The sequence below is a fragment of the Phalacrocorax aristotelis genome, chromosome 3, assembly GCF_949628215.1.
Source record: "Phalacrocorax aristotelis chromosome 3, bGulAri2.1, whole genome shotgun sequence".
Taxonomy (NCBI): domain Eukaryota; kingdom Metazoa; phylum Chordata; class Aves; order Suliformes; family Phalacrocoracidae; genus Phalacrocorax; species Phalacrocorax aristotelis.
Genome location: NC_134278.1, coordinates 91,184,026 through 91,328,204, shown reverse-complemented (window position 1 = coordinate 91,328,204; position 144,179 = coordinate 91,184,026). Strand labels below are relative to the sequence as shown.

Here is a 144,179-nt window from a genome sequence, read left to right as displayed (position 1 = left end):
AAAATGTTAGCTTGTCCCAGACTCTGGCAATTCCTCCACTGTTTCCAGATTTTCTCCTGCAGGAACCAGATCTAGTTGGAACAGCTCTGAGAATGTTTGTTTGTGTTGGGGGGAGTTGGACTAGACAGTGTCCTGAGGTCCTGGGCAAAATTGCCTTCCTTCCAATTCAAATTATTCTAGTAGTAGTTAAGAATGAACCTCAGTGAGCTGGATTGTCTCCTCAGCCATTGTTTTTGGACCTGTGGATACAGATGATTGGGGCCTACTGATCAAAATGTATTTGTCTGTAATAAACATGAAATATTTCCTCCTGCTCTGATACACGGACAATGCCCTGATCCATTCCAAAGACAGGCAAGGCAAAAATGCAGTTTGAGTGAAAGCACCCTTTCTTCAGTACAGTTAACACGTTCCATTGCCTGACATTCCATCTTCTCCATCACTACAGTCTCTTTTTTACTCACTGTTCTCATAGACCTCCTTTCTTGTTTTCTTGAACACTGCCAATCCTAGCTGTACACACATTGTAATGTCTCATTTTTATTGACTGCTTTCTCTGTAGAACTTTTTCAAGCTTTTATGCAGTTTTTAATTTTTTACTTTTTAAAAAGATTATTATTCTTTGATGCCTTCATATTCCACCTAAGCAGGAGGGTTTGGGCTAAAGTTTTCACCGTCCAGAGTAGGGTACCAGTGTGCCAAATAGTATATCGTGTGATTGCCGGTGTGAGCTCTACTCTGATCATAATCAGGCTGTAATGATCTTTGATCTTATGATCTTTGGATCATAACCAGGGATTAAATCCTGGGTCCTGGGCCTGCACTGCTTTCCATCCCAATTGCTGATACAGCTAAGAAAGGAAGCACAAAACAGCAGTGCATTTGTCTTTGCTCACTTTTAGATCCTGTAATGGTACTCTCAGGATATTTTACTGCTGGTCTCACCAATGCCTGTAGTATTTGTCTCCTAAACCAAAGGAGGCTTTTTTTTCCATGCATTGCAGATTAATGCTGCAGGGGCAAATTCACCCTGCCTTAGGACAGAAGTGCTGCTTACCCTGCCTAGCCTGTCAGCGCCTTAATCTTCTTCCACTACCCGCTTTGCCCAAAAAGCAGGGAGGGGCTGCACAGTCTCCACTACTGATGCTCTCACAGCGAAGGGCAAGACCTAAAGCTCTATCCTTGGGGTGAAAGCAAGAACGCACAAATGGATGTATTGGTTGAGAGGATAATGAACAGGGAACCGATTCCTCTTTCTTCACCTGTTATGAGCCTGCCAGCAAGGCTGTACGAGCCTTTAACACTCCCCATGCTTTTGGTTCTCCTTCTAATTCTCTTCCCATTGTTTTCTTCCTGCATGGATGGTGAGTTTTGCAGCATCCAGACACTGAAACCACAGTCTCAGCCAGATGGGTGGAAGGATCCAAGACATAAAGACCAAGATGGAGAATTTGACTGCATTCAAATTATCATTAAATTGCATGGAACAAGAGAAATGCCTTCCCCTAAGAGAACCTGTGTCCTGTTTTTGTGCGTTCTAGGAGTTGTGAGAAATATGGTGAAGAAAAAAGCATCTCTTCTCCATTTCCTCTGCCCCTGCCTCCCTCCCCACAAGCTTGGGTGAAAAGAGTTTGAAGGTTTCAATAGTTACACAGCACCTTCCTTACATTAAACAAGAGGGAAAAATAATACTTTGGGGACTATGCTAAAAGAAATTATTAATATTCATATTATCCAGTTTGCCCAGTCTCAGTTGACAATATTGAAATTCAGTAAGCTGTTTAGCAGAGGAAGGCTGCTAGTGATAATCCCTTGAATGACCTGTTCATTTGTTGGTGGCAGACTTTGACTCTAGAGGTATTTCAAATATATTTCTATCAACAACGGTTCACTGCCAGTCTGGTGCTGCAAGTGCGTAAAAAGAGATAATGGTCAGCATTTTCCCAGATTCCTGCTCAGCAGCACATTAAGCAGTGACATGGGAGCCTCTTGTGGGATCCCATTACAGCCCACCACCAACACACAAAGCACCATTTCACAAACCAGTGAGAGAAGTCTAGCAGTGAAATTACATTAAACGTGCAGAAGATGAGGTGAGCTCCTCATCTTGCTCTGTTTTCTGTTTAACGCTGAACTTTGCAGGCTACATTGTACTAACAAGGCAAAGAGATGCAAGTCTATGGAAAACTATTTGCAAGGAAAAGTGGGTTGATCCAGGAGTTTTCCATCTGCCTTACAAACATCACACATGCTCTGTACTGGTGGAAGTGAACAAAAGAAAAGTTTTTTAATTATTCTGGGACAAGGCCAAATTATTCCAAAATAAGATTTGTACCAACTAATTGTCATTCTCTGGTTTCAAAGCAACATACAGGGAAGCTGCTAAAAACTATATTCATATTATTATACTGAGTTCTGTCTTGAGGTTGGGGGGGTCCATTTTTCAATTTAGGGAGTATCTCAGATATCTTTAGTAATGTTGGACATTGTGGTGTGATAAAGTACTCCATTTTTTCACTGGATGCCCTATGTCATATTACTTGCTAGGAAAACCAAAATCGTATCACCATTTACGAACAACAGAAGTGAAATTACGATTTTGGTCATGGTGGCTGCTCTGCAGATAATGTTGAATCTTTTTTTTTGCCATCTAGGGCAAGGATGCAAACTCTGCATATATAGTACCTGCCTGAACCCGCTACAGATTTTCCCAAGTGCTGAGCAAAGGGGTCACCTGAGATCTGGCTGCTCGGCATAAACCTAGCTGGAGGAATGGCCTGGGCCCTCCCTATCCATCTTCCTTCCTTCTTCCCACATAGCTCACCCCACAGTCTATGGCTCTGTGTCCTGAATGACTGTCTGCAAGCTGCTGGCCTAGCAAGAGACTCTCCCAGAGCTGCCTCCTTGCAGCAGACCTGCTGCTCCCAATTGCCCATTGCATTGCATTCCTGGACCTGCCCTAAGAAATCTGGGAGCCCTGAGGTGTCCCCGGGGCCACCCTGCCTCAGTGTGCAAAATTAATGCCATAGCCGCCCCAGAGGAGTCAATGCTTATCTGGCCAGATGCTGGCTCAGGGATGAAGGGGCACACAGAACCACTCCCTCAGCATGCAGAAACTCCTTCCTGGTGCTGGATGACAGGATCCAGGCTGCACAAAAACCTGACATGCACTAACCAAGACCTGCAAAGATTCCAGCGATGCACCCAGATGGGGACTCTCTGACTCCATCCCAGCCTTGGGAAAGCTTCATCATAGACCTGCTCACTCATAAGGGCGGAAAACAAATGGCTATGTAGCCTAAGAATTTTTGACTATTGCTTTTCTTGATGTAGGTCTTGGTAATCACCTGCAGCAAGCACTGTGATCTGGAAATTGAATATGCATTTCCCTGTCCTGTGGCATGCATGTGCATGTGATGACTAGGCCATTGCAATTGCAGTTGCAGTGCTGGGGATTCAAGGAGCTGAGCACAGGAACAGTGCAGGGCAAGGAATGACAAATGCATCCCTTGAAGCTCAGGGGACCAACAGGTCCCAGGGTGTCCAGTATGCAAGGGCCTTGGCTCTACAAAGCTCCCCTAGGCCTGATGCCATTGCACAGCAGAGAGCAGATCTGGCTCTACCATCTAACAGTCCCAGGGAGCAAAGGTACCTGGAAGAGCCACTGTGGGACATGGGTCAACCCACAGGGATGCAAAACCACCCAAACAGCCCTTGACAAAGAAAGAAGCAGCAGCATGAAGGGAGAAACTACATGGCACCTATGGACACAGGAGGAGAAACGAAGAAGTCCAAAAGAGGAGGGCAAAATGTGGAGAAATGTCAAGACTGCTATTTGGAAGGCTGGAGACAAGAGGGAGGAGGTTGGCAAGACCAGTGCAGAGGTGGATGTTTGCTTTGGGGGGAGGACCTAACACACTCAGATGAAAAGCCTGCCTGGGCCATTCAGCGGCTTCAGAGACTGTCCCCACCCTGGATGGCAGTCAATCCTCCCCTGCTGTGCTATCAGCTAGGACGACACTAGATTGAGATGAATGAGAAGCACTCACACAAGAAAAGCAGTATTAGTTAAAATGTCTTACCATACATTTAGTTAATTACTAAATGAATTGCTTTAATGCTACACAGAATATGCAGCTGTGTTTCATGAACTGCTAAAATGTTCTCTGGGCAAACTTTAACATCACTGTTCTCACAGAGGGAAATTGCTGCAGGGAAAAATGCATCTGTTCACACCTAAAATGTTCTGAGTGACGGCTCAGTGGCTATTATCTTTAGGGCACATGGTAATCAATTTCATTAGTATGAAATGTTAAAATATTTATGCTTATCACAAGTGTGCCACCTCCAGGGCAGACTGCAAGCCCAGTCGAGCTGCTGACAGAGAAGGCAATTCCAGGGTATGTTAAATAAAGTCAATCCACACTTTTTGCTTTCTGTCATAGTGCACGTTTCCTAGGCCTCAGACCTGGAAACCACCTCACGCTTTCCTTCGGGCTCTCTCCAGCAGGCCTACATCCCTTCTGTGATGAATGCCCCAGCTCAGACACAGCTTGCCAGCCCACAGCTGACCCATAGCAAATAGCAAATAGCAAAAACCTGTTGACCATACACATGCAAGGAGGACAACTGCCTGTGATACATCCCAGCTTGAGGCATGCCTTCTCCATGACAGCACAATTGCCTCCTGATTGGCTTGTGATTGACAGTGGCTCAGGTCACTTCAATAGCTTGCCAAGCCAAGGTCAGGCTTGCACATAGCTCCTACCCAAGTACAGCCCTTCACTTACCTGTATTGAGCTGCATCTCCAGTTTGTCAAGAATAAGCTCCTGGAGCTGCTGCCTTGTACTTCTGCTGTTACAGTTCAAGGAAGAAAAATAAGGCACAAATGAAAGTTATGAACCAGAAAAGCCTACATACTTCATTGGCTTCCCATGTTATGTGCATTCATGTTCAGGCACTTGAGACAGATCATCACTGCTGATATAACAGGGAAAGTACAAAAGCCTCCCTCATCATGCTGTCCACCATTGCTTCACCCCTTTCCGGATTTGAAGTGCCCCAAATGTTGCACTGGGACACCTATGACATGCCTACACAGATGGGCAGACAATCATGGGTGACTTAAGTCTTGAAGATGGTCTCCAGTCTCCATCCTGTACCTCTTGTTGTTGAGGCAGTCTTGATTTATGGGCCCAGCTGTCTGGTGGAGAGGGGCAACATACTGACAGAATTTTGCTGAAAACTTGCCCCAGGAGTCTGCTCCTGCCTCAGAGTAACTTTCTGCATCGTGATGAGTTGAGAAAACCTGAAAGATGTAGGGATCTGAAAACACCTTGAGAAGCATTTGTTTATCTTTGCCTAGAAGAAGCCAAGTCACTTGGGAAGATAAGTTTCAGAGATGTTTTCAACACCTGTAAACAAAGCCAAATATTTTGACTGTAGCAATGTAGTGATTGCCATGTGTTACAAATACAGTCAGAAGCATGTTCTGCTGAGCACATGATCAGGCTGATGGGTATTCGCTCTGCCTGCTATTTGGTGTCTCATTCAGAATAAAGAACCAATGCCCTGAATATGAATTGTGAATACATTATTCTATTTTCTGCTCAGGTAATGTTCTGGTCTTTTCTGATTTTCAGAATACTTGTGAAGGACCAAGTGCACACATTCTTGCCTGTATGATTTACTGAGGAAAGAAACCATTAGCTGCAGCAAGAGCTGCATTTTAGCTATGCAATTACACTTACGGCCTGTCATCTATCGCTAATGCTTAGGGGAAAAAGAGCTTTTATTGTGGAATTATGTTGAAACAGAAATAAACCACCTGTGTGCCAGGGAAGCCCTGACTTGGCTTACTCAGCAATAGTGGCCAGGCCTATTAGCCCCATCTCTTGATAAATGTTCTTCTTACGAGGTAGTTCTGGTCTATGACTCTCTGCTCAGGTTTCTATAGCTCACCTGTGAGTAAATGCTATGAATGGCTGCTTGCAACCTAACACATTGCTTCATTGGATGCCTCTTCCTCTGCCCTGCAAGAGCCCTGGACCCAGAATTACAACCTGCTCAGCACTCTCTCTCTTGTCTCAAAAGGAGAGTATAAACTGAGTTTAACAGTTTCCATCCAGGCCAGAAGTGTCCTCACCTTGCCTTTTAAATCATTCACTGTCTGAATTAAAATTCCGTGTGGAGTCTTCATGTAGAGTGTAAACGTATTTCAGAAATTCACACAGAGCCATAAAATCCCACTTCATACTCTGCACTCTTTAGTTCACTGCTTTAAAGGAGGCTCACAAGATATTTTACCAGCTAAGTTATTGGATGGGAAGGGGCTTGTGGATGGAGCTGAGAGCTTTCTGGATATTTTTTCAGTCTCCTCTGAGCCTCTTTGAACTTCAGTAATAAGACCTCCCAGGAGACTTACAGCTCTTCCTGGCTACTGCCAGGCTAAAGAGAAGAGTATTTTCTCTCCCTCTTTTCTCTTATTGAAGCATTTCACCTCTGGGCACAGCTTCCCTCCATTGCATCCTGATCTTACTTGTCTTTAAAAATAAGGGAGAGATGGACTGGAGAAAAAAAAACAAAACAGCAAAAACTGAGGCCAGCCAAACCTCTGTCAGAACAGAAAGAACCTGGAAGGAGATTAAGGATGAGAATGTGTCCCTAATTAGTCACATGGAAGGAAGAAGAGCCACAGGCAGAGTGGCTGTGCACCACACAGTGCAGTGCCAGCCAGCAGGTACATGCACAACACAGGTCTCCTAAGTCCACAATACACATCCCAACTGGGGGCACAACATGTACAGTGCCAAACAAGCTATCAGATATGCCCCAGCATGTTCAACTTCAATAGGTATATTACACTAAGTTGTGTGTTAGCAGGCTCACAAAGGTGGCCTTTTCGGCAAAGCTGATTTTGCTGTTACACATAAGACAAACTCTTGACGGTGTTCTCTGCCCAAGCAGGGTCATCATTGAACTTATGCATGTGGCACCAGCGTGCTGCTTTTGAAGACCCACCTGCATTACGGAGGGAACAGCTGGAAATGGTTGGCATTCTCAGCATCAGTATTTTCCCAAAACTTGAGGTCTAAATGTATTCTGCATTTTGTTCCTAAGCAACTGGGGATAACTGAAGCACTAAGTATGCTTGCAGTCGCCACTGCCCACCTGGGATATTTCCGTTTTTCTTCATTATTGAGGGCATTCTGGAAACGGGAGGAGCCCAATTTACTTTCAAACGTGCTGTGCATCAGTACTGACAGAAGTTGTCTGATGATCAGGCTTGGGACACACCCCACACACCCCCTGCCCCCGCCACCACCTCAGCTGGCACAGAGCTTCTCACTGACATCTGTTTTCAAATAGGCTGGCTAGTCATCTGGAAGTATCCATCTCTCTCTGCTGACTATAGAGGAGCCTAAGAGAAGACTTCAGAGCAGCAGTCTAATTCCCAGGTGCCTGAAGTGAGCTCAGGTAGATGGATGCTCCCAGGAATGGGCTAGAATGCTGTGCCCTGGCCTGACACCTGAGCTAGTGCTCCATTGGCAGGCTAGTCCCAGTGGCAGGCAAACACATCCCCAGGTAAAGGGAGAACCTGTTTGGGATGATTCACACAAGATGTCCTACCTGTTGTAACCTCACAATCACACACTTGCACATGTACCCATAAACACCCACGCAACCGGGTTTTGTAGCCTCTGCAGTTTCTGCTTCTAAAAATAAATGGGGTGGATTTTGCCTCCTGGTCAGTGCTAGGGTAAGGTCCAGGGAGACCTGGGCACTCTGTTTTGGGTAGGTTAGAGCTGACCACCTGCTGTTATCTCCACATGGACAGAGAATTATAAGCAGGTGGCTCAGGAGGGTTTGGGCAAACCAAACGTCAATGGCGTGAAGGAGAAAAGATGGGAAAACCTTACCCATTTGCTCTGGCATCTCTCTCTGCGCAAGTGCTCTGGGTCTGTTGGGTCTGACAGCCATCAGCGTGACTATTTCCTGTGGAGATATCATTTTGTTCTTCTGAGTCAGACCAATAGCACACCGGGAGGCAGAGCTGAGCGGCATAAAAATGCCCTGGAAGGGAACTCACAAAAAGTAGGTTTATTCGCAGCTCCAGGACAAAACTTGTTGAGCCAGCTCCTTCATCTGTAAAGCAGGCATCTGTGCTCAGGAAGTCAGGTACTAGAAATGTACAGTAGATGCTTTGTGAAAACAGACCATTTAAAAATGGACAGCTGTTCTTGGAGATAAGTCCAATATATATATATGTATGTATATATACAAATACACCTACCTATATCCATATATATACATTTTATGTATAAATACGAATATGTCTGTATTTGTGTATATATATGTATGTATATGTACAGTCATGTATACATACGCACAGAAAAAAGTTGATACTCTGGAATCTCAGCTTGTGCTATTCTTCTCCTCCTCCTGCTCCTGCTCCTGCTTCTTCTTCTTTAATGAAATAGAGTTAAAAGGCTTGGAACTGTGAAATAAATGCTCATTTCTGGCTCAGGACCAGGAGGCAGAGCAGGAGGAATCTCTATCCATATAAGTATTTAAATATCCCAGCTTTCAGGAGCAAGGCTCAGAAGTTTTGAACGCAGGGGGCTGGTAGATCACCCTGCCTCTAAAAGCAATTCCCAGGCAATTCCTTCCAGTGGGTTTCTCCAGCATTGTCTCAACCTGACACTGAGTTGCTGACACCTTAGTATATTAAAGCTTGCCAGAATAGGGGGAAGATAAATGGTGAGATGTACTTCAGCCCTCTCAACCTCTGAAATGCACTTTCTGCCCAGCATAACAGAAACCTTTGGTAGGCTATTAAAAAGAAAATGTAGGCTCACATTAGTGGTGAAAGGAAGGTCAGAGTCCCTGACATCTACTGATTTGCTCTTCCTGAACTAAAAAACATTTACATATGGGGAGAATCTGCAAAATGAGGTATCTGCCTTCCTCTAAACCTTTTTAAAGTTCTCTGCATAATTGGACCCAGATCTGCCACAACTGTTTCACCACTTAACTCTGCTAGTGCTGAGGGGAGCTGCATGCTTAAAATCTGGGCTTACGTCTTTAAGAAGACTGAGTAATTTACCCATCTTTTAATCAAGACCAGAAGGCTTTGAAAGACCTAGAAACAATAAAAGCAAAATGTAGAGCTTCATTCAGTCACTAAAATCAAAGTTAGTAACAGCGTTTGAAGGAAGAGGGCGATGCCAGATGAGCATATCCAGCTGTAGACAGCACCATTGAATATAAATGTATCTGATAAAAAGAAAACCAACCAAACCCAAAACCAAACAAAAAACCCCAAACAAAACCACAGAATGGATAGAGTAATCCCCTAGTCCTGGCATTCACAGATCAGTGTGTTTTGGTTAGAGACATTTCAATGGCAACAGAGAAGCCAGGACAGAGGTTACAGAATCAAACGCATCATCACAAGCTCTTATTCTGGAGCACAGTTTAGAAGAGTGGCACTGGGCTGTATGCCAGGACCACATTACATGGTAACACTGACCAAAGTCCTAGTTAGAGCTAACTGGAAAGGGCAGTAACCCTTAAGAACATGTCTTTCTGTCAAACCATAAAAACCTTGTGAAAACTGTGTGGTTCTGACAAAAAAAATACAGTGACAATTTTTTTTTACTTCATTTTGGAATATTTTGCGCCACCTGTTATTATTTCCTGATTTTGTTTCTAATATTCTGGCATTGTGGGAAAAAATACAGATCCAGTATTATGATGGGAAAATGCCATGGTTGAAAATATGTATTTCTGAAACTCTCCATTTTATAGGGAAATGGATTTTTCACAATGCACACTGGAACAAGGATCATAGAATCATAGAATCATAGATTCGTTAAGGTTGGAAAAGACCCTTAAGATCATCGAGTCCAACTGCTAACCTATCACTGCCAAGTCCACCACTAAACCATATCCTCAAGCACCACGTCTGCCCTTCTTTTAAATATCTCCAGGGATGGAGACTCAACCACCTCCCTGGGCAGCCTGTTCCAATGTTTGACAACCCTTTCGGTGAAGAAGTTTTTCCTAATATCCAACCTAAACTTCCCCTGGCACAGCTTCAGGCCATTTCCTCCCATCCTATCGCTTGTTACTAGGGAGAAGAGACCGACCCCCACTTTGCTACAACCTCCTTTCAGGTAGTTGTAGAGAGCAATAAGGTCTCCCCTCAGCCTCCTCTTCTCCAGACTAAACAACCCTATCTCCCTCAGCTGCTCCTCATAAGACTTGTTCTCTAGACCCTTCACCAACTTTGTTGCCCTTCTTTGGACATGCTCCAGCACCTCAATGCCCTTCTTGTATTGAGGGGCCCAAAACTGAACACAGTATTCAAGGTGCGGCCTCACCAGTGCCGAGTACACAACCGAGGGGCACAATCACCTCCCTGCTCCTGCTGGCCACACTATTCCTGATACAAGCCAGAATGCCATTGGCCTTCTTGGCCACTTGAGCACACTGCTGGCTCATGTTCAACCATCTGTCAACCAATACCCCCAGGTCCTTTTCCTCCAGGCAGCTCTCCAGCCACTCCTCCCCAAAGCCTGTAGCGTTGCATGGGGTTGTTGTGACCCAAGTGCAGGACCTGGCACGTAGCCTTGTTGAATCTCATACCGTTGGCTCTGGCCCAACGATCCAGCCTGTCCAGGTCCCTCTGTAGGGCCTGCCTACCCTCCAGCAGATTGACACTTCCACCCAGCTTGGTGTCATCTGCAAACTTACTGAGGGTGCACTCAATCCCCTCATCCAGATCATCAAGGAAGATATTGAACAGGAGCGGCTCCAACACTGAGCCCTGGGGAACACCACTCATGACCAGCCGCCAACTGGATTTGACTCCATTCACCACCACTCTCTGGGCTCGGCCATCCAGCCAGTTTTTAACACAGCGCAGAGTGCACTTGTCCAAGCCGTGAGCAGCCAGCTTCTCCAGGAGAATGCTGTGGGAGACAGTGTCAAAGGCCTTACTAAAGTCCAAGCAGACAACGTCCACAGCCTTCCCCTTATCCACTAAGTGGGTCACCTTATCACAGAAGGAGACCAGGTTAGTGAGGCATGACCTCCCTTTCATAAACCCACGCTGTCTGAGCCCGATCCCCTGGGTGTCCCGCATGTGCTGCGTAATGGCATTCAAGATGATCTGCTCCATGACCTTTTCCGGCACCGAGGCCAGATCCTCCTTCCGACCCTTCTTGTAGAGGGGTGTCACATTTGCTAGTTTCTAGTCACCTGGGACCTCCCTGGTTGACCAGGACTGCTGATAAATGATGGAGAGTGGCTTGGCGAGCTCCTCTGCCAGCTCCCTCAGTATCCTCGGGTGGATCCCATCTGGCCCCATGGACTTGTGAACATCGAGGTGAAGGAGCAGGTCGGTGACTGCCACCTCTTCAACAGCTGGGACTTCATTCTGCATACTAGCTCCATTTCCCAGCACAGGGGCCCGACAAGCCCAAGGATGACCAGTCTGACTATTAAAGGCTGAGGCAAAGAAAGCATTAAGTACCTCAGCCTTCTCCTCATCTTTCGTGGCAAGGTTACCTTCCGCATCCAACAAAGGAGGGAGATTCTCCCTGGCCCTCCTTTTGTCACTGATGTATTTATAAAAACATTTTTTGTTATCTTTAACGGTGGCGGCCAGTTTAAGTTCCAGCTGGGCCTTTGCCTTCCTAATCTTTTCCCTGCATAACCTCACAACATCCTTGTAGTCCTCCTGAGTCACCCGGCCCCTTCTTCCAAAGGCGGTAAGCTCTCCTTTTTCTCTTGAGTTCCAGCCAAAGCTCACTCTTCAGCCAAGCCGGTCTTCTGCCCCGCCTGCTCGACTTACGGCACATGGGATCGGCCTGCTCCTGCGCCTTTGAGACTGCCTTCTTTAATAACATCCAGCCTTCCTGGACTCCTTTGCCCTGTGGGTCTGCCTCCCAAGGGACTCTGTTAACCAGATGCCTTAACAATCTAAAGTCTGCCCTTCTGAAGTTCAGGGTAGCGGTCTTGCTGACCCTCTTCCTTACTTCTCCAAGAATCAGAGTGGTCCATCCTTGCAAGTATTCAAATGTCAGCTGAACATGTCCCTGAGCAACCCCATGTAATTGGACCCGCTCAGAGCAGGGAGTTGGATGAGCTTTTCAGAGCCAACCTACACTATTCTGTATTCTGCAATGTAAGGGATGGGAAGAGGCTTGCTATGGCTCAGGGGAATGAAAGCCTAAGAAAGATTTTTTTTTCTCCATTTCACTCTTCTCCACGAAAAAACATGAAACATAAAACATCAAATTTCAAAAAGCTAAAAATATTCCATGGTACTGTCTCATATGGCAAAAGGGCAGTGGGGTCATATGGTCTTCCTTTTAATACAAACATTTATTTCTTTTCAATTTAACATCAAACAGCTCCAGTATGAAGTGAGACCTGAAGGATTTGTCCTCCCTGGGCATGGCCTACTCTTGCAGCGGTTTGACAATGCAATCCAGGCTGAAACGTCACAGCGCTTGGTGGAAAGTGCCCAGCAAGGACTGACAGCAGCATCGGCTTCCCTTCCTCTGCTTTCCCAGTTGGTTTCTTCACAGATCCAGACAGGATTCTTTGCCTTTGCAGCAGGATTACCACATGTTCCCATTCTTTCATGTTAGAGGCAACCCCCTTTTAAGTGAATATTTATAGTGCAACCCACATGGCACCAGCTGGGAGGCACTGCTTTGGATCTAAGCGCATTCACCCAGTCCAAAGAGCTGTTTGTGACTTTGGGTGTCCCTAATGCCATTCATTAACTTCAGGTTTAGTAACCCTTGAATAGTTTATACTTCCTCTTTACCGATGTTTTACTGAAAAAGCGGTTGCTTCTCAGATTCCACTAACTCTCATCAAAGTAGCTAACATGATATACGTAAGCACATGTATAATATAAATATATTATTATATTATCACAATTGTGCATTTGTGCAATTTATTATGTATAACACAGGCACACACGCATACTAGATAAAGCAACGTATCCAACATGAATGTGCAAACCACCTAGCTTCCAACCAGAAAATCCTGTGATGAACAGCAACTACTCAGTGCATGGGCAACAGCTGTGTAATACTGCCTGGACCAAGAAAAATGCAGCCGGTTCCATTCCCCCTGCCCTCGGGTGAGGCTGGGTCCATGGCTGGTGTAAAACCCAACCAATTTCACCAACATGAATAGTGGTGTACCAAGGAAAGCCAGCTGGGAATCCACCCAGCATGTTTGCACTAGATGTGAGCACAGGACTGGAGACAGGAGCTAAGCACCCTGTAAGAAACACCCAGTGGCACACTGTTGAGATGAATTTCCCATTTTCCTGAGTGCTTCAATATATTGACCTTGGCATCCCCTTCTTTGCTGGACTCCAGTGTTGGTCACTTTGGAGCCCATGTGCTCCTGGGGCTTGGTGCAGGAGATGGAAGCAGCTGCTCGCACTGCACTGCCCCTCTGCCAGCTGCAACCAAGCTGCCAGGCAGCCTCTCTCGTGGACACCCATCTGTGGTGGGCCCTGCATGAAGGGTGCATGAAATATCATCATACAGTGCCATGTTTTGGTCCTTTGCAGATCCCCTTCTTGAAGACACTGATCTCAACAGACTGTACTCTAGAATTAGTCCTCTCTCTCTCTTAATAATGCCAGGTACTGTGTACAGTATATGGCAAATACTGCTTACTGTTTTCTGCCACATCCAAAGAATATTAAACAGCACACAGACCTTTGCAGTTTGAGTGTCACAAATAATGTTACACAGCCATTTTCAAGTTCTCAGCTGCTTGGAAGGAATTCAAATTAACAATGAATTATAGTTTAATATTATGAAATTAAAAAAAATAAAATTTCCTCTATAAGAGAGACATTAGCACTGTAGAAAAAAGCCATTCATGACATTGCAATCAACAACCGTTATGGGGGGAGGGGTAGAATAAAGTTCACACAGGCAACAGTAAATCTGTTACCTGCTAAATCCTGAGTATTTGATTTTTCGCAGTGGCAATCATTTTCCTTTAATGTTGTTTCCTGTTATGTATTTTATTGAGCCGGAGTTTATTCCAGGCCAAAGTCCCTACAGATCCCATCTCCTGTGGTTATTTACCCTATGACAGGTTGGAAATGGCTGGAAAGCATGCCTGTTTAAACTATAATTTAAAATTTTCATTTGAATTGAACCAGTGTAAAAACCTGATGGGCAGGTTTATACATCAGGTATGGATATGGGCACCTGGGTTCATCCAGAGAATTCCAAATGCTGAGGAGCCAAATGCTGGACCTCAAATCCTGTGAGGGCACCAGTGAGGTTCTTGGGGCACCCACTAACTCATCAGCCACTGTCTCACCTGCATAGAAGTCCTTAATGCACCTCTCACTTGTTAAGGCCAAGCAACAGCTTTCTTCTGCAGATCTCTCTGCTAATCTGCTTAGCTTAATTAAACACATCTCCAGATTGAATTAGCAGTGATAGTTAAGACTTCTTCAGATGTTAAAGCTAATGTCCTGTAGATTTTAATGTATGCCTGACACCAGGTGCTTCTGTAAGAATGGTTGTGTCTGTTCCCCTGGTTTGCGCATTTGCCTGACCCCGGTAGGCTTGTACTCAATTAAAATGTAGCAGAGCTATCATGAGAGGAGGCAACCCAGGAAATAGCTGCTATAACAGAGCACCTCACTGAAAGTCACACAATTTCCGTGCCCTTGCCCTCCTACCCCTGTTTAAAAGTATCACAGTGACTTTCCACAGGGAAAAGGGCATCTCAGTGAGATTAAGGAAAAAAAACCTAATTCTTGTCATTTGCTACTCTCAACTTCTCCAGCAATGACAAAGCTTTTCCTTTTTTCCTTTCCATTCACTTTGAACCTGCTCCAAAACTACTATTTTAGCTTGCTCTTCTACTTATTTCCACCTGAGTTGTCTATGTCGGGTACTTCTGATACTTTAGAAAACAAAGCAATACCTTTTGGAACCTTCCTTTTTCTGAGGCTGTTGGGTGCAGTTACATCAAGCCAGGGTCTCAGCTGTTTCTTGAACAAGCCCTGCACTAAAAGCACAAAATCACAGCTGCTTATTAACAGTAGTTATAAGTGGTGTTTTACAGAGCATTTGTCCCACATTGGATTGTGTAGAGATGTGAAGTAAATCTGATCCCTGCTGTTTACGGGCTGTGCAACTGAATCATCACTGTAGGTTATTCTAAGTGTCACCATCACAGTTGTTGTTTTAGAAAAGAAAATAAGTCCAGATGAATTATGCTTGAGGCCCCTATCTCAGCAGGTTCCGTCTTGGTTTTTCCCTTTAATGCTTTTTTGTTTTCTAGCTGAGGAAGTGACAGATGTTATTAAGTTTCCTTTGTGTGAGATTTCAGGGAATAATTACAGTGATTTGAGTCTCTCTTTTGCTATTTGCTAATGCAAACTTTGTTTCGGGTTTGGTTACTTGAACGGAATTATTCTAAGATCAGTATTTATCTTAAAAGCTCTAAAAACTTCTTTTTGAATAAGTGATAGCTATAAATACTGGAAATGCCCAACATACATTTTCCTTAGGAATACACAGTATTTGCCTCTGGGCACTTATGATGAACTTTACCTTCCAAAATGCTTCAAGAAATGCTTTCTAGTCAGCTGCAGGCCTCATCCTCCCTTTATTCTCCCATTGCTTCTATCAGAACTGTGCAACTAATTGATTTTTCATTTCCCTGGCAGCTAAGAAAAAGAAACAATTTCCATTACTATTTTTGTTTTTAACTGAGGTTAAAATTACATTTCACACTGGCCAATGAAGTTTAGATGGAACAGGGCTAAAAAATAGAAATTGACAAGAACATAAATTTGTATAAGAAGTCCAACGCAGTGCATGAAAAAAGTCAAGATCAATATTTTCTGAGCTGCTGTGAGCAATCTGGTGAAACAGCATAGACTCTGTAGGACATTTTCACGTCAGCTGAATCTGATTTGTTGCTCTCCCATGCTTACGAACCAATTGCACTTTCTTCACCCTACAGATTGTGGGCTGCTGCTCTGGCCACAGACCCCATGTTGTGCTGAGCAGAACATGTTCTCACAGTGTCTTGTCCTGAAGAGATTTATTAACTTGCATTGAGCAAAGACCTTGTAATTAAGGATCTGATTAGGAAGGAAGACTGGTGTTGGTCTAGCTTTGTCCTCAGCAAAATCCTGCTAGCTGCAAAACATTTTGAAAATCCTTTTCAGTGCTAATACTTATGGCCTTGATATTTCACTACTTTGAGGAATGCTTAGTCGTACTCGAAACTCTCACTTGATTTCTGCTTGCTTGGGCCTGGGGTGTTGCTTTGTTCCTCAGACATATCCTGGACAATATCTCAGGATTTTCATGGATTTTGCGTGACCTGCAGATATAAACAGGCTGAACAGACATACGTTCCTATTAAAATCATCAGCAACCAGGCCCTTAGAGTACAAAAGGGTTTATAACATGAAGTTAATTGTATCTGATGTTTCAACTCCTCTCTTCTGTAGAGCTCATAATGAGAGTCTGGCAAATAATTTCTTCTGAATAATTTGTTGCATGAATTTAACCTCTTCCCTAGCTGACAAAAGCCACAAATAGACTACAATTCCTTCAATATAGTCAATGCTGCCTGAATGAATGGAAATATGTTTTTCCCCAGCTTCCCCTTCTTGGCTGGGAGGTCAGATATAAAAACAACACTGCCAGTTCCCAGCTACCTCAGCAACTTTTATCTTTGTTTGGTAGGAAGGGTTAGCCAGTCCTAGCTGGCCACACTTCCCCAGCACTGTTTTAGCATCTGTCAGAATGTTTTAATGCCCACTGGCCTCTATCCTACAAAACAACCTGCAAGTTGTAATGATTGTCAGATAACTCCATATAATCGAGCCTAGGCCGAGAGTGTTCCTGCTCCTGAGGCAGCCAGATGCCTCCCACCAACACTGGGGAGTCACAGAGCATTTTAGAATTTGGACAGGGATGTGCGGAGTTGTTTGGCTCCACCTCCACACATGCACTGGAAAACGCGGCAAGGCTGGCAGATGCCACATGGCCATCAACATGTTGCATTTTCCCAGGAGGCTGGGATGAGTGGTACATACTAAGCAACACCTAGGGATGGGACGTTATCTGTCGCATCTTATTAAGCAATCTAGAGATGTATTCTGGAGCTGTGGAGCTCAGAGTGTTCCTCACACCACGAACAGTTTGAAGTGCAGATAGCCCTGCTTTGAACACACGGGCTAAGCTTCCACACTGGTTCACTCTCAGAGAAAAGCTTGTTTGACAGGTTCTCTCAAATAAGTCAGGAGCTTTCCTGTCTCATTGGCCCAGCTCTTGTCACCACACTAATAAAAAAACATTCTGCACAGACCAGCGAACCCCCTGTCCATGTGGAATGCTGAGAGAGGCACAGCCGGCTGTGCCTAGGAGGAGCACCTTACTTTCAGAAAAATGCTGGTACAGGAGTCAGGATGCTGAAAGCTTCCACTCCCCAACCACCCCCAGAACCCCAAACACCAATGTGACTTTCCAAGATAAGTGATCTAGGTGGTAGTCCATGGTTGGGTAAAAGCCAGAGGTTCACACCCAATGGGACGCTGCCTTGTTTTCCCAGGCAAAGGGGACCAGGATGTCTGTGAGAACTGCTGTCTTCTACCTGCTCTCAGGGCAATATGAAGCACAAGCAAGAAGGAGTAGTCTCAGTTTCTGGGGAGGAGGGTTAGGGTTAGGGACTAGGTTTAGGGTTAGGGGTTAGGGTTAGTTAGGGGTTAGGGTTAGGGTTCCTGGCAGAGCGATTATGTTCAAGTGGGGCTGGCTGTACCAAGCTGACACAATGCCCCCCAAGTTCAGCTGCAGCCACACTCTCTTAAAATCAGTCTGAAATCACAACCTCAAACCTCATGTCATCCAATCCAGCATCTAAGTATTACTTTGCTCTTAGGGTAGAAAGACACCTGGAATTTAGTTTGAAGTTGGCGGAAACTAAAACTTGCTGGTACTGCAACATCAACCCTAGCTTATAGCAGACAAGGTGTGGGTCTTTTTTAGGCTATGGCAGCTAATATCCAAAATATATTAACACTGAGTCCTGCTGGACAGAACAGGTAGGCATTTGGCCTCTCTCAGTGCATTTATCTAAGTTCAGCCTTGGGTTATAGGTAGGAATTGGATAGTTCTTCTTTGCCCTGGGATTCTTAATTCAGCCTTAGGACAGCCCATCAGAGTCAGGGATCTCCATCCCTGGAGGTTTTCAGAATTTGTCTTAACCTAGTGCTGGTGACAGCAGGGGATTAGACTGGAAACCCTTAGACTCCCTTCTCACCAGCAGTGCTGGGAGGCTATAACCTCTCCTTCCCAGTGAAGACACAGCCATACCCTGAAATAGCTGCTCTCAGGCTAACGGTGCAAGGGGAAAGCCCATTCCTACTTCTGTCGCAAGGAGCACAGGATGGTGTTCCCTCCCTTGTCTCCATCCTGGTTTTGTTCATGGGGAACAGTACAAAATCCTGGAGAACCAGAAGATTATTTCAGCTGACAGCAAGGAGAATGAGGTGATTACCTTACCAAGACACAGGTGTACAAAATGTCCCTTAGCCAAAAAAAAAAGACACTTCTTCCACTTTGGCCTTCTTAGATTCACAGGGAAGCCTGTGCAGAAGGCAAGCTGGGGAGCACACCTTGTGCATCAATTCCCAAATGGCATGAGTTGGAGCCTGTCTCGGGTGGCACCTCACTGTCAGTCTCTGCTCTTCTTATGGTGCCTGCTCCCATCGGTGGCAGTGGTGAGACAATATCAAAAGCTTTGCTAAAATCTGAAAACCCCATATCTGCTGGCTTCCCTTGGTCAACTACATGGGTGACCTTATGAAAAAAGGAAATTAAGTTAGTTAAACAGAGCTTTCCCCTCATGAACCCATGTTGGCTATGACCAATGACTTCATTGTGTCTTAAGTGTTTTTCAATCACTCCCAAAATAACCTTCTCCATAGTTTTACCAGGCACTGACGTAAGACTGACAGGCCTGTAATTACCAGGGTAATTCTTCTTATTCTTCTTGAAAATTGGGATAACATTTGTCAGCTTCCAGTTGACTGTGACCTCTCCAGATTCGCAAGACTGTTGAAAAATAAGAGAGAGAGGTCCTGCGATAACATTGGCCAGTTCTTTCAGTACCCTGGGATGAATCCCATTGGTCCGCATAGACTTATGTGCATCCAGCTGCAGCAGCAAGTCCCAAACAAGTTTAGGGTCAACTGGGAGTTTGTCATCCCCCCAGCTACGGTCTTCCATCACAGGGGTCCGGGGGCCCTAGGGCCCATCATCAGCATTAACGACAGACGAGAAGGCAGCTGTCTATGTCCCTGTTTGTGATGAGACGGACCTCATCAAGTAACAGAACAATTTTATCTCTGATCCTTCTTTGGCTGTTAACATATTTTAAAAATCACTTTTTGTTGTCCTTAGTACTGTCCAGCTTGAGCTCTAATTGAGCTTTGGCTGCATGAATTTTCTCTCAACAGTGGTGAACAGCTTGTCTGTAGTCCTTTTCTGTCACCTGCCCTTGCTTCCAATGTCCATACACTTTCCTTTATGGCTTAAGTTCTAGAAGATCCCTGCTCATCAAAGTCAGCCTTCTGCCCTGCTTGCTTGACTTCCAACACTTTGGAATTGCCTGCTCCTGTGCTCTTAAGAGATGGCTTGTAAAAAGTGACCAGCATTCATGAACCCAAATACCTTCAAAAGCAGGTTCCATGGGGACCTTACTAATGAGCTCCTTCAGCAGCCCAACTCTGCTTTCCCCACATCTAGGGTTATTTTAGGGTCTTATTTCAGTGGACACCAGTTTCACTACAGGCATGAAAAATTCCTAATATTGATAATAACATGAGACATAACATTATTTTTCTTCTTACTGACCCTGTGGTTTCTATTCAGAGAGACTATGGCCTTCAGATATCACTGCAATAAAAAACACAGCAATGCCATGACCTGACAGCCAAGTTTTCCATGTGCATCACAGAACTTTCTTATCTATTTCAAAGAAATAAGAGGACAAGCATATGTGATACCTTCCCTGCTTATATTCTTCTGGACAACTGCTTTCAACAGAAGGAGTTTCCTAAAGTTGGGGTTAATATTTTTTCATAGCCCTAACAGTTCACAGGATCACAGAATCGGAGGTTGGAAGGGACCTCAGAGATCATCTAGTCCAACCTTCCTAGCAAGAGCACAGTCTAGAGAATATGGCCCAGCACCCTGTCCAGACGACTCTTGAAAGTATCCAATGTGGCAGAGTCAACCACTTCCCTGGGGAGATTATTCCAATGGTTGACTGTTCTCACTGTGAAAAATTTTCCTCTCATGTCCAGTCAGAATCTCCCCAAGAGCAGCTTGTGTCCATTCCCCCTTGTCCTCTCCATGTGACTCTGTGTAAAAAGGGAGTCTCCATCTTCTTTGTAACTACCCCTTAAGTACTGGTACATGGTGATGAGATTCCCTCTAAGCCTCCTTTTCTCAAGGCTGAACAAACCCAGTTCTCCCAACCTATCCTCGTATGGCAGACTCCCCAGTCCTCTGATCATCTTGGTGGCCTTTCTCTGGACCCCTTCCAGCCTGTCCACATCCTTTTTGTATAGAGGGGACCAGAACTGTACACAGTGCTCCAGGTGTGGCCTGACAAGCGCTGGGTAGAGTGGGATAATGACTTCTTTATCTCTGCTGGCAATGCCCTTTTTGATGCAACCCAGCATCATGTTGGCCTTCTGGGCCGCAGCAGCACACTGTTCGCTCATGTTGAGCTTCCTCTCCACCAGGACCCCCAGGTCCCTTTCCAGAGAGCTGCTCTCCAGCCAGGTGGATCCCAGTCTGTGCTGCGTTCCCAGATTATGTTTTCCCAGGTGCATGATCTTATACTTTTCCTTGTTGAACTTCATAAGGTTCTTGCTGGCCCACCCTTCCAGCCTATCCAGATCTCCCTGCAGAGCAGCTCTCCCTTCTGGAGTGTCTACTTCCCCACTCAACTTGGTGTCATCTGCAAACTTCATCAGGCTACACTTGATGCCGTTATCCAGAGCACTTATGAAGATGTTGAATAAGATTGGGCCCAGTATCGATCCCTGGGGGACCCCACTAGTGACAGGTTGCCAGTTTGGGAAAGAGCTATTTACCACCACCCTTTGGGTGCGGCCTGTCAGCCAATTCCCCACTGGTAGTTGAAGTCACCCATAAGGACCAGGTTCTGTTGGCCAGAAGCTTGCTTTAGTGCCCCAAGTATCGCTTCATTGGCATTGTCGTCATGGTTAGCAGGTTGGTAGCAGATGTCCACTGTGAGGTCCTGCTCGGAGACGTCCCCTCTGATTTTAAACCAGAGGCATTCGATAGAGCAGTTGCAATCACCATAGTTGACTTCGATGTATTCGAGCTTTTCCTTAATGCAGAGTGCGACTCCTCCACCTCTTCTACCCTGCCTGTCTTTATGAAAAAGCCTATTACTGTCCATTGTGATTCCCCAGTCGTTTGAGTTGTCCCACCATGTTTCAGTTACTCCTATGATGTCATAACCTTCTGTTGTGTCTTCCAAGTACTGTCTTGTACCCACTTTCTTCACACCACTCAGGATTTGGCAGAGCTCTATCACAAGCACTCCCAAAGCATTGGTTCTCCAAACTGAAGAGTGCTAGCCTACATGATATATCATTGCTTATAGGGAAGCTGTTCCAGATCTCTGATCATTCCTTGTCCTTTGTTGAACCTTCTTCTACTCTGCTCCATCCTTTTAGAGATGTGGGACCAGAACTGCACCCTGAATGCAGACCAATGGCAGTCCATGGATCATTTTGAGAAGCACAGTGATATCCTCTAGTTTGTGTGTATTTCTTTCCTTATAGTTATGTTGCAAATGCTTGATTTGCTCTTTCAGCTACCATGCTTTAAGCTGGCACTTTCATGCCTTGTTTCTAGCATACCCATCAGGTCTCTCCCTCCCAAGTGGTAACAGCCAGGTCTCAACCCATAATTTTATACATGATGATAGGATTATTCCTTCCCTGTTGTATCACTTCTTGTTTGCTTTCATCTGGTCCTGCAGATTTCCTTGTTTCTGTAATAAATTATTTATTTTTGAAAACAATTTCAAAACAGTGTTCCCTTGCATGATTTTTTATAAAATTCTTTGCTTTCTCTTTCTTTCTTTTAACCGACTGCCCTTCAAATAAAACAACACTGGAGAATAGATGTGACTTTGTGAAACATGTGGTGAGAGAAGATTGATAGAAATATTTTCTGACCCACACCAGACCTGAGAAAGAGGGCCAGGAGAAATTAGCTGTTTAACAGCAGCGTTGATCTTTTGGTAGTAGAGAAAATGCTGCTAATGGAAGCAACTGCTTAATAAAGGTAGCTTCTTGTAGAACAGCCTGCTACTGTGTCTTGTTTGAACAATTACATGGTGTTGCACTAAGTAAGCACTGCTGGATAAACAGCTCAGTGCCATAGCCTGTCGTATTCTGATACCTTCCAAACCATTGCACAGAGGCATTATAATTAACCTTAGTGATGTACCATTATCCAAAGAGCATTTTTTTTTGTTTTGTTTTTCATTTCTAGAGGCTTCCTATTTCTCTGTTTTACCCCATGGCCATGTGGTTAAGAGTGAAGGTTAGGAAATTGTGCTCAACTCCTTTTGGCAGGAAGAGAAGCCACATTCTGTCAGGGCAAATGGGCCATTAAGGCTCCTTATAGGCCAGTGGGAAATGTAATTTCCACCTACTGCAGGTGATTTCAAAACCAAGGATAGAAAAAGAATCAGGATGATATTTCATCTGCTGCCCCTAAGAGTGATAATTCAGTTTGTCACGGGCACAAAGGGTTGTTTGAATGGAGCCCCAAGGTAGAGTCCCAGGGACCCCTTGGTCCTGCTTTGGGTGGCCCGACATCTGTACCTGTGAGGGCTGGATCTCACGCAGGGGGCCCTTCTCCCCACTTGCTTGCAAGTGAAGGCAGAAGCCTCTGGATCCATGCTGGGCTGGGGGGGTGCAAAGCAAGCCGGGTGCAAAGCAAGCCAGGTGCCTGCAGCCCTGAGCCATCCTGCTGTCTGAGGCCACTGTTGGCTCTGGCTATACGTGACGAGCTGCTGGCAGGCACAGGGGACACATCCAGGCAGCTGTTTGTCATTTCCTCCAGGGTGAGGCAGTAGATGAGATGTTAAGCGCTGTACTGGTTGGACCTAACCCAGAGGCCACCACTTTCACCTCAAAGTGTCCAGGATCACAGCATAGCCCACAAGGCTGCTGGCTGTGTGGCGAGGTTGGTGACTCCAGCTAGGAATCAGCCAGTGTGTCTTGGCAGCCAGCTGACATCTCTGCCAGTTCTCCCAGAGGTGGCAGCAAATGATGCATGGAGGAATTTGCTTCTTCCTTGGAGCATCTTTGCAGCATAGCCACCCCAGTGAGGTGGAGCCTCACGTTGACTCTTTAACTAGGCAGTCACCAGAAGTGTTACGATATTTTTATTTTGCTCCAGGGAAAGAGAAATCGAAAAGCTCAAAGCTCAGGTGGAACGTATGAAGGAAGACTGGATCGAAGACGAGTGTAATCATGTGGAGATGGAGCTGAGCCTCTTGGAAGCAAGGAGGGAAATTAAAGAACTCAAGCAAGTTATTGAGAGCATGAAGAACAGCTTGGCTGAGAAAGACAAAAAATTTCAGAAATACTTCCTAGAAATAAGCACTGAAAACAAGAAACTGGAATCTTTGGTGTCGAGCATGGAGATGGCCCTGAAGAGCTCTGTGAGAGATGAGCAGCGCCCGGAGTACACATGTGACTCTGAGGGCAAGCCGTTGTGTACCACGATGCCAGACAGCCCCACCACAGAGGACCAAGCTCTGGAGGAGCTGGCAGATAGTGGGCTGTTTCTTCATGAGGACACAGCTAACGGGACTGATTTATTTGAAGAGAGTTTGACCACCACAACCTCTGAGTTGAGTGAGCCAGCTCCCTCCAATTCTACTGTGAATCAAGAGATGCTTGAAAATGTTCTGGATGAAAAACTAACTTTTTCCCAGGAGGAGGAGGAGAAAGTCAGAAACATGATGGTGGAGCAGACCATCCACACTGATGTGGTGCTATATAGCCTAGAAGGGGAGCAGTTCATTCAAAACATGTTCAGAGCTCAGAGCTCAAGATGCCTGTCCTCTAAGCCCGCCTTCTTCACTGAAGGAATTGGGTCAATTTCTCTTGAAAGCCTCAGTGATTCTGGTATCGTAGTGGACTTAACTCCAGGTGAACCAAACTCGACCATCCTTTTGTCTCCTGTGACACCTCCATGCAGGAAGGTGGAGCACGGAGTTAATGAAAACCATTTTGTGAAAGAACTTGATTTTACAGAACCTCATGATGATGAAGTCTTTGGGTACGTCAATACTGTTTCTCAGACAGGAATAAAGAAGAGATACTGGAGCAGCAGACTCGCCAGCGATCTGGCTGTAGCAGCCCCTGTTGTACCAACTGTCATGCGGCCTTTCAGTACTCATGGAGCAGGAACAGATCTCATTTACAGTACTAGAGCGTTGTTTTGCAGTTCTGTCCTAGTCCACCATTTTGCTCTTGACTATTTGATTTGCCCTATAAATTGGTTTGAAAACATGTTACTTGTTTCAGAATGGAAAAGGTAAAGCCTTTCTACAGGATGTTTGTAACTGGTGTTTTCTGAGAGTACTGCTGCCTACAGAAATAGTCCTCCTGCTCCCAGTCACCATGTTCCCCACCCCCCCCACCCCACCGCGCTGGTGTCTTTCTGGTGCCAACATATCTGCACAGTGAACATGACCAGGGAGATCAAGGAGAATACAGTGAGTTCTCTTTCATGTTTGTTTGCTGAATGTTAATTTGTTGTTTGTTAAGCTCAATGAGTTTCCCTGGCTGCTTCACTGGGCAAATATACCAGCACTTTGCACTGGCTCAAGAGTAGCGTGAGACGTGCACGGGAGCAAACGGCCAGAGAAAGGTGGGCTATTTCTTTAGGCAGCACTAACCTAAAGCTTTTGTGAAATTACAGTGTTGAGTGACACGGAGGCTTGTTCCCGCTAAGGATGTCACACATGTATTCCAGAGAGCATGCTAGTGTTATCCATTCGTTGTCCAAAGAGTCAGTTCAATTTAGAGGTAAACCCCCTATTCCCCAGGCAGTTTCCAGCACATTGTTTGTTCCTGTCTTGTGTAGTGTTCTTCTCAGTTGTACAATTGCTTGAGTGTTTCACTGGTCTTGTGTGTTTACAGGGACTGTAACCAAAAAGGTACTTTGTTGAGAGTCTTGAAACGTGTTAGAAAGATAAGTATAGGTGTAGGTACAATTTGAGTGTTAATGTTGTTTTAAAGTTTTAATGTGTTGGAATGTTGTAGTCATATGAGCCCTTTGAAATGTATTGTGCTTTAGCTTATTGTTTATTTAATTGTTTCATTGTAAATTACCTTTATAATCACAAGTTCAATGAAGCCTGTTAGAAATGGTAAATGTGTGAGTGTTTTATTGTAGCAAAGCCATATAAAATAGCCGGTCTCAGCTGAGCTATTGGGCACAGGCAGAGCTGGCGGAGGCACTGTATCAGGGCATAAGGAACCATCAGGACCCAAAGAAGAGAATTCTGCTGAGAAAAACTTCATTACAGCTCCAAGCATAAGCACTCAGGCAGAGAAAAAGGCTCCAGTTGGTCAGTGGACACACATGCCACCTGCATGACTGCACCCATGCTGAGTTAACAAATGCAAGTGCCTAATCTTTAATTCAATGCAATCTTCCAGAAGCTTGTAACTGCTCATTTCTGTGCTGCCAGGAGAGTGTCAGTCTTCCCGGCATTTAACAGAAGTCCAGAATACCTTGTTTAATTAATCTGAGAGCCATGCAGTCTCAGTGTGCCCACCGAGATGCCACTGTGACCATCAAACCACAAATTCTTCCTGTCCAAAACTTGAAATCCGTGCATAGTTCAGAGGAGGGCAATGCTAACCAACAGGCGACATAGCGGTGTTTGCCTGCCTCCACCCAACCTTTCAACAACACCTCTGGCCGGTTAAACCTCACTGGCTTCCTGTTCTCCCCTCCAGCAAAGCAAGTGTAATATTTCTCTGTGCAACCCAGAGCAGAAGAAGCCTAGTGAAGCCAGACAACGCCATGCACTGCCCTGCCGCTTTGGGGAAGAATGGAGTTATTAGCCACAAGGAAGGAGGAATAGTTGGCCAGCATGTGGGGAGCATTTGCAACACTCAAGAGGGTGACATGCACCAATGCTTACAGAGGCAATTCAGAGAGAGACCTTTTGCATCCTTGTAATGCCTGGGTTCTGAATTACTTGTGTTTGCAACAGATTCCCTAGTGTTCATTAAGCATTTCACTAAGGAAGAGGAATCAAACAGGCATGTTGATGTAACACAGGCTCCAAGAGTTCACAAAGATGAGAACACGAGAGCGCCTTGCTTCCTCTGCCAGCAACTTCCTCTTCCACGCTCACCTACCTTGTTGGGTTCCTGCAGGCCACTTGACTTGCCTTATGACACTACTGCAATACATAGTTGCTGCAAAGTCACTTTCAAAAGCTTTTCTTTTAAGTACCTGGGCACAAGGGCCAAAATTAATAGGTTGGCGGGTGGAGGGGATGGGACTGGAACACATGACACAACATGCCTTATTGCTACTTCAAAGCATGTCTGTTCAAGGCTGAGAGCACAATATTTTATATGTGATTTTACCATCTTTATCACAATTTTGGGTTTCTCTTTAACAGCCACTATTGTTTAAGTGATCTTTGCTTTGAGTGGTGGTGAAATGGAGCATAGTTTAGAGGACTAGTTTAGATCTTCAGTTCTAGGAGAGAGATTCACCTGTGACTACGTGGGTGTCTTTTGCAGCAAGCAGGCAACAAAGCAGTATGAACCTACACTTACATTTAAAATGTCAATAGGCTGAACTCATTTCAAACCATGTTTTGGACGTGGTCCATGTTTAAGACACAAGGCGCTAACACCAGAATAACGTCAAAATTGCTTCTTGCCCTTAAAAATCTTCTGTCCGCTCAACTCTCGTAAGTTATTTAACTATGCTCAGCAAGAGAGTTCCCGTCACATTCCTGATAGAAGTCCGTGCTCTGATCTCTACCTGAAATACAGCTCGCTTCCAAGCTGCCACCTTTCCTCCTCCATCCTGCAAGCATGTAGACAGCTCCAGGTACCCTTTGTAAGAAGAGGCCTGAAGTACCACGATAAATGCTCCAGTCCCAGACTTTGTGGGACTGGCCTTTGCTCCCCGATCCACAGAGGCTATCCCAGTTGTTGTGACAAATGTACCATCTTGATTTTTCCCCATCTAATATTTGGCTTTACTCTTAGTCATGATTCACCTGGATCCTGCTGCTGCTGTATGGAGCAGCTAGGGGAGGACCATTAGCCTCCAAAGAGTTCAATAAAACCTCCTCCTTTTTCTGAGTTGAGAAATTGTTCATACCATACTGAGGCAAGAATTGAAGTCTTGCCTCAAAGTGTGCAGGTGGGGAGGACAAGCAGGGCATAGGTTAAGGGTCAGGTAGCAGGTGGCTGCTTGAATTCATGCTTACAGGGTAGCATAGGAACCAAGGCGGCTCCTTCCCTGGTTGAAGCAACACCTATTGATAATCCCATTATACTTTTCTCTTTCTAATCCAGGCTCAAAGAAGCCTTTCTTTAATATTCAGCTGAAGAGGTACCCAACATGCCTCTCAGCTGCTGAAAACACCGAGGCACAGGCACTGCCCACCGCCTCACCAGAGATTCACCTGCATGCTTACTTAGGTCCACCCACTCACAAGGCTCTTCTTCACTTCTGATCACTTCCTCATTTTGCCTTCTTTCCCCCCCCAAATCAACTACCTCACCTAAATCCCAACCGCTAGAAATGCGCTAAAATTGAACCACTGTTTTATTTATGTCCTACATGAGCAGAACAGGGGAGCATTTTCCTCCAAAACCCTTCAGACAAATGAACATGGGACATTGCAAACACAAGCAACTATAGCGCAGGAAAACATATGAAACCAATGCATGCTGTTTTGACATACAGACTACTAGCTACGAGAGCACTGTACCCTTTCTGGCATTATGTCAGGACTTGGTAGAGTAGATGGGAGCAATTCCTAGAGCAGTTGTGCTCAAGTACAGGCAGGGAAATGGAGGGAAGAACAGCAAAACAGTGTGAGTACGCAGCAGGAGAGGGCAAAGCAACGCAGGAGGGCTGATGTGCAGGAGGTGGCAGCACCTAATCGTTTTTAAAATGGCTGAAGGCTCAAAAAACACGAGCATTCTCATGACGCAGTCAGGGGCTTTGTTTCTAACTTCTTAACTGGCCAATGTTTTGTTATTTTTAATAAATAACATCTATTTGCACCTATTTTACATTGTCTCAGAAATAGCAATAGTAAGCACTTAACTAATTTTTTTAGAAAGATGCGATGTCGCTTCCAACCTAAACTAGGCAACAGGTATTAGGTTTCCCTGCCCTGTGTCAGCAATAGGGAAAGAATTATGACATGTGCCTCCTTGCTTCATCGGTGTGGTTAAAAGGACAGACGCGGATTGCTATTAAAGCTTATTCACAGACTTTCTTCTTATCTCCAATCCACCATCAGATACTTTAGAGGTGTGTACTAGGAGCAGATTTGCTTGCCATACTGCTGTTCAGTCCGGACAGACTGTAGTCATCGATTCTACTCCAGCCAGAACACTTGCGCAGAAGATACACACAAAAGTGCATATTGTTGCTTTCTAAAAGGTATTTTAAAATTTCACATTTCTCAATGACTTCTTTAATGTCTAAAAATTGCTGTCAAATCAGTTGGTCTCTGCAAGACTTTAAGCAGCATGACAAGCATACTAAATATTTTTTAAAACTTTTCTCCATGACAAAGGCCATTCAGAGTAAGTCTTACTGTCTTTACTTTCTCAAGTACTTCTCTTTTAAGCAGAACTTGTAAGACACAACTTAGTTAAAAATTCTATTTTTCGAGGCAGAGGTGATCTAGTCCCCCCGCCCCTTCCCATTCTGTTACAACTTCACAGGACCCTGGATACACAGGGAACCCGTCTCAGGCACAGGATTTGCTGTCCTCACTCATCTGCCACAAGACAGCCCATGAATTCAGGGATAATAGCATCCGCACAGCAGAAGATGCAGGAGGTATTCACTGAAGTTCTGAGCTGCACCTAATAACCACATGGACCCTCCTCCTCCCACACACCTTGCCCTCCAGCAGACATTAACTTTTCTTCTTCATTAAACTACTGTTGTCTTCTACTGCCTATTTACCTTGCACGCTTTTCTGAGAGGAATCCCACTGTAAATACATACAGTAAGTGTACAAAAATGGAACCTGAGAAGTGCTGTTAACTGAACTGAGAATTTTCACACTTAGATGTATTCACAGGAGGACACCTTTTTTTCAGCTGTACTACCTATGCAACAAGTATACAGCGTGAGAATTTTTTTTCCCCTTAATGTAGGAAGTAGAAGAATTTCTGCTAGAAATACAAATTTACCAATACAAGTAAGCGATTGAATTGCTCCCCTACGTTCACAACATTAGCCTTCGTAAGAAAGGAGCAGCACGCACCACTGCTGTGTAGCGATGCCCCTGCTGTTAACCACTGTAGTGTTGTAAAGGGGCATGGTAGCACAGGGGCTGCAAGTGACAAAGTGACAAGAAATCCACTTTTGTGTTCAGCTGTAACTTGTGCTCTACCAGAGAGTACTCTACCAGGAGTACGTTGAGAGCCGTAGGTCACCTTTAACAAGTAATTTTCTTCTGCACGCGTCAATATTATCTCCCATGGAAAAATGTGAAACATTTATAAATACCTTTATGGAAAGGCAAAAGCAGACATTCTCGATCAGGCAGGAAGCAAAGGGTTCTTTAAAACTGTTTAATTACATGTTTCGGGTAAGCATAGACAATACAGGAGATTTACCACACTCTTAGGTATTTCCATTCTTTTCTCTAGGCTTGAACTATTCATTAAGGATGTCTTTCAGTCAACATCCTTGCTCAATCACTTTTGCTGCAAAGAAGGGTGCTGGAATAGGACTATTGCAGGAAACTTCATTCCATCAAGGCATGATTTTCTGTGGGCTTTTTTTCTCCTTTAATAACCACCTACTAGTCGTTGAAGATATTCGGAGAGAACCCTGCCTTCCAAGATGCCCTGAAGAATGTACTGAAACCAAACGGTTGGAGTCCTAGAAATGCTGAAGCCCTAGAAATACTTAAATCAATACCAATATGTATGTTGTAGAGCTGAAATTCTCTTTTTCATTGGCACTGTGCCACTGATGCCTGGTTTGTGTCCGGACACTTCTACATCAGTTTTGTTTTCTTCTTCTTTCATTAGCCTTTGGGCTTCTTCCCCCATTTTCTTTCGTTGCTGCGCTGCTTCTCTTTTTTTTTTTTTCCCTTTCTGCTACCTGTATTGTCTGCAATTAAAGAAAATGTGAACTGCTAAAGAACATGAGTCCAATTTTCAGCATACTTTAAGTTCCTGTCAGAAATGGGTTATAATTAAGAATTTGCCCAAATATTTTACAATCTAAAAGCCACTCAGTTCTCAAGGATTCAGTGTGTCAGGGAGAACGTAGGACAGTTGTAAGGCCCAGAGCTATTTAGACAAATCTAATGCTTCAAGTAACAATACTAGCTGTCTTTTTCAAAATCAGACCAAAACAATTTGACTTGCCTAGGACATTGGCTTGTGTCCCTCCTTCCCCTCAGCAGAGGCATCAGAAGCTATCCTCTTTGTAATGCAAGTACTACAAACATTTTCTTCATGATCAGATGAGGTGACAACTTCTAATGTTCCTTTTCAGGTATTCAGCATCTGTGTTGTATTCTATTGCTCAGTACAGATAGAAACAATAGCCTTTAAGGAAAAAAATATTAAAGCCTACAGTTGTGTATCCTTTTAGCATTATTTCTTATCACTGCTATAAAACCCCAGACATCATTACCTGCTAGCTCAGAGAATCTGTCGACAGAAATAGGTTTCTAATTTCAACAAATACATGGCTGACTAGAGCAAAGGAAAAAAGTAACCCCCAAATCCACTTGTTTTATTCCCCACTTCAGCTAGAACACATCACTGAGTGGCGCCAGGGCAACAACTGGATCCATACTCCAAGTGGCACGTTGCAGCTCTCTCCTCGATTGCATAAGTAGTAACAGAATGATGTTAGGAGGTCGCTCCGGCTTCGCATTCAGTTTATTAGATTAGAAAAATCTGTCAAGCTGCTTGCAAGAGGACTTAAAAATAAAAATGAAGCTTCATTAGTTTGAAAAGGTGAAATTTAACACAGATTCGGTAAGAATAAAGATGTGCTTATTAAAAGAGAATCAAGAATTCTCATTGACAAGGCCGTAAGGAGTTAACTTTCAACATGCCTAAACTACCCGTGCGCATCCACATAAGTGTGTAAAATGCAGAGAATTAAAAGCTGTCATCATTGGATGCAGCCGTGTCTGGTAGATGCCAACTATGGACAAACTGGGCACACAAAACTTAGAAGTATTTGAGGTACAAAGGCTTCATGTTATCTTTGGACTGGGCAGGACAGGAGAGGGACTGCACTTATTCAGTACCTTCACGGTTTCCCTTCATTGATTATTAATGGCCAGAAGTTTCCCTATGCTCTGTTAAGCTGCTCTGCTGTCTGTCATGGAAGAATGAAATTAGTAATTTGCATCAGGATCTACCTCCCAAGTTAACGGAATTCCCAACGGTGTTTTTGAGGTGATGACCCACTGTTGTGCATTCCACCAGAAGGCCAGATAGGTGACAGTGCTGTCAGTCTAGCATATGCAGAGTAATAATGTTTGCCACTTTACAGTAGCAGATTTTTGTATGTTCCCTGCACCTCTGAACTGATGCAGAAAGGAAGACGGTATATGCGCACTAGCCTGCATGTAAAGGCAGCGGTATTCCAAAAAGCCACATGAGGCGTTAAGCAGTGCTGCTATTCATTTGCAATTCTGAAGCGAGGACAGTCACAGCAGATCATGTTTCTGCCCCACCCTATAAACTGCACAACACACAACTCCTCTGCACAGAGAGGTGGTTTCCATGCACTCCGCTGGCTGAGTAATTTTATTGGACTCCAGTAGCATCCAAATGAGAGGAGACCTTCACATTACCTCAGACAGAGGAACTGAAGTCACTGAAAAATAAATACAAGCAATAAATACAACCACTAAGTGATTACCTTTTCACTGCTGTTTTACTTGGTCATTATTCCAAACATTGATCTCTATTCCAAACTTCCTATGCGTATTCAACATAAAGCTACGACCTTTCAGGCTCAGAAAAGGTTTCGTTTCTCAATAAAGAGGCACCTATGATGAACTACAGCCATATGTGTACTATGCCAAAATGTTAAATGTCAGAAGTTAATTACACCACAGATATATACTGCAAGAGAAACTGTAAACCCAGAAGGTATTGCCTATCAACCTTGCTAAAATAATCATCTGAGACTTTGTATGGAGTACTTGATTACTGTACTTGTAACAAGTAAGCGTAATACCTTACAAAAAGAATTACACAAAAGAACAAGACAGATCTATGTACATATACTACATCAAGTGTCCTAAACAACTCCACAGCTCAAGAGAAAAAAGCAAACACAGAGCGCTAAAATATTAATAATTTTTAGATTTCAAAACAAATCCAAAATGCAAATCACGAGTGGGCTTTTCAAAGGTTTACAATCTTAGCCCCTTCAGTATGAAATTGTCCATCAAGATTAACACAGCACTACTACTCTTCAGCAAGGAAAACCCCAACAATTCTCTCCTCCTTTTTTAACCGTAACATTCAATTTTGAGGTTTCAGACAATTTTACATGTCAACAACATTTAAGTCAGAACATTTCCAAGCACTTCACCTGCATTATGCAATGTTTATTCTTCCTAAAGATTTACAAATCTAAGAGACATTTTACTGAAGCTGATTTAAAATACCCCCAAAAAACCAAGAAGATGCACGCTTCCAGGGTTGCGCAGTGATGAACTGTCAACAGGTTTCAGTCCCGGTCATTTATTTGTTGGAGCCCTAGCAGGTGAGTGTCCACTTTGTTGCTGGGCTCTGGCAAGGTTGCCACTTACATGGCAAAGCAAGCAGAGAGGCCCAGCGTTGGTGTGGTTGTGAAAGGGCTGCCAAGGGAAGGTGAGGACCAGCGGTAGTTGGTATTCAGGGCACCTTTTGTGTGGGAGGAATTGCTGGAAGATTTTAATTGCAAAGCTGGGCTGTGGTGAGAGTGAGAGCGAGCGTTGGGTCCACTGGGAGGCTAGGCTAGTACAGAGCTCCAGTGTTGGTGTGGCTGTGAAAGGGCTGCCAAGGGATTGATGTCATGGAAAAAGCCAAATGGCTTGGGAAATCTCTTTATTTTATGTCGTTTTTCTTACCTTGGCATATCCAATCTCCCTCTGAGATGATAGAAGTGGTTCATCCTGCAATTCAGCTGCCCTTGTCTTGGGACGCATGTCCATCTGTGAGAGGTTTCTCAGCCCTGCTCTTTGCCAGTAGCTGTCATGTCCTGTCTTGCCCTGTCCACCAGCTGCCCTTGTGGCAGCTGCTGTGGACAGCTCATGTGGGTGGCGGACAAGCTGATTTACTGTGCAAATAAAGGGGATGAGAGGTTGCCTGTCTGGATGTGTACAGGTCTTCCCTACTGCCCTCAGATATAAGGCAGTGCCACCCACCACCACCCAGGGACTTGCCCTGCACGCTCAGCTTGTGTACAGACAGCTGTGCTCAAAATGCCTCAGGGCTCCTCACATCTCCTGAAAACCTCCCATGTGGCTCCCATCAGCCACCAAGTAGCCCCTGGTCACAGGGTTTGGCCACACCTGTGCCATTCACAGCTTTCTTCATCTGCCAACAGGAAGGAGTGAGGGCAGGAGGAAGAGCAGGAAGAAGGGGAGGGACAGAAGGAAGGAAAAGAGGGAGGGAAGAAGGTTGCATTTGGCAGCTACCTCCAGCAGCTAGAGCCAGAGCAGCTGACAGTCACCGTGGGAGAGGCTCACAATGTCCTCAGCAACTTCCACCACTTCTTTGCCCAGCGGCCTGGCTGTTCTGACAACTTTTCCAGATGTGCTCTTCATTCCTGAAATCGTGAGTTCTGGCTTCTTCCTGGGGAGGGCAGATCCTGTTTGCAGGGCATCCAGCACGCTTCATGCTGCAGGTGCCTGAGGGATGAGACCTCATACAAAGCATGTGGTTCAGGACCCGTGCCAGGTCTCTGAGCCATAGGGGTCTGAGGGCAGCCCCTGGTGCCTAGCTCACCCTCAGAGAAAAGCACAAGCCCTGAGCTGGGAGCTCTGAAGCTCTCCTTTAGTCTGCAGGGGATTTTTGTGGTGTATCTGTAAACATTTTGTAATCTCCTGCCTAACAAAATGGAAGGGGTTGCTGGTAGGTTTAAACTAGGTTGCCAATTTGAGCCAACTAATTAATTGGAAGATGATTTTAGCAGCTGAAACAGGCAGAAGATAAACGGTTTGCTTAAAGCAGGGGCTAAAGGCAAGCTGAAGTAATTGTTCACAGCAGCAAAGACTCAAGGCTGCTGAAGCCATTCTGCTCAGCTGCAGTGTTCCCGAGCTGAAGACACAGAGCGCTGGACCTGGGTGTGTGGGCAACAGTGGGTGAGCAAAGAGTGAACAAACACCTTATAACTTCTTCCCATATTGTAGTTTCCTTAAGCAGGAGAAGATCATAACCTTAATAGGTTTGGCACAGGTGATTAAAAGCAGTTGCTGCGAGCACTGACTAGAAGATGGAAAGTTTCAACTAAAGTCTTTTTCCTGTGTCTTCTGCCCATGAAGCCTGCTCTTCTCACAACAGTTTGAGAGGCTTGTTCCAAAGCCTGAGTACTTTCATCCAGCACTGAGGGGCTTGGCTGAGGGTTGTAGAATGGCACTCAGATCACTTAATGCTAAAACTTCAACTTTGCCCTTTGTGACCAAATCCTTCCTTGCCACCCAAGTCAGTCCACACTCCTGGGATTTACAGCACTTACTTCATTCTCCTAGCTGTCGAGCAAAGAAGAATTGGAGTAAAGCAGGCGTTACTGATGTATAAGGAGAAGTTTGCCTCAGCTCCTCCAAATACGCTCTGGGCACTTGGTCTCTGCCCAGGGCCTGAGAGCATGGTCTAGGTTTCCTGCAGCTGCATGAAGGTGGGTACAAAGTCCCTGTGGAGGTTCTGGTGGGGCAGACACTTGCCAGCCACCTCTACCACTGGGTTACGGTAGTCCTGGTGCTGAACATGCTGTTGGCATCAGCATATTACGGTAGTGGCTGTGCCTTGAACTGTTTGTAATCCCTTTCTCCAGGGGATTTGGCAAGGCAGCTTGCTTAATGAGACGAAAATAAGCACCCTGTCCTTTGGTTTGGGTAAGATCTGGAAATGTGCATCCTAAAGGCTAAGGAACCACCTGGGAAAGAAGAATGTTGCATAACTAGATTTCTCCATCTCTGGAGGCGTTATGACTCTAGGTCGTCCAGCTGTATTATCTCTGTGTACAAAAGGGGCAGCTGCCTCATATCACAGCATTCAGAAGGACAAAGAGTTTCTCAGTCCGTAGCGGAATCCAAGGTTGCCTTCAGTGGACTAATATGGTAACCACAAAAATATTTGTCATTTCAAATGCTAAGACAGATGCGAAAAAGCCAGAAGGTCCTGCCCGCAGCTCATATGATTGCCACGTCGGGGTGTGCTGATTAAGAGCTACCATTTTTATTCTGTGAGGCTGGGTTTCATTCTTGTAATCTATTTCATTTGAAGAGTCTTCTGCATATCTGGATAGCCAGGCCTACGTGGAAAAGCTGAAACGAGCTGAAAGCAGATATGTTTGCTTTGTAAAGGCTATTTAAAAGACTTTTTTTCCTTAGACTGTTGTCCCCAACCTGCTGTGTGTTTATTGGAAGCCTCTTGACCCTTTCCTCTGTTTTATGACTCTTCTGAACCAAAGCCAGTAATCAAACCACGCAAACATACTTGTCTGAGTGAGAAATCGCATCCTGCAGAAAGGAGAGTTGGGGAGTGGTAAGAAATGAGAAGTGATACTTCTTCCCCCAACCTCTTATCTCACCCCACTTGTGTTGGATTTGAATGGAGCAGCGGTGAGGTTTTCTCCAGGACCTTTAGCTGCAACGCACTCATGGTGTCATTGCACGATTTATTACAGGGACTGGATTAGTTTTCAAGTGTCAGTCTTTGGTTGTTATTAGAGGCAGCAAAACAGCAGCACTTTGGACAACCTATTTGCACTCAGATATTTGCAAGGTCTCAACCGCATCCTTGATTTAATGTATCAATTTGTGTAATGTAACCAATGAACTTTCCTACAAATGTGGGTGACACAAATGATGTAACATTTTCTGAGTATTGTAAATCAGAAACGTTTTTCTCCACTTGCAAAAAGCCTCCAAGGAAATGGAAATGCCGTGATCTGTATGAGTTGGCACTTGGATGGTGGCAAAGGCTGGCCTGGGATACACTGGCGATCAGAATGCTCTTAGAGTCAGTGAGGCTGTCTTACCTCTGGAGATTTGCCTGCGAGCCCAAGACCAGCCAGTGATGAGGGATAGGTCCCCACAGCAGCACCAGTCTCCACGCAGTGTGCGTTCAGCCGAGAAACTCGCCATCATAGGATGCTGCATAGACTAAACTTTGCACAGGTTCAAGAAACAACTGGGCTGATTTGAGGCAGAGAAAAGCTGCTGAGTGTGTTGTAGTGCAAAGACACCGTTTGCAGCTCAACACTCTGCAGCATTGGACATTGTGCTCTCATCCTCTGGTGTAGGAATCTGCTGGTGGAGAAAAGGTAGAGCCTAGATGTAGCTGTCCTTGCGTTCCCCATCCCACCAAAAAACCCAAGGCAAACTCCCAAGCCTGGGTGAGAAGAATGGGGTCCCACCTGCTACTGGAGCAGCAGCTGGTGCATTGTGCAGCTCTGGTGTAGCCAGCGAAGGAAGACCCAAATAGCTGGAGCAGCAATACAAGTCCTCCTTCCCAGGAGAAGCTGGGAGCCCCAACCTTATTTCCCCTACCAGAGAGTAAAACTGGCGGTGTTACCTCTCTTCAGCTTGTTCTCTCTCCTTTCAGGGTAACATTTTCACGTGGCCTTCATTAAGGCCATGTCTGTGCTGTTTGTGCAGCTGAGCTGCCTTTGACAGCACTCCTTTCAGGTATCTGCCACACTGGGTGTGAAGCAAACATGCCCTACTGGGATAAGCTTCCCTGTTCATCGACACCAGCCTTCAGAAATGTCTGAACCAGCCTCCTGAGCACACTGATGTGGGGAGGGCATGAATGGCAGTGACACCAGGAGGCAGGGCCACAGGCAGGCTTTTTTTGGGTCAAGATCAGAGGCAGGTGCTCCCAGCTAAATACCCAGTTTCAAGTGGAGGCTGGGAAGAACTCAGAGGAATCCCTGCGCTATTGCCATGTGCAGTGCTAGCGCCAGAGGTGTGCGTGGCCTTTGGCTCTGCCCTGGATAAGCCGATTTGCCCCATGCTTGCTTTCTCTCCCACTTTCACTTGCAGATCTTTGGGGGCCTTGTCTGGATCCTGGTGGCATCCTCGAAGGTCCAGTTACCCATGCTGCAAGGCTGGGTGATGTTTGTCTCTGTGTTCTGCTTTGTCATGTCCATCGCCCTCCTGTGCCTCTACATCTGCGGTGCACATGGGGGCAGTAGCTCCTGGGTCACCTTGGTAAGTGGATGGGACAAACCTCAGGGCCTCTCCCCTCCCTGGTACCACTGGTATACAATGGTCTCCTTTGCTGCTACTGCACACCAAATTGCAGGCTGGGGCTTGCTTGTGTGGGTTCCTTTTTTCCCCCCTTTGCAGTGTGCTCCCTCCTGGGAATGACTGTGTCATCCTTGGTTCTTAGGATGTCATCTGCCAGGAGACAGCATCTCTGTTCTACCTCAGTATGGCCGTGTTGGAAGCCTACTCCACCTATATCAGCTTTGGTCCTGCCAACGCCGCGATGATGACCGTCTACCAGGAGAACGTTGCTGCTGTGGTGAGTGCTTGGCAAGCAGGGGAAGGAAGGTGAGGAGGTGACTGTGGAGCAGCCTCTAGGGCAAACCTTTACTTGCACCAACCATTCAGGGAGAGGGGAGAGAAACTAGTCCCAGTCCTACTATGCATAAATGTCTCCAAACATGCAAAAGTCAACAGAAATGTAATGCATCACAAGGTGTTTGTTCAGTGCAGGAACTCATACCATATAATAAAAAGTTAACTGCCTGATGTGTTTTTCCATTGTAGGTGTTTGCATTCTTAGCTACCCTGATGTACGTGATCCATAAGGTGTACTCGCTCCTGCGATGGAAATCATCCTAAGAGCCTCCCCTCACAAGTGTGTCTTGTGGTCACCCCATGAACATGAAAGTTCTTCAGTGACTGCAGTTTCCAGGCTGGGTTTGGGTTTTGTTTTTTTCGAAGCTGCTTGTTTATAGTATATACATTATGTGGGACCATGGCAATGAAGACAAAAAGCCTGCCCGAGAAAGCTATATCCTGGCACCTTCTGTTTCCCTTCAGTCTCTTCTGGGTCGGGTACAATTTGATGCTGGTAATTGGGGCCCAAATAGAAAACCATCCAGCTTTAAAGAATACAATATAGTTGGGTTTAAAGCACTAAAATCTCTCCAAACCACACCTTTATGCCTCCAGGGTTGTTACTGCTATCAGACAAAGCCTAAACAACCAGCACTAAGGAGCATGAGAATGAAACAGGGTCATTTTAATTGCCACCTGCCCATGTAAGCCTGTTTCCCTCCCTAAACCTGCTGTGCCAAAAGAACATTGTCAGGCAGTTTCTGGAAATACCACCTCATATCCGTGATAAGAAACAGGAATATTTAACTAGACTTGGGATTAATATCAGTTATTGCAACTCCTAAGGGTATTGCTGAATTATGAGGCACAACCATAATGCCAGGAGTTACCGCTGTCTTTAATCCCCCTGTAAATGCAACTTAGAAGGCAAGTGGTAGACTGTGGAACTGCATGCATTATTAGAATAACATCTTGAGTAAGCAGAAGCAATCAATTATTGTCTTTGGTGCGTGGCTGTTCTCACATACATTAGCACTGTGTTGCTAATAAAGATGGGTTTGCTGTGATTTTACAAATAGGCTAGAGTAATTTCTGCTATTTTCCCTTTGGTGCACACAGCCCTGTACAGCCTCAGGAGCACTACACTGTAACAGGGCAGTTCCTAAGGAGGAGGCACAGACTTAGGCATGAATGAGAGAGCTTTTCTGGCAAGGGGACCCTGTGCGGCCCTGTAGCCAGCATCAGGGGCCAAACCAACTCAGGTGAATCTCAGTGATGATATTCATCTGAATACTCAAATTATTCCAGAGTGTGAATTTGGGTGAGTGTGCTGGTTTTGGCTGGGATACAGTTAACTTTCTTCATAGTAGCTGGTATGGGGTTATTTTCTGCATTTGTGCTGAAAACAGTGTTGATAACACAGGGATGTTTTAGTTACTGCTGAGCAGTGCTTGCACAGAGTCAAGGCCTTTTCTGCTTCTCACCCCACCCCACCAGCAAGTGGCTGGTGGTGCACAAGGTGTTGGGAGGGGACATGGCTGGGACATCTGACCCCAACTGACCAAAGGGATATCACAGACCATATGATGTCATGTGCAGCATATAAAGCTGGGGGAAAGAAGGAGGAAGAGGGGATGTTCAGAGTTGTGGCATTTGTCTTCCCAAGTAACTGTTAATGCTTGATGGAGCTCTGCTTTCCTGGAGATGGCTGAACACCTGCCTGCTGATGGGAAGCAGTGAATAAATTCCTTGTTTTGATTTTCTTGCATGCGCAGCTTTTGCTTTACATATTAAACTGTCTTTATCTCAACCCATGAGTTTTCTCACTTTTACTCCTCTGACTCTCTCCCCCATTCCACCAGGGGGCGTGAGCCAGTGGCTGTGTGGGGCTTAGTTGCTGGCTGGGGTTAAACTATGACAGTGAGTTAATTTAAACGGGGTTTAGACCCAAGAAGTGGTGTTTGTACATGTGAGAGGTGCCAAATAACCAGTGGTACCAAATTAGCCCTTCCACTTGTGGGGCAAAAAAATGCCTCCATTTTGAGTCTGAAGTTCCCAGATAATAACAAGGACTGGGGAATGGAAGGGAAATAAATGACTTGGAGACACCTCTGTTGCTTCAGATCCAGTAGGGACTTTTGAGCTGTGACCATGGCCTTTGGGTTGCAGCTTTTTAATTGCAATGGGAGGAAAACATTTTTTTCGTGTTTTTTTTTCCTTGCTGAAAACCAGCCTGACCTGTTTTGCTTGTGTTAGTGTGACAAACTCAAGCTGATTGCAACAGAGGTAGAAAAAGAAACCCCTTTTCAGGAGGATGGGAACTCACAGCCACTTTAGACAGTGGCACTTGGTTGTGAAGGTTTAACATGCACCAGCTGAAACTGGTTTCAACATCACATCATCATGGGGGTGGGTGGGGTGGGGTTTGGTGCCCAGATTCGCCCTGCAATAACCAGATTGCCCTGCAACAACCCAGATAATGCCCCTGAATTTAGCATTAAAATACAAAGACACATTTCTGTTTGGGTCTACTTACAAAGGCAGACAGCCATTTGTGGTCATACCCTGGATCCTGGGATGTGATATATCTCTACCTTCTGCACTCAGGTGTGGCCAGCACCTCTGTGCCAAACTGTGCTGTCTGTCCCCTCACAGCCATATCCCTACGCCTTGTGGCCATCACATATGCAGCCAATGTCTTGGCAGGGCTCCCATCTCTCCTCCCCGGTTGTTTCTGCTTTGCTTTGCCCTTTGCATCTCCCTTCCCTGCTGCGCACCAGTTTACACCAGTCTGCACTAGTTCACCTGCTTGTCCTTCTCCTTCTGGCTCCACCTGGTTTGCTGAGATACCTCCTCCCCAGCATTAGCATAACCTTGCTGTAAACCAGCACTGGAGAAAAAAAAAAAAAAAAACCACCAGGAGCAGGCTGAGATAAGGTTGTGGACATTACACTGGGAGGGAGGCCCTGTGGCCCCAGTGTAACCTGGGCCAAGTCTTTGCCTGGGGAGAGCTGGGCAGGGAGAAGGGCCACCACAGGGGCAAGAGCATCCAAATGAACTGATACAAAGCAGTGCTGCAACTTTGAAACCCTCCCAGTGTGGCCCCAACTTCAATCCCATGCAGCTGAACAGCTTGCAGGTGAATGAGTGTCCCTGTTTGGCACAGGGCTGCTGTGCCCCAGCACTGGGCAGTGACACCGTGAGGTGTGGCTTTGTTGCACTAGGCTGCTGAACTGCACCTATCAGGTGCCAGGTGAGTTGCAGCAATATGCATGGTCCCTGCATGGTGGAAAGAAAAACAAAAATTAGAAAAAGAAAATGAAAAAAAGCACCCTGAGGTCTCCGTTGCCTACTGTGCCCAGCCTTTGTATTGTCTCAGTACAGCCCTACACGCCCTGGAAGCTGGGCAGCCCAAGGTAGCTGCCTCAAAAATGGCACACCTCAGTGCTTCTGAAGGGAAAGATGTTGCCCAGAGCTCAGAGGATCTCCCAGGACCTATAAACCATCTACCATGTGCGCACCAGATCTCATCCCCACAGAGAGTCCTGAGGACAGCATTGGCCTGAGAATTTGCTGTCACCCCACTGGAAATATTGCCATAATGAACACTGCAGGCTTGATCCTTCTCCCGTGGAGATACTTGTCTGGGGTTAACTGCATATTAGCATGACTCCCCAGTATGTGAGTGAGCTAGCTCTACTAAGTGCTGCTTGCACACGGTTAGCCCTTGCAGTTTGTTGACTACAAAGCACCTGCAGTTCTTGCCTACAGAGCAGCTCCCAGCCTGGCCCAATATATGGGGCTGCTCCATCACAGGCTATGCATTTGCTCAGACATTTCCAAAACCCCACAGCCTGGCACCTGATCTCCAACAGCATCCTCCCCTTCCCTTGCAGATGCAGCTAGATGGAGACGCCCATTTAAAAAGCCACAAATCAGTCTGGTTTTTTAGAGCACTTACAAGTTCCATCACACTTTTAAAACCAGTGGGTTTATTGTATCCCCGCATCTACCACCGGCTTTCAACTGGTAGTGTAACTGGAGTTTCCATCTCTGCTCTTCTCCAGCTTCCTTAGCAAAACAAGGAGGTCTGCAGGTGTCTACTCTAGAAAGCAGGTAACTACACTTTAGTTAAAACAAACTATCCACTTGAAGACAGTCAAAACCTTAGCTCCTGTGATAAAAGCAAGGTTACAGACATATCATTCATTAACTATGCTCAGATTGTAACCTTGGTTGCTCCTGCTTAATTAAACAGCTTCTTAACAGCAATGTTAGCTATTCCCCAAATATTTGTATATTGGATACCTTGTGTCCAGTGATGCAATGAGTTAGAAGCACTTCCATCTTCTCCTGAATTGTAGGAGAATAATTGGCTTTGTCTGAAAGCAAAGAAACTTAATAGAAAATTATGGTCACCTCCATGGGAAATGCAAGAGTTTCTGATGTTTCTCATTTTACAGTCAGGTTTATCTGTGAGTGATGAGCAAACTGTATGCTGGGTAAAACATCCATACAAGCATCTGTATTAATACGAACAAACTTGTGAAAACAGGAAACCCACAAAAGATTACATGTATGGAGGGATCAAAGCCCCATGTGGGTCTGTGGCAGAGTCTGATTCACGGCCAGCTCGGCCTGCCTCCCCCTCTCCTGACCCAACTATGGTCCATTCCCCACCTGGGATCTTTCCACCGAGACTCCTTGGTCTCCTTGTGCTACTCCTTGGTCCCCCTTGTGCTAACAGAATCAAGCACTGAAACCCCATTTGCTTTGAGGACAGGGATTCCCAATTCATGGAAATGCTCAAACATGAGTTACTGTCCTGTGGGTCTAAGAAGAGCCCTAAACCTCCTCCAGAGAGCACAGACAAGGCAGAGGAGCCCTGAAGACCCTGGTGGGAGCAGATGCAAGTAGAGCTGGTGTGCAGACCTTGGGGAAAGGGGAAGATTGGTGGTTACTACATTACTTCCTTTATGTTCTGAAAAGGCAAATGACATTCACCCTACCACTTCCTTGCCTTGCAGCTCCTCATTTCTACTAGCACGCAAGGTGGACCTCCAAGGCTTGTGTGGATTCTCTTGGAGGCACGGGCTAGAAATCAGTCAGACACTTCCCAGCGCTTTAGCTGATGGAAAAAAGATTCACTGAGAATGATGTGTTGTTCTACCTTGCACTAGCAGTGAGAACAGAAATTACTGAGTGACCAAGAAGGGTTCAAGGGAGATGTCTGTCTGCAAGTCTCCCTTGTGCAGAGTGATGGCCTATATACCTCACAAACTGGGAATATATGGTGTGAGATCTGTTTGGGATGCACAAGGAAGAGTGTTCAGGTCCAGGTCATCTGGGGAGAGATGGACTTTACAACTTGCTCTGCATCGGGTGCTGCTAGCTAAGGACCTGCCCCTATAGCTTGTCTTTCTTTAGCCATTCCCAAGATCACACAAGGGCCTGCCCAATTCTGCCATCTCATCCCACTATGCAGATGGGGCATTGCTTGAGACCTTGACATTACCCACATCCCCAGTTTTTGTGCAGCAGTGGCCTTGTATGATCTCCTGTGGCACCATCACCATGCTTAGGCCAGAATATGGGGGGCTTCTCCAGATGTGTTGGGTGAGGGAATGCAAGAACAGAGTGCAAGGAAGTAGCAGGACATCTCCAAGTAGGACGCAGTCACCTGCTACTGACACACACATTCCTCATTCCAAGAAGAGAGAAAATGCTGGCATGACCCTTCTGCTCACTGCAACAAAGGGAAACAATTGACCAAGAGCTGATCCAGTCAGCACTTTAGGCTCTCTCTACTACCCAAGCTCAGGCTGTTTCTGGCCAGTGGCAGAGTCAACTCACTTGAGCTCAGTTTCTGCAAGGACAGAGGTAAACTAAAGTGTCTTCTAAATGCAGCAAGATTTGATTCTTTCAGCCCAGGTTTATTCATTCTTGATTTTGCTCAACAGTAAGATGCAAGCTAAGCGTGAGCACATACTCTTGAACAGTAGTTTTATATGCTGCTAACAAGAAGGTTTGCAAACTGAACACTTTGCAATCCTGCTGAAGGTGGATTTAAATTGAGCTGGCAAACAGGAATAAAGCTTTCAGCCAACTGCTCAGCAGGCATGGCCTTTGAATTAAAATTTCCATTAACAGAGTGAGGTACAACTCAGTTAAATTCACCTTGCCTCTTCGTACGTACGCGACTGCTGTCTTTAGAAACCTGCACTGAAATCAGGGCAAAATATTGCTCCTAAATGTCTTTAACATCAGAACTTCGGACATAACTTCCCAGGCTGATCTTGAAGTATTTCTAACGTGTTTTCTCCTGTACTAACAAAACAGGTGGTAGAAACACCTTTTATCATACAGAGAAATCTTCTGGTAGGAGTTGGGTGACGGATCCTCCAATCTATCATCTAGCATGTACCTCTGTGTGCTTCAGTTGGAGATCTGCTACATGAAGGGGTTTACTCCATCTCTGGGCAGACACTGGCATGTATCATGGATGTTCTTTTTCTCCTTTAAACTTCTGACAGCTGTAGCACTTTCTAAGTTCTGGGTAGGGTCCATGACTACTGTGCTCAGTATCAAATTGGCAGAAAATGAAGTTAGGTCTTATCCCAGCACATGTCCAGAGGAGACTACTATAAGAAAGGCTGGATTGCAGGTTTTGGAGCGGACTTCCAATGGCAGTCATAACACTGCAATATCCCACAGGAGACTGTGGGGTGGCTGTCCTCAGCTATTTGGGCTCCGCCTCATTTGGGGAACTCCCCCACTTGCATGAACAGTATTTGCACAACTCCAGCTGTTGGCCACCACCATCACCTTGCCCTCCCCCCCACCAGAGGACACACAACTTCTACTTTGATTTCACAGTTCCCCCACCATAATGAGTGAGCCTAGGGAAGGAGGTGGAGAGTGCATACATTAACTCCCACTACTGCTGCTTGCTTCAAGATCTCCCAGACATTGGCATTTTGCAAAAAAGACCCCAACAAACCCACAACGAACTCCTTCTGAGGATTCTTTATTGCTTTCACAATCTTATATCTTCAGTAGTTTCCCAAGAAACATGGGGTCTGTTGATTAAACACCATCTTAATGAATCAAGTAAATACATGCTTAAAGTCAAAGTCATGTTCACCAGCTGCTTAAGTCTGCATGTTCCTAGTTGAACAGTGGTCAGAAGAATTGTGGGAAAGCAAACAAAGTTACTGAATGGTAGCAATGGGAGCAGCATATGAATGTCATGAGACAGCTACCGGTGCCCTCCCCTCTGAAATGTAAGCCTAGACAACCTGTCCATTTGGGCTGGACTTTCCCAATTGCACCTCTGAGCAGAAAAGACAGAAAGACTGAAGTTTTTACCACGCTGCCCGTCTGACATTTGCCCAGGAAGACTTCTTCATTCCCTGAGCTTCTTTCACCTCACTCCATTCCAGCTTTGTGTCTGGAACCTCATCTTCAGGCTCGGGATCCTCACGAACAGTCCCCTCAGGCAGTGCCACTACGATGGGCAGAGGGCCCTGCTCCTCCCGGAACTCCACTACATAGAGACTCTTCTGGTTCGCTAACTGTTGGTGAGTCTCCTGGGAGTAGGAAAGAGAAAAGACAATCAAAGCAATGATGATCATGCTGGTTTACTTCAGGTCAGTCTCTACATGGTATATGGGGTAGGGAAAAAAAAAAAGAAATTTACTAATAAATAGTCTAAACACTGCATAAATTAAGTGACTCGTCAGGCTCATCCTCGTGGGTTTCAAATATGCTAATTGCATAAGCAGCAGGAATTCAGGTAGATAGACTACAGATATACTAGCATTACAATGTCATCCTAGAAGAACTTGCTTCTGGAAAGGATCTGGCCAGAAAAGGCACATCCTGTTAATAAGGATGCACGTTAGTAACGTGCAGTAACTTTTTTATGTCTTCATATGGATATAAATTTTGCTTTGACAACAGTAAAGTGCTTATTACTGCCCTGAAAAGTAATATTAGCTCACATAATGATATGAACTGAATATTATTTTCAACTATACCTCTTCCTCACATACAAGTTGTTTTGTTAACACTCAGATTTTACAGAATAAGCATCTACCGGAACAGAAAATTTTTCCCATTCAGGGCAGTCAAGGAAATATATCAAGTACACACCTCTCAAAGCAATAATATTGCATTGCTTTATTATATATAGCATGCCCTTCTTCTATTCTCCTATTCATTCTTCTTCTTCTTCTACTCTATTCATTCTGTGGAAGACTTCTCAGAGACAATGCATTGAAAATATATGACAGACTTCTTCAAGTTGATTAACCTCAGATAGTGAAAAGCATCTGTAGCTACCTAATTAGGCAAAGAGGATCATGACCCCCCACCCCTCCCGAGGCTCAACTGAAAAAGTTGGTTAAGACAGGCTGACAGATTTGGCAACTATATCTTTGCAGGGGTACATTAAGAATGTAAGCAGCTAAATCCTGGCAGCTTCCAAGACTCTACAACCAAATGAGATAACCAGGAATTTCAAAAGACCTGACTCATCCTAAGGCTGGTGTTCAAAGGAAGTCAGATGGAATGCTGCATATTGGATCTTTCCATCAAGCACAGACAGCTGGTTCAGACAGAGACACCTCCATTGTGAGCACTTGGAGTTAAAGGAAATGACACCACCTCCCTGACTTATTTCAGAGATGTTAATTATACTAGCGATAGAAGCAGCTGTGATGTTTGGTCCTTAGGCAATGAAAATTTAGAATGCTGACAAACAAGCAGCAGCAACCAAACCTGGGCCACAACTTCCTCTGCCCATAATTTTACAAATGTCACCAAAAATACTTCAATGAAAGCCCAGAAATTCAGACGTCTTTTGGAGGCACTTGGATGTGGAACAGCTAGAGTTACATACAGCCATTTCTGACTGGACAACTTTGTGTAACTGCTGAGAAATTATTCACATGCAGATTTTGTTTGCTCTTTGGAAAAGTACTTAATTTTAAGCCTAGAACATAAACTATTTGCCCACTAATTACTACAATATCAATCCCATTCTGTCCCTTGACCTAATGTATAGAACCACCGAGAGTGCAATCTACCTGTTGTGTCAAGCCTTTAAAGAGAGCTTTGGTAACGTTAATCAAGTTTTTGGATCCAGAAACCTTGGCGTACATGTCTTTAATGCCAATTAGTTTGCAGATGGTGATGATAGCTCGGTGGCAACGAAGACCATACCCTGGGGAAAAAAGAAGTATAACTCAGCATTGCATGATTATTTGTAAGCATAGAACTTAGCTAAGGAAGAAGAGAGAACTAAGACCTTTTCTTAGTTATTTTTGTTACCCAGCATGTTAGAATACATTATATCTTAAAAATGGCAAAACCATTCTGGGAAGACCATTCTTCCCAGTCTTCCCAGTCTTTGCAGGCACGGTAACATAAAGATCACGGGTTTTTTATATGAAATATACCTTACTTAAGATATTGCAAAACCAAATGAAAACGTCACCACCTATAAACTCAAAACATAAATCCATAAAAATGCAACCTGAAGAATTGTTTAATACCATAGGTTTGGTAGTATTCCTTAGAAGTACCATTGGCAGCTTTAGAAGAACCTTCCACAAGCATACCCCACCACCCGATATTGATTAATGGGAACATTAATTAAAAAAAAGGCAATTTCTTTCTCCCACTTAGCAGAAAAATAACTCTAGTACTTCCCAGAACTAAAACTAATTTAAAAAATTAAATTAGCAGAGAAGCAAGGCAACAAGTTTTAAAAAGAAACCATTATAAGGGGAGAGAATCTAAATGTAACTGCATCCTGACCAAGACTGTCTTTTCTAAAAACCAATACCTACATTTCTTCAAAACCTCTTCCTTTGCAATTTCAGGTGACCAACTGCTGAATGACAACTTCAGTACCTCCTAATGATGGTAAATCTGACTTTAAAGTCCTGGTTCACATACATGATAGAGAGATTTAAACTGGTCTCATATGGTGAAGTTACTGCTCAAAACAACTGGCATGCTCAAGCACTGCTGTCCTTTGAGCTTCCTTCCAGAAGGACTCTGCAGTAGGAGCAATGTTAGTGTGTCTCATTCCCAGGCAGACTGCTGCTGGATGAGAGGCCTACAGTGCCTTCCTAAAGCCCGAGATTGTGCTCAACGCCTTTATCAGACACAGAGCTGGCAGCAAAATTGGGGAGGGAAGGAAAAGGGAAGTCCAAGTAAGTCTGTGGGCAGTAATGCTCCAACAGAAGAGTCTGGTCTAAACACAGAGCTGCTGGGAAAGAGGGTGAGTGCCCACTGGCACTGGTGTCTCTCGCTGCTCACAGACCTTTGGGTAGCCAAATAAATCCTACCGCATTTTTATTTTATTCAGCTCTTGTTAAGCAAAGCTTTAAGCAGTGAAATGGGACTGAAGCTGCTTTCAAATTGAGGAAGCCATCACTGCACCCATTTGTACCAAACTTACACATTGCAGTTTATCTCCAAAACGTGAACCTGTTACTTGCCTCCCAATTCAACAACAGCAATTCACCAACTTCACAGCCTATGCAAAATATAACAGCCACTAGCCACCAGCCACAAAAAAGTTATGCTTGTCCTCTTCAGCTCACAAAAGGTAGCAGAATGTTGTGTGCTAGTAAGACAGTAAGACAGCACAGATCATCAAGGTACCGTGCAGAGACATCACTTCCTTTCTCCTGGCCCAGCAGCCGGCATGAGTTACACTTTGTTTTTGCATTAGTGGCACAACGTAAAGGACAGGGAATGGAAATAAAGAAGGTAACAGACTCCTTGGAGCTAAAGACTGCATCAGAAAGACAGCAAAACACTATTTCTAGAAAAAAACAATTCTTTTAATCAAGCTTAAAAAACAAATGAGTGATGTGATGCTCATTTGCTTTCAACTTACCGTTCAAAGCAATAAGATCATTGAAAAAAGTTTGCGTGCGCCTGTGGAAATCACAAGCCAAATTACAAAAGCTTGTAACTGTAACAACTGGAAATTGGTAGGTGAGCAGGAAGGAGAGAGAAACATATTTCAAAATCCACAAATACAACAGAGGTTTGGATGTCATCTGCATCCATCACCATCATAGAGTGTTATATTAGCTCCAATGCATAATTATAGTATATTAGCATTAACTGCAAATGGTTTCTTAGACTTGCCAGACTTTAATGAAGGAGGGTTGTTCTTTTGCAGATTCTAATTGTGCTCTCTCCTTCCCCAGAGAGATTTGTTTCATGTAGCCTAGCTCTATTAATCTTTAAAAATTGGTTTGTGATAGCTCTAATGTTTCTTGCTTAAAAGCTGAAAAGCCAGGTTATTGATTAGTCTGCTCTGCAGGACAGACTTGCTGCTGCTGAGTAAATGAGGAAAAAAAAAGTCTGTTCCAGTGCTGCATGTTTTATGTGCCAATATGTCCCTTTTTCTTTTAACCTATAATTGGACAAGAAACTATAACTGTCCAAAGCCATTCTTCCTGCCATCTGAGAAAATACCATTTTCTATGCTACAAAACAAAGTCAAGTTTTATACACAATTACATGCGAATGACCTCTGAAAGGCTGTTTGTCAAAGTTTCCTTTTCAGTGACTTAAAACATTTAATTTTTGACAGTTTTATTGTTGTTTTTCTCCCATCTCTTCTCAATCATGTTTCTGCAGTTTGTCAATACATGAAACCCAGAAGCCAGCAAACTAGTCTATCAGTCACTGAACAAAATTTATTCCAAACTCAAAAGGAAAGGATTCCAACTGCAAACTCCAGCTGTGGAGACAAAGTTATGCTCAGACATTTTTAGTTTGTCTGTGGCACTCACACTGCCTTACTGTGGTTTAAGTCAGTGAAGCCTATGCAAGAGAACAGGGTCATTTTAAACGTACCAAATTTTCTCACACTGAAAAAGATACAAAGGTAACCAAAAAAAGTATTTAAAATATATCCTTCCTATGAACTAACACAACCTGTTATGGGCAATCTATATTGCATTTTCGGAGTCTGGGAATAGAACATCCACCTTATATCCACACTAAGGGTCTACTCCAAGTTAAATTCACATTCACATGTTCACATTACATTGCTTTTTTAACCTGGATTTTCAGTTGTCCAATATGTAATCCCGAATATGTGATGGGGGTTTTCTCCACTTTGCGTGGATCAGGAATAAATGCAAGAAAGGAGCGTTTAAGTATATATAGCAGTGACTTTACCTCTTCTACTAAAGCATTAGGCTTTGTTGCGATCATTTATTTAGATAGCTGCCTGAGTCCTATGCACAGGAACTGGAAATAAACTGCCAGCTGTAATTATGCAAAGCAAGAGGATTCAGCATACATAACTATACAGCTGCAAGGCCATCAGCAAACAGAAGGAATCTTCTATATTTAAGTGAAGACAGTCTACGTACGCAATGGCCTAATATGAAAACCATGAAGAATTTTAATTTCTTATACCTATTAATTACAGCTACAGGGTATCAGTGCTGGGCTTCACAGCCACAAAAGTGTATTTGATAAACTGTTTTGCATTTCCTCTTATTAATTCACATTAGGAACTAATTGACACTATTGAGAGATGTATCAATGTGTCTAGCTGAGTAGTTTCATGAATACTTTAATTGTAAAATCAAGTCAAAGATGAAGATGAAGAGCTGTCCGCACTCCAAAAGGTAGCATATTCTGCAGCACGGACAAGCAATACCCCTGGTAGTTTCCACCCAGCTGGCACATGCTAGAAACAGGAGCGATCTGGAATGATGGCAGACACAAAGTCCAGAGCCTGATACAAGTTAAATCTTGTTCTGTAGTATGTCCACCGGTCATTTAAGTGTTCTAAAATTCTGCTGCTGCTATGAATCCTTCCCTTAGAGTGCAAAACAAAAAGCCTGTCAGGGACTAAAGCAAAATCAGCAAGAGTTTTATCTATACCATCCCTAAAAACTCAATTTTACATAGACATATAATGTTGCGGCTTGTTTTCTGGTCATGAGCACACAGTGAAGTCTCCCTCTCACACACATTTTACACACTGATCTATCGTTATGCTTCTTAATAAGGCCAGTGATGCCTGCTGCCCAGAGCACAGTGGACATAAGCACAATTTTTTCTTACATAACATCAAACCTGTTTCAGGAAATACACAAACTAATTCCATCAGTTATAAAACAGGGAAAATATTCTTTAAGTGGAAAAGTGCTTCCTGGTTTTTGGAGGATACTTGAATATATGTGAATGTGTTGTGTAACTGAAAAGGCAAGCAAGATACTCAGACAAGGCAAAGCACTGTCCAAAACTGGCAGCAACAAGCTACCAAGGCTAAGGAGCTAATGTGACAGGACTGGACTTGTATTCTGTCACAGTTGGGTGTGATACTCTCACAAAACAAGAAGAACAAAAAAAGAAACCTAGGGAAATAAGAACTGGGCGAAATCATCATTGAAGTATGTGTCCCTACTACCAGCAGTCTGCTGTCAGGTCAAGTGCATTTTCCAGATAGGATCCTGCCATGGACTTTTAATGGCTTTCATACCTGCAAGTACATTCATTAACAACTTGGACAGAGGAACACAGACTGAAAAAAATGGGTTGAGGATATAATCTTGTGAAAGGCTGCAAGTGTACTGGCGGTCAGAAGAAGTCAGTGGAGGTAGGTCTGACAAACGAGACACAGTTTGAAACCAACACACTGAAATTCAATGAAGGCAGATGAAGAGTGCCTTGCAAAGAAATCAAAAGCACAAGTACAAAAGAGAGGTACAAGCCAAGGTAGATAATCCCTCTAGTTTGCACACTGCAAGCTCTTGATTTTAGGGAAAATAAAAGCAGTAACAGCCTTGAGGAAGTAGCAGGCTGGATGCTGTCCTGGCTCCAGCTCATGACCACATGTAGTCTGAGGGAGGGTATCTGCCCATGTTACCCCAGCATGGGTTTAGGAGGGACAGGCACACAGACGCATCTTGGAATGAGCCTATCAGTTCTCCAAAGCATGTGTGGGGCAAATGATGAGAAGAAAAACCTGTAGGGTTCTTCTGAATGCCTTCACCTCCAATATCAATCCTATTAGATTAGACTTTTCCACATCTAGGTAATTTAGAGCAGAAGGAACTACACTTTGGAAGTGTGAAAGAAAACCAGGAAGAGAGCTCCCACCAGTTTAAGAGGGTCAAACCCCAATTTACAATAACAAAGCCATGTCATCAACTGTAGGTATTTCTACTGCAAAATAATTTATCATCTTCAACATTTAAAACATGGTAGACTAGCACCAAATGATCCACCTCCGAAGTAAACAGACATTGCACAAATATAACAAATAAATACCAGTCAGTAATTAATAAAAATTCAAAATCTCCAGGCAGCTTTAATTACCTTTGTTTTGTTTCTTCATGCGGATGTTTGTGCTTTTAAATCTTGCTGTAATGTCACGGTAAACTGGAGGGGAGGAAAAAAATAAGGAAAAGGCATTACAGCTAAATTCTTCCTTCTAGGAAAGCTTTAGCTCAGTACATTTAAGGAGTACCTATCTTTTTCAGAGCTGTGAACAGGAAGTCGGTTTTACTCTCCTCTGAGTTCTTTAAAGAGAAGTGTTAATTTAGGTAAATTTCTGGAATAGATTTGGAATGTTTACACAACTGTGAATATTTGAATACTATGTTACTGTCGTATACAAACCCAACCTTCACTTGAAAAATATGAATTGTCTCTATGCCTCCAATGATCCTCATCTAGCTTTGAAGTGAGCTCACATGATACAATTTAACCTTCTTCCTCATACTCAGATTTTTCTAGTAATTCAGCTTTTAGCCTAAGATTTCCCCATACGCTTCAGCATCCTTGGATTTTCCATACAGAATATTTATCATTCCAGTCTTCCTGCTTCTCTCTACTTCAAAGGAACCCCAAACTCATATCCTCTGGTCAGTGGCTGCGATGTACATCCGATTCAGTGACTCGCTCTCTGCATAGTGCATTCTAGCACCGCAGTCGAGATGGCTCAGAGAGGACCTCTATGTTAAGTAGAATGGAAAGCATGGTGGAAACACCACCAGTTTTTAATCAAATTGCCAATCTGTTAGTGTGAAATAATAATGCTCAAGGAATAGATTCATGAGGATAACTGCAGTTTTGTATTTGCAAGCTGAAGTTTTATTATACTGAATATTTAGCTACACAATGACTTCGTTAAATATTCATATACTCTGCAAGGTACTATCAAAATTTTTCTGAAAGATAACTGAATATTTGGTACCATATCCAACATCAGAGAGAACTTGTATGGTATTAAATTGAAATAACAAAAAGCTACCATGAAACATCAGACTGACTTCTCCAGCCCACGTTCTCCCCAGCTGCTGGGCTTTGTCAGCATACATGGATTGATTCAGCAGGGAATCATCTCTGACATATAAAAGGGAAAAGCACAGAGGAGTTGACTGTAGAGAAGAGATGCCCAGACAGTATCTGACTTCCTTAACTAAAATTCTGCCAGCAGAGATCTAATCTTGCTACTACCCGCTCCCCCGCCCCCATTTTTAAAGAACCTGAAATACTATGCATTAAGTATCCAAATTTAAACACAGCAAAAAGGCAGGAGACTAGTAGGGAGATAAATCACTCAATATTTAAACAACATCTTGTATTAGATAATCTTAACTTTTCTTCATGGACCCTCCAACAACTGTGGATACAAACCTGAGTGAAAGTAAAGAGTAAACCGCATATTCATTCCAGGTAATGGTGATTTATTTTACCCAGAGATTGACAGACTATGTACTCTGACATTACCACTGTCTAGCTAAAACAATGTGGGGCTAAGATTTCATACAGCATGCTGAAGAAACGAAATCATGCATGAAGAATAATAATACAATTGGTGTGGTTTAACCCCAGCCAGCAAGTAAGCACCACACAGCCGCTTGTTCACCCCCCACCCCCCTGCCAGGGGATGGGAGAGAGAATCAGAAGAGTAAAAAGTGAGAATATTTGTGGATTGAGATAAGAAGAGTTTAATAATTTAAATATTTTTAATAATAAATAATAATAAATTGTAATGAAAAGGAAAATAACAAAAAAAAAAAGGAGAAATAAACCCAAGTAATGTAGATGAAAAACACATCTTCACCACCAACCAATCGATGTCTAGCCTGTCCCTAAGAACTGGCCCCCCGGCCAGCTCTTCCCTAGTTTATACACTGAGCATGACATCATATGGTATGGAGTATCTCTCTGGCCAGTTTGGATCAGCTGTCCTGGCTATGCTCCCTCCCAGGTTCTTGTGTATCTCCAGCCTTCTCAGTCAGTAGAGCTTGAGAAGCTGAAAAGTCCTTGACTAGTATAAGCACTACTTAGCAACAACTAAAACATCAGTGTGTTACCAACACTATTGTCATACTAAGTCCAAACCACAGCACCATACCAGTCATTAGAAAGAAAATTAACTCTATCCCAGCCGAAACCTGGACAACAATGCATCAGATCAGGTCAACATCAGGTTAACATCTTTTTATGCTTTGTAACTAGTTGCAACCAGTTCTTGTTGGTATATTCAGTACTTATTGAAAGTTAAACGAGGAGTCTAAAAGAATCATAATACTTACTTGTGTGGTTCTGATATAGCTCTATAAAATGTAAGCAGCGTATTGCTTTATTCTTTGCCTAGGGAATAAAAGCAGGAAACATTTTTTCTTGAGGTTTTCTGCAAAGTATTTGAAATTTACCGATTGTTCAGTTGGCTAGACAGCGAAAAAAGCAAGAAAGAAAACTTAGGAAATCAGGTTTGACACATCTAAAGCATTTACTTTTTGGCAATGAAATTGTTCTCTTTAAAGAACTGCTTTCTCCTAACAGATTTAATAGTTAAAAAGATTTCTCAATATAAGTAACAACTTTATCAAACTCTGTGTATCTTAGCATTGCTATTTTGATAGCTTAGTTGAGCATTACACACAAACTAGATTAATGTAGACGGACAAGTAACATTTTGAAGTCTAAAGGAGCCTTAATAAGGGCATTATGCACGCTTAAGAGAAAAATTCCTACACACTAACTGTAGAAAGCAGATTGTATGCTATATAGATACTGGAAACAAGTGAGCAAAGGAAGGTAGGTATATGGCCATAGAAAAGGGAGTGGAAAGAAAACAGTGTGTGCATTAACAGAATCTCACTGTAGGGCAACCTCATTACGCATGTCCAAAGAAGAACAATGAAGCTGTTGAAGGGTCTAGAGCACAAGTCTTATGAGCTTAAGTCTGGACAAAAGGAGACTGAGGGGAGACCTTATCACTCTCTACAACTACCTGAAAGGAGGTTGTAGTGAGGTGGGTGTTGGCCTCTTCTCCCAGGTGACTAGCGATAGAACAAGAGGAAATGGCCTCGAGTTGCACCAAGGGCGGCTTAGATTGGATATTGGGAAAAATTTCTTCACTGAAAGGGTTATCAAGCACTGGAACAGGCTGCCCAGGGAAGTGACTGTGTCACGAACCCTGGAGGCTTTCAAAAGACTTGTAGCTGTGGTGCTTGGGGACATAGTTTAGTGGTGGACTTGGCAGTGTTAGGTTTACAGTTGGACTCAGTGATCTTAAAGGCCTTTTTCAACCTAAATGATCCTATGATTGTTTGGATCACAATGCATGGATCATGTACAGGGACTGACTTCTTTGCATAGACTACAAAGCATACTGATTATTAAAAAAAAAGCGTAGGTATGATTATTTGTGCTTGATAGGACGAGATAGATTTGTGCCTGACAGAACAAATAATTCAGTCAACATACTTTCCGTAAAGCATTCATCCTGTCACCTGCTTTCCCCATTGCAAAACCTGCAAGACAGAAGAGAGTCATTTTATTACTGAGAAATACATGAGGCAGGACCTTCAGAAAGCAAAGGGGAATAAACAAAAACTTCACAGCCATGTTTATTACCTGTTATTTTTGCTACATTGCAGAGATCATACAAAATGGTCCAGCGAGAAACACAGAAACCGTAAAAAGTAACAGTTTAGGAGTTATGATTACCTAACACCTGGATGCCAATTGGCTGTTGTCAAATGAAACAAATAAGGCTTAAGTTATTTCTTTTGTGTATTTGCCCAAACTTGTTTCAAACAATTGAATACTGGTAACTGCTTCAGCCAAAAAAAAATCCAGTCTTCTGCTTAAAAAGAAAGAAGGGAAGGAAGAAAAAAACAGGAAGCTGATGCAGATACATCAACTACATCTGTACAAAGAGTAGCCCCGAGACCCTAGAAGCAAAGGAGAAGACTGGGTTTCTAATAGCGAAATAGAGAATATGAAAACCACATTTAACACAATAGTTCATTTGCAAAAAACGCATGCCTGTAGATCAGAGAAAAAGCAGACTGCCAGTTTACAAACTGCTACCTAATTCTCTCTGAACCCTCAGACCTACTCCTATTTACCAGGTGAACTGTGGTAGAGATGAAGAGATTTCACAGCAGTGTCAGAGTATTTGCAGTCAGCTCACACCTGACTCTATAGAATGAATGAGAGGATGCGACAACCATTTTTACAAACTGCAGTCCAACAGTGTCAAGGTAGATTGAATTAAAATAATTTAACTTCAAAACAGCAGGTCTAGCTTTTTTGGTTCTTTGATGCTTCTGTTGTGTCAGCTGGGGCTGTGGGTTACCAGTATCCAAAAGCCTAATCCAAAAATCGATGGGATTAGACCCACTGGCCAACAATGACTCACTAATTTCATGCAGACATTACAGGAGAAATGGGCTGGAAGATACCTAGGAAAGAAATACCATGCTGACTGCTGTGGTGCTACAAGCAAAGAGGATATGACTGCAAGCCTGGAGACTGCTGTGGAAGAAGCAGACAGTCAAGGGAAGTGTCTGCTATCAGCTACCTCCTGAGACAGCTTTCCCTGTGCAAACACCATGCACCCAGAGGTCCCTGTCACCTGCTAACTCCTGCACAAGAAAATGCAAGGAAATGGTACTATTCTTCTAAATACACACAGAGCACAATAGCAGCATATTAATGCTGTGAAATCATGCAATAGATTAGAAAATGCCAAAAACGAAGTTACCTGGGCAACCTCAATTCAATCATTCAGCACATACAGATGAAAGCAATAACAAGTTTCATTACAAAGCTTTTGAAAGAAGAGGTAGGAAGAGCTTTTTCAGAATAACATCTTTCTGCTGGAGAACCACACTTTGCTCTCTATATAAATTTTCCTCCCCTCCAAATTGAAATTAAAATTCAGCTGAAGGAACACATCCGGACTTTAATCTTTCACATAAATGAAGTTCTGCAAAACTAGTTGACTGGAAATACAGTTGTCTTATTAAAGCTCCCACATATCCCATCATTGGAGATATCTGTTCAGCTCATAATAAAAAGGAGGCTACTTACATCCAAAAGGTGGATGCTTTGCACATATATTGAAAGCAGGATTTCCTTTACTAGAGTCACATAGCAACGTGAATGCAATTTCCCGTACTCTGACACCAATACAATACATGCCTCTATTATTTGGACTATTAACTTCACAGCTATTCACAGTCTATTTCTGTAGCTGATTCTTCTTTTAATTTTGCACAGCTGTCTTATCTCTAAGTCCATTTGAGGTCTAACAGGAATTCTAATGTGCATTCGTTTGTATCCACAAGAGAATGCTTGAGAACTATCTCCTTATGGAGAAAAACTTGGCACATTCGAGGGTGCTTCTTAAATAAAACTTATCCTGCAACAACAAAAAAAAGCCTTTAACTCCTGGTATTTGAAAACTGAGTGAAAGATAAACACTATTTCCTCAATAACAGAACTGGAAACCTACAAAAAACTCATTGCTGTACAGGGTGGCTGCATAGTTCCTTTATGGATGCCTTTACAATTAAGTGGTATTAGCATTATCTTTTTAAATTCTGTCTCAGAATCTGACCCATCCCAAAAGCAAAGCAGGTACCATCAAATGAAGGACACCCAATAACTTTTGTAACTGACAAAGTGAAACAGAAAATCCTTAAGAGAAAATACAGTTTTCTGAGAATATCTGCTAGCCTTTACAGATTTTTTAAAAAGACAGTGACAGGTTGTTGATTGCTTTTTGGTGTTTTTTTTTTTCCTTAGCGACAGTGACAACCACATCATGGAATGTCTCCTTTGGCTCTACCAGTATATGATATTAAGTATTACATACTCAGTAATACCCAATGTATTAAGACCTGGCTATATCTTTCCACTGAAGTACTAATATGTATTTGTCAGCCCTGTCTAGCCTCATCCGTTCTCTTTTGCTTGGTCGGTTGTTTGGGTTTGTTTTTGGTTTTGTTTTTTGGTTTTGTTTTTTTTTTTTTAATGCAACCTGCTTTATTAGAAAATTTACAACCATAATACAGAAACTACTTCAGCTTTCTCTACATTGAGTTTCACATCAACAGCCGTAACTGACTCAACTAAGAATTTTTCTTGCAACTTTTTACTTTGCATACAACCCCATTAAAAGCTGCAGTAGAGCGAATTCTCTTCTCCTCATTTTGTCAAGATCAATTCTGACCAACTCAAAGGCTCTTCTGGTCAAGATGGCTGAACACTTCACTTGAAGAAAGACTTGTCATTACTTATTGCAGCATTTTCCAAACTTCTGAGGAGAGGAACACGGTACAACATGCCAGGTATCAGTCATCTATGTCTTTGCTGTGAGTGATCTTACTAGGCCAAGAAGCAGTACCATAATATCAGCTGGGATCCAGGGCTACTTAATCCAATTTAGATGCTGCACTGAGATGGTCTGATTGCTTCTAGAAATAGCTTGGTCATTGCTATGCTGCATGCGTAACTGTGCTTAGAGTTCCATTACAATGAAATCAGAACTAAACTGAATGCCTCTGACCAGTATTCTTTCTCCAGTCTTTGCTGAGAAAGAAAAGAAAAAAAAGGTCTCTTTCACAGCTCGTATTACAAGATCCTTCATAATCTTATGTTTCTTTTGATTTGTCCTATTTACTTTATGCTGTAGATGGCAGTTCTAGGGTTAGACTTGAAAATGTATGCCGAAGAGACCGTTATAAAGAGTCATAACGGAGAAAGCCTACAAATGGGTCAAGCCGCAGATCACTGACGTTACTATGAGACCAGGCTCAAAGGGCCTGAGTACTCTATTTTTCCTTAAAAGTATAGTATCTGTAGAAAGCTCATAAAGTGGATTTCTTTTTTTTAATGATTAACTTCAATAAAATAAGAAAGCTTCCTGAAGAGGCTGAATCAGAAAGAAATTTAGGGTCTTCTGATTTGACAGATTCATTACGAATTTCTGAATCAAGATGCTAGCTGAGACTACCAATAACAAGCCCTTTTTAACTAAAAGCAGTAACACTTCCAAGGGACTCGCCTGAGACTTAGGGAGAAGAAAAAAAAAAAAACCCAGCCAGATTTATACTAATTCTACCTAGAAATACTAACACTAGATAGAAAATAATCCAGAAGAATGCACAACCGAACATGCTGCCCTTTGCTGCAGAGTGGTCACCGCTGTTAGTGCAAATGAAAAAAAACCCCAAGAACCCCAACAACGTGAAAATGATTTTCAAAACCAGAAAGAGAAATCCCTATCCACTGCCTTGTACTTTCTCATGACTTTATCTGCCCTACTACCCGTGGAGGCCCAGATTCATTTTAGTCAAGCACAGGCACCTCTGTGAAGAGCACACTCAGCTGTTTTCTTCTACCATCAGTGCAAGGGCATGAATGCTTCCCGGGGCACATCAGCCCACCTGCAATTCCAGGCACCTTTTGCAGGTGCCTAACTCTTTGACTTGAGAATAAACAAATACACTCTGCAGCTTAGGTGCCTAAGGCTAGCAGAAACAAATGCAAATATGCTTAGTTGAATACTTTCAGGCTTTGTTTAAAACATAAACAGTATCTACAGTAAAAAGAAACAGTGTGTACAGGAAAGCATAGATGACCCCTTCTGGTAGGATCTACCAGTCGTTAGTTCTATCACTCTAGAGTTAAATAAAAGCTGTTTTTACCAGTGGATAATATATGCTCCAAACCTAATCACATACTACTACTTTTCCCAATTTCTTTTTTTAGTACAAAACAAAGCGCCCAAAGGAATACATATATAATTTGATCATAAAGCTTACTTTTATAGAGATGAAACTCAACATTCTTACAGGTATTTCAATATTGCCCAGTGGAAAAAAAAGTAGTTGGTTTTTTTTTAAAGGTATCAAAAGTCCTTTTAAATCACCATAACTCCTGAAGTCCTATCACAAACAATTATTAATTTGGCATCTTTCACATACAGTAAATGCACATACCTGCAGCCCCTTTACCATTTCCAATAGCCACTAAGGCACTTATTGATTTTTTTTCTGCCTTCCTTTGCCTTCATACAAAACACATTTTTCACCTGAAGAAAAAATAAATTACAAAGCATCTGGTTATGGCATAGTCCAGCTGTATTTTTTTTTTCTTTAAAGAGAGTCAGTTCACCAAAGGAATTAGAGGTTTGTGATGAAACCTTACAATATATATTGTCTTTGTCAATGGGTATCATCTGCAGTGGAACACTGGCTTCAAGGCATTAAATACGTAAAGGCTGCTAAAAACCTCTACTCAGACACAGAAGTTACCTCAGTAGTTTCATGAAAATACTCCCTCTGTTGTGTTTAGCTGCACAACAGATAATGCTCTAACGCCACTATCTTCATGTGTGATTTCAATTGTGATGAGAAAACATGGAAAAATACTGAAAGTGACATTAATATCTCACTGCCTCCTTCACATTTCAACATATTTTAGAAGCACTCAGGAATTGCTCAAGGCATGTTGTTGCTCTACATGGGTTAAAACTTTGGACTGAAATCTACTTGCAGACTGCAGAAAGCAGTCTCATTACTGAGATGACAGCTGCTAAAAAGAAGACTTAATTTAAGAGAGGGGAAGGAGAAAATGGTATTTCATTCCTGGAACTAGAAACATTTAAAGAAACTCTGCAAGAAATTGAAGCAGAGATGCAAGAAAGCTATTTAGTTTGGAGTGGGGGGACACAACCACCACCAGGGAGGCAGGTAGCCTTATGGTTATCATTCTGGAAATCTAAATTTGTTTCTGCCTCTGCTACGGACTCCCCTGTGTGACTACAGACAAGTCACTGGTTTATAGTCTCCCACTTTAAATGGTCTAATATATCATCTAGGATCATTTGTCCATCTAGCTCCTGTTCTAGTTTCCTTGGTTTTGTTTATTTAAATACAGACATATATTTTATATATAGCTTATATATGGTATAATATATAAACTATATATAAAATATAAAAATATAATATATAGTATATATACATATAAAATAACATACTGGATATTGCTTGACTGTGTTAATATCTGTGTCTCAGAATTACCAGGCAAAAGATACAAATTACTTCACGATTCATTTCTCCTCTTCCCCTTAAATGCATCAGGATCTACTTTCTTGAAGCCTCAATATGATTTCCATAAATTATAACAACAGCTAAATAAAACATGCATTGTTAATACATTAATTAAGCAGTGCTCTCCCCTTTACCCTATATGTAATTCTTCAGTAAGCTAGTTTGGTTGTAGCGCTATACATCTGAAAGTAGATTAGTATAAAATACTTGGTCATGGCATAAACATTCGTACCGAAATTCACAAAAAAAAATAAATTTCCACTGACATCACTAGGCATAGATTGGGAACGAGTGCTTCTGAAAAATTCCACCTTGCTGTCATTAAAATAAAGATGCTGTTAAATTAAGGTGCACATATACCCTAGAGAGCACTTTGAAGAAGTATCACCTTTGCTAATTGCTTATTCCAAGCCATTTTTCTTTCTGCAATCTTATTGCTTACAAGAACAATCTAAAAAAACCAAGCCCCCTAAGATGAAAGTGCCTGTGGAAATAGGCTATTTACAGAAAATGCAAAATAATGATGAAAGAAAGAAAAGAGAGTGAAGTAGAATGATCTCCTCAGGAGCATCAAGAGCATACTATTTTTGCTTTGCACGTACTTTTGTATTCCATTGCCAATCTGAATAAGTACTTGTACAAAAAAAAAAGTTGGCATGCATATTGTCAAAAATAAAGAGTGTGATGTTTGTAGAATCTAGTCTACAAAGAAATTATTCTTTTCCCTTCCCAGAAGGTGGCAATAAAGACACACGCAATGAGCTTCTCCAGAAGCCTTCCTGAAACTGCACTTGTCAGTTGTTTCTGAGCAGCTCTGAAGGAAAATGTACTCAGTCACCCATCACAATCAGTGCTATTACATCTCTCCTGAAACGCTGTGAAGGCCTTTCAAGCTTGGTAATGTGCGCAGGCAGCCATGACTGCTGCAACAACAGTGTCCTTAGATTCTCCCCGCCACAGCCCCGTGCTTCCTTACATCAAAGAAAGCAGTGCTCTTCTGGAGTGTGCTCAGCAATGCTTCCCTTCCGTCTTGGAAATAAAGCACACAGCTGAAACCCTATAGTTAACCTGCACCATAATTAATTAATACAATATGCCACTTTTAAAACAGCATGACCTCTGAAAAGTGGCTGAAATTAAGACACAATTACCCCTATTTACTAGATTGCCACTCAAGCCAGATTTAAAGGCACTTTTTAAAATTTGAAGTGAGACGCATACTCAACCTTAATCACAGTGTCCCTCAGACTGACACTCCTCAGTCTCCCTGCATTCCATTATCCAGTGGTGATAATGCAAATTCAGCTTTGTTCTGACAGCTGGGAAAAACCAGCATCTCTCAAATATAAAATGAAACCACCTCAAACATTTATTGGGAGAAGAAATAGCAAGCAACAGTTTCAAAGATGGAGTTTAAAGTGTGGAAATAGGCTACAGTCAAGAGACAGGCTGCTAAAGATTACTGTGATTTCAAGTATGTATCAGCTGTTGCAGTCTGTCAGAAAAAGGTAAAATCCCAACACTTCCCTATAAGCTTTGTTCTTGAAAAAGCAGAATGAATGACAGGCCAAACTGATTGCCCTTGGAAAGTCCTTCTTTCTAGCAATCACATTCTAGTCATGATTTTTAGGAACCTGCCACCTCTAGGCCACACTCTTGGCACTTTTACTGCTGTTATCCCAGGACAGCGTCTGCACAGGCTGATCCCCTCATGGCATAAGGTCCTCTGCTCCCAATACTTCTCTAAGGTACAAGGTGAGACAAGATAAAACAAGAGCAGCGTGCAATGCTGAAAGAAAAGCACTTCCATGCAAGTGAGCCTAGAGAGGCTCAGGGATATAGCTAAAAGGCTTGGGAAGCCAGCCACCCAAAAGAATTGAGGAATAAACTTGTAAACAAAAATCAAGCCCATGTTAGCTAGCTCATGCCCCTGTCAGCCTCCTCTGTGAAAAGCACCAGGGGCAGAGCAGAATTTTACCACAGTGACAGAACATCTCCCAGTTCTATCTTAAACCTACTCTACCTAAAAATCAGAAATTGCACGAGCTGGCTGGAGGACAGAACTAGTATTGCTGACAAGTGATAAGGGTGTCATATGGCTTCCCTAAAAGTGTGGAAATGGTGGGCAGTGGCAAGGGCAGTGCTTCAGGAAAAGGCAAATTAGTCTGTCTTCTGCTATGATTACTAAGATATGACCTTCTCAAGAACAGCTAACTCTTGAATTTGTCAGTCCATACTGATGTTTAGTATGTGTTAGGGTGAGCTGAATTCAGTAGCCCAGCAGATGAGGCTGCCATAGCTCCATGTTCCCAGGTCCCACAAGTAGCAAGGTGTTAAAGGATATCAGGAGTGGACACCACCTCCCACAGGTCCGGACCCAGGACTTTGACCCGCCTGGCCACTGGAGCCCAGCCCAGCCAGGCTGAGGGTTGTGGCTGCAGGTTCAAAAAGTAGCAAAGCCAACTATGTATCCCAGAGACACACATGCAGGATGCTGACACGTCCAGTTACAGTATGTCACAGACAAGGCATTGCCTAAAACAGCACGTACATATAGGACTTGCATAAAACCTAAGTATAGACAGCCACATCTCCTTCCTCCTCGACTGGTAGAGATGGAAGTTGACTAGTGCAGGCCCACACGCCCTATTCTATAGATTCACAAGCACATGCATGTTGCGGATCCCCCAAGTACCAGCATGGGCCCCCAATCCATCTGACAGCAATGCCCAGGCCCTCTTACCTGCTTCATGGATCTTCTACTTGCCAGCTAGTCCAGCCTGGTCCTCAGTAGAAAACACAGCACTCACACACTCATCTCAAAGGCACTGCACAGTCACAGGTCCCTGTGAATACGAACAACTGGTCCTCTGCTTGCCTGACCCTATGCCCAGACCTCAGGCTTTCTACTCACTGGCTAGGCCAGCTTGAAGTTTGCTAGTAAATTACACCTGCCAAACAAACACCGGATTTGGGGCAGATACAGACCCTTACCTCCCTGCTGCCTCCACAGCAGCTGGTACCAGACAGACAGGCTTTGACCTGGAATCCTGTCCCAAGCGCCAGCACCGAGCCTCTGACTTGCTTCACTCACCCTGGTCACTCCCAGTAGCTGATTTTCAGTGGCTGGTGGCAAAGACCCCCACCTGCTCCAGTAGCTTGCACTGAGACCCCACTCTCTCTAGCTGATGACACCACAAGTCAGGGGGGGCCATACCCCCAGTTTGATTACAGTTGCTGGCACCAGTTTCACTCCCACTGGTCCCCTCATGTCGCTGGCACTCTGGGCTCAAATTCTGTAGGATGCTCCCTAGATCCCAAGAACTATGGCCCCTCCAAATACTGATGCTAGGACCCTCACTTTTTCCAGTAGCTGACACCAGAGGCCACAGGGCACCCACATCACCAGTCAGATTCCAGCTGCTGGCCCAGTGTCCACTCAACACCAGTCCTCCCAAGAAGTCATTGCACTTAGTCCCTGCAGACTTCACACACACACACGACAAAGAGATATGACAGCGATAATTATGAAAGGATTTAATAAGAAGACAGACTGTGGTGATCAGGCACAGGGCTCAGGTAAGTGCAGGGACTGGCCCCAGCTTAAATGCAGCCAGCTCCTTTTACACTCCTTTCTGCCTATTCCTCCTTCGTTCTTCCCCAGACCCTTCCAACGCACATTCCTTCACCAGTTTGCATAGTTCTGGCAACACCTCTCCGACATCGTGGACCCTCAGGTTTGCATCCTTATCAGCTGCAAAGTACTGGTTTGCCTGCAGCTTTTTGATAGCCTACCAATGAGTGTGACCAACAAGGTTTGTTTCTTTTCTTTGCCCCCATTATGCTTGTCTATCAGGTTTGTGTCTCTGTGTATTTTGCTTGCAGCTTTCCCCTTTCCTTAGCATCCCACTGGACCTCTATCAGATAATCTTAATGAAATAAACACTCTCACATTCCACATACCCTTAGCAATTAGTGTGGCTGACTAGGTTTGGTTCTCATAACCACCTGCCTTATAGTTTGTCAGTCAGGTTTGTGTCTCTGTATGTTCTCTTCTACAGCTTCTCCCTTATTCCCTTTTTACATTGGAAAGGTCCTTAACCATGCACCCTTAAAGGAGGAGATACTCTACATCCATGTACCCATAAAGAAAGCTGGGAATGCAATCCCAGCGGGCACAGACATAAACACACTTATACAACACATATATGCACATATACACAGCAAGTCCTACAGATCAACCCAAACAGAAATGAACAGCACTCACACAAACAGCACTAACAGCCTCATTCCATTTCTCTCTCCCCCCGATCAGGACGAAGGTCCATTAGTGGGAAAGATATATACTCTAGTTGCTGGCACTTAGACCCCCCTCCATAAGCATACATGCACACAGTAAACAAGAACCCCTGGCCCAAGAAAATGGTTAGAAATTGAGTTTAATAAGAAGTCAGGAGAGACTGTACTGATCAGACACAGGTCATGGCACGACACGCATACTGACCAGCCCTGCTTACATGTAAGGCTATCTTATCTATCCCTTATCCCTCTATTTTCCCACTTATTCCTTCCCAGATCACCTAGATCTCTCCCTTGCTCTCCCTTTGTTTCCTGCCCTAGACATCCCATAAGTCTTGTGTAATACTGAAATGCTCTTCCCCTGCATTCCATAATGTGTCCCTTACCCCTTGGCAGTAAGCCCCCCTCAGACTGTGGGGTGCTCTGGAGAGCCTCATCTTGACAGACATCAGCCCTGGGCCATGGGGCCGACGATACCCCATACAGCCCCAGAAGGAGCCAAACAGGGTGCCTTTTTCTCCGAGTCTGTAATTTTGGTTGCCTCGCCTGCCTCTGTGCCCCTCTGGTCTGTGCAGATGAGCCACTGATGCGGTTACGGCTCTCCTGTGATGGTCCTGGGAGGAGTGCCGGCAGGGTGTTAGTCGGGTTCCTATACCTGCTATGCCTCTGCGCTCCTTTGTGTGTCAGCGGACAGGCCTTTTAGCACATACCTTAACAGTCAGTACTCTCTCCATCTTGGCCATCGGTAGAATGAATAAAGTACTTCTCTCTCAAAGAGTTTGATTCAGTAGCTATAACCTCTGAGAAGCAGGAAGATTAGAACCAGCCATCCTGTTCACAGTGCATCTGTCCCCCAAGGACATGGCAAGTGATGAAACAGCAATACAGAAAATAACCTGGACTCCTACCCCTGTTGTGCTTTAACCCCAGTTGGCAACTAAGCACCACATAGCTGCTCGCTCACTTCCCCCTCACCTTGGTGGGATGGGGGAGAGAATCAGAAGGGCAAAAGTAAGAAAACTTGTTGGTTGAGACGAGAACAGTTTAATAATTGAAATAAAATAAAACAATAGTAGTAACAAGTTGTGATGAAAAGAAAAACAACAAAAGAGAGAGAGAGAGAGAGGATCAAAACCAAGGAAAAAGAAGTGATGCAACTGTTCACCACCTGCTGACCAACACCCAGCCTGTCCCTGAGCAGTGATCACTGCTCACTGGCCAACTCCCCCCAGCTTATATACTGAACATGATGTCATATGGTATGGAATATCCCTTTGGCCAGTTTGGATCAGCTGTCTTGGCTGTGCCCTGTCCCAGCTTCTTGTGCACCTCCTCCCTGGCAGAGTATGGGAAGCTGAAAAGCCCTTGACTTAGCATAAATGCTGCTTATCAACAACTAAAACATCAGTGTTATCACATTATTCTCATGCTAAATCCAAACCACAGCACTATACCAGCTACTAGGAAGAAAATTGACTCTATCCCAGCCGAAACCAGGACAACCCCTCACTCAGCAAAACTGATGAAAGTTTTTGACCAGGTACTCCAAGTGTTTTTCATGTGGGCTGATTCATCACAGCTCTAGGATAAACCCCAAGTGGAGTTCTCATCCAAATTAGTAATGAGCGCAATCTGCAGAGAAACTATTGACTAAACTATTTTTAGTGTTGATAGTTTTCACATGCGTGAAACTCTTGTTGTATAACTCACTAGGAAAAATAATATAGCTCAAATGCCCTACTGACACAGCATGTGTCTAAACGTGGCTTCATACTATAGCTCACATCTGAGTACAAATTCTTTAGATTAACCCACGATAACACATGCTCAAAGCCACACTACTTCTGAAACGGCTTTGTTTCCTTTTCAGGGGATGATCCATAATCATCACCAATTATAATTCAGTTTAAAGCTTCTGAATGTTCCAAATGCCAATTATTTTATCCACACAGGCTGACAGTTAAAAGAGATAAAAAGATTGAATTATTTAATCAGTAGAACCAGTTGAAGGTAGCATCCCTAAACTTTGCTTTAAAGGCAGGCCAAAACTCTTGAGAACCCTAAGAATATCAGAAATACATTCCAATGTACAGCTCTGACCCCTCATTCTTTCCCATGACAAGCTGCTTCAGGTGCTATCTTAAAAACCGACTCAAATTTTCATTGTCAAACTCAAGACACTGTCAGTATCATCCAGGGAACAGAAAACTTCCCTGTAGATCTAAAAGCAAAATCCAGAGCTCCAATAGTCCAAAAGTACTTCTGAGTCAACATCTCATTTGAAGTAAATTATTACTCAGAGAGTATCCTGTATACCACATAATTATTCAGTCAAGGATGTCAAACACTGGATCTCAGACACTGTAATTTCAAATTTCATGCAGCATTTCCTTTTCACAAGCCTTTTTTATTGCAGCCTTTGCAAAAACAATAGCTAGGAAAACAATTTCCAATGACTTATTACAGGAAATGAAGGTTTCAGACTGCATATTAGGGAATATTCTTTTTGTCATAAGCAGCAAGTCTGCCAAGATTAATTCCGTGGTCTTAAAACAAACACGTACTCGTTGTTTTTTTGCTACTTCATGGAAAGATGAAACTATGGCCTTATATTCTGTTAACAACCTGCTGCTGCACTTAGACAATTTATTTTTGTTAAGTGGATGCAAAACAAATGACAAAATGAGTGATACAGTTATAACTCTCTTCTGCGTTAATATTCCCTACAGATAACTCTCTACAGTTGCATGCACTTTTGTGACAATACATTTAGAAGGACTTAAGACAAGGACCTTCATATCATTTTGACCCAACAACCTTTGTTTTTCTGACTTTACCCCTGCCACGTGCCAGCATAAAGCTACTGTTTCTAAGATAAGTCAATTCTCTGTGGCTTGGTGACACTCTTTCCTAGTGTCACTGTCCCTGAACAGTCCCAGAACAGAATGAGAGTCACCATACAACCAACTGACTCTACTGTCCCACTGATATTTGCCAAGGGCTGGATTCAGATGATTAAATAAGTACAGGTGACATTCAACTGCAAGAAAATAGACCTTGAAACTCCTGCTAATCTTTTCCAGCTAGGAATAGTGACTGTTCACTCTACTCCTGCTCAGATTTTGGCTAAGACACAGCTCAGGCTAAGGCCTGACGTATGCTGGCAGCAGCTCCACTAGGTCGAAGTGAGGGCAACATGATGGCAAACACAATGGCCAAGGGGGGGCTAAAGGTCATTATGCAGCCACTGCCACCTGCAGCTTGCCATCCCCAGCAGCCATCATCCTTGCATACCGATTGTCTGTCAGCTTCTTCAGAATCCCCTAACTCATGGCAATGGTACAGACCAAATTTCCAAGCTGGATGGTATAGATTTGTCAGCTTACCCAAAAATATTCTGAAGTCCAACAGCAGCCAGACTGCTGAGACTTTTGTGTTTCCCAGTGTGCCACAGGGGATGCCCATGCCATTGCAGAGGAGGAAGGATGAGCACTCTTACTGTTGGTTTGGCAACTATTTTGCTCACAGGTACACGAGTTACAAGTTGCAAGTTACGAATTACAGGACTTTTGCGTTAGAAACCTCATTAAATATATTATGAACCAGTGAATTCATGTGTTCATATTAGTCAGTACAAAGGGATTTGAGTGCTTGTTTGATATGTGCGTGTGTTTTCCTTGCTAGTAAGCTCACAAAATAAAGTCTAATTTACACAGTACGTTGCCTTGCAAATTTGAGCAATCCAAATGGGCAGCATATGGGCCGCACAACCTGCATCAGATGCAAGTTGTGCAGACCCTGATCAGAAAACTGCTTTTTTCCAACTGCTCTCTTCAGCCTTGCTTCTCCAAAGTGCCACGCGACAGTTGAGGTAAATGCTGCATCCAAACAGGTCTCAGACAATCAAAACAAGCATGCTTGAATCCAGCTGAATGTCTGAATAAAACAGTGGAAGAACAAGCAAATGACCAAACTCACTTGTCAGAAACCACCAGCTTTAAGAAATTACAGGTTTTGCATGAAGTCGTGCCACATCAGGACTCGAATATGAACGGAGAGAGAAAGGCGTAGAACTGGGCTTCATTTACTGCACACTACCTTGATTATAAGACAAAAGTATTTCTTCTCAGAGGCCTTCTGCAGGGTTCATCGCTAACTCAATTCCTGGGAAAATGCGTATGCTTTTCAGAATATCCACTGAATTACCCACTCAATGCAATTTACTTGGACTGATTCTATCTAAGGAAGATCGAGTTAGTTATTTTTACTATGCAAGTGTTAAAAAAAGATCTCTTTTGTCCTCTTCTATTGCCTCCCTTCCCACACTCTTAGAAAGTTAAACCAACAAACAAAAACCACGCAAACACCCAAAATAAAAAGGTCCAAATACAGTTTTACCTATAAAATCAGAAAGAATGATCTATAACCCTGAACTAAAATAGCAACATAAAATGATTTTGTATTTCAGGGACCAAAACGGATAGTACCAACATCCCAGGACCCAGCTCATGACATACGAAGCTCTGTATATAAACCAAAGCACCAGTGTATTTGTATCTGCAGAAAGCAGCATTAAGGATAGTATCAGTCTCTTCATGTTGCTGCCTTTTGCACCCTTTCTCTGTACAAACTGAGTGTATTGCCTGACCTGCACTTCTTTAGCAAGTCTAAACCTTTCTGTAATTTAACATTCAAACAGAATTCAATCTTTCTTTTGTTTAAAAATGGAAGTACCATATCCTAACCATCTAGCTGAAAAAGGGAACTGTTCTGCCACTGGAAAGATTGCACTGACCCAGCTACAAGGGGCCATGCTTGCACAAAATTCTTCAAGTAAAGTTCTCTTTATTAGAAACAAAAAAGCATGACCATAATAGTGAGTAATCAAAAGGCAGAATTTTCACACCTGGCAGAGGACAACTTCTGTGTTGGACAAAAAAACCCAGAGATCTACCTTTTGCAAAGGGCATAATTTATAACTTTATTTTCTCCCTTACCAAGCTCCTCTTCATGAAAGAGATTCAAAGCCTCGTGTTATGTGCTTTCAGACCTTACTGATTACTAGGTCTTACTTTCTAATATTGATTGCACTACAAGAAAAATACTATCATAACACATGACATCATGTAGGCTACTTCTTTTTACTATGTTACTATGTTGATTTTGGAGAGAAAAGAAAAATCCATCTGAGGATGGATGATACACCAAATGAAGCCTTCCAGTTAATAAGAACGGCGTATATCAACAACTGTAAATTGTCATTACCACTATTATTACATTATGTTAAATGACAGTAAATACTGCCACTAGTTTTATTCACAGAAATTCTTCTTATGCATAATATATGAGCAAAACAGGAAATCTGCCTTCAGGTTGGCAGGGAAAGAAAGAAACAGTCCAAGTAGCACAAGTCACCTACTCCAAGTAATGCAATTGTCTATAAGAAAGACAGAAACAAAACCAATACGCAGTCCCTGCTGCTGCCCCTTAACACTTACTCAAGCTAGCTTTTTCTCTGTGACAACTTTAGCTCTACTTTACATGAAAATCTGATCTTGTCTGTACTGTATTCTACAAGCAGGGAAAAATCAAGTTAGCTTTTCTGTTTCTACACTATAAGAAAACTCTTCAATAAGCAATTTCTCTCACAGCAAGGGAGCACAGCCTTTTTAGTAGCAAAATCACACCAGAAAGTGGCTTTTGTATCTTTGTTCATAAGACAGTCCTTTAAAAATGGCTTTCAGTTTCCTGCTGCAAAGTATAATTTCCCAGCAAACATTATTTTAATCTCCTGTACTGTTGCGAAAATAAAAATTATGGAAAAGACATAAAAATAGCATCATGTATGCCATCTATTTAAATTAAGAATGCTAAAGAAGATCTGTTTATTTCAAAACTCATACCTGCTATCAGAAAATTATAGGACTTAATTACCATGAGCTAACTGCTTGCTTTGAATTTAGAAGCTTTTTTTGCTGCTGCTGCTATTTTTCTGCAAAAAAACCACTCCTCTCTCTCAGTTCACATTTGTGGCAATCTCATTTAACACTAGAGCCCCAGCCTGCTTCTAAAAGCTTTTTTATTTTTCAGATATAATAAAGCATTGAAACACATTTCTATAGCACATGGAAGCACTGCACAGCAACTCACTTTGTTGTTTAATCTAATGAATTTGACTGTAAATAATTATGCCAGCACAAAACGGCCAACTTTAGTAAATTCCTACTGTGGTATCCAAACTGACAGTCAGTTGTGACATGTCACAGAAACAAAATAACAGCCACTTTTCTGCAATGTGTCCTTTCAATTAACTGAAAGCTCTGCCAACTGCAAGGCTCATTAAGTAAAATCACTTCCTTTATGAGCGGTGCCCATGCAACTCAACTATTACAAGTTGCCTTCCAACACAGACACAGCTGAAGGCTAAGTGGTCCAAATGGTCTTTGCTACATCAGAGTCAAAGCCCAGAGAGCCCAGTCTGCTCCAACAACTCATTTACTTAAAGAACTTTAACAAATTGTGTGGGTTTTCCAAAACCCACCTCAACAATCTACTGTGTGTAGAGCTACTGCTGATCTAAGAGGAACTAAAAAAAAAAAAAAAAAAGAGAAGGCTTTCTGATATTTTAGCATCTCAAGTGAAACTGGACACGTGTGGTTTTAAACGTAGGAATAACGTGTTTTGCATGTTAAAATAAGAATGCATAAAATGTGAGCACTTACACATGATCAGATGATCACCAGCTTTTTTCCCAATAATACTATCCTTTAAAAGCTGTTTTGGAGAAGTCTAGACATACGCACACTAGCATATGCAATAAGGTATGGAAGCATGCAACGTACTTATTATTGCAATAAACCACCTGTGACATTAAGTGCAAGTTTGCTACTCATTTTATTTTCTACCTCTCTAGGCACCAATGACAAATCTGACAAGAATATATTAGAGATACTTGAGAGAACAAAAACTCTTGATACCAAACTCATTTGTATAGGTTTATATTCATGTCTGTTTAGATACACAAAACATATAGAGCATTAAATATGAACTGCCAGTGAAGGTCAGATCCTTTCATAAATGTTATCTTAAGATTTAGACTGAGTACACGCATTAATGGAAAAGATATCCTTCATTAACTTTCATTTCATTTGTTCTTGTGCATACCAGTATCACCTCACACATTCTGTTGAGGACTCTGGAAAGTAAAAATTGATCTTAAATAGCAATTTAGTTTTAAAATAAATATTTATCATATCCAGAGAACAATATAGCTTTGTCAAGATAACAGAAGGGACTCTACAAATACTCATCTTACTCTAAGGTCTAAGTGCTGGAATACTAAAAAAAAGAAAAAGAGATGAGAACTTAATTCAGGAAAAAAATGACTCAGGCAGCAAGGCAAAGAAAGGTCTATAAAAAAGTTTAAAGATGTTAGGCAAAAAAAACTGAAAAAGAAACTATTTTTCATTTGCAAGGATGTTATCGCCACTGGAGCAGCAGATACTGGAAAGTGATTTTGCTCAACATCTTCATACCATCGAGTAGCCGAAACATCTGAGACAATGCCTGCATAATGCTGTTTCAGGGCAAACAGACTATAAGAAAGAAACATGAGCTCAGTGATGGAGGGATTCGCTACGTTTTGGGGGAGAGGGGACTCTAGAAATGAGGAGAAGTAAGGAAATATATTTTTAACTCAGGTAGGACATTTGGTAGAGTCCTTTGGAAGTTCTAACAGGGCAGCATTGCCCTCAAACGCATCCAAAACAGAAAAAGAACAGTTCATCTGCTCCGGGTATATATATCTGCATACATACATATATATATATCTCCGCATACATATATATATATATATATGGACTAGATTACAGGCTAGTCCCAGCTGCTGCTAGGGAGGAAAGCACTCCTGTTCCCTCCCATCACATATACTAAGAATAGTACAGATCTACTTTCACCTCATTGTAGGGTCAGATGAAAACCTGGGAGCCAAGTGCATATCTTTGAAGGTAAATCTGCCCTAACCTTAATAATTAAATTACTTATGAAGTAAGAAAAAACTGGCGTGCACAAAGATGTCCTACAGATTAAATGAAATGCACCTGAAAAGTCTTCAAGAATCATAGGAAAATGTCTTAGAAGGTTACCGATTTTGTCTCCCCACCCTCTCTTGACAGATTTATGCAACTTGCTTTTAAAAATCTCCAGTGACAGACATCCCATATACTCCCAGACAATCCATTCTAGTATTCAACTTTTCCATTTGCAACTCATTCTTCTCTAAATTTCTAAATTTCCCTCACTCATTACGTTAATTCGTTGCTTCTTATCCTTACTACAGCAGACACATAAACTAGCTTATTCCTTTCCCCTTCGGAGGATTTTTAAAAATCTATAAACCAACTCATGACTTTTAATTACCCAGTCTGACATCATTGTTTCCCATGTCTCGGAAGATACTCAAAACCACTGCAACAAGCAAGGATTTTAATACACAGGATTAATCTAGAAATCATTCAAGCTGCTGGGTGGATTCCCTACTGACGGTCATCACAGCACAACGCAGGAAGATAATCAAGGATAAAGAAACCCATAAGCTCATTTATCAGGACAGGAAAGAACCTTGAGAGGCTCTTTTGGAGTAGAGCTGTCAGTCAACTCAACTTCTGACTTGCCCGATTATTCTTTTAACTTTCAGAGTTTCTCTTTAAAGAAATGTTTCTCATATTCCCTCTCTCCCAATCAAATACTTAAAGTAACTCACTTTCCAACAGGCTACACTTGTACACAGTTTAAAAGACCTGAATACTGCTTGCAGTTATATTAACTTTGTTCTTACTCTTGCACTCAGTACAGACTATTTATTAGTTACTCAAGACCATTTAACAGGTATTTAATTTTAATTCTGGCAACTAGGTAATTCTACCTACTCTGGCCACATATTTTTCAATTAAGACAATGGATAGGCTCCTGTAACACAAAAATTCTCAAATGTTGGTGAAAGTAATTTCTGCATAAAACATTTCTTCATGGAAAGTACCTGACCAAGGAATGGCAAATCAATTTCAAGAAAAGGCAGTTGACCATCATTCCAAAGACAAGTGACACAAACGGTGACAGGGACTTGAGAGCTAAAAACAAAAGGACAGAAAACTTTGCCTCCATGAGAGATGTGGTTCACAGCTGATATTCAGTGCTTCTGGTTCCACCCTTTATCCTAAGCCTCTAAATAACAATACTCTTACATGGTGCCTTATTAAAGTACTTTATTTATTTCCCTAACTTAAAGCATCTGCTTTTTTCTCAGAAGAAACAGTGACGGAAACTAGATACTCATGTAGCTTTAAGGTCTCTCACACATTGCATCCTATTCTTAAACCTATGCAGCCTTGTGTTGCAATGAACCCTGCAAAACTGGTAGATAAAGGGACTTTACGCTCTATACATTTGATCCTGTTCTGGACTGGGACATGGCCATCTCCTTCCCTCTTTGACTACAACCCCATTTAAAGGGCAACCTTTTCCTTTCTCTCCAAACCAACTAAACACTTGATTTCACAGTGCTTTAGGCAGCAGCTCTGATTTTATTGTCAAGGGACTGGTTCACTTTTTCCTGTCTCAAAAGGGAGATGTTTGGCCACATTCCAAGAAAAATGCAATCAGACATAAGGTCTGGCAAGAAAATCAATGTTTGGCATTTATAGCTTGTTTAGAAATATGCAGTGCAGAAGACAGTTGCAGTCCCAAAGAGATTAAAATCTGAATATGAGATTTTACTATGACCACAATGCAAAATCCTGAGACAGAATAACCGTTTTCAAATGCATCCTACTAATTAAGAACGCGTTACTCCTTGCCAGTTTTGTCAGATCAAGGATTTAAAAAGGATTTGCGTGAAGAAAAAACAGTTGTTCCAACAGTATATGGCAGTGCATAGTAGTGGACAGAGAGAGCGTGATCCCTTCCAAAAAGGGCATCACTGGTGAGCTTTGGTAGTGGAACACAAGATAACATGCTGTGAGTGAAACTAAAAAGAAATTCAAACACAGATACTTTGGAACAAATACCTTGTCTGGATTGAAATACAACAGATTATTGGCTAAAAACACAGGCAATGTTTCACAGAGCTCTTTGGTAAGAGAAGCTCTAGTAATGACAAGACTAAAGTGATGAACCATCACCTCTACCCATTTAAAATTGCATAACAACTCAATGGAGAGTCACTTTATTTTGTAGTGATAAAAGGGTGTCAACATTGATATTAAGCAAAAAGACCTGATGCGCATCTATCAGAGAACGTGTACTGACTCAGGTTAATACCTTGGCTCTCAGATTGCGAATAGAAATGAAAGAAGTCTCTTTTTAAAAGCAGCAGTTAGACTAGTATAGTTTTTCAATAATAAATCAGTTAAATATTAATTGCAAATGAAAGTTCTGATGACAATCCTGAAAGGAACATAAATCTAATAAGCAATTTAATCTGTAGGTAAGTAAATAACATGAGAGTGTTCTTAAGTGACAAATTTACACAATTGGTCATAGCCAACACAGGTTCATGACATGAAAGTCCTATTTAACTAACTTGATTTCCTTTTATGACAAGGTCACCTGTCTAGTTGACCAAGGGAAGCCAGCAGATGTGGGGTTTTCAGATTTTAGCGACGCTTTTGATATTGTCTCTTACAGTATCCTGCTGGACAAAATATCCAGCATACAGCTAGACATGTCCATACTATATTGGGTGAACAACTGGATGACAGGTCGGGCTCAAAGAGTTATAGTGACTGGGTTTACCTCAGGCTGGTGGCCACTCACCAGTGGGGTTCCCCAGGGCTCAATTTTAGGGCCAGCGCTCTTTAATATTTTTATAAGTGATCTGGATGCAGGAGTCAAATGTACATTAAGTAAGTTTGCCAATGACACTCAATTAGGACGAACCCCGGACTCCCTTAAGGATAGAGAGGCCTTACGAGAGAATGGGATAGACTAGAGAGCTGGGCAATCATCAATCATGTGAAATGTAACAAAAGCAAGCGACATGGTAATCCTGGTTATACATATAAATTGAGGAATAAGACGCTGGATACCAGCCCCACAGAAAGAGATCTTGGGATTTGGGTTGACGGCAAGCTGAAAGTGAGTCAACAGTGTCCCCTGGCAGCCAAAGGGCCAAATGTGTCCTGAGCTGCATGAAACACAGCATAGCTAGTCAAGGGAGGTGATTGCCCCGCTCTGCACTGGTGGAGTACTGTGTGCAGTTTTGGGCACCTCAGTTATAAGCAAGACATCAAACTATTAAAGAGTGCCCAGAGGAGGACGGCCAAGATGGTGAAAGGTCTCGAGGGCAAGACTTATGAAGAGCAGCTGAGGTCACTCGGTTTGTTCAGCTTGGATAAGAGAAGGCTGAGGGGTGTCCTCATTGGAGCCTACAACTTTCAAGGGGGGCAGCAGATAGGGAGGTGCTGATCTTCTCTCTCTGGTGACCAGCGATAGGACACGAGGAAGTGGAATGAAGATGTGTCAGGGGAAGTTCAGATTGGACATTAGGAAAAGGTTCTTCGCTCAGAGGGTGGTCAGTCACTGGAACAGGTTCCCTACAGAAGTGGTCACAGCCGCAAGCCTGTGAGAGTTCAAGAAGTGTGTGGGCAATGCTCTTAGTCATAGTTTTAGGTAGTCCTGCGAGGAGCAGGGGGTTAGACTCAATGATCCTTATGGGTCCCTTCCAACTCAAGATATCCTATGATTCTCATTACTTTACACACAAAGCTACAGGGTTGATTTATGCACCATATATTTGTATAACAAGGTTTAATCAAAGCACAATCCAAATTTTGACAAAAAGTCCTGAGGAATTCATTTGGTCTGTGATAGTTCAGTGGCCATTACTGGAGGCTCAGATTCTTCCACTCTGGTGCCCAATTATGCAAAGGAAGTCACCTTACAGCAGCTGTTTCCAGAATGGCAGTGCTGTCTCACAACTGCCTCTGCAGAATGCTCCGCAAGGATGCCTTCCTCCACCCTGCAGCTGACCTGAAGAGACAGAGGCACAGTTTCCTGCTCTGTGGGGCTCCCCAGGCTAGTGAGGTGGGCTTCCGGGCACAAGGAGCTGAACATGGCTCTAAGATCTCACCCCACCAAAAAGTGCTGCAGGAAACACTGAATTTCTCTCAGCCCCTTCTCCTTCACCAGTAAGATCAAAACTTAGGAACAAGAAAGACTTGGCCAAATCGTATCTTATCTGAGGGCTTTCTGATGCCCCCAGCTGGAAGTAGTCTATTTTCCACACTGTACATGTTTCTAATGGATCAATCATTTTAGGAACTATTAAGTCCTTTTAGCACATTTATTTATATAATACCTAGTAATTTTGATACTTCAGTTATCTGAAAACCAAACTTCTGGACACAGATAGTGAGACTTGTGGTAGCAGTGGCCAAGTAGTTTCCAACTCTAAAATTAGAACGCAAGTAGAAGAGAAGGGAACATGCAAGGATAGAAAGCCAACAACTGCTCTCACTTCCAGAGCTGCTCCCTTTCTAGATGCTATGCATCACCTGATTCTGAACTGGGACCAAATGAGTTACAAGAAATCAATTTATTCCTGAAGTCATTATTCCCCCCAACAAAGTTTATACTAGTTCTATGGTTTCCATAGCAACTAATGTATTTGAAATGAAAGAAAAACTAATAAGATAAATGGGAAGCATAAAATATCTTGCGATAGTGTGGGTGTATGTAGCACTAACTGTTAACGGTCTGCTGTGGAATGAATTGCAAATTGCCTTCTTCAATAATGGCTTTTCCATAGAGAATTAACATGGGTCCACATATCTGCATTACTAATGCTTTGCATTTCACAAGTAAAAAAATACAATAATATTTATCGTATTTGCAATAAGTATCTTCTCTGACCACATTCTGAGTTGTGTTTCTGTTGAAATCATTAAGAATTTGGGTCACTACAGTACTGGTAGTGCTAAGGACCTTACCCTTTAGCTTGAAGTTTTGCTGTCAGGCAGCAAATATCTTGAGCGACAACAATTTAGTAGTCAGCTAATATCACTTCCCACCAATCAAGGCACTGCATACAACCATTTACACATTGGAAAGCTACTGTATGTTTAAAAAAAGGTGACAATGTCATGAAATGTAAGAGATTAATTATTTTTAAGTCTCTGTAGCTTCTCAACTTACCACAACAAAATTATTCTAAGGTGATTCAATGATTTTATTAAATACCTAGGTCAGATATGCTGTTATGTAAAACATTCCACACTTCCACAAAAAAAGCCCTAGTCAGCCAGGGTCAGAGTTCAAGAGTACAGAGAATAATTCAATGAAGTCCAATCAGGAGTAAGTTTGGGAAAAAAGCACGTGGGAGTCAACCTTATTACGTGCAAATAAAGATAGCAGGATTTACAGCATATATTAGATCTTATTTACTAAAACCCATAGACAAGGAAAATACCAGAAACAGACATCTTTTGTCAGTTACTACTTTTGATTGATAGATATTTTTCAAGTGAGATGATGCAATACAACCTGTTTAGAAATGAGGGTGGAAACAAGACTTGCATTAGTCTTGTCATAACCATCATCCTTACCATGTCGATAAGCACAAAGTGTGTATATAAAACTATGAATGGGAAATTCTGACAGAGTGTTTTTCCAGAAGATACAAATATCATAGGTTAAGACATCTAGGACAAGTGAATATTCTACTACTTGAGCAGCACACAAAATGAGATCTTCATCCCACTCATTCTCTGCCCTGAGCTGCCCCTCCCCAGCTTCAATTAATTATTTATTTTACAAGCAGAATTATACAACTTCCTACTTGTAGTTTTGCCTGAGAAATAACGCTAGCACTTTACTACGTTTCTTATTATGGTTGTACATAAACTATTAAAGCTTTATTTGCAGGCATTCGCCATTTCAGAGTTGTCAAAGCTGCCTTTGGATTAGGTATTATTTACTCAATAGAGAGGATAAGGCCACAATGGAAAGAATGACAGATTATGTCATGCAGTTGAAACAGAATACCAGACTAATTCCTACTGCTATAAGATTGACTTAGCAAAGACTGGTTAAATAATTGCAAGCTCAATAAAAAATTCTGGTAATTATTTAAAGTCTTTGAAAAGATTTGTAATGCTTACCTCAATGACTCTTGTTTCAAAATCTTCAAAAGTTTCTGTTGGGAGAAAAATGGGGTATTACATTTCCTTGTTTTATTTACCTATCAGCACAGCTCCCTGCAGGTGGTATAATTTAAAAAGGACACAATTTTTAGGTAACTGTAATTTATAAATTAATCTCAGCAGTAAGTAGAAAAGGTAAGAATAATTTGAACAAACATATCTTAAGTGAGGTTTACTAGTTACTTCCTTTTTAAGAGACCTCAAATATGTTTTTATACTTGACTCTATTCATTCGATCTCTTTTAGAATAAGGTCAGTGAAGAAACAGCATGTAGCTCTCATTTATAAAGCACAGGGTTTTTTCATTTCTTTAGTAAAACCCATGTATGTGAAGAAAACTAACTTAAAGAAAATCTAGCTAAAATAACTTCCCAGAAAGTGTAATACTACTCTCATTATAATTACAACACAGTTCCTGTTATAATTAAGAGATGACAACTGTTAAATACATTAATTGTGCTCTACTAGGGATCCCAGCCTCCACCTGCAATCAGTATCTCATCTTGTTAAGTACCATGCATGCAGCGAAGTAAGATGGAAACTGTCTCCAATGACTGTCCAATCTAAATAACTAGCGTAGCAAAAAGGAGGAAAAACAATCAGTTTTTAATGGTTAAGCAAGACATATAAATTTAACTGGTTGGTTTGAACATCACACAGAAAGCAAAGCTGATAGAAAAACTGAGACATCCTCAGAATCTGTTGATTATTTTGATCACAAGCTAAACCATATAGCCTCTCCAAATTAAATCTGAAGCTTTCTTTTGGAAATCACTGCAACTTACCACTTACATTGAAGCATTTTTGTTAAATTATATCCAATATTCTTCCTAATAATTTCCAACATAGCAGAAATGCTAAGAAAAACAACTATCCACGGTGTGTTATGAAAACAATGTTTTCACTTTTCACTGGCTGGCAGCGTAACCGCCTTCTTCCCTAAATACTGCTCTAGAACTGTAAATGAACCCCAAATTTCATTTACACTGAGCAAAGGCTGTAAATGTTTAAAAAATAAAAAGGTAAATCACTAAATGGGTCACTTCCATCATGGCCAAACTATTATTCAATATTGTTCAGAATATTCTCAAACTTGTATTAGGCAATCAAAAGGGATTCAAAGAAATTGCAAGTTTTTCTTGATACATACTTCTGTGAAATTCCAGGAAGGGGAGAAGGAGGATAAAACAAAGCAATACATAGCCACTTCTTATAATCAAGAATCACATTGCCTGACTTTTTTTTCCCCTTTCAATTTCAGATTCTGCCTGAAAAAAACCATTTGCAACCAAAGACAATTACAGCATCATTTATTTTGTCTAGTAACAGTTAAGGTGTTTTGCATTGTAAAATAAACATCACTTCTACGTCACATCTGTGTTCAGGTCTTTTCATCACAGTGGTAATGAAACACTGAACACAGAGCTCTCTTCAGATAAGCATTACATATTCAGCTCTAAGTGCTGAACATATTCTTTAGTGTCACTGCACAGAAAGTTAAGTTTCTGCTGTCATTAGAAGGGACTTCAAAGAAGTATATGTTTGGGGTTTTTTTTTAATGTCTTACAACATTGTGGGGGAGGAAAGAGCAAGAATACTGGAAAGCTCTGGGCATGATGCGGGCATCTACAGGTACCGCCTCCAAAGACAGAAAGTCAAATGAGAAAGCATTTCCATGCAAACAGCAGCCCGCTCAGATCTTTTCCAAAGGCCTTCACCTTGACACATGAAAAGTCAGCAAGCAGATCCCTGAGGCTTGACTATCAGCAGTTCCACTAGGATTTCTCAAAATCCATTTTACGAAAGCAGGCAAAATTGCTGCAAATCATGGATACTGCCAAAGAATCCAATTTTCTCTGAGTTTCTATTTCAAAACCTAATGACCGCACAAACACATGAATATAAATTGCAAATGTATTTGTTTCCTTTTATGCAATTGAGAGTATACTTATAATTGATCTACATTTTAATACAGATACATTTTCCACAAAGAGTGTTCTATTATCAGCTTGGTTGTGGGAAAAAACCCTAACTTTGAAAACAATGGACAGTGGAGCAAAACGCAACGTCTTGGTACAAGAAGCAGAATAGATAAGAGATCCTTCCAGCCTCCTGCTTTTCCAATTTATCTCATGAACAAAAGCATTTCAGTGTAACATAGACAAACAGTGTTAATTAAAGCATTTAATACTTATTTTATTTGGTGTAGTCACAGTGAGATTCTGGAGAAAGGCTGGGGAGCTGAAAACAGTATAATGGTGAAGAACTGGAGACTCATTCCTTCACCAAACATTGCTTTATCGTTTACACATAACCTCCAAGATGATCATAAACATGATCCTCTTGGCACAATTCAGAGATTTGTTAGTCTACAAGAAGTAGACTTCTAGCTCACAGTAGAGGATATGAATGCCAACAGGCACTCTGTTCCCCCTCTGAAACCTCTCCGGTTGCATGGAAATACTGTAAACTTGGAAGAAAAATAACTATTTGCAACTGAAAAATATGGTCTTTCTCTACTCATAGCTAGCACAATAAGTAAAGGTGTAGTGGAAGAAGATTGCCCTGCAAGAATGGAGCATATAAAAATCACAGTATGTCCCCAATTATTTTTTTAAAAACACAAACTGGTCAATTTCAAACAAATTTGTCAGATGTTGAAGGCTATCAACATGGAGGTTTCTACAAACTTCTTGTACCTGTTTCCATTAGGAAATATGAATGCTGCTAAAGGAAGCTGCAGCATATGCTCAACCTCGTTTGCTACTACAGAATCTAACATCAGAATACTAAGAAGGGCTGAACTGCGGTATCTCAATCAGAGCTCGTGCTTGCTTAGACATCAGGGAATCCAGCCACGCCACAGCGTCAGGACAAGAGGATTCATTGCATTTGGTGATTTCAGGTCTATTCCTCCTACCACTTTGACAGTGCTTTGCATGCAGCCAATGTCCCAGTTCCTCTGCAAAATCATTAATTATCTGAACAAGAAGATGCTGAAAGAACTATGGGGATCTGAAAATCCCCACAATTTTAGCAGATTAAAAGGAAATCAGTGTATACTAATTGGAAACTGCTTTTTCTCAAGCACATTTATAATACAAGCTAACAGTTTTGTTTTCCTATTTTGACTGCAGTACCCTTTCTTCTTTTTGACAGAACTTGACCTGGCTATTATAGCCCTCCACACAGCCAACTTTAATGCAAGTAATCAACATCAACAGTATCAGCCAAAAGCAAAATCAAGGAAAACACCAGAAGGTAAAATTCAGACATGCATAAATGTTGTTTGCAACAGCTGTCACCTCTTTTAATGGAATATACTACTTAAAAATATATTTGAATTTAAAACCAACATAGTCTGGTGTTCAAAGTATGGAACTAGAACCGTGAAATTTTCTTGACTTTCTCTGTATTCCACCACTGACTTATGGGGAATTTGGAAAAATTAATTAATTTCTCAAATCTTCTATTGTTCAGTTTTAAGATTCGCTGACTGCCAAGTCCATTCTCACACCATTACCTCCCACAAAAGATCTGCTTTCAAGGTAATAAAATGAAATGCAGGGAAGTAAATAGAGGAAATCTTTCATTTGTATACTGCAGAACTATGCTGATATTAAAATAGAATGCATTGGTCTTAAAATTGAAGACAACCAAAAAATACTTGAAGTGGTGGGCAGGCAATCTCTCCTTAAATTCACAAGGTAAATCTGAGGGAAACAATGTATCTCAGATACTATGGAGACAGAAGCCACAAAATCATCTATACCAGCTACAGCAATGGAAAACCTGAAAAGGCAACAGAGTAGTAGATAGCAACAACGGCATGAATATACAAAGCAGAAACGTACAAAAATACCAGCGTAACTTCAGTCTACACAGACAAAGACATTAGATCACACTGGAAAGACAATGCTCCCTCTACACAATGGCTTGGTTCAAAGCATGCCTGAATTTTTAATTAATGCCCAATAGAATGTAACCAGAAAATATTCACAGACAGAAAGAAATTAATCAACAAAGCACCAGGCAGACAGGGGAGCACAGATGACTGCAAAAAGATCAGGCAACAATATAATTGTGATTCCATACACGTAATTTCCCATTTATGTTGACTTGTTGCGATGTATGTTCCAAGATCCAAGCTTGCACTGGGGCAAAGAGAGTTCTGAAAACATGAACAAGCTGAACTGTTAGAATGACTGGAGTATGCAACAAGCCTGAAACAACAGTGCTAGAAAACACCTTTCCTAGCTCATCTTACTATAGAAGCCTATGGAAAGACAACAATAAATATACAAGCATCATTAAGTGCTTCACAAGAAAAACTCAGCTGAATATGAGTAACAACTCATTTTCATATTCAAATACTTGGAAAGGATTAGTCTTCTAAATGTTAAACAATACTATTGAATTTCTAGTGGTCTGAATGACAACACTGCAAAAAAAGTGAAGGTCACCTCTCCACTCCACATATAGGGCCTCTAGTTTCACTACGATATTAAAAACTAGGCAGCAAATAAATAAACAAACATTAGTTACATTCAAACTACATAATCTTTAACTGTATTTCATTATAGGAACTAGAAAAAAAAAAAAAAAGCCTTAAAAGATCCTGCGGGATAAATCAGAAACTATGAAAAACATGGCTACATTTCATATTCAAGACAATTGTTGAAAACAGAAAAATATTTCCATACTTCAAGACTCCTATAACAGTCTACAACATAATACAGTACTCTGTAATATAGCATAATTTCATAGAGTCTGTAATACCTATATTAAACTAAGCAGTGATTTAACTGGTATTAAAACAACTTGTTATTTGATTTAGCTGCCTTGCTTCATGTATGGCTATATAAGACAGAAGTATAAAATTGATTTTCAATCACAGGAAAAGTTTGGATCTCACTTTCTCTGAGTCCCTTACCAGAAAGCCTAAATAAGACTAAGACAGATATTCAGTTTTCTTACCTCCATTAGGACCTGGGTCAGGAGGATCCAGAATGACACCTCCCCAGCAACTCCCACTCCATCCTCCCTCTCTCTTCACTTTTATTTTTCTTTTCTTCTCCCATGTATCTCTCTGCTGAACAATTTGAGACTGAATTCTCTCTCGTTCTTCTTTTTTTTCGCTGAGTAACTGCCTGGACTCTACCACTTTGTATCACAGGAACATTAAGACCAGGCCAGAGGAAACCGGAGCGTCCTTAAGAATAACAGAAAAAAAAAATTATTATATTTTATGCCAAATTAGAACTGAAACTCTGCACACTGGAAAAATGCAATAAAAGGAAAGGTTCTCACATATTTCAAGTGTGTTTTATGACACAGAATTTATATTTAAAAACGAAGAACAACATTAATCAACATCAGTATTTTTTTAAAAGACAAATCAAGCAGTTCTGACACCACAGAAATTAACAGCAATTTGTCAATTTATTAAATCAAGAAACACTATACATGAAAAGGTCAAGACATGTCTCCAGCCCCTTATTTGTCAATCTACCTTCACCGATCTCCTGGCCTTTATTGAGATTCTTCCTTAGCTTCTTCTTCCTTCTCTTTCCTCTTCCTTTCTTCACGCCCACACCAGTTTCTGCCAAAGCTCCTTTCCATAGCTCATCAGCTGTCACTGAAATAAAAAAGCATTCATAAATAATGTACAAGTACAGCTTATATTGGAAACTGAAGCTGAAAAAACCCAAAACCTTGAAATGTTAACCCGTGCTTGATCTTTGCTGGGATTTAAACTGTAGGATTACTGCCTTGCTAAGAAAGTGATTTCCTACGACGTGTATGTGTATCTGGTGCAGAGATGCGCCTCTACTCCTGATGACTGCAATCAGATAGGTACACAGGAAGGTGCATGGTTTTTAAAAGGATTTTCAAAATCAATTTAAAGGCAAACATTCCTAACCAGTAACCAGTAAGGTATTAAATCCCAGGTCATTAAAAGAAAATAATGTGTTAGTAACTCAGAGCAGCAATACCTGCAAGCACTTATCCAAGGGCAATTATCAATGACAGTAAACTCGAATCACTCCTAAAAATATTCAAAGTTAGCCCACTTTAAAAGCCAAAAAATACACGAAGTTAACCAACAAAGATCTGCTGTTGTTCTCAGGTTCTGACAAAACAGGAGGTTTCCCTTTTTGCCTGTACAAATGCAAAGGAATGTAAGGAGGAAGGAAGACATAGTAGTGTTGGGTTGAGGGTTGGGCTTGGTGATCCTAGAGGTCTTTTCCAACCTTAATGATTCTATGATGAACGTAAGACACTTTGAACAGCCTCATCGCAGAGCTCGGGCTTTGGTCAGGCCTCCTCACTCAGTAGCCACGTACATGACATCCACTATGATAAGACGTTTCACCCATCGTATGAGAGCATGACTTAGAAAGCACATATTTGGTAGTTATCTTCAAAGTACTGTTTGCCCAACTGATGGAAATATATGATATCCTCACCAAAACAACCACAAAACCTACACCAAAATGAAACTGGTGATGTGAAGAAGACATCACAGACAACGTTTCATCCTGTTAGTCCAGACAAGAAGGCTATCACCATGGAATACACAAGCATCACCATTGTTATATTTGCAGATTAATATTATTATGTGTTTCACCCAGGGGCAGTGTTACTATGGCAGTTTCAATCTCTTGTCTTCTCTGATTAGAAACTGATTTTGTTTACTGAAAGTCAGTAAACACTTTTAACCAGGGAAATTAAAATAACTATGCTCAAATGGCTACAGCTTCCGAACAGCAATTCATCCTTGTTAAGATTAATGCATGGAACTACTATGTTGACAACACAGCGAGGGACAGGCACTATCCAGGATTTCAAGAGGTACCACTAAGTGCCCAGGTTAATTTTTGTATTGAGTATGTTTGTATACACCGTCAAGGTGGCTCTTCCAAAGGTACGACGCCCACCTTTTCTGTCAAAAATCCTTTTCAAAGTGGGGTGCATACCTGTGATTCTTTTTTGAGAAGTATAATCCTAAATCAAGTGATCAAAGCTCAGTACATCAGAAAGCAAACATACAAGGAAGGACGCACAACACAACATGTCCAGGAAGCTACAAAATAGTATTCCCTCAAGATTGACAAGAGTAGAATGGCCTAGAAAGTCACTACATACCCACATAATATATTGTGGAAATAGTACAATAAGCCGAAGTATGTAATGCAGATTTCGCCTGTATTACAGACAAGTGGAAATTGTGTATTACAGACAAACAGAAATCCCCATGGATTGCACATAACAGCAACATTTATCACACTTCTTATATGCTGTGAGGTAAGAATTGTATTGGCTCCTGGGTAGGCTTTAGTATTTGTAAAAAAGAAACTTCTATCTGAAATTACACTCCCTTTTCTAGACATTCAAGTAAATCCCAATGTCCAGAGGTTTATGGTTAAAAAAAAAAAAAATCCCACAACAGTAACTGTATCAAATAGCTCAAAACCAGTGCCTGAACTGTCAGCCACTAAAAAAAATTCCAGCTGATTACAACAAACTGATGCATGTATGTGTGCTAAATGCAAAAAATAAAATCATAAAAAACAACCGTAAGCTGCACAGAACTCAACAAATAGAAAAATTTCACTGCTGACTCAGCATGTTACTTTCAATAAAACCAAACTGTGACAGGTACTAGACTGTCTACAGTAGTGAATATTACCCTAAGGTAACACTGCATTAAGGTTCAATGTAGAAAAAGACTGGTGGTAAGCAGGTAATGCATGATGCAGCTTTTCACATTCTAAGGTGGACTATAAGACTGCTGCATGAGTTGGAAGGCTGATGATCAATCATGTTAAGCTTCTTAGCTTATTCAGAAAACACTGTGTAACCAGCAATCTCTTTTTTTAAAAATGATATTCCTGCTAGCCTGGAAACATCGAATTACAATAAAGGTATTTACATTTTTCTTTTTGTGGCCTACTGAATTTTGCTGAAAGCATGCTTTATGAAAGCTGATTGCTAACAACCACTAATAGTAAGTTTGTATGACACTACTCTGTGTTGCTTCATCTACATAAAAGTTGTTTGTACTGTTCTGCAAAGGATTTGATTTTGTGTCTTTTTATACAATCCTTGAATTTCAGGAACCCTAGTGCTTACTTCAGAGGAAGATGCATATTAGGCCACATCTCCGTAACTCACAAGTATTACCAGACTGGCTGTAATCCATATCAGAAAGCAGTATCCTAGATCCTGATAAACTGAGATTAAAAGATTTCTTTGCTTCCTTAAAATGAGTTCCCAGCTTGCTTAGAATATAAACTACAAAGAAAGACAAATATCAGTAAGTTGGAAAACCGAAGGGAGTAAAACAGTTGAGCAGGCTCACTGCTTTCACTTATAAGCAACTCTTCCTTAAGTTTCCTGATGACAAATAGCCTTGTGGCAGCACAGCAGCAGACATCCAAAGACATTAATATTAATGATGTAATAAAAATACTAATGAACATGTTATAATAAATACGCTTCTTTCAATGTACTGTTGCCCACTAATGCCATTACATCTATGCATCTGTATTATATTAAAGAACTTATTAAGGTCTTTTCAAACACTAACATTCTCTTCCAGGTTTTAGCTTAGAACACATACTGTCATTTGAGTTCTCAGTTCTTGGAGAAGTAAGGAAGAGGGTCAGCAAGACCGCTACCCTGAACTTCAGAAGGGCAGACTTTAGATTGTTAAGGCATCTGGTTAACAGAGTCCCTTGGGAGGCAGACCCACAGGGCAAAGGAGTCCAGGAAGGCTGGATGTTATTAAAGAAGGCAGTCTCAAAGGCGCAGGAGCAGGCCGATCCCATGTGCCGTAAGTCGAGCAGGCGGGGGAGAAGACCGCCTTGGCTGAAGAGTGAGCTTTGGCTGGAACTCAAGAGAAAAAGGAGAGCTTACCGCCTTTGGAAGAAGGGGCCGGTGACTCAGGAGGACTACAAGGATGTTGTGAGGTTATGCAGGGAAAAGATTAGGAAGGCAAAGGCCCAGCTGGAACTTAAACTGGCCGCCACCGTTAAAGATAACAAAAAATGTTTTTATAAATACATCAGTGACAAAAGGAGGGCCAGGGAGAATCTCCCTCCTTTGTTGGATGTGGAAGGTAACCTTGCCACGAAAGATGAGGAGAAGGCTGAGGTACTTAATGCTTTCTTTGCCTCAGCCTTTAATAGTCAGACTGGTCATCCTTGGGCTTGTCGGGCCCCTGTGCTGGGAAATGGAGCTAGTATGCAGAATGAAGTCCCAGCTGTTGAAGAGGTGGCAGTCACCGACCTGCTCCTTCACCTCGATGTTCACAAGTCCATGGGGCCGGATGGGATCCACCCGAGGATACTGAGGGAGCTGGCAGAGGAGCTCGCCAAGCCACTCTCCATCATTTATCAGCAGTCCTGGTCAACCAGGGAGGTCCCAGGTGACTAGAAACTAGCAAATGTGACACCCCTCTACAAGAAGGGTCGGAAGGAGGATCTGGCCTCGGTGCCGGAAAAGGTCATGGAGCAGATCATCTTGAATGCCATTACGCAGCACATGCGGGACACCCAGGGGATCGGGCTCAGACAGCGTGGGTTTATGAAAGGGAGGTCATGCCTCACTAACCTGGTCTCCTTCTGTGATAAGGCGACCCACTTAGTGGATAAGGGGAAGGCTGTGGACGTTGTCTGCTTGGACTTTAGTAAGGCCTTTGACACTGTCTCCCACAGCATTCCCCTGGAGAAGCTGGCTGCTCACGGCTTGGACAAGTGCACTCTGTGCTGTGTTAAAAACTGGCTGGATGGCCGAGCCCAGAGAGTGGTGGTGAATGGAGTCAAATCCAATTGGCGGCTGGTCATGAGTGGTGTTCCCCAGGGCTCAGTGTTGGAGCCGCTCCTGTTCAATATCTTCCTTGATGATCTGGATGAGGGGATTGAGTGCACCCTCAGTAAGTTTGCAGATGACACCAAGCTGGGTGGAAGTGTCAATCTGCTGGAGGGTAGGAAGGCCCTACAGAGGGACCTGGACAGGCTGGATCGTTGGGCCAGAGCCAACGGTATGAGATTCAACAAGGCTACGTGCCAGGTCCTGCACTTGGGTCACAACAACCCCATGCAACGCTACAGGCTTGGGGAGGAGTGGCTGGAGAGCTGCCTGGAGGAAAAGGACCTGGGGGTATTGGTTGACAGATGGCTGAACATGAGCCGGCAGTGTGCTCAAGTGGCCAAGAAGGCCAATGGCATCCTGGCTTGTATCAGGAATAGTGTGGCCAGCAGGAACAGGGAGGTGATTGTGCCCCTGTACTCGGCACTGGTGAGGCCGCACCTTGAATACTGTGTTCAGTTTTGGGCCCCTCAGTACAAGAAGGACATTGAGGTGCTGGAGCATGTCCAAAGAAGGGCAACAAAGTTGGTGAAGGGTCTAGAGAACAAGTCTTATGAGGAGCAGCTGAGGGAGATAGGGTTGTTTAGTCTGGAGAAGAGGAGGCTGAGGGGAGACCTTATTGCTCTCTACAACTACCTGAAAGGAGGTTGTAGCAAAGTGGGGGTCGGTCTCTTCTCCCTAGTAACAAGCGATAGGATGAGAGGAAATGGCCTGAAGCTGTGCCAGGGGAAGTTTAGGTTGGATATTAGGAAAAACTTCTTCACCGAAAGGGTTGTCAAACATTGGAACAGGCTGCCCAGGGAGGTGGTTGGGTCTCCATCCCTGGAGGTATTTAAAAGAAGGGCAGACGTGGTTCTTGAGGATAGGTTAGCAGTTCGACTTGATGATCTTAAGGGTCTTTTCCAACTTTAACAAATCTATGATTCTATGATTAGCAGGTGAATTCTATAAAAGGTATGATATTTCAACGTCTTTCCTTCTCCAGACACCAACAGTTTTGCCACCATCTCCAAAAAAACCCATGAAACATGAAAGAGCATCTGCAAAGGGAATGTGCTGCTTACATATTCTATTACAAATTGCTTGATAAATTACACAGTCTAAACTCAACTGCTTAATAACCACAAGGAGACATTTTTTCCTGGAGGCAGGTCAAAGGCTTAAAAATCAACTCCTCTAGGAACCAAGCCTCACAAACCTCACTATGCTTAAGTGCAGAGGGCATTTCCTTGACCTTATCTTACCTTCTCTGAGGAACACATGCTTACCCATCTACAGAAAAGAGAACACACTCTTGTCAGATCATTTACATGGGGCCTCAAAAGTAGCCAAACAAATTCATAGAAGAAAAAGCCACCTAGAGCTATACGTTCAAAAAATTCCACGTCACAAATCACTGAAGGTTGTGAGGTTTTTCTAAGGAAGCATCCCTACATGCTCATCCAATTCTTACTTTCTTCCCATAGCATCAGCTGGTGTTGGAGACAGGATGCTCAGTTAGGTGGACATTTGGTCTGATCATGCAAGGTTTTTCTCATGTTCTACAATTTTAAAATTACGCCTCTAAGACACTACTGTAACGTACAGTTTTCCTATTCAGTATCTGCTGGTTTTGAAAGACACTTCTGAAAAAACAGTATAGGCTCCATAAGTTCTTAGAAAAAACACATATTTCTACCACCTCACCAGAACTGGAAGCACTAAGGACTGATAAAGAATAGGCCAAGCATTAAAAAGGTACGAAAACCAAATGATGGGCCTGTCCTCAGAGCTGGTCTCTAGGTATAGCCAAAATAGGATGAGAATAGGGAAAACAATATGGCACTTATTTGTACAATTTCGCCTTGTAGGAGTTCCAGTTGTAGAACAAGACATGATTGACATCAAGATTTTAACATCATAGAAGATATTAAAAACAAATCCATACTCACTCTTCTCTGACATAGTTGTACTTTCAAAAGTCTACTGTTATGGCTAACATTTTAAGGACACGCATCTCCGATAAGAACTATGCAACCTTGTATTAGACAGTGAAAAGTCTGTTCATGTCCTAGATAGCTTATAAACAAATTCTTCACTACTGACAGTTGCATTTCAGTGTTTGTTCTGAACAGGCAAAGCTGAGAGAGAGAGGTCATTCTGTCAGTGTTCATGAACAATTAGTATTAAGTCATCCTTCTAAAGCAGGATATGCTGAGAGTCCAGAAAGATAATGAAGTTAATCTTTATAACACTTCATAGAATCATAGGATTATTAAGGTTGGAAAAGATCTCTAGGATCATAAAGTCCAACCATCAACCCAACACCCCCAGGCCGCCTAAACCATGCCCTGAAGTGCCACATCTACACATTTTTTTGAACACCTCCAGGGATGGCAACTCCACTACCTCTCTGGGCAGCCTGTTCCAATGTCTAACCACTCTTCCAGTAAATATATTTTTCCTAATATCCAATCTAAACCTCCCTTGATGCAACTTAAAGCCATTTCCTCTTGTTCTATCACTAGTAACTTGGGAGAAGAGACCGACCCCCACTTTGCTACAACCTCCTTTCAGGTAGTTGTAGAGAACGACAAGGCCTCCTCTTCTCCAGACTGAACAACCCCAGCTCCTCATAAGACCTGCTCTCCAGACCCTTCACCAACTTTGTTGCCCTTCTTTGGACAAGCTCCAGCACCTCAATGTCCTTCTTGTACTGAGGGGCCCAAAACTGAACACAGTATTCAAGGTGTGGCCTCACCAGTGCCGAGTACAGGGGCACAATCACCTCCCTGCTCCTGCTGGCCACACTATTCCTGATACAAGCCAGGATGCCATTGGCCTTCTTGGGCACTTGAGCACACTGCTGGCTCATGTTCAGCCATCTGTCAATCAGCACCCCCAGGGCCTTCTCCACTTCTGACTATATAGCCAGTATCTAATACTGGTATTAAGATAAACACAGTAATCCACTCACTTTTAAATTACACAAGTTCTCAGTGACAACTCCACTGCCAATAAATCAATACCCCATCAAATAAGACTTTTTAACATGGCACTGAACTGACATGATGAAATTAAATTATTAAGTGTTGAGACTGCTGAGGTACAAGCAGAGCTGGATTATTCCAGTTAAACTGGGTTTTATGATCTCTCCAAAAAGACAACTGCAACCCTCTCTGTCAGACCTAACTACAGGAGTACTAAACATTAGGCTTTCCTTGTAAAACGACAGCTTTCTTCAGAAGCCTGAAAGGCCCATGAGTAGTTAATTTTTTAAAAAACCTTGGGTTTTAAAAAGCATTGGCTTTTAACCTATACTTTCTTATTTTTGATAACGGATCACAACAAATTTTGTCATTATTCTACCAATTTAACCAAAACAAGGCTCCAAAGCCAAAGAGAACTATGGTCAGATGCTTCCTCCATTTGTGAAATGGAAGACCGCAATAACTAAAATGCTGTTCAGAAATCTTATCAAAACTCTCAAACTTCTGGTAAAGCTACATATCTAGTAACAGCTACCTTCTGGTAGAACTGATTGATGCATAAACCTGCTAGTTACGGTGAATTACACCATTAAATGAAGCCTCAGCCACATGCCAGGGTGCTGAATCATTGTAAAATTGAAAGTCCTGTACTTTGTTTAACCTGCATGTTGCTGATGATCTCAGAAAATTAATCACTCTAACACTGTCCTTGTAAGTTACGTACCTTTCCGTTATGGGAAAAAATTAAAATTTACAACTAAGAATTTTTTAGGAACCAGTGTTCAAATTACATCAATCTACAAAATGTCCCAATAAGATGCCTCTATGTATTGATTGTTTGGTACTTCGGGTTCCGTTCACAATTTCCATGCTAAACGAGGGGGGTTTTTTATAATTTCATGGCTACTACACAATCACCAGATGCCCAGAATCAATTACCGAAGAGCAAGACAAACATGCCAATTCAGGAAAAAAGTTATTTAGAGAAATTAGAGAACACAAACACTCTGCACACTCTTGTTTCCAGGTGGCCATCAGAACTCCTCACCCTAAAAGCAATGCTTTTCTTCTGACAGGTTGTGTGCAGCGTTTCAACTGTGCATCTCTTATAAAAATTCTGCAACTGTACATTCAACATGCAGTTGTTCACAGTATTTGAACAGTTAAAGCAGCACTGGACATTCAGTACATCTTCACTATGGTGAGTGATCCTTAAATATCTTGAACGGTGAATTTGTTGAATCAACTTAAGGAACAGCATAGGCCCCAGTGCTGCAGCACGTAAATAACAACAATTTCTCTAGCTGTGCACAGTGCACCGTCATGGTGGGAAGTTCTCCATCTGGACTTCTGAAGCCCTTTTTCTCCTGCTAGGTACAGTAATCTTGAGAATAGTGGCATCTCTCATTAATTTCTGAGACTCTGATCTTAAGCTTTAACTAGTTACAAAAACAGCCTGAAAAATTCACAATAATTTGTAGTCTTAAGCATGTGTATGGTTTATTTCCATTAGTTTTAAAGAACAAGGGATTCATGCTTTATTTTTTTTTCCTAACACACACAATCCACCCTCCCCACTGGATCTAAGTTACTAAGTCACTAAATTTGAAGTTATGAAAACATATTGTTGCTTCTACTTGTGTCACCTTGTACATTTTAGTGAAATTCAACTCCCCATCTTCAACACTGTACAAAGAGTAAAATACACTGCAATCACAGATTCACAGAAAAATTTACATTACAATGGACTTTAAGAGGCCCTTGATCTAATCCCACACTCAAAGCAGAGACAACCTCAAAGCTAAATTCAATTTCAAGATTATGTGAAGATGGCCAGAGAGTTGCTCAGTCATATTTTTAATATCTCTAGTAAAAGAATTTCTACAACCTATTTGGAGCCCCCACCTTGATCCAGTGTTAAAGCACCCTCACGATAAAAAACTTTTTCCTACTGCATAACCAGAATTTTCCTTGACCAAACTTGTGTTCACTGCCCTTTGCTGCTTGCCTGTACACCTCAGAGAAGTGTGTCTCGGTCTTCTTTAGAAACACAAAATTGTTTAGGTTTGAAGGCAGCACAGGATTTCACCAACTCCAACCTCTAGCTCAAGCATGGCTACCTCAAGCTGGCTCAGTTCTTCTATCATGAAGTGCTCCTAAAATATCAATTAGCTAAATAAATCTCATTTATGCACCTGAAGAAGCAAACTGATTTACAATTATAATCAGGTTGCCAAGAGACCACCTGCACAAAAAACCTAGCCTAGAATTCCTGTAACAGAACTGGGAGGAGAACAAGATTTTTCTGAGCCAACTCATGTAAGCAGAAAAAATTCCTTACGTTCCATGTTAGGGAAGCAAAGAATAAAAAACAGTGCCTTCACTCTCAAAACTTCAGAGCCAAGGTGAGAACAGTAACCTAAGCCTGTGTCTATAATAAAAACTTCAATACTCAGGCAACCACTGGTATGACTGCCACAGCAAAACTTCCAGTGGCAACATATGCTAGAAGAGCTTTTCAACATCAAATTCTAGGTTCCCTATTAAGGCATCTATTCCCTAATAAGGCATATAAGATGCATATACAGGTTGCAGCTTACAGAACACAACTACAGTACAGAAATCACCTAAGCTGAAAACTATTAGTAATATGTAAAGAGCCTATTTTCCACATAAATTAGGCCTACAAAGACAAAAATCACAATGAAGTAGAAACAAAAAAACCAAGAACCAGTGTAAGTTAAAAGAGACTCCAGGTTTTTAATGAACTCATAGCCATCAATAAGACTGGAAGAACAATAGAAGCAGCTTCTTTTTTTACTCCTTTGCAAGCACATTCTGAAATAGTATCTATTAAAGAACTGAGCTTAAAGCTTTTTTCTCTATCAGTCAACAACAAACAATCAGGTCATTAAGTTACCCAAAGTTAAAAACAGATGAGAAGATTTTTGTATTTTATACAACTAACACTTGGAATTCTTAATTCAAATTAATGCTAAATCTATTTTGGTTTAAAGGAAACTTCCTTGAAGGACCCGAGGTATTCCACTAATATGAATTTCCAGCTGTTTTAAAAATACACAAAAAATAATGACTGTAGAATGGCTTAAAAATAGTGTTTGTATTTAGCTATCCACAGCCAGCACAGCCGGATAAATGTAATATCTCACATACACTATCTGATGAAATAATTTTCACGTTTAAAAGTTTGTATAAGAGAAATCTGAACTTCAGGTCAATTATAGCCTACCTCATGTGGCTGCTCAAGGACAACACGGCAAGAAAAACTGATAGTAGTGATAGTTGCCAGCGTAATGGGTGCTTGATCCAGCAGCTCCCTGAAGAAAGCCCAGGAAGAGTTTGCAAGGGGAGTGAGGTAGATGTAGCTGGCTCAGGACAGGAGACAGAAGGCAAAGGAAGTGATGGTGATCCTTTCATCCAAAGGAAAGGGTCCTTTAACTTAATTCAGTAGTCAAGACACCCATCTGGAATCTGCAGACCCAAAAGCTACTTGATTTGCAGGACTTAAGTGCAAGGTCCTGCACCTGGGTCAGGGCAATCCCCAGTACCAATGCAGGCTGTGGCATGAAGGGATTTAGAGCAGCCCTGCGGAGAAGGACTTGGGGGTACTGGTGGATGAAAAGCTAGACATGAGCTAGCAATGTGTGCTCACAGCCTAGACAGCCAACCATAACCTGGGCTGCATCAAAAGAAGCGTGGCAGCAGACAAAGGTGTTGCCCCAAAAACTTGGCTCTGTTACCTGGTGTGCATTGCCCAACTTACACATGGAGCCAAGGTATTTTCCTTTATTATGTAAACGCACAGATATGGGTGCAAGGTACAAACCAGCACACCACTGGCAGAAACTAACAGTTATTTATACACAAGATATTAATATAATACATATTCATTATTATTCTGTTAAATGACTCGTTAAAATTCTTCACCTACCATGTAAATGACTATGCATGCCCACTATGATTTTGAGACTTTTACTTCCTTAACCTTTTGGGTTGGCAGGTTTCCTGAGTGGGTGGTCTTTGAGTTGGTGGTTGTGATCTCCCTCTGCCAGAATTACCTTTCCCCTAGTTTCACTTAAATTTGGCGACACTACATAGTCCTTCACAGCCATTAACAAAGCAGACTTTCATTCACTTTGGGGCTTTTGTTCTACGACAGAGGTATATGCCACAGTATTGTTAGGGTAAAGTGAGATAAGTGAATCTTTATCAATATCAAAAGGAGGTGATTCTGCCCCTCTGCTCTGCGAGACCCTACCTGGAGTGCTTCGTCCAGCTCTGGAACCCTCAGCACAGGAAAGACATGGACCTGTTGGAGCTGGTCCAGAGGAGGGCCATGAAAACGGCCAGAGGGGTGGAACACCCCTCCTATGAAGAAAGGCTGAGAGACTTGGGGTGGTTTAGCTTGGAGAAGAAAAGGCTCCTGGGAGACCTTACAGCAACCTTTCAATACTTACAGGGGGCTTATAAGGAAGATGTAGACAAACTTTTCAGCAAGGCCTGTAGCAGAAAGACAAGAGGCAATGGTTTTAAACTAATGGAGGGTAGATATAAGGAATTTTTTTTTTTACTATGAGGGTAGTGAAACACTGGAAGACGTTGCCCAGAGAGGTGGTAGATGCCCCATCCCTGGAAACATTCATGGTCAGGCTGGGCTGGGCTCTGAGCAAACTGATCTAGTTGAAGATGTCCCTGCTCCCTGCAGGGGGGTTGGACTAGATGACCTTTAAAGGTCCCTTCCAACCCAACCCAATTTCTGCAAGAATATATGTCTGTCTGTTTTTTCACTAATTCCATTCCAAAAAAACACTCCCAAGAAAGAGCTTTCTGTTTCCAGCCCCCTCCTCACTAGTATTTAAAAGATTCCTAGGACAGAGGCTGGCACAGAGCAGCCTACATGAACTACGCTAACCCTCGAGGATTTGACAACGAACTGCAATTTAAATTGCTTAGGTCAGGAAAAGGAGTGCTCAACTGTATTTTTAAATCTGGGCCTTACCATGTCTTACTATCCCTCTCAACAGTCTTATAAAAAGTGTCTAATAACAATAACCTTAACTACACAGCATTTAAGATAAAGGTGCTAGGCAAAAATGTACACAGAGCAGTGTCTTAAGAGTAAAACCTACAACTCACTGCAGTGGCTGAACATGAATCAAACATGAAGCAAATTATTTAGATGTCACTTTCAATTGCACATGTGAACATTTAATTTCAAGTGCGATACTTACTAGTGGCTAGAGGCAATCTCACAATTACATTAAATAGTTAATTCCAAAATGGAAATGAACCATCCAAAACAAAGATGGAGTCTGATTTTATATCCCTTCATAAACTTTAACTGAACTCATATACTGTTCAGAGACTGTCAACTCAGTCCATATCACCAGTTATTCCCGACAAGTTATGCTTCTGATAGAGCATTTTCTGTTAGTTTTACAAATGGAATCTTGAATTCAAGACTCACTCGGCCTGGTTAAAGATACTTACGGAAACTATTTAATTATTTTAATAGGTTGAATCCTCTCCTCCACAATTCAAAAGGGAATACTGTGCAGATGATAATACAAATAGATTTTTTTTATGAGAGAAAAGTGGAACAATGGCATACTAATATTGGATGGATTACTTATAATAGGCAAGATTCTGAAGCAGTTTCGTCAAAATCAGTGCATTCATCCCAAATTAGAACTGCCCTTGCTACTTCCTTTATATCCAAACTGCGACTGTCTGCCATTATGTGACATAACCATTTCTTGACTCCCTGTCTAATCCCAGTCTGCAAGCAGAAAAGCATGGACCCATAAGAAATGAGATATAGTGCTGGATTACTCTCAAGTTTCCTAAATGACCACACTCAAAATACCTTCTTCAACTGCAAAAGAGACCCCTTACATTCTAAATGGAAGTGTATAATGCATATCTGGTATTGAGTTCTGCTGAAAGAGAATGAGAAGATTAAAAACTCCCCTTCTCCCCCAAAGTGACAACTTAAAAAAGGGGCTGCTTTACTAAAATATGTGTTCCTTTTCACAACTCTGCCTCAACCCTCTTAAGATATCTTCTGAGGATATGTTAGCTCTACAGCGCCTTTATTCAAACCTAGGAAGTAGTAAAGAATATAAAGCATTCAGTCTAGACAGCGCATTAATGAGTCAATTAATTTGGATGCAGGATGTATCTAACTGTGGAACTGCAAGAATCTGGACACTGAAAATGTCTGAGAAAGACAAGGTCTATTGCAAGGCCATAAAGAGGAACCTGAGGCCGTGTAAGAGAAGTACCATGGGACAGATACAAGATAGTTTTAGATGAACTTCACTAACTAAAAATTAGAACTGCCCATACATGAAATGTTTCCACTGAAAATTTAAGCTCATTTCTACTTCTCACTGCTAGCTGGATTTTCAGAATACTGAAACCAGAAAAAAACCCTCATCTACTACCAAACCTTCTGGCTTCTGTTTGGTTTTGCTAATACAAGGCTAAAGCTTTAGGCGCTACCTGCTTATTCATAGAAGTTTAATAATATCATAAAAAAATGCAAAAGTTCTTGTTATGTGGATTGCTGAACAGAATTAGTTTAGGCATGTCTGAAAACTTTTTGGCAGCAAAAAGATGTCTCTATAATATATTACTGCCATAGGATAGCATGCAAAAGTTTTGGGCAGCTTCCCCAAAACCAGAAACAGATCTTTTGCACTATGATAGTACAACAAAACTTCTGGAGCTGGAATATATTATCCTGAAAGATGCATTCATACTGCTACACAGACACAGTGAAGAACTCAAACTAACGGCAAACCTTGAGCATGCTTTCGAAGTACACTTGGCATTAGGATTTCACATTTTTTAAAACTGGCAATTTAGCACAATGCCAGCAGGAAATTGCAGACATAGGATTTTCAGGTTAATCACAATTCAAATCCTGAATAAATCCAGCTACAAACCCCGTCATTAACAGACTAAAAATTTGTTAGTTTAAACAAAGAACCAAAACTGCTGTAAATTTTCCTGACAAACATCTGAGAAATTTTATTTTTTCTTCATAACCTCTTATTAAAAACCCAGGACCTTAAGTTAGATGATAATGCTGTTGTAAATGCTACTATCTTTTGAAGGTTGCTTTGACTATTAAAGCTTTAATTCACAGCTTTTTTTTAATAAACAATAATTATTACAAAGCTGGCCTCAGCGTCACCAGATGGATATGGAAAACAGAGATTTCAGTGAGGTTTGAAAGCTAAACACCATTGTCCTGGTTCATTTCCTCAAAACAAAATAAAAACCAGAGGCCAAGTGCCTTCACAAAAGTTACACTGAACAGTAACAAATTAAAACCCAATAAAATAGCCCCCCCTCCCATTAAGTACAATTAAGGCATTTAGTACAATTAACTACAAGTAAGGCATTTAATATTCACTCCCCTTTTTCTGACTAAAGCCAATTAGCCAACTATTCTTCAATGCCTTTGTAAAAGGAAAAAAAGAAAAAAAAGCAAGCTGTTGTATATTTGGAGGTCTTTACATCCTTAATACTGAAACATCAAAACTCTTCATATGTTACTACTGACAATGAAAAGTGGTAGCTCAGTAATTATTTACCTGGAGTGCTCAATTCTTTAAAAATGAAAAAAAAAAAAATCATATTTTCACTCTGACTCTTAAATTAGGAATGGCAGAAGAACTGAATAATTTAATCCAAAGAAAACTCACATAGGACTAAAAAAATTTAATATAAGATATAATTAAGGAGCAGGCTTTCAGGAACCGCTGTTTCCAACACAGAACACAAACACAGATTTATACTGAGTACAATTGCTTCCATAAGCAAATCAAAGCCTCTACAGACAAAACGTATTACTCTGAGTATGATTTTTATATTGTCGGTCTAAATGATTCTCCCTTGATTGTAACATTCTAGTTCTATAACCTCTGAAAAACCATCATATTCCTTATTCTGTATTCTAACCTAAGAAGAAACATCACCTAGCAACACAGAAATTAGGTTCTCTTCATTTCTTCCCAAGGACTACTAATGGATTTTCAATACTGTGAGTAGGAAAGCTTAATTTTTATATAGTCTCAGTGTCAAATAAAAGTTCTTTATTCTCACATACACTTGGATACACAACGAATGTTGAGAAAATTGTGCTTGCTGGTTTGGACAATTGGGGTCAAAGATAACTCCTACGGCTGGGAGACAGTCAAATCATTTCAGTATTCATGGCACATCTGTGTGCCTCTTGTTGCCTTCAGGAATGACAGCCCATATACTTCAACCCAATTCTGTGGCTATCAAATTTAGATGGTCTATATCCCACATTTTCCTCACCTACAGGCCAGATAGATACATACTTGTTCCATTAAACATACAGCACTTCCTATCAGTGTTTCTGAACAACTGAAGCTCAAGCATCTGTTCAGAAAGTCTGGACTGGTGGCGTTTCCCCAGTGTGTGTGCCTGCACGTAAGAGCACGTAAATGTACTGAGAAGTACGGGAAACAGACCTGCCCTATTGTCTCAGATAAAAGTTGGACTGAAACAGGCACAAGCAACACATTATCTGCAAGTACCAGGTCTACTGAGACGCACTGAAAAAGGAGGTAAGACTTTTCAGAGGAAATTATTTATTTTTTAAACATGATCTGAAAAACCTCAGGCCTTTCCACACCTCTAAATAAGCATGTGAAATTGTTAAGTAAATGGAAACTGAACTGCTTTCCATAGTGAGGAGGGTGGAAAGGGGAAAGGAGGGAGGAAGGAACAGAAGCTAAGCCTGGAATAACAAGATCATTTTATATTACTTCATGACAAACTCACTGAAATATGTCATTGGACAAGAATAAAACCCTGTGTTTGTTTCTGTTAGAGTTGCAGGAGACAGCTATCTGGGTAAGGATCACAGACTGCCTAGGATAACTGCAGTTCCTTCTATTTAAATGAGTTAAACTTGTTTAATAGTTAAGTTGAAGGTACAGATGACCCTACTACCAAGAGCATGTTAATATGTTTAAAAGTATGATGGAAGAGAAGTAAACCTTCACTAAAGAAATAGAAAAGTATAGTCACCTTTCTCAGTCACAACGGACTGTCATTTGGCTGACATTTTACCTGATAATTGTTTCACATAAAATGGTCATATCTGCGTTTTTAATGTTACCACTTCTGAAGCAACTGCACTGCTAGAGGATATGAGTGATTTATACTGTTAGTATCTACTTCATTTGAATTTTAAAGATTTTGGGTTTGACTTCTGTAAAAGAAACTCTTCTTAGAATAACTGTACTTTGAAATATGAAACCTTCAGTCTTCCAAATCTGATGACTACTGTCTCTGCTGAATACATAAAGGAGGTATACTTAAATACTTCCAAGCTGTTACATCTTATTAATTAAGCCAGTAGTTTTAGGTAGTTTGCCTAAATACAACCTGTTTAAAATTTTATTAAGTCAAACAATGATGCGATCACAACAAACATTTTTAATTCACTCATCTTACAAACATCTTTAATTAAGTCATTTAACAAGACAGCTGGCAAAATTCCTGGTAAAACAGACCTCATCTAGACTTTATGAATACGAATGTAAACATAATTAAGGAAACGTCTAACCTACAAAATGTAATCACATTGCAATCACTTGCAGCACTATATTTTAAATTTAAGATAAACAAAATAACAACAGTGATTAGCTCCTTACACATTCTTACCTTGTGACTGCTTGGGTGCCTAAGAAAAAGTTGTGAATGAATTTTTCCTGCAGCTGGCATCCTTAGAAAACCTTTACCAGGCAGAGCCTCTTGTTCACACTGCAACCTTCTGCAGGTCTTTTGAGACCTCTCTACCCTCAGTTGTTTGAAATCAGTCAATGATCAAAGTTAACTGGGTAAGACAAACTGACAGCCAGCATGACTGCTTAAACCCCACTTCTTCAGCAAATGTAAAGAAAGCAAATACAGTATTCTGCCTCTCCACTGTTGAGAAAAATAGGATGGCACCACCATTTCTGAAAGCCTAATTTTGCAGAGCTCTTATAAACAGTCAAAAACTGTGACTCTCAAACTGCTGCCATTATGTCCTCCCTAGACTATGTTCTTACTATTCCTTCTCTTCCACTATGGGATAGGATAAGGAACTGCAAAACAAGTGGAATGGCTCCTCAGCCACCTCAGCTCACAGTCCCAAGAGTGAATTTAAACAGCCATCATTTCCCAATTATGTTAAGCATGTGTGTAATTCCTTTCAGGACTGGAGGAAAATACTGCAGCTGGCCAGACAATTAGCAGGACATTATCGACAGCCTTTGTTTAACACAGTATTGCATTTTAGTTATTTCATTTTGAGACAGCACACCTTGAACAGGTGAGCCTGTGGCTCAAAAATTATTTTGAACATAAACACACAATTTATGCTTTCAATAAAGGACTAGGAAACAGAGGGGAAGGTGTTTCCTCCTTCCATCCAATGAAATATATTAGATGGATTCACTGTAACATAAATGAAGCCCTTGCTTGCTATTAAAAGATGATAAACTGACATTGTTCATGCACTTCCGTCAATTGCTGTAGTTGCAACTATAATTTCAGGAGATATGTAACTCGCATAGATACAAACGGTTATAACACATAGATTTTCATGGGGCTGTATCTCTCCAGAGCAAAATTTTCTTTCCTACTTCTGTTTACTACAGATAATAATTTTAATCCAACTCGAGACTTACACGTATTGAAGAAACTGCTTTGTCTCCGTTGCTCAACAGTCACATTCCAGGGGGCAGAGATGGAACACCGTGTCTGGAAAGCCCATGCCAGGCTAGAATACGAACAGCAACTCCCTTTCACTGGCACAGAAGAAAACCCTGAGAATGAAGACAGACAGGTGTTTATATACAGCACATTTTCTTCTTTAAAACAGCATTTCCTGAAAACATACATACCAGAAGAAAAAACTGTACTATTTACTCATACAGCTTACTTTCCAAAGCGAATCAGACTTGAACCTTCTGTCTTGAAGCATAAAGCAAGTTGCAGAAGGGGAAGAAATATTGCAATAGAAAGCGTCACAAGGAAAAGAAGGGTAGAAGGCTTCTAATATTGCTGATGCAGTGAGAATGCACCCTCCAAAAGTAGAAATATTGTTCTAGCAGAAAAACATGCAATAATTTTCCTGGACACAATCAAAAGTGATAAATATATACATCATTAAATACTACATGCTATGAAAACCAAATCTGAAATCAGCCCAATGATCCTGTTCAATATCTTGCTTAATGATCTGGAACGTGGGGCAGAGTGTACCCTCAGCAACTTTGCGGACAATACAAAACAGGGAGGACTGGCTGATACGCCAGAGGGTCGTGCTGCCATCCAGAGGGACCTTGACAGGCTGGAGAAATGGGCTGACAGGAACATTATGAAGTTCAACAAAGTCAAGTGCAAAGTCGTGCACCCAGGGAGGAGCCACATACACCAATACATCCTGGGGGCTGAACGGCTGGATAGCAGCTTGGCAGAAAAGGACCTGGGGGATCCTGGCGGCCACCAAGATGACCATGAGCCAGAAATGTGCCCTTGCAGCAAAAAAGGCCAACAGCATCCTGGGCTGCGTTAGGTGGACTGTTGCCCTCTGTACTGAGCACTGGTGAGACACACCTGGAGCACCGCGTCCAGTTCTGGGCTCCCCAGTACAAGAGGCGTGGACATACTGTAGAATTGGACATTAGGAAAAGGTTCTTCACTCAGAGGGTGGTTGGTCACTTGAACAGGCTCCCCACAGAAATGGTCAGGGCATCAAGCTTGTCAGTGTTCAAGGAGTGTCTGGATGACGCTTTTAGTCATGTGGTTTAGTTTTAGGTAGTCCTGCAAAGAGCAGGGAATTGGACTTGATGATCCTTATGAGTCCCTTCCAACTTCAGATATTGTATGTTTCTATGAGAAAGTCCAGTGAAGGGTTACAAAGATGATTGAGGGATTGGAGCATTTCTCATAAAAGGAGCGTCTGAGAGAGCTGGGACCATTTAGCATGGAGAAAAGCATGCTCAGGAGGGATCTTACCTATGTATATAAATATCTGAAGGGAGGGTATAAAGAAGACTGAGCCAGGCTCCTCTCATTGGTGCCCAGTGAGAGGACAAGAGGCAATAGGCGTAAATTTAAAAACAAAAAATCCCATCTGAATATAAGAAAACTTTTTTTTTTTTCCTCTCCGCTGAACATGGTCCTGGGTAATCTATTCTAGTTGACCCTGCTTTGAGCAGGGAAGGTGAACTAGATGATCTCCAGAGGCTTCCAACCTCAACTATTCTGTGATTCTGCAAATTCGTGAACCTGACTTACTCTGGCACCTTGAAAGGAGAATGTACCTCCAGAAGTACCTTCCTCATGGCCCTCTGGATTTGATATTACAAGCTAGCCAGTTACACATGCTCTTATCTCCAGAACAGATTACTTCAATATAGCATACATGGTGGTGCATTTCTGCCAGGTAGCTCAGCTAACGTAGACATGTTGCTATTCTATTAGCCAAAGGGAGCATGTTATAACTGCTAAGGCTCAGGTGCTTACCTACAACAATGAAAGCAAGATATACTTTCTTTTATTGACCAGCAGAGGGGTGGTTCTGAAGAATCCAAGTAAGGAATCCATATTTTTCCTACTTACATAATCAATCAATCCAAACAGTGTGCATATTCAACCAACTAAAAAGGGCTATACTGTCCTGAAATCAATTATTCAACATGTTATTTGGAAAATTGTAATAGAATTTTAAAAAATTTAAATTCTACCTCTTCCTAAACTACATCTAAATTCAATCTTTCCAGCTAGATTTTAAAAGCAGAACATAAGCATGATTTTTGTCATGTTCTATTACCATCCAGTATCAACAAAAGAACAATACATCACAGGAGTAACTGAAACATGGTGGGACTCCTCAAACGACTGGGGGATCGCAATGGACAGTTACAAGCTCTTTCACAAGGACAGGCAAGGTAGAAGAGGTGGAGGAGTCGCACTCTACATCAAGGAACACCTTGAATGTATTGAAGTCAACTATGGTGATTGCAACTGCTCTATCGAATGCCACTGGGTTAAAGTCAAAGGGGTCATCTCCAAGCAGGACCTCACAGAGGGCATCTGCTATCGACCTCCTAACCATGTTGATGAAGCCGACGAAGCGATATTTGGGGCACTAAAGCAAGCTTCTGGCCAACAGAACCTGGTCCTGATGGGTGACTTCAACTACCCAGACATCGCTGGAAGAACAATAGGGCAGCTTGCATGTCATCCACCAAGTTCCTGGAATGTATAGAGGACTGTTTCCTGATACAAATGTCAGATGTGCCAGCCAGGAAGGAGGCACTGCTGGACTTGCTATTCACAAACCAAGAAAGCCTGCTCTGTAATATCTTGGTTAGTGATAGCCTTGGCTGCAGTGACCACAATATTGTGGAGTTTGGGATCCTGCTGAGTGTGCTGAAGGTCAGCTCTAAGACAAGGATTCTTGATTTTAGAAGAGCAAACTTCAGCGCACTCAGGGCTCACTTGGGAGGGATTCGATAGGAGGCTTCCATGGAATACAAAGGAGCTAGTGAGAGCTGGGAATTCTTCAAGAACTCTCTATTGGAAGCACAAAGCCAATTTATCCCCTACAAAGGAAAAGGAAGTAAGCGGAGCAAGAGGCCCCCATGGCTCAACCATGACTTCCTGGGTCTACTCAAATCCAAAAGGGAAGCACACCAGAAATGGAGAAGTGGAGGATTATCCGCTGAGAACTACAAGGGCATAGCCAGAGAGTGCAGAAATGCAGTCAGAAAAGCAAAAGCCCAAATTGAATTGAAACTGGCTGTAGACATAAAAAATAACAAGAAAGGGTTCTTCAGACATGTCAACCACAAGCAGAAAAAGAAGGAAAACGTAGGCCCACTGTTAAACAGAAAAGGACAATCAATCACCAATGATGCAGAAAAGGCAGAGGTCCTCAACACCTTCTTCACCTCAGTCTTTACCAGCACTGTAGGGTCCCAGGCTTTGGGAACAAAATTGCCGATTGACCCAAACACCAACCCGCTATCAGTGAAGGAAGAGTTAGTATATGAATTACTACACGAGCTTGACCCCCACATGGGCCCTGATGACATTCACCCGAGGGTGTTGAGAGCGCTTGCTGACATCATCGCAAGGCCGCTCTCCATAATCTTTGAGAAGTCACGGAGAACGGGGGATGTCCCGGACGACTGGAGGAAGGCAAATGTTACCCCTACCTGCAAGAAGGGCTCGAGGGAGGATCCAGGTAACTATAGGCTCATTAGCCTTACTTCAAACCCTGGGAAAGTTACTGAACGAATCCTCCTCAGGGCCATCACAAGTCAATTGAAGCACGTGATTGGGAAAAGCCAGTCTGGCTTCACTAAAGGCAGATCATGCTTGACAAACCTGGTGGCCTTCTACGACAAAGTGACTTGCCTGGTTGACATGGGGCAGGTGGTGGACATTGTTTACCTGGACTTCTCCAAAGCCTTTGATACGGTCCCCCACAGTCTCCTCCTGGAGAAATTGATGTGTTACGGTCTAGACAAGTGGTCTGTGCAGTGGGTGGGGAACTGGCTGATGGGCCGCACCCAAAGGGTGGTGGTAAATAGCTCTTTCTCAAACTGGCAACCTGTCACTAGTGGGGTCCCCCAGGGATCGATACTGGGCCCAATCTTATTCAATATCTTCATAAGTGCTCTGGATAACGGCATCAAGTGTAGCCTGATGAAGTTTGCAGATGACACCAAGTTGAGTGGGGAAGTAGACACTCCAGAAGGGAGAGCTGCTCTGCAGGGAGATCTGGATAGGCTGGAAGAGTGGGCCAGCAAGAACCTTATGAAGTTCAACAAGGAAAAGTATAAGATCATGCACCTGGGAAAACATAATCTGGGAACGCAGCACAGACTGGGATCCACCTGGCTGGAGAGCAGCTCTCTGGAAAGGGACCTGGGGGTCCTGGTGGAGAGGAAGCTCAACATGAGCAAACAGTGTGCTGCTGCAGCCCAAAAGGCCAACATGATGCTGGGTTGCATCAAAAAGGGCATCTGCTGGTGATCAGCAGAGATAAAGAAGTCATTATCCCACTCTACTCAGCGCTTGTCAGGCCACACCTGGAGCACTGTGTACAGTTCTGGTCCCCTCTATACAAAAAGGATGTGGACAGGCTGGAAGGGGTCCAGAGAAAGGCTACCAAGATGATCAGAGGACTGGGGAGTCTGCCATACGAGGATAGGCTGGGAGAACTGGGTTTGTTCAGCCTTGAGAAAAGGAGGCTTAGAGGGAATCTCATCACCATGTACCAGTACTTAAGGGGTAGTTACAAAGAAGATGGAGACTCCCTTTTTACACAGAGTCACATGGAGAGGACAAGGGGGAATGGACACAAGCTGCTCTTGGGGAGATTCTGACTGGACACGAGAGGGAAATTTTTCACACTGAGGACAGTCAACCATTGGAATAATCTCCCCAGGGAAGTGGCTGACTCAACCACGTTGGATACTTTCAAGAGTCGTCTGGACAGAGTGCTGGGCCATCTTGTCTAGACTGTGCTCTTGCTAGGAAGGTTGGACTAGATGATCTCTGAGGTCCCTTCCAACCTGTGATTCTGTGAATACATTTTTTGAAGTCAGCTCTTTCTAGGCAAATAACAATCAGTTCAGTTAACTGGGGTAACATAGCAGGAAGTTCTAAAAAGTTCCTTCGAAAGTAGCCTTAAAAGGTGAATTTATTGTCATTTACTTCTACGAAAAGTTAAAGTTGACAATAAAACTCCATTATGAAAATTTTGTGAAAAACTATTAATTTTCACAAAATAAAAAGCAGCCTAGAGAAAAAAAAAAAGGCAGCAAAAAATAGGAATAGAAGATTCTTAACTCTCTGGTTAAATTCACAGAGAATGCAGAACATATCAGTTAGTCATAGTATGAGACACATAGAATATGCTAGTCACTACCCAAACACTTCCTTTTACTTCAAACTGCTACTGAACTAGCAGCCTCTCCTAATACGAACTACATAGTGTTAATAACTCTATAAACACTCAAGTTTTGAGTTGTTTTGTTTTTAATATGCATTTAATGACAAACTGTTAATCTAAAAGATTAAATTAACAGCTCATCTGAGAATAATTTTCACTAAAATTATGTGAGGTATTTATCTTTTGGAATGGCATGCAATTAAAGAATTTATTTTTTTAAAAAATAACATCGTGTATCTACAACTAATTTAAAATTGCACTGTGTGGCAGTATTTATAATTTCCCTTGTTGCACCCTTTAATTGCCTACAGCTGGAAACTGCCTCAAAATAACTTGCAAAATCTAATTCCATCTTCTTCATGCACTTACGTATTTTTTCATACCTCAAACATGACTTGAAGTGGCACACTTCACATACTTCCTGTTGCCCTATAAATGATCTTTTCACATACATAAGCCCATCTACTGATAATTTCCTTGAATAAGCTTCTTTTAATACAAAGACATAACAACTCCTAGGTCTTAATACTTTTTTGAGAAAAATGAGAAAAGAAAATCTGGACATTTATGTACAGATGCACTGGTTCAGGCTAGTGCCCTAAGCAGCTCAGTATTCTGCCTCCACCAAGCACTACAAACAGCTGCCTGCAGAAGAGTAAAAAGTGAGCAAATATGTACAATACTGTCCTCTGCAGTTTCTCAGTCTCTGACTATTTTCAGTAGAGGTGATATCCTCAGAACCATGTAAACATCTTGCATCCACAACATTCCTTGGTAAGGAGTTCCACACACCTACTACTGACCACATAATGAACGAGGTGCTTTTTAGTATTCTTATTTTCAGCCTGCCTTTTATTAGCTCCATGGCATAGTTATCAGGTCAGAAGAGAAAGTCAATTCCTATCCACTCCACATGTGATCTAGCAGACTTCTCATACTTCTCCAGGAAGCCTTTTCAAGACTGAGGAGTTCCAGCCTACTCAGCTATCGCTATAGTAATCATGGTGACCCTCCTCCCCTTTGAACCAGTCTTCTCCAGTTGTGATTTAGTCTTTTGGATATGAAGGGATTTAGAACTTCATCACCTTATATTTATCTACATTGCAATTAATTCACCATTTTATTGCCCATTCACTCATGTCCAGTCAGCATTTCTTTTCTACTTTAAATAACTTGATACCATCACCAAAATTAACTACCTTGCTGCTGAACCCCTTTTCCAGTGAGCTTATGAACATGCAAACTAGTACAGCTGTTTATGGAATTCCACTGGTGATCTCCACCTGACAAAAGAGCTCCAACACTCATCCCTACCTTTCAGTGAATTATTTAAACATACCACGACCTCCTCTCATATGCCGCATCTGCTGAACTTCTTAAAAGTCTGTGGTGAGGAACTCTGCTAAAAGCTATTTGGAAACCATGCATGTAGTGCATTAACTGGATCACCGTTATCCTACTGACTCTCTCAGACAAACCAGCAAACACACCCAAGCTCCAACAGATTTGTAAGGTTGAGTTTTCCATTACTAAAGGCATGCATAATATTTTTATCAAGCTTTTTTTAAAAGATTGGTGCCATTTTTACCACCTTCCACCCTTCAGGTACCAAATCAATTTCAAAGGGGAGGTTACACACTCTTATTAGTAATTCATCTTTTTCATCCTGGAGTTCTCTTAGAATTCTTTTGTGAATAGTTTCTGATTCTGCTAACGATCATCCTGCAGATTTGTCCCATAACCTCTTTCACAGTTATTTTAATTTCAGAAATATCCGCTAACTCTTACCACCATCACCACCAAGGGGTACCATACGGAAATCTCTTGTTTCTTTTTCCAGTGAATAATGATGCAAAGAATCAATTTAGCTTTTCTGCCTTGCCATCGCTGAGCACCCCTCTTATATCCTGTTTGTTAAACTGGCTCTACAGACATTCACTTTGAGTTATCTACTGAAGCAACATTTTATTAGCTAAAATATGATAAATAACTGGTCAAGATTCAGAACATCAGGAACACCACTAACTGTCTGGGCCAGGCTCAAACGTACATCAAAACATTACAGTGAGAAAGTCATTGCTTTGTTTGAATTGGTCCTCTGGACTTCTAGCATGGGAGGTGATGGTTTCTTTCCCAGTTCTGTAATACAAAAGCATATTCTAAATTCTCTTCCTATGAAACAATACATTCATTTGGAAAACAAAACATAAGAGAGTATTAGACAGTTTACTTCATTAACAAAAATATTTGCAATGCAATTTTGTTTTGGTTGTTAGTTTCAGAAGATGGTAACCTTTTTTTTTTTTTTTTGCCAATGAAAGTAGGAGTAAAACAATGATGGAAATCTGAAAAAAGTCTATAAAGAGGCAATAAAACCAGGACAAAATGACAAGAGTAAGAAGAATCAAGAGGCAGTGGAATCAGATTAATAACTGCTGCAGAAATAAAATTCTGACAGAAGGGCTGGGGCACAGAAGAGGAAAAAAGTCAAATGTAAGACAAAGAAGCAGCCAAATAAACACTGGTGTGATAGAAAAAGGTCAGATGATCTTCAACTGATCTCAAGATGTCTGGCAATCCAACATTATTTTAAAAAGGTACTATAATGAATTGTAATAGTCAGATATTGTAAAAGTTGTTAAAGCCCAGGGTGAGACTTCACTGAAACCAGTGACAAATCTCCTATTTTCTTTAAGGATTCAATCTCTTTGAAAGTGAGAGCAATTTATACTTTTAATACTGGCAGTGAGAGAATACCAGTTCTGAGCTGGCAATCAAAATTATATCTCTAGGAAAGCCTAGGGCTGTGTTGACCATATTTTGGACACTGGGAGATGAGACTGTTTTGGTCTCTGTATTGCAGCAGGGCAAAAGAGGGAGGAGGAAGACACAGCAAAAAAAACCTCCCAAACCCACATGATTCCTGAAGTCTGAAACACCAAGTGCTGGTATTTAATAAAGTATACCCACACACTCCTCTACACATACTGCTACCAAGGGAACAGACACTTTGAAAGGAGAGCAAAGAATAAAATATTTATAGAATATAAACAGTTTTGAAATGTCACATCTCAGTAAAACAGCATTTTGACATATAAGTACTGTACAGTTAATGCATCACATCCTCCATTCCCTACGCATGCTCCAAACATCCCTGATGGGACTTTTATTTAAAATTTAAAATGTCTCTTACAATAAGCTATTCAAAACTGAAAAGTTTGTAAAAGCAAGGCAGGTCATGAATGCTGGACTGATGTCTTGCCACCAGCAAAAGACATGTCAACAAAGCAGAAAAAAACCCCATGCTTACTATATTTAAGTCATGCTCTGCACTAACATTAACTCCCCAGTGATACTTACTTCCCTGCTACAAATGTTACAGTTAAAACCCTGCACTGACTATTAAGTGTTGCCCTTTGCTAGCTAAATACAAAATTATATAGAAGTATAAATATAGATATATCCATAAAACCATTTCATTCTTCTCACAAGCTGCAACAGAAGAGTGAATCTCAAGACAGGTGGAAAAGTAAACCTAATGGGTTAACAGTCTAATTTCTGCAAACTTTAAATTCCTAATAGATTTCTTTCTAACACTCACCCTCGTTCATATACAAGTCTACTACTTTAATATACCTGTTTCATTATAACTTTCCTAACCTTTATTTCAGCTACATACAGGTTTAACATGCCACTTTTAGGAGATTTATGCACAGGGTGCAGCATCTGTCACCACCTACAATGCCCAAAATTGACATGCATTGCCATTTGTTTGCTATATCACCTAACATTCTGAAAGATAGTAAGCATCCGGGACATCCACATATTTACCTTACTAGCGAATGCAGTGTTCAGCAAGCCTGAGTGCTAATTTTTTTTTTAAACAATTGGCAACAATGTAATAATCCCCTCTACTCCTATAATTATTTTCCACAGGAATTAAATACTGAAAACTGTTCTTACTCAAGTTCCATAGCTGAGAGAAAGAAACACTGCATGAAGTTGGTTTCACCAGTAAGAACTGCACTGCAAAAAAAACCCTTTTAAAAAGAGCCATCAAGATGCTTATTGTGTGGTTATAATTAGACCTTTGGAAAAATTGCTCAAGTATAGTTCCAGATATACCTATGGGAGGCTCTAAGCTGAAATAATCACAGCATTCTCAAAAGGCTTATGTACAAGGAAACAGACATGTTCTGATTAAATTCCAGATTGCAGTTCTGCAGATATCAAGCACTATTAACTTAGCCTCTAATGGGCAGTGAAGGGGGTTTTTTTTGCCTGGTTTCTCTGTTTGACATTTTGCTTGCTGCTTTTTATTCAAATGAAACTGTTATGCACAGAAATAACGCACTCTATACAAACAATCACAACAGAGACAACACTTCAAAATCATTACTATTTTTGTCACATCATCTCATAAGTGGTCAAGAAAGGCCCATGTAGTAATTAAATCTTTGCGCTGATACAAACTGCTTTTACAAAAAATCCTCCAGCTACCCTGGAAAATTTTAGATGCAAAGAACTTAATTTCTCAAGCTAAAACCATGCATTTAAAAATCACTGCACGTGGAAAGGTTCACTATCTTCCTGGGCTAAACACAGAACACAAAGGTAAGCAAATAGAAGGAGCTAGAGGGTCACACCTGAAAAGGCACACATTATTTTAATAAATTATTTAGGAGCAGTTGCAGCCTTTTACTTTTCCTGGCCTAACTGCACAAAATTTTTTTCTTTAGGATATACTCTGTGACTAGACAGTAAAAATGTTTCCCTCCTCCAAGGGAACACCACCGACCTGCTTTCAAACCTTCCCAAATGCTCAGTTTGGCTACAGAACTTCATTATAGACTGCCCTGAGGAAGAAGAGAGACCAGAAATTCATTAACTGCTTAAATTTTTTTTTTAGGAGTGGAGGCAAGGAAGTTTTTAGAGGACTGTAGAAGCTAGAAAAAGCTAGAGAACTTTATTTTGCCTTTCATGGTGGAGGAGAAAGAAGGGACATCCTCTGATGAAAGCAAAAAACGTGCCCAGCTTCCAGGTGTTCTAATACTAACCTCGAATACACTTTTACCAATGTAATCTGGCCTTTCTTCCCACCTCGGTCACCAGCTTTCCCTGAGAACACACAGGCATTAATTTAGTTCATCCTGACTTTTGCCTAGAACTTAAGTGCACACAAGCTACCTGGGCTGTATAAGGGATTCTGAGACAGGTTCACCAAGATTTTTTTAGCAGGATGCATAGCTGATGGCATACAATGACTCCAACGACAGAAATCACTTTGGAGATAAAGTGAAAACAAAAGGAGACAGAAAGACATAGCATGTATCCCAAAGCTGTCTCCAGCGCTGCAGATTTCCCCCTGTAAGAAGTTCCCACAGTACACGTGTACTTTTCATCAGGACCCTTTTAGACTCCTCACTGGGTACATGCAGGCTAGCTGAATCCAAAATGCTTATCATTAGGGGATGCCAACAATCCAGAGGAAAGCAAAGAGATGAAGAGAATTTTTTCCTGCTCCTACCAGTTGCTACCCAGGAGAACCTACCAAAGGGATTCACAGCTGCAAGGTCATAAGGACAACAGCATGAGAAAAAGGGGAAAATATTGTCCCAAAGGCTCTGCAACAGTGCCAGGGCAGCTTGGGTGAAAGGGGACAGAACTGCTGAAAGGCAGGCAGGAAAGTTGCAAATGAAGGGTACTTAGCAATACAAAGGTTAAAGTGCCCCTGGCACTGCAGTAACTACACCTACACAGCCTTAAGTTTGTGTCAAAACCTCAGTAGTATTCACTGTGTATACAGTATACTGCTTAAACAGTATACACTGTATAATGAAAAGACTTAAATTTTCTCTAACGAGAAGGACGCAGGTCAAAAAAAATCTATATAAAAATTAACTATATATTTAGAAAATGCCACCCAGCAAAAGTTTTCAGTTATACAGTATCATTTCTCCTTCACCAAAAGACAATTTTCTAGCCATAGCTTTTGAAGGAAAAATGCAAAGCCAACTCTGACCCTTCATGGAAAAGATATACATGCTCGCCTTTCCTCCTCAGTATACTTAAATGTATTATTTTTTCCAGTAGAGGTTAGAGTTTTGAAAAGTGACTGCAGAGGATTAAAATCCAGAAAGAAGTGGCTACTGAGGAATTCAGCAAGTCTAGAAAACAAATTTAGATTCCTATCAATTAAAAATATCCAGGAAGACATAAGAGGAGAAGGACAGAAAGAATGGGAAGAAAACAATACTTGAACTACAAAGCAAACCACCTCACTCCATTATCCTAAGGCCTACATTACTGCCCAGATTACTCTGATGGGATGAGTGATATAGGTTTGCAAAGGCACAGCTGGCCTGCCCCAAACCCGGCGAGGATGAGTGAGATCTGCATGCCTAAAGGCCATTTATGAAGTACATGTTTACTGCATGTGGAGAAACAAACATGGAAATTCATAAGTAGTGACAGCAGCAACCCTGCCCACTAATGACAATGCAAGTGTAAAGCTAGTTATTTCACAAGGTATTAATCATAATTCCTGCTCTGGAGAAGAATAACACATGCAAGAGCAACTAGGTTCATGCTACCTAGCAAAATACAGGCTTTAAAAAAATATTTGTTTGGAAAGTCCCATTGACATTGTTTAAATATAAAACAGAATTCTCATCTAGCTCTTGTAGGACCCAGAGCGATTGAACAGACAAGGGAATATATGCGACTGTGGTGTGTTCTTGCTTCTCTTGCTTCTCCAAGGGTTGTTTTCGAGTTAATTACTTGCCGTTTATTATTGTGCCACAGTAGCCATTGCTGAGTCTCACAGATGGAGCTGAGTCCAACAAACAGCAAAGCACTTTTTCCACACTGGAATTAATACAGTGGAGGGAAAAATCAGTGCAAGGGCTTATAAAATACAGCGCGCGTGTGTACAGACACCCACGTATGACGGCGACCAGCCGCCTCCGGCGCACAGACGCGCCCTCTCTCGCGTCCCCGGCAGCCCCGCCGCTATGACCCCAGAGCGGGCCGGCAGCTGGCCGCAAGGGGAACAGATTGCTCTCGCCACAGGGAGCTCTCACCGGCGCGAAGGCGGCCGGGACGCAGCACGCCCGCCCTCCCTGCACACACATGCAGGGCACCGCCTCCCGTGGGGACTGCCCGCACCGGCCCGCTGCCACGGGAGACGGGCCCACGAGCGGTGACCGCCTAACCCCCACCCCGAGGAGGCGCCCCCGGCACCGCGTCCTCCCCCATCACCTCGCCACGCCGCTCGGAAGGCGCCATAGCTGCACGCCCTGCCGATCGCCGCCACCGCCGCCGCCGCCATACCGGCCCCTTCCCCCACCACAGGCCACCGCGCTTAGCTGCCCTGCGCGCTGCCTGATGAGAAAGTGAAGGCAGCGAGCCACCGGCTCGGAGGAAAACTAGGGCGAAGCGGCGAAAACCAACGGCTGACACTTGGCTGAAGACTTACTGAAACGCCCCCACCGCCCCGGCCCCTTCCCGCCAGCAGCTGCACAGTTAAAAGTCCAACAGGCAAGCGTCAGAACAGCTCCACAACAGAGGCCCGTCGCAGGACCCCAACGGCTGCCGAGGCCCTGCCCGACGGTGGGGCGGGCGTTGAGGGCTGCTGGGAAGCAGGTCTCCACCGTGGCCTGAGGGGGTTGAAGTAAATAGCCGGTGCCGGCAGCTCTGGGTGTGGGCTGCGGGTGCGGCGTGGGGCTCGGCGGAGCTCGGGGTCTGCGCTGGGGCTGGCGCCGGGCTCTGCCCAGAACAGAACCTCGCGTGAACAGCGGGGCTCGCACGGTTTTCCTGGGGGTTACGGTCTCTGTTCCGGTGGTTGCGTTCCCCTTTCGCGCACCTGCGGTGCAGTGGGCTGTGCAGGGCTTCTAGCGGGTGGGGGCTCGGGCTTCTCAGAGGCAGCGTTTTTCTCCGTGGCTCTGCGTTGCTGCTCAGAATGACAGCCAAAGCATGCTTGCGCTTGTGGCAGGAAGATGCGCGGGGGAGGTTTAGGTTGGGTATTAGGAAAAGGTTCTTCACCCAGAGGGTGGTGGAGCACTGGAACAGGCTCCTCAGGGATGCGGTCACGGCGCCAAGCCTAACAATACTCGAGGAGCACTTTGACAATGCCTCAGATACATGGTGGGAATTTGGGGCTGCCCTGTGCAGGGACAGGAGTTAGACTCGATGATCTTTGTGGGTTTCTTCCAACTCAGGACATTCTGTGACTCTATGAATGCTGGTGGCCATTGGATCCAAAGGGCTAAGTGAGCTCCAGCAGAAGCTGTTCCCTGCATTGATGAACTTTGCAACTTTGCCTGTGGCTTAGAAGGCTCCCCTGTGCCTGACAGCAGTGCTGTCAAACACAGCTTGCAGTCTCCCCACAGCTCTGTTACTCCCCTGAACTGCAGCAGGTTAAGTACCAAATGCTCTTTAGGAACTGCTCAAGACCCTGAACTAGCTTAAACAGCAAGTGTAACAAGAAGATCTGGCAGTTCAGCATGCTGCATGTGCCTTGTACTGTTTGGTGTACCCTTGGGGCGGGAACCATCTCCTACTCTTGCACAGTGCCTACCACTGTGGCTATGAGGCATTATGTAAAGAATGAAAAGGCAGAATGCTAGGGGATGAATTCTTGCTTTTTCCGAACAGTTTTTGGGGCAGGGAAAACTGCTGGACATGATCCACAGCAGCTTTTTTCCCCACTTACTTTTCTGCCTTCAGTGTGGCAAAGCCAGTAGAGTTAATGGTCTGAATGCCCTCTTCTGCAATACAGGCATTTTCATATCCTGCATTACCATTCTTCTTCCTGATGAATACTAGTTCCAGTATTAAAGACTACAGTAATAACAAATAGCTTGATTTGCATGAGTGAGCAGAAGCACACAACCTGCAATGTGTTCGGTATTTGTCACATATTCAACATGTAACACAATGATTGCTTTGTACCTTATGGAACAAAAATGTACTGAGAAGTTGTAAAGAAGAATTTCCTGTAGTGTGCTGACAGACCAGCTGCTGGCAGAAAATTGATGCGAGACATAATATTTCAAACAGGATTTTTATTTTAGCTTCAGGAACTTTAAATATGCCCATTCTCACAGCGTTAAGATATCACATATTACAGGATGTAACCCTGACAGTGTCACTAAGGATAAAACCAATTAGTCTCTCATAAATTCCTGCAGATATGTTCACTGCAGGTTTTTTTTCCCAGTTCTTCCTTTTGGAAGTAATTGCATCATGTAGAGAATTAAGCTCTCTTTCTTATTTACGCACTGGGTGATCACAGAATCACAGAATGGTAGGGGTTGGAAGGGACCTCTGGAGATCATCTTGTCCAAGCCCCCTGCTTGAACAGTGACACCTAGAGCAGGGGGCACAGGAACACATCCAGGTGGGTTTTGAATGTCTCCAGGGAAGGAGACTCCACAACCTCCCTGGGCAGCCTGTTCCAGTGCTCTGTCACCATCACAGGAAAGAAGTTTTTCCTCATATTCAGGTGGAACTTCCTGTGCTCTAATTTGTGCCCATTGCCCCTTGCCCTGTTGTTGGGCACTGCTGAAAAGGGTTGGGCCCCATCCTCTTTAGGTATTTATAAGCAGTGATAAGATCCCCCCTCAGTCTTCTTTTCTGAGGCTGAACAAACGCAGGTCTCAGCCTTTCCTTGTAAGGGAGATGCTCCAGTCCCCTGATCATCTTGGTAGCTCTCTACTGGACTCTGCAGTAGCTCCCTATCTTTCCTGAACTGGGGAGCCCAGGACTGGATACAGTACTCCAAATGTGGCCTCACTAGGGCAGAGTAGAGGGGGAGATTAATGTCTCTTGACCTGCTGGCAACACTCCTTTTAATGCAGCGCAGGATACCATTGGCCTTCTTGGCCACAAGGGCGCATTGCTGGCTCATGGTGAACTTGCTGTCCACCAGCACTCCCAGGTCCTTCTCAACAGAGCCACTTTTCAGTAGGTCAGCCCCCAACCTGTACCGGTGCATGGGGTTGTTCCTCCCCAGGTGCAGGGCCTTGCACTTGCTTTTGTTGAATTTCATGAGGTTCCCTTGTCCCAGCTTTGGCCAGCCTGTCCAGGTCTTGTTGGATGGCAGCACAGCCTTCTGGTGTGTCAGCCACTCCTCCCAGTTTTGCATCATCAGCAAATTTCTTTGTTTGTTCATAGAAGGTCCAGCAGCACATCTCACCTCGTTGGCTCCACCACCTGTATCAAAAAGTTACCCCTGATGCTCTGCAGGAACCTGGATTGTGCACGCCTTGCCATATCGCTTTTCCAGCAAATATCAGGGTGGTTGAATCCATGAGAATCAGCGCCTGCAATTGCAAGGCTACCTCCAGCTGTCTGTAGAAGGCCTTGTTGACTTCCTGAATAGGTGGCTTGTAGCAGATGCTCACATGGTGTCACCCATATTTGCCTGCCCCTTAAGTCTTACCCATAAGCTCTCTACTCTTTCTTCCTCCACCCCTAGGCAGAGCTTGATACATTCCAGTTGCTCCCTTGCATAAAGAGCAACACCCCCACCTCACCTTGCTGGCCTGCCTTTCCTAAAAAGTAAGTAGCCGTCCATGACAGCATTCCAGTTATGTGAGCTATCCCACCATGTCTCTGTAATTGCAATGAGATTGTGGCCCTGCGACTGCACACAGATCTTTAGTTCCTCCTGTTTATTCTCCATGCTGCGTGCATGGGTGTACAGGCATTTCAGAGAGGTAATTGCACGTTTCCCTGGAGGGGTGCACGAGGATCCACTACAGCCATACACACCCTTGAGGTCTAATGAAAATGCCACTTTCTGCGTACCATGTACTGGAGAGAAAGAATTTGCCTTGTACAAATTTTTTACATAGAAAAAAAAATGGCAGCCAGTGAAATGGCTGTTTAGCAACTCTACCTTGTCACACTGCTACAGCTGGTCAATGCCAGCAGTGTAGGGGTGAGTATGTTTTGTCTTGTGTCAATGGGAATTGGCTTATGCGCTAGCCAGTCTCAGTATGCTGCACAGACTGCAAAAGATGGAGAAAGAGTAATATGTAGTCCTGAAAGCCAGTTGCTGGAGTTCATTACTGGTCATTCAGCTTCAAGATCCCACTCAAAGAGGACAAATTTCCTCCTTCATGAGAGTTGTTTATTACAATTATTCCCCCCACACACCCCCCAAATGGGCCTACATTTTAAGAGAGGACTTACCAAAAAGCTAAATCATCTTGGAGCAAAACCTTCCAAGTCTGAAAAAGTAACAGAGTTCTGAATTGACTCAGAATGGTTTTGGGATTTGGGGGCTTTGGGGTTTCACTCAGACCCTTTAAAAAATCTGGTTCCATTAGTTCTGAACTGTTATTCTCTTACCCTGTTGAACACAAAGTTCTCTTCCTAGAACGGGAAATAGCATGCTGAGTGTCCCCATGTTCCCTGAGCTCCACAGAGACCCAAGTAGCCTGCAAAAGTCTTTGTGTGGGGGCTGGGGCCCAGAAAAGCACCTAGTGCTAGTGCTTGGTTGCTGTGCAAGAAGCTGGTGTGGGTGATGCCATGAGAAGGTAGAGAGAAAGCAGGTGACCTGAGCCATTGGTAGCACCTGGTTAGCGCCAGCATGTCGCTGTCGTGGCAGGCAGGAAAGGATGTACGCATGGTGGGGAAAAGGAAGCGGAGGGGTGATCAGCCCAGAAGTGGGAACAACTGGTTCTTGAAACACCATGGTGCAGCCACTGTTCTCTCTGCTAAGGGAGAAGCTAAGGCGGAAGAAGCCCCGCTCCACAGGTATCCGTCAGGCAGCCTGGTGCTTTTAGGGTCCCACTGCACTCCTGTAAGACATGTATCTGGTCTGTCCAGCACTGGAATACCTTCAGTGAAGTGATGTTATCAGCTATTTCTTTGCTGTCTCAGCGTAGAGATAAATCCTGTCATATCTGATAACCTACCAGAACTGAAAACAATTACAGTAAGCCTACTGTCTGGGCATGCTGTCATTTACATTTTGGAACAAACCTTATTTGCTCCAATTTTTCACCAGTGATAACTGTTTTACTTGGCAGTAAAATAGATTTGAACCAGTATTAGTCATTGATGCGTGAACAGTGCTGCCACTGGGAGGGACAGTGATGCAGTCTGATAATGGACCATTCAAAGGCACGCTGCCTGCTCCAATGAAGGATGAATAGCGTACTCTAATGGCAGCAGACAAAAATTTCAGGGGAGATGTGATTTTGATTAGGGTTTTTCTATCTTTGAATAATAGCAAAGTCTCAATCTAGCTCATTTGTTTCAGCAAGACTGATAATTTTTAACAAGTGATAACATAAACACTAGTTTTTTGCCTGGCTCATTGCCCGTAAATCTCTGTTGTTTAAAGTTACTCCCCAATGTATGCTTTCCCATTTTAAAAAATATGTCACCTAAATGCATTACACTGCTTTGGTTCGTCCTTTGTAGGAACTTCAGATGTGCAAGAAGAAACATCTCTAAAGAAAAGGAGCTCGGAGACCTACTGGAGTCAGAAGGACTTCACTCACTTTGGGTCGCTTCAGCAGGGAAGAGACTGGTGTCTTGAACACTTTCTGATAAGTAAGTTTCAAAAATAGCAGAACTGGCTGTTTAGCAAAGGCATGCTGCTGTGCCAGAGAAAATCAGCCAGACCTTGCTCCTAGGGTTCAGGGTGAGGTGAGACAGCACAGGCAATTGTGGGTGGCCTTACAACTTGGAAGCCTCAGGAGTATTTAGCTGTTTAGCAGCTAATGCTAAGAAATGCATTTTTAAAAAGGAGTAGGAGGATCCTCCGGGTGTGGTGGAAACATCTGCATGCCCAGGAACAGTAACACGCCCCCCAGGTAGAGGAGATACAAGTTTTTGTACCCTTCTTAACCTGCTGAGCCACTGGATAGTGAGGAACCAGGGAGCTTTCAGCCCAGATGGCCACCTTGATCCAGGCCTTGGTGGCACATGGAAGGGCCCCATTCCCAGCTTCCCTGCTAAGAGCCAAATCAGCCCCACTCTGCAAACACAACAGCCAGTTGCCAGCCTAGGTAGGGGAGGGTGCCAGGAGAAAGCACAATACATTCCCCATGGAAACCTGCATTTTAACAGTTTGCTTTTGTACATGTTGGGGAACTGAGGAGCACCATCAGGATCCTTTTTGAGGAAGGTGTCATTAAAGATGCCAGAGCAAGGCCATCAGCAGTATCCATGAGGGCACAAGGGCATACCTGTCAGATTGCTGCTGCCTTTTACTACCACAGTGTTTTTAGGGTTTCTGCCAAAACCTCGTGTTTCTCCTTAGCCAGTCAGGAGTAACTGTGGCACACCATCTTCCACATGGTCACTCCTTTGCTCCGTGCCAGCAAAATCAGCTATTCCATCAGCAAATGCTACCCTTCTGTTCCTGTCTACAGTTTGCATGGTGTTTCATTTCCCTCTCTGCTGTGCCGGCCTGTGGAGGCTCCCGTGCTGTAAAACCGCAGTATTGCTACAGAAGTGTATCTCTGGGACCAAAGATCAGCTGCTAAGGACAGTGACAAAGACAATACAGTTCTTTGCTAATCTATGGATGCTGCACAGCTGCTGAAACCAGACAGCTTTCAGTAATTTGAAATCTTCAATGGGTGTTTAATACACACATTCACTGAATTTTAGTCAGAAGCATTCCTGGCTTGGTCAGTATTCTGTCTCCACTTCTCCGCCTCTCCCCCTCTTTTTTTAGTCCATGGGTCATTTAGGCATAAGCATCAGTTTTATGGAGGAGGTGACATGTGAATCCCAGATGTCCACATTATCAGAGATACGCATGACAGAGTTGTAGCGGCTGTAGTGATGCTGCATCTAACAATTCTGTGTGATGTGGCACCAGGTGACACTCTTGTGCCTTCCCCATTGTCGTGGTTTAGCCCCATTTACCAACTAAGCCCCACACAGCCGCTTGCTCACTCCCCAGTGAGTATGGGGGAGAAAATCGGAAGAGCAAAAGTAAGAAAACTCATGGGTTGAGATAAGAACAGTTTAATAATTAAAATAAATCAGTAATAATAACAAAAATAATATAATATAATGAAAAAGAAAATAATGAGAGAGAGGTGAAACCCAGGGGGGAAAAACCCGATCAAACAAGTGATGCAACCGCTCACTACCCACCGACCTATGCCACCAGTCACTGAGCTGCAATCGCTGCTTCCCCCAGCCAGCTCCCCCCAGGTAATACACAGAGCATGATGTCATATGGTATGGAATATCCCTTTGGCCAGTTTGGATCAGCTGTCTTGGCTGTGCCCTCTACCCTCCCAGCTGCTTGTGCACCCGGCAGAGCATGGGAGGCTGGAAAAGCCCTTGACTAGTGTAAGAACTACTTAGCAACAACTAAAACATCAGCGTGTTATCAACATTATTCTCATACTAAATCCAAACCACAGCACTATACCAGCTACTAGGAAGAAAATTAACTCTATCCCAGCCAAAACCATGACACCAATACAAAATTATACCAACATACATATCTAGAGCAATTTCTGCTTTCTCTGCCTGGTTACTCTTCCACATTTGGTACACAGGTGGTCAACATGGGCCTTACAGCTGCTGGTCGTGCTCAGAGTCAAGCAGGGAAATAAGCAGGTGCAGTGGCCTTTCGTAACAGTTAACATGGAATTGCACAGCAGTATTGCTAATGAAGCCAAAAGAAAGGTCATAAACAGACTTGCAGTTCTGAAGGTGTGTCGATATTTCTGACATTGCTGCTACGAGTCCTTCAGCAATGACATTCCTTGGTATTTAATTGTTTTGAGATGGCATCTGTGAGTCACAGAAGCCACTGCCAGGCTCTTAGCAGATCAATGTGAAACCAGCATGTAGCTGATTGAAAAGGTTAATATGACTACTGCCATCATTTCTCTAGCATTGCTGAGGTACAGTGTTACAAGCTACACATCAATAACCTGCCAAAGTGAAAGCTGGAAATAGATTGAGGTTTTTCTGTGGCCAGCTGCACAGCTGAATTCCAGGCAGGACAGAAGATAATTTACATGCCTCTTGAAATAGATCGTTACTGCCAGGCACCTGATTTGAAGTCTGTGCAATCAGAAAGTAGTCAATCAGTTATACAGAGCAATAAACATATATTACATATGTTTACATATGTAGATTACATTTTGTGTAAAGCAGGGTCTGGCAGGCCCAGAAGGCTGCTCAAAGATACCTCTCAGCCAGGGCAATATTCATTTGACAGTACCGCTCCATCCTGTAAAGAAATACAGATTTCCACTGAGATCTAAGTATTATTGCCACCTGGCATCAAATACATCATAGCTGATTTCTGTACGGCAGCAGCCAGAGATACAGAAGTAGTAAACAAAGCAGCTGTTCAACTCTTCGCATTATTTATATATTCTCCTTCCCATTGCTGGCAGTAAGAAACCATACTCCACCTGTCTCACATGGATCATTTGCTAAGCAGAAGGCTGTTATCTCCAAAAACCAGCTGCTAGCACTCAGATGCACAGCAGACTCCAGAGCTGCCGGACTCCAAACTAGCAGCATGGTTGGGGGACCTGGACATTTGCTCTGGCAGGGTTAGTGCAGTGACAGCACACTTGACCGATCCAGGGTCTTAGCACAAATCCATCATCACTATTGTGGTGGCATGAGCATACTCCAAGAGCAGGAACTCACAGGGGGTCTGTCACACTAGGCTTCACTACAGGTGTTCAGCACTTGTCTTCCCCAAGAGCTGATGTGAAATAGAGGATGCAGTGAGAAATCAAATAGGAATAGCACCTGCAGTTAAGCTGGACACTCACATCTGCAGACCTCCTCTTGCAGAGACTGTCTTGCGAGGGCCACTGTGGCAGGAAATGAAATAAAGCTGTCAAGTCTTGTTTGCATGCTCAGATCCCTGCCTCTATCTGGCACAAGAGTATAAACAACAAAGAACAGAACAGGCAACTTCGATACTGGTCATCCTGAAAGATATCAGTTACCCCAAAGGAAGGCAGAAATTCATGACAGAACAAAGGCATTTGCTACCAGCGCTAAAATGACAGGCTCTAAATTGGAATTGGACCTTTGCCTATTTGGGGACTTTGTTTTCTTTCTTTAGAAACAATATACTTAAAGAAGTAAGAGCAAGTAATTCAGTGTTTGTTGTTGAGTCACCCCATACAGATCTTTTATTGATATGGTTTAATGAGGCATGCCAGACCAACAGGTTATTTATTTACCTGCAGGATATCGATATTTGCAATGACTCCAGGACCCTCAGGACAGCTTTCTGTTGCATATGCTTTGGTGGTTAAATAATCTCTAGTAGTCAGTGCTGGGAATATGGGTGAGACAGTGCCAGCAGGTAAAGACATCTAAAAGAGTTATGCCTCCTGTGAGCTTATATGGTTCTTGTTCCAGAAGTGTGGTGATCTTCTGCGCAGGTGCCCCTGTGAGGGGTGGTTGCGAGGGGTCTTTCAGGCAGTCATAAGCCCCTTCCTCAAATAAACTTTGTATGGCCTCTGCAAGTTACTAGGTGAGGCACAGCAGAACCTGGGACTACACATCCTCCAACGTTCCCCCTATGCCCCATGTCCATCAATTTTCCATCTGCAGTTCACTACCTCCCACATTACAACAATGGTTGAGACATTAACCCTTCCAGTCCCTCACAGTGGCAAGGACGCATTATGAGCTGGGGAACTCACTGACACAAAGATCTTTTGGGCTGCTGTCCAGGGCTGTCCTGCCATCTGGCAGCCAAGCATCTTCTGTTCAGTTGCTTCCTATATGTATGACTCGTCTGAGCCATAGTCAGCTCAACTTATGCACAAAAGGCTCATTCATGAGATAGCAAATGTAGTGAAGAACCAAGCAAAAGGTCAACTTTCATGTCAGCTGCCCCCATTAGTAGCACAAAATGAAGAGGCTGGAGTGGTAAGAGCTGGTACTGGGGGACTACTTCTCTCATAGTAACAATGACAGCCAGGTGGCCTTGTCTTGCTGAGGAGGACCCCAGTGTCCTCCCACAAGTAATTCAGGGTCTGTAGAAATCAGTCCTAATAAGGGACATGTTACCAGGGTCTGGGACGTCTCTAGGGAATGTCAAGAATCCAAAGGACACATTATGAATAACAGAGACTAGAAGCTACGGATCAGGAAATGGATGCTTTTGGGCACAAAATAAATATTAATTTTGCTTGAGAGAACTTTTAAAAGATTAAAACATACTGTCATCTCTTCTTTAAACTACATTTCTAGAGAAAAGAGGTGATGAGGTTTTCTTTGTTTCCTCCCTGACATGTCAGAGTATGAGGAAATTTATAATTAATGCAACACTCAAAAAATTAACAAACAGACGGACAAACAAACAAAACAACTCCCATGTCTGCAGGTCGTGTGAACTGGTGGAGATGATCTGGGCCAGGGCAGCTGAATTGGTTTATGCTAGGGTCTGAAATACAGAACAAACATAAGCAGAATAGATGTGAGTCTACTCTCTGTCTCAGACACCCCAGCATCTGGAGGGGAATCCCAGACACTTCTCTCTTGGGCATGGTGAATAAGCATGATCACGCTGTAAAAGAGGAGCGAAAAACTACCCTGCCGGTACCAACTCCAGCACCTCCAACTCCCTGCAGAGCAAGCAAGAAGTCTTTCTGTCCCCTGCTCCTGGGAGCACCCAGGGAAAGTGCTAACAGGAACAGCAGCTGCCTGGTTGCCTCTGGGACTCGGCCACCTCCACCACTCAAGTGCCGCTCACTCTCAGGGACTTAATAGGGCCTGTACTGGGTTTATGTGGCAAGGTTGTGGTAGAGGAGGGGCTGCTTCTGTGCGGCAGCTTCTGTGAAAAGATGCCAGAAGCTGCCCCCATGTCACACAAAGCCAGTTCCAGCTGCTGGCCAAAGCTGAGCTGTGATGTTGGTAGTGTCTCTGTGATAAGTGTAGGATCCTGCACCTGGGGAGGAACAACCCCATGCACTGGTACAGACTGGGGGTTGACCTGCTGGAAAACAGCCCTGCTGAGAAGGACCTTGGAGTGCTGGTGGACAGCAGGCTGACCCTGAGCCAGCACTGTGCCCTTGTGGCCAAGAAGACCAAAGGTATCCTGGGGTACATAAAAGGAGTGTGACCAGCAGGGCGAGGGAGGTTATCCTCCTTCTCTACTCCACCCTAGTGAGACCACATTTGGACTACTGTGTCCAGTTCAGTGTCCAATGACAGGACAAGGGGCAATGGGCGCAAATTGGAACACAAGAAGTTCCAGCTAAACATGAGAAAAGACTTCTTTCCTGTGATGGTGACAGAGCAGTGGAACAGGCTGCCCAGGGAGGCTGTGGAGTCTCCTTCCCTGGAGACATTCAAAAGCCGCCTGGATGCGTTCCTGTGCCCCCTGCTCTAGGTGTCACTGCTCAAGCAGGGGGCTTGGACAAGATGATCTCCAGAGGTCCCTTCCAACCCCTACCATTCTGTGATTTTGTGATTCTGTGCTAACATATTTAAGAAAGGATAAAAAATGCTACACAACAGCTGGTAGAGGGGAGTGAGAAAATGTGAGAGGAACATCCCTGCAAACACCAAAGTCAGTGAAGAAGGAGGGGGAGGAGGTGCTCCAGTCGTCGGAGCAGAGATTCCCCTGCAACCCATGGAGAGGACCATGGTGATACAGGTTGTCCCCCTGCAGCTCACAGAGGTCCATGGTGGAGCAGATATCCACCCTGCAGCCCGTGGCAGACCCTATTTTGGAACAGGTGAATATGCCCTGAAGGAAGCTGTGATCCTGTGGAGAAGAGCCTATGCAGGAACAGGTTTTCTGGCAGGACCTGTGACCATGCTGTGGACCCATGCTGGAACAGTCTGTGGAAGCATGCCATGGAAAGAACTCACACTGAAGAAGGTCATGAAGGACTGTATCCCATGGGTTACACACTGGAGCAGGGGACTCCATGCTGGAGCAGGAGAAAAGCGTGAGGATGAAGGAGTGGCAGAGACAAAGCGTTATGAACTGAACGCAACCCCCATTCCCTGTCCCTCTGCACCACTCAAGGAAGGAGGTTAGAAAAGAAGTTGGTCCTGGGGAAGAAGGGAGGGATGGGGGAAGGTATTTTTAGATTTGTTCTCACTTCTCATTATCCTACTCTGTTATTAACTGGCAATAAATTAATTTCCCCAAGTCAAGTCTGTTTTGCCTGTGACGGTAATTGGTAAGTGATGTACCTGCCCTTATCTCAGCCCATAAGCTTTTCATTGTATTTTTCTTCCCCTCTTCTGCTGAGAAGGGGAAGTGATGGAGCGGCTTGGTGGGCACCTGGCGACCAGCTGATGCCAACCACAGGTCCATTCATCACGGCTGGATGCAGCTTGGGACACGTAGTTAGGAAATAACTTCCAAGTCATAGCACAGGAGTGCACAAGGCATGCTTACCTGTCCACAGTCAAACACAACCATGGATGAGAGTTGCCTAAAAGCCTGGCATCTGCCACTGGGAGAGGAAGCTGGTGAGATGGGCTCCCATGAAGCACCTGTCGCTGCAATGAAACGGACTGGGGAAGAGTCTGGCCACAGCAAGGCCAGAAAGCTACAGCATTTCTAACACAGTCTGTTGATGTGTTCCTCCTTTTTATTGCTTCCTACTTATCTGTGTTTTCCACTTTTTATCTAATGGTGGTTTACCCACACCAAGAGATGGTACCTGGAGGGACCCTGGCTAACACTGTGATATGTTTTCATGGGCTGGGACCTCTACACAATTAGAGACTGATGGGAAATCGGTGGAAAAACTTCACAGCCACATCCTGTCAAGATCTGATCTAAGCAATTGCACAAAAAATGAGAACTCATGTCTTCACATATATAATGCATACTTTGATTTTCTGCTTGCTTGGCAGCCTGAGATAGCATGCTTAAGGAGAAGAAAGCAAAGCATGTGAGACACTAGATTTTCCTGAAGTCCTTTTCTGCTCTTCAACATTCCTGTGCCAGATCCTGACCTACGAACAGTCCAACCCACTGATGAGGGCCTAAAGGCCAAGGTGATGTCTAGTTGTGGACAATGCTGTCCAGGCAGCTGAACTAACAACAGCAGCACCTCCTGAAGGCACAGCTGGAAGCATGCCCAACAAGAAATCACTGCTGAGGCCAATGCTCTTTCCAAAAAAAGAGCCAAACTATAAGATGAAACTTTATGTTTGTACTAGACTTAGGAAAAAAAAAAAGATGGTTTTGGAAGCCCAGAGAAGAGGAGTTACAGTATGCTAGGAAAGAGGTTTAATTTCCATGTTGAGAAATTTCCTTGGAACACCGACTTCAATTAAAGTAATACTTTTTTGCAATGTCTATAGCCAGTAATAAAATTAGTACTTAGAGTAGCTTTTCCCTCCCCCTTCACCCCACCCCAAGTAAAGCAATGCAATTTAAGTTAGCTACAGTGAATAATTAAAAAATATTGCATAGAAAGTTACTTGAGCATTTGTAAATAATTGAAAGACATGTTCTTTAACAGCACGTTTGGGGTGCCCTGCTCCAGAACACTACCCATGGATTGCTGTTAGCACAGAGGGCCAAATCTTTCACTGATGGGAAGTGGCATAGCCCCATTAACCCCGCAGATTGCATTGACCACACTGCTTTACCTCCTTCCTCCTGCCTTAGGGAAACCCTGTCTGGTTTGCCCAGCAAAGGATACTTCAGCCTCAGAGGGAAAAACTCAAAGTTAATAATAACCAAATCAAGTGCAATATATCAAGTCCATGGTCTGCAGTTGATGCAGGTCTTTGCAACCACTCAGGAAGTGCAAGTGATTCCATTTTGCAAGGGAAGAAAGGGTAGAGATGTGTAAGTACCCATGGAGTCCCATGGCGTAAGTGCCACGGAGTAGTTCAAGACCATTAACTGGAGCTAACATTTTGGGAGCTTCAGGGCTTTAAGTGCAGGATAAGCCCTGGCAAGAAAGTATGGTCTTTAGGCCAGATGGCTTATGGTGTGTCTGTTTGCCAATTAGCAAAGAATAGAGGTCTTCCCTGATGAAGGCACATCATGGCCTCAAGAATCCTGTTTCCAAGCAATAGCAAATCTGTGCAGAGGCCTTTGTTCAGTCTCTATCTTCAGGCCATTTGAAAGGATTCCCAGAAGAAACCACCACCATGGAAAAAAGTCTTAGACATTGCATGGTAATGCCCCAGAACGAAACAGGGACCTTTGGTCTCTTTTTTTGGACAGCCATTGAGAAAACATTGTTATCATATATATCCTTGCAAGGGTATGAAGCTGAACTCTTGACTTAAGAAACTAGCAATTCCTTGCCAAGGGAAATTAACTGAGCGCCTTTTGCTTTTGGGAAGCCAAAAGCAAAAGCTGGGATTTTAATTTATTTGCCTGATATATTGTCTTCAGTGTGTGAATGAAAGGAGGAATATCTGTTCCCTCTCAGAGTAGGAGAGAATAAACCGTTAGACTGAGTCTTTCCCTGACAAACATTATCAGGAGATAGAGGTCAGGACTGATTACAGAAGTCTCAAAGGCCTTATAAGGAACCAGATGTCCCAACCCTATTGACCATTAGTAAAAAAGGTGTATCAAAAAATCTTTTGATAATCTTCCTTCCTATGAATAATCTCTGCTACCTATGAATGAGAGAGTCCCAGAAATCCACTGCAGCACAGAAAATGTCAAACACAAAAATATGTTAATGCTGGAGACTTAAAACCTTAAAGACTCAAAGGGTTACTTAAATATATCACTAGTTTCAAATCCAGTGGATCTTCTGCTACATCACCAGTGCTGAGAAATTAAAGCATTGCTCTGTTTAAATTTATGCTGAAAAAAACATATGCATTTTTAAAGGCTGGTTTAATAATCAGACCAGCCAGGAACCACAAAGAAGTATAAAAATGAGTTATCCAAGCTGCTAGCACAAACCTGCTCCGGACGTTGTGAGAATGGCAGGTGTTGACCTATAATAGGTTCACAAGAAATTCTTGAAGTGTAGGCCTCCCATGCAGAACTGGCAAAACATTTGCAGTGCTGGTGAAAGGCCAGAAAAACATGGGGAAAACCATTACCTGGCAGGGATGAGCAAGTGCAAGCATCATGAGGAAGATAGACCACCCCTCTCACCTCCTAAAATCATTTGAGCTTGCTGATGGAACGAAGACTGTTGCAACTGGAGCCAGAGTCAGCAAAAGGTACAGGCATCTCTGTGGACTCATGAGGATCTTGGATTTAATATCTAGTGATGCTATTTTGAAATCAATATCAGACCTTTTGCTTGAGTCTAGGCACTCCTTACTAGATGATCTCTAAGGCAGAGGTGGGGCATGCATCCACCTAGCGCTGGCCTCATATGGCTCTGGAAGCACTGGGGGTGATCACTGCCATATGCAGATGGGAACAGGGCCCTGCCTGAAAGCAGCAAATACTCAGTACAAGATCCCTGGCAACCTCCAGAAGTTCCCTATTTTGCCTCAGGGGTTTATTTAAGCTGTGGATCTCTCAGCAGTTTTATAAAATTGACTTGAATCAGCTGTTCAGGGATGTAAATGCTTCAGGGTAAGCAGGGAGTACACTCTCATTCAGCCTGCATTGAGGCTCCTCCTCACGCTGTCACTTCACCCACTCAAGGGGTAGGCAGCACAAGCTGGCTCACACACGCCGTCTTGCAGAAATGCTGCAGTCGACTTCACTGTGCTCCCAAAGCCAAAATACGGTTGGTCCATGCAAATACCTGCAGTTGCCAAGCAAACCTGTTGCCTCTCATAAAAATAAAATCTAGGTCAAACTTGTTTCCCAGAAGACCCTTTTGACTGCCACTAATTATTAGTCTCATCCACGTTACCCTAGTCTCCTCTTTGTCTCTCCATTACTTTTGCTACACCTGATAGCATTTGCAAGGTCATTCCACTCACCGCCTGCACATGTGCAAAATGTTAGCTTGTCCCAGACTCTGGCAATTCCTCCACTGTTTCCAGATTTTCTCCTGCAGGAACCAGATCTAGTTGGAACAGCTCTGAGAATGTTTGTTTGTGTTGGGGGGAGTTGGACTAGACAGTGTCCTGAGGTCCTGGGCAAAATTGCCTTCCTTCCAATTCAAATTATTCTAGTAGTAGTTAAGAATGAACCTCAGTGAGCTGGATTGTCTCCTCAGCCATTGTTTTTGGACCTGTGGATACAGATGATTGGGGCCTACTGATCAAAATGTATTTGTCTGTAATAAACATGAAATATTTCCTCCTGCTCTGATACACGGACAATGCCCTGATCCATTCCAAAGACAGGCAAGGCAAAAATGCAGTTTGAGTGAAAGCACCCTTTCTTCAGTACAGTTAACACGTTCCATTGCCTGACATTCCATCTTCTCCATCACTACAGTCTCTTTTTTACTCACTGTTCTCATAGACCTCCTTTCTTGTTTTCTTGAACACTGCCAATCCTAGCTGTACACACATTGTAATGTCTCATTTTTATTGACTGCTTTCTCTGTAGAACTTTTTCAAGCTTTTATGCAGTTTTTAATTTTTTATTTTTTAAAAAGATTATTATTCTTTGATGCCTTCATATTCCACCTAAGCAGGAGGGTTTGGGCTAAAGTTTTCACCGTCCAGAGGTAGGGTACCAGTGTGCCAAATAGTATATCGTGTGATTGCCGGTGTGAGCTCTACTCTGATCATAATCAGGCTGTAATGATCTTTGATCTTATGATCTTTGGATCATAACCTGGGATTAAATCCTGGGTCCTGGGCCTGCACTGCTTTCCATCCCAATTGCTGATACAGCTAAGAAAGGAAGCACAAAACAGCAGTGCATTTGTCTTTGCTCACTTTTAGATCCTGTAATGGTACTCTCAGGATATTTTACTGCTGGTCTCACCAATGCCTGTAGTATTTGTCTCCTAAACCAAAGGAGGCTTTTTTTTCCATGCATTGCAGATTAATGCTGCAGGGGCAAATTCACCCTGCCTTAGGACAGAAGTGCTGCTTACCCTGCCTAGCCTGTCAGCGCCTTAATCTTCTTCCACTACCCGCTTTGCCCAAAAAGCAGGGAGGGGCTGCACAGTCTCCACTACTGATGCTCTCACAGCGAAGGGCAAGACCTAAAGCTCTATCCTTGGGATGAAAGCAAGAACGCACAAATGGATGTATTGGTTGAGAGGATAATGAACAGGGAACCGATTCCTCTTTCTTCACCTGTTATGAGCCTGCCAGCAAGGCTGTACGAGCCTTTAACACTCCCCATGCTTTTGGTTCTCCTTCTAATTCTCTTCCCATTGTTTTCTTCCTGCATGGATGGTGAGTTTTGCAGCATCCAGACACTGAAACCACAGTCTCAGCCAGATGGGTGGAAGGATCCAAGACATAAAGACCAAGATGGAGAATTTGACTGCATTCAAATTATCATTAAATTGCATGGAACAAGAGAAATGCCTTCCCCTAAGAGAACCTGTGTCCTGTTTTTGTGCATTCTAGGAGTTGTGAGAAATATGGTGAAGAAAAAAGCATCTCTTCTCCATTTCCTCTGCCCCTGCCTCCCTCCCCACAAGCTTGGGTGAAAAGAGTTTGAAGGTTTCAATAGTTACACAGCACCTTCCTTACATTAAACAAGAGGGAAAAATAATACTTTGGGGACTATGCTAAAAGAAATTATTAATATTCATATTATCCAGTTTGCCCAGTCTCAGTTGACAATATTGAAATTCAGTAAGCTGTTTAGCAGAGGAAGGCTGCTAGTGATAATCCCTTGAATGACCTGTTCATTTGTTGGTGGCAGACTTTGACTCTAGAGGTATTTCAAATATATTTCTATCAACAACGGTTCACTGCCAGTCTGGTGCTGCAAGTGCGTAAAAAGAGATAATGGTCAGCATTTTCCCAGATTCCTGCTCAGCAGCACATTAAGCAGTGACATGGGAGCCTCTTGTGGGATCCCATTACAGCCCACCACCAACACACAAAGCACCATTTCACAAACCAGTGAGAGAAGTCTAGCAGTGAAATTACATTAAACGTGCAGAAGATGAGGTGAGCTCCTCATCTTGCTCTGTTTTCTGTTTAACGCTGAACTTTGCAGGCTACATTGTACTAACAAGGCAAAGAGATGCAAGTCTATGGAAAACTATTTGTAAGGAAAAGTGGGTTGATCCAGGAGTTTTCCATCTGCCTTACAAACATCACACATGCTCTGTACTGGTGGAAGTGAACAAAATAAAAGTTTTTTAATTATTCTGGGACAAGGCCAAATTATTCCAAAATAAGATTTGTACCAACTAATTGTCATTCTCTGGTTTCAAAGCAACATACAGGGAAGCTGCTAAAAACTATATTCATATTATTATACTGAGTTCTGTCTTGAGGTTGGGGGGGTCCATTTTTCAATTTAGGGAGTATCTCAGATATCTTTAGTAATGTTGGACATTGTGGTGTGATAAAGTACTCCATTTTTTCAGTGGATGCCCTATGTCATATTACTTGCTAGGAAAACCAAAATCATATCACCATTTACGAACAACAGAAGTGAAATTACGATTTTGGTCATGGTGGCTGCTCTGCAGATAATGTTGAATCTTTTTTTTTGCCATCTAGGGCAAGGATGCAAACTCTGCATATATAGTACCTGCCTGAACCCGCTACAGATTTTCCCAAGTGCTGAGCAAAGGGGTCACCTGAGATCTGGCTGCTCGGCATAAACCTAGCTGGAGGAATGGCCTGGGCCCTCCCTATCCATCTTCCTTCCTTCTTCCCACATAGCTCACCCCACAGTCTATGGCTCTGTGTCCTGAATGACTGTCTGCAAGCTGCTGGCCTAGCAAGAGACTCTCCCAGAGCTGCCTCCTTGCAGCAGACCTGCTGCTCCCAATTGCCCATTGCATTGCATTCCTGGACCTGCCCTAAGAAATCTGGGAGCCCTGAGGTGTCCCTGGGGCCACCCTGCCTCAGTGTGCAAAATTAATGCCATAGCCGCCCCAGAGGAGTCAATGCTTATCTGGCCAGATGCTGGCTCAGGGATTAAGGGGCACACAGAACCACTCTCTCAGCATGCAGAAACTCCTTCCTGGTGCTGGATGACAGGATCCAGGCTGCACAAAAACCTGACATGCACTAACCAAGACCTGCAAAGATTCCAGCGATGGACCCAGATGGGGACTCTCTGACTCCATCCCAGCCTTGGGAAAGCTTCAGTATAGACCTGCTCACTCATAAGGGCGGAAAACAAATGGCTATGTAGCCTAAGAATTTTTGACTATTGCTTTTCTTGATGTAGGTCTTGGTGATCACCTGCAGCAAGCACTGTGATCTGGAAATTGAATATGCATTTCCCTGTCCTGTGGCATGCATGTGCATGTGATGACTAGGCCATTGCAATTGCAGTTGCAGTGCTGGGGATTCAAGGAGCTGAGCACAGGAACAGTGCAGGGCAAGGAATGACAAATGCATCCCTTGAAGCTCAGGGGACCAACAGGTCCCAGGGTGTCCAGTATGCAAGGGCCTTGGCTCTACAAAGCTCCCCTAGGCCTGATGCCATTGCACAGCAGAGAGCAGATCTGGCTCTACCATCTAACAGTCCCAGGGAGCAAAGGTACCTGGAAGAGCCACTGTGGGACATGGGTCAACCCACAGGGATGCAAAACCACCCAAACAGCCCTTGACAAAGAAAGAAGCAGCAGCATGAAGGGAGAAACTACATGGCACCTATGGACACAGGAGGAGAAACGAAGAAGTCCAAAAGAGGAGGGCAAAATGTGGAGAAATGTCAAGACTGCTATTTGGAAGGCTGGAGACAAGAGGGAGGAGGTTGGCAAGACCAGTGCAGAGGTGGATGTTTGCTTTGGGGGGAGGACCTAACACACTCAGATGAAAAGCCTGCCTGGGCCATTCAGCAGCTTCAGAGACTGTCCCCACCCTGGATGGCAGTCAATCCTCCCCTGCTGTGCTATCAGCTAGGACGACACTAGATTGAGATGAATGAGAAGCACTCACACAAGAAAAGCAATATTACTTAAAATGTCTTACCATACATTTAGTTAATTACTAAATGAATTGCTTTAATGCTACACAGAATATGCAGCTGTGTTTCATGAACTGCTAAAATGTTCTCTGGGCAAACTTTAACATCACTGTTCTCACAGAGGGAAATTGCTGCAGGGAAAAATGCATCTGTTCACACCTAAAATGTTCTGAGTGACGGCTCAGTGGCTATTATCTTTAGGGCACATGGTAATCAATTTCATTAGTATGAAATGTTAAAATATTTATGCTTATCACAAGTGTGCCACCTCCAGGGCAGACTGCAAGCCCAGTCGAGCTGCTGACAGAGAAGGCAATTCCAGGGTATGTTAAATAAAGTCAATCCACACTTTTTGCTTTCTGTCATAGTGCACGTTTCCTAGGCCTCAGACCTGGAAACCACATCACGCTTTCCCTCGGGCTCTCTCCAGCAGGCCTACATCCCTTCTGTGATGAATGCCCCAGCTCAGACACAGCTTGCCAGCCCACAGCTGACCCATAGCAAATAGCAAATAGCAAAAACCTGTTGACCATACACATGCAAGGAGGACAACTGCCTGTGATACATCCCAGCTTGAGGCATGCCTTCTCCATGACAGCACAATTGCCTCCTGATTGGCTTGTGATTGACAGTGGCTCAGGTCACTTCAATAGCTTGCCAAGCCAAGGTCAGGCTTGCACATAGCTCCTACCCAAGTACAGCCCTTCACTTACCTGTATTGAGCTGCATCTCCAGTTTGTCAAGAATAAGCTCCTGGAGCTGCTGCCTTGTACTTCTGCTGTTACAGTTCAAGGAAGAAAAATAAGGCACAAATGAAAGTTATGAACCAGAAAAGCCTACATACTTCATTGGCTTCCCATGTTATGTGCATTCATGTTCAGGCACTTGAGACAGATCATCACTGCTGATATAACAGGGAAAGTACAAAAGCCTCCCTCATCATGCTGTCCACCATTGCTTCACCCCTTTCCGGATTTGAAGTGCCCCAAATGTTGCACTGGGACACCTATGACATGCCTACACAGATGGGCAGACAATCATGGGTGACTTAAGTCTTGAAGATGGTCTCCAGTCTCCATCCTGTACCTCTTGTTGTTGAGGCAGTCTTGATTTATGGGCCCAGCTGTCTGGTGGAGAGGGGCAACATACTGACAGAATTTTGCTGAAAACTTGCCCCAGGAGTCTGCTCCTGCCTCAGAGTAACTTTCTGCATCGTGATGAGTTGAGAAAACCTGAAAGATGTAGGGATCTGAAAACACCTTGAGAAGCATTTGTTTATCTTTGCCTAGAAGAAGCCAAGTCACTTGGGAAGATAAGTTTCAGAGATGTTTTCAACACCTGTAAACAAAGCCAAATATTTTGACTGTAGCAATGTAGTGATTGCCATGTGTTACAAATACAGTCAGAAGCATGTTCTGCTGAGCACATGATCAGGCTGATGGGTATTCGCTCTGCCTGCTATTTGGTGTCTCATTCAGAATAAAGAACCAATGCCCTGAATATGAATTGTGAATACATTATTCTATTTTCTGCTCAGGTAATGTTCTGGTCTTTTCTGATTTTCAGAATACTTGTGAAGGACCAAGTGCACACATTCTTGCCTGTATGATTTACTGAGGAAAGAAACCATTAGCTGCAGCAAGAGCTGTATTTTAGCTATGCAATTACACTTACGGCCTGTCATCTATCGCTAATGCTTAGGGGAAAAAGAGCTTTTATTGTGGAATTATGTTGAAACAGAAATAAACCACCTGTGTGCCAGGGAAGCCCTGACTTGGCTTACTCAGCAATAGTGGCCAGGCCTATTAGCCCCATCTCTTGATAAATGTTCTTCTTACGAGGTAGTTCTGGTCTATGGCTCTCTGCTCAGGTTTCTATAGCTCACTTGTGAGTAAATGCTATGAATGGCTGCTTGCAACCTAACACATTGCTTCATTGGATGCCTCTTCCTCTGCCCTGCAAGAGCCCTGGACCCAGAATTACAACCTGCTCAGCACTCTCTCTCTTGTCTCAAAAGGAGAGTATAAACTGAGTTTAACAGTTTCCATCCAGGCCAGAAGTGTCCTCACCTTGCCTTTTAAATCATTCACTGTCTGAATTAAAATTCCGTGTGGAGTCTTCATGTAGAGTGTAAACGTATTTCAGAAATTCACACAGAGCCATAAAATCCCACTTCATACTCTGCACTCTTTAGTTCACTGCTTTAAAGGAGGCTCACAAGATATTTTACCAGCTAAGTTATTGGATGGGAAGGGGCTTGTGGATGGAGCTGAGAGCTTTCTGGATATTTTTTCAGTCTCCTCTGAGCCTCTTTGAACTTCAGTAATAAGACCTCCCAGGAGACTTACAGCTCTTCCTGGCTACTGTCAGGCTAAAGAGAAGAGTATTTTCTCTCCCTCTTTTCTCTTATTGAAGCATTTCACCTCTGGGCACAGCTTCCCTCCATTACATCCTGATCTTACTTGTCTTTAAAAATAAGGGAGAGATGGACTGGAGAAAAAAAAACAAAACAGCAAAAACTGAGGCCAGCCAAACCTCTGTCAGAACAGAAAGAACTTGGAAGGAGATTAAGGATGAGAATGTGTCCCTAATTAGTCACATGGAAGGAAGAAGAGCCACAGGCAGAATGGCTGTGCACCACACAGTGCAGTGCCAGCCAGCAGGTACATGCACAACACAGGTCTCCTAAGTCCACAATACACATCCCAACTGGGGGCACAACATGTACAGTGCCAAACAAGCTATCAGATATGCCCCAGCATGTTCAACTTCAATAGGTATATTACACTAAGTTGTGTGTTAGCAGGCTCACAAAGGTGGCCTTTTCGGCAAAGCTGATTTTGCTGTTACACATAAGACAAACTCTTGACGGTGTTCTCTGCCCAAGCAGGGTCATCATTGAACTTATGCATGTGGCACCAGCGTGCTGCTTTTGAAGACCCACCTGCATTACGGAGGGAACAGCTGGAAATGGTTGGCATTCTCAGCATCAGTATTTTCCCAAAACTTGAGGTCTAAATGTATTCTGCATTTTGTTCCTAAGCAACTGGGGATAACTGAAGCACTAAGTATGCTTGCAGTCGCCACTGCCCACCTGGGATATTTCCGTTTTTCTTCATTATTGAGGGCATTCTGGAAACGGGAGGAGCCCAATTTACTTTCAAACGTGCTGTGCATCAGTACTGACAGAAGTTGTCTGATGATCAGGCTTGGGACACACCCCACACACCCCCTGCCCCCGCCACCACCTCAGCTGGCACAGAGCTTCTCACTGACATCTGTTTTCAAATAGGCTGGCTAGTCATCTGGAAGTATCCATCTCTCTCTGCTGTCTATAGAGGAGCCTAAGAGAAGACTTCAGAGCAGCAGTCTAATTCCCAGGTGCCTGAAGTGAGCTCAGGTAGATGGATGCTCCCAGGAATGGGCTAGAATGCTGTGCCCTGGCCTGACACCTGAGCTAGTGCTCCATTGGCAGGCTAGTCCCAGTGGCAGGCAAACACATCCCCAGGTAAAGGGAGAACCTGTTTGGGATGATTCACACAAGATGTCCTACCTGTTGTAACCTCACAATCACACACTTGCACATGTACCCATAAACACCCACGCAACCGGGTTTTGTAGCCTCTGCAGTTTCTGCTTCTAAAAATAAATGGGGTGGATTTTGCCTCCTGGTCAGTGCTAGGGTAAGGTCCAGGGAGACCTGGGCACTCTGTTTTGGGTAGGTTAGAGCTGACCACCTGCTGTTATCTCCACATGGACAGAGAATTATAAGCAGGTGGCTCAGGAGGGTTTGGGCAAACCAAACGTCAATGGCGTGAAGGAGAAAAGATGGGAAAACCTTACCCATTTGCTCTGGCATCTCTCTCTGCGCAAGTGCTCTGGGTCTGTTGGGTCTGACAGCCATCAGCGTGACTATTTCCTGTGGAGATATCATTTTGTTCTTCTGAGTCAGACCAATAGCACACCGGGAGGCAGAGCTGAGCAGCATAAAAATGCCCTGGAAGGGAACTCACAAAAAGTAGGTTTATTCGCAGCTCCAGGACAAAACTTGTTGAGCCAGCTCCTTCATCTGTAAAGCAGGCATCTGTGCTCAGGAAGTCAGGTACTAGAAATGTACAGTAGATGCTTTGTGAAAACAGACCATTTAAAAATGGACAGCTGTTCTTGGAGATAAGTCCAATATATATATATGTATGTATATATACAAATACACCTACCTATATCCATATATATACATTTTATGTATAAATACGAATATGTCTGTATTTGTGTATATATATGTATGTATATGTACAGTCATGTATACATACGCACAGAAAAAAGTTGATACTCTGGAATCTCAGCTTGTGCTATTCTTCTCCTCCTCCTGCTCCTGCTCCTGCTTCTTCTTCTTTAATGAAATAGAGTTAAAAGGCTTGGAACTGTGAAATAAATGCTCATTTCTGGCTCAGGACCAGGAGGCAGAGCAGGAGGAATCTCTATCCATATAAGTATTTAAATATCCCAGCTTTCAGGGGCAAGGCTCAGAAGTTTTGAACGCAGGGGGCTGGTAGATCACCCTGCCTCTAAAAGCAATTCCCAGGCAATTCCTTCCAGTGGGTTTCTCCAGCATTGTCTCAACCTGACACTGAGTTGCTGACACCTTAGTATATTAAAGCTTGCCAGAATAGGGGGAAGATAAATGGTGAGATGTACTTCAGCCCTCTCAACCTCTGAAATGCACTTTCTGCCCAGCATAAGAGAAACCTTTGGTAGGCTATTAAAAAGAAAATGTAGGCTCACATTAGTGGTGAAAGGAAGGTCAGAGTCCCTGACATCTACTGATTTGCTCTTCCTGTACTAAAAAACATTTACATATGGGGAGAATCTGCAAAATGAGGTATCTGCCTTCCTCTAAACCTTTTTAAAGTTCTCTGCGTAATTGGACCCAGATCTGCCACAACTGTTTCACCACTTAACTCTGCTAGTGCTGAGGGGAGCTGCATGCTTAAAATCTGGGCTTACGTCTTTAAGAAGACTGAGTAATTTACCCATCTTTTAATCAAGACCAGAAGGCTTTGAAAGACCTAGAAACAATAAAAGCAAAATGTAGAGCTTCATTCAGTCACTAAAATCAAAGTTAGTAACAGCGTTTGAAGGAAGAGGGCGATGCCAGATGAGCATATCCAGCTGTAGACAGCACCATTGAATATAAATGTATCTGATAAAAAGAAAACCAACCAAACCCAAAACCAAACAAAAAACCCCAAACAAAACCACAGAATGGATAGAGTAATCCCCTAGTCCTGGCATTCACAGATCAGTGTGTTTTGGTTAGAGACATTTCAATGGCAACAGAGAAGCCAGGACAGAGGTTACAGAATCAAACGCATCATCACAAGCTCTTATTCTGGAGCACAGTTTAGAAGAGTGGCACTGGGCTGTATGCCAGGACCACATTACATGGTAACACTGACCAAAGTCCTAGTTAGAGCTAACTGGAAAGGGCAGTAACCCTTAAGAACATGTCTTTCTGTCAAACCATAAAAACCTTGTGAAAACTGTGTGGTTCTGACAAAAAAATACAGTGACAATTTTTTTTTACTTCATTTTGGAATATTTTGCGCCACCTGTTATTATTTCCTGATTTTGTTTCTAATATTCTGGCATTGTGGGAAAAAATACAGATCCAGTATTATGATGGGAAAATGCCATGGTTGAAAATATGTATTTCTGAAACTCTCCATTTTATAGGGAAATGGATTTTTCACAATGCACACTGGAACAAGGATCATAGAATCATAGAATCATAGATTCGTTAAGGTTGGAAAAGACCCTTAAGATCATCGAGTCCAACTGCTAACCTATCACTGCCAAGTCCACCACTAAACCATATCCTCAAGCACCACGTCTGCCCTTCTTTTAAATACCTCCAGGGATGGAGACTCAACCACCTCCCTGGGCAGCCTGTTCCAATGTTTGACAACCCTTTCGGTGAAGAAGTTTTTCCTAATATCCAACCTAAACTTCCCCTGGCACAGCTTCAGGCCATTTCCTCCCATCCTATCGCTTGTTACTAGGGAGAAGAGACCGACCCCCACTTTGCTACAACCTCCTTTCAGGTAGTTGTAGAGAGCAATAAGGTCTCCCCTCAGCCTCCTCTTCTCCAGACTAAACAACCCTATCTCCCTCAGCTGCTCCTCATAAGACTTGTTCTCTAGACCCTTCACCAACTTTGTTGCCCTTCTTTGGACATGCTCCAGCACCTCAATGCCCTTCTTGTACTGAGGGGCCCAAAACTGAACACAGTATTCAAGGTGCGGCCTCACCAGTGCCGAGTACAGGGGCACAATCACCTCCCTGCTCTTGCTGGCCACACTATTCCTGATACAAGCCAGGATGCCATTGGCCTTCTTGGCCACTTGAGCACACTGCTGGCTCATGTTCAACCATCTGTCAACCAATACCCCCAGGTCCTTTTCCTCCAGGCAGCTCTCCAGCCACTCCTCCCCAAGCCTGTAGCGTTGCATGGGGTTGTTGTGACCCAAGTGCAGGACCTGGCACGTAGCCTTGTTGAATCTCATACCGTTGGCTCTGGCCCAACGATCCAGCCTGTCCAGGTCCCTCTGTAGGGCCTTCCTACCCTCCAGCAGATTGACACTTCCACCCAGCTTGGTGTCATCTGCAAACTTACTGAGGGTGCACTCAATCCCCTCATCCAGATCATCAAGGAAGATATTGAACAGGAGCGGCTCCAACACTGAGCCCTGGGGAACACCACTCATGACCAGCCGCCAACTGGATTTGACTCCATTCACCACCACTCTCTGGGCTCGGCCATCCAGCCAGTTTTTAACACAGCGCAGAGTGCACTTGTCCAAGCCGTGAGCAGTCAGCTTCTCCAGGAGAATGCTGTGGGAGACAGTGTCAAAGGCCTTACTAAAGTCCAAGCAGACAACGTCCACAGCCTTCCCCTTATCCACTAAGTGGGTCGCCTTATCACAGAAGGAGACCAGGTTAGTGAGGCATGACCTCCCTTTCATAAACCCATGCTGTCTGAGCCCGATCCCCTGGGTGTCCCGCATGTGCTGCGTAATGGCATTCAAGATGATCTGCTCCATGACCTTTTCCGGCACCGAGGCCAGATCCTCCTTCCGACCCTTCTTGTAGAGGGGTGTCACATTTGCTAGTTTCTAGTCACCTGGGACCTCCCTGGTTGACCAGGACTGCTGATAAATGATGGAGAGTGGCTTGGCGAGCTCCTGTGCCAGCTCCCTCAGTATCCTCGGGTGGATCCCATCCGGCCCCATGGACTTGTGAACATCGAGGTGAAGGAGCAGGTCGGTGACTGCCACCTCTTCAACAGCTGGGACTTCATTCTGCATACTAGCTCCATTTCCCAGCACAGGGGCCCGACAAGCCCAAGGATGACTAGTCTGACTATTAAAGGCTGAGGCAAAGAAAGCATTAAGTACCTCAGCCTTCTCCTCATCTTTCGTGGCAAGGTTACCTTCCACATCCAACAAAGGAGGGAGATTCTCCCTGGCCCTCCTTTTGTCACTGATGTATTTATAAAAACATTTTTTGTTATCTTTAACGGTGGCGGCCAGTTTAAGTTCCAGCTGGGCCTTTGCCTTCCTAATCTTTTCCCTGCATAACCTCACAACATCCTTGTAGTCCTCCTGAGTCACCCGGCCCCTTCTTCCAAAGGCGGTAAGCTCTCCTTTTTCTCTTGAGTTCCAGCCAAAGCTCACTCTTCAGCCAAGGCGGTCTTCTCCCCCGCCTGCTCGACTTACGGCACATGGGATCGGCCTGCTCCTGCGCCTTTGAGACTGCCTTCTTTAATAACATCCAGCCTTCCTGGACTCCTTTGCCCTGTGGGTCTGCCTCCCAAGGGACTCTGTTAACCAGATGCCTTAACAATCTGAAGTCTGCCCTTCTGAAGTTCAGGGTAGCGGTCTTGCTGACCCTCTTCCTTACTTCTCCAAGAATCAGAGTGGTCCATCCTTGCAAGTATTCAAATGTCAGCTGAACATGTCCCTGAGCAACCCCATGTAATTGGACCAGCTCAGAGCAGGGAGTTGGATGAGCTTTTCAGAGCCAACCTACACTATTCTGTATTCTGCAATGTAAGGGATGGGAAGAGGCTTGCTATGGCTCAGGGGAATGAAAGCCTAAGAAAGATTTTTTTTCTCCATTTCACTCTTCTCCACGAAAAAACATGAAACATAAAACATCAAATTTCAAAAAGCTAAAAATATTCCATGGTACTGTCTCATATGGCAAAAGGG

General features: G+C 42.9%; 1 protein-coding gene, 1 long non-coding RNA gene and 1 pseudogene across 2 annotated transcripts; 2 read left to right on the top strand and 1 right to left on the bottom strand.

Annotated features, from left to right (window-relative positions):
* Positions 1-34,002: 34,002 nt before the first annotated feature.
* Positions 34,003-39,971, top strand: MAL (mal, T cell differentiation protein (MAL blood group)). Its single transcript, XM_075088503.1, has 4 exons — positions 34,003-34,202; positions 37,634-37,801; positions 37,983-38,117; positions 38,366-39,971. Exons 1-4 carry the CDS (start codon positions 34,116-34,118, stop codon positions 38,438-38,440), a joined length of 465 nt encoding a protein of 154 aa, XP_074944604.1. The 5' UTR covers positions 34,003-34,115; the 3' UTR covers positions 38,441-39,971.
* A 5,198-nt stretch (positions 39,972-45,169) lies between these two features.
* On the bottom strand, positions 45,170-116,316 carry LOC142055064 (small ribosomal subunit protein uS5m-like; annotated as a pseudogene).
* Positions 116,317-120,564: 4,248 nt separating this feature from the next.
* LOC142055066 (uncharacterized) lies at positions 120,565-128,088 on the top strand. Its single transcript, XR_012659792.1, has 3 exons — positions 120,565-120,713; positions 121,386-121,517; positions 126,422-128,088. It is a non-coding gene; the product is annotated as an uncharacterized LOC142055066 (long non-coding RNA).
* The last annotated feature ends 16,091 nt before the right edge of the window (positions 128,089-144,179 follow it).

Bases quoted from the DNA above. Each gene is read 5' to 3' on its own strand.
- MAL (XM_075088503.1), top strand. From the start codon at position 34,116: ATGTCCTCAGCAACTTCCACCACTTCTTTGCCCAGCGGCCTGGCTGTT. The intron at 34,203-37,633 runs GTGAGTTCTGGC...TTTCACTTGCAG, and splicing joins TGCTCTTCATTCCTGAAATC to ATCTTTGGGGGCCTTGTCTG. The intron at 38,118-38,365 runs GTGAGTGCTTGG...TTTCCATTGTAG, and splicing joins AGGAGAACGTTGCTGCTGTG to GTGTTTGCATTCTTAGCTAC.